This window comes from Diadema setosum, chromosome 16, assembly GCF_964275005.1.
Source record: "Diadema setosum chromosome 16, eeDiaSeto1, whole genome shotgun sequence".
Taxonomy (NCBI): Eukaryota; Metazoa; Echinodermata; class Echinoidea; order Diadematoida; family Diadematidae; genus Diadema; species Diadema setosum.
The window spans coordinates 20122248-20254071 of NC_092700.1; the positions used below are offsets into that span (position 1 = coordinate 20122248).

At 38.9% G+C, this 131824-nt stretch overlaps 3 protein-coding genes across 3 annotated transcripts; 2 read left to right on the plus strand and 1 right to left on the minus strand.

Annotated features, from left to right (window-relative positions):
- Positions 1-25756: 25756 nt before the first annotated feature.
- On the plus strand, positions 25757-54928 carry LOC140239675 (phosphatidate phosphatase LPIN2-like). The gene is made up of 16 exons (XM_072319503.1): positions 25757-25966; positions 27503-27595; positions 32790-33607; positions 34321-34453; positions 38326-38546; positions 39509-39745; positions 40326-40396; positions 40741-40904; positions 41364-41465; positions 42208-42260; positions 42708-42849; positions 51596-51744; positions 52513-52752; positions 53493-53607; positions 53910-54013; positions 54557-54928. The coding sequence occupies exons 1-16, from the start codon at positions 25787-25789 to the stop codon at positions 54720-54722; spliced, it is 2988 nt and encodes a 995-aa protein (XP_072175604.1). The 5' UTR covers positions 25757-25786; the 3' UTR covers positions 54723-54928.
- Positions 54929-66580: 11652 nt separating this feature from the next.
- Positions 66581-90640, minus strand: LOC140240027 (uncharacterized). Its single transcript, XM_072319839.1, has 22 exons — positions 90571-90640; positions 89541-89678; positions 88636-88770; positions 86886-86954; positions 85313-85558; positions 84485-84741; positions 83715-83876; positions 81847-81957; positions 81346-81487; positions 80483-80625; positions 77711-77880; positions 76807-76938; positions 76108-76256; positions 75251-75426; positions 73878-74111; positions 73154-73293; positions 71951-72169; positions 70929-71181; positions 69944-70110; positions 68933-69128; positions 67869-68027; positions 66581-66944 (listed from the first exon to the last, which is right to left on the minus strand). Exons 1-22 carry the CDS (start codon positions 90638-90640, stop codon positions 66603-66605), a joined length of 3810 nt encoding a protein of 1269 aa, XP_072175940.1. The 3' UTR covers positions 66581-66602.
- A 24318-nt stretch (positions 90641-114958) lies between these two features.
- On the plus strand, positions 114959-127563 carry LOC140239676 (sodium-dependent phosphate transporter 1-like). The gene is made up of 10 exons (XM_072319504.1): positions 114959-115262; positions 118065-118205; positions 120748-120833; positions 121306-121402; positions 122607-122720; positions 123641-123721; positions 124228-124356; positions 124968-125178; positions 126202-126387; positions 127075-127563. Exons 1-10 carry the CDS (start codon positions 114959-114961, stop codon positions 127397-127399), a joined length of 1674 nt encoding a protein of 557 aa, XP_072175605.1. The 3' UTR covers positions 127400-127563.
- The last annotated feature ends 4261 nt before the right edge of the window (positions 127564-131824 follow it).

Here is a 131824-nt window from a genome sequence, read left to right on the forward strand (position 1 = left end):
CCCCCTAAAAAAACAAAAAAAAAACAAACAAACAAACAAAAAAAAAAACCCAAGTAGAATCCATGTTATCCCTTGCAGGGTAATCCATCCTTTTTGCCATAACCCAAGAAGGTAATCCCCTACGATACAATAGAGAACAATTATTGATAATACAATGTCGGGTAAGAAACCTGACAATAGTAGAGGCGTAATCCCACCTGCCCCTTTGACTGCAGCTGCTTCATTCATTCCAGTGTCATTCGCTCATGAGAAAAGGAGAAGATTCTAATAAGTGTTCGATAAAAGCGGATTGCCAGGAAGTGAAAATGATGGATTTGCACGGAAAATAACTCATTCTATCTATTGAAGGAAGATGTGGAGAAGACTCTCGTGAAAGGTATCCAAGAAACCAAAGAAACAGAGAGAAAAGCAATGCACGCATTAGCCGTATTATGTACCTTGGAACGAAGTCCCAAGTGCTGCTGCACTGCCCACGATCTGCATTCTGATCTATTTGGCAAGAAAGCAATGTCGCCCCCTATTGTCGATGATGCCTGCTTGCAATATCATGAATATACAACTATTAATTTTTGTAGATGTCGTTCTGTAGAACTCCTCTGGCAGTATATACAGCTAGAAAATATTTCACCATTCTAACAACGTCAGCGCCAGAAAAACATGCACAAAACGAAACAAAATACCTTAGAGGATTTTATTAAATTTCAGTTCCAATGTAATTACATTTTTTCAGCAACTATAAAGTACAGTATTGTATGTGGTTTGCCTGTCCGTTTGTTGTTGTTTTAAAGTTACTGCAGGTGAAATATTGTAATTGTTTCATTTCAGAAATTGTCTAAAAACACTACAGCATTCAAAATTAAAAGATTTTGTGAGAATTATGACCATTTGAAAATTTCTGTTGGACCATCAATATGGAAAATGATATAATAGAGCATTACAAAATCTTTCTTAATTTTTGAATCCCTGCAGACCCATATAAATCATATAAATTCATCATTTTTTTTTTGAACAATTAGAAGCCATCGGGAACTCATAGTTGACCTATATGATAAAAGATAAAATAATGCTTCATGTGAACATACGAACGGCGCATGTGACAATCAAGATAATAATTTACAACGGAGCAAGTGAGTGTAAACGCAAAGAGCACAAAGGCGCTGGATCAACAGCAAAGTAACGAGATATCGATACTGAATGATTTCGAAGAAAAAGATGAAAATATTAAAGATAAAAGATAACAGGGATCAGTGCTTCCCCAAACACCGCGCGGGGATTGAAAACGAAGATATCTAATATTCCTATTATAGGCCCTACAGGAATAACACGATCGTCGCTGTTGTCTACATTCAGCAACTAACGAAGATTTTTTTTTCCAGTTGTCAGGTACAACTATGGAAAGGTGTCTCTTTCCATCCTCATGGTATCTATCCCGGTTTGTTTGTTTGTTTGTTTGTTTGTTTGTTTTGTTTGTTTGTTTGTTTGTTTGTTTGTTTGTTTTGTTTTTTTTTTTTTTTACCAAGCCTTCAGTACAGAGGTGTAATGCCTACATAGCTGTTTCCAGTTGGCCCTTCCATTTCCCCTATCAACTGTATAACTTTCTTTGCAGTACGCATAGTAGAATGACTATAAACAACACTGATAAGTTTGAGACTCCTATATCAGTCTGGTAAACTCTAGTATAGAGGTGGGAGTTCCGAAAAGCGCCATGACTGTGAAAAATGCACAGCGCGTCACATGACTCCCTCGTGGATACGTTGCGCTCCACAGAAACCGTGACGGATCTCCTCCTTCCTGTGCAGCTACGACCTACAAAAAATGTAGGCCTTTCCAGCAGGAGCTCCATGAGGACGACCCTTGATCATCCCAGGTCATGGGCGTCACTTGAGAATCTTCCATGCATCTATCTACCCGCGTGAGCTCTATACCACACGTGTTCGTCGGACAATGGACGGGATCAATTTAATCTCTTGGCGCGCCCCTCCCCCCCCCCTCCCCCCCCCCCCCCGGTGGCAGCGATTTGACACACAATTTGTACATACACATGGTAGCAATCACACAGTCACACGTTAGCACACACACACACACACACACACACACACACACACACTCACATACACACACTTTTTTTTTCAATGATATTTTATTGATTTCATTCAAATTAATCATAAATCAACCCATTCTGGGTGTAACATGAACATAAGAACGGTACAAATGCCATTCAAAAGACAAATCCATTACCAACTTATACTGCCTATCATCTCCCTTCAAACATAACAACTCGATTATAAATCAATCCTATTAACTGACCATTTCTTCACGAGAAAGTATTGACATGTACAAAAAAAAATGTATATATATATATATATATGTATCTTTGACTATGGTATACTTATACTGCCAATCATCTCTCTTCAACATAACAACTCGACTATAAATCGAGTATGTAAGGGTATATATATACAAGGGTATATACATAAAAAAGCAACAAAAATACGTTATACAAACTAGAATGAAATCATTTCATTGAAATCAAATCCCCATCCCCCACCAACCCCGATGCACTCAAACCTATCCCACACCCCCACCACAACCCCAAACACATACATCCACAACCACCACACACATACACCCCAAACACCAACACACATACACACCAACACCAAAAACGCACATACACACATACACCCCACACACAAAACACACCCGAAGCGATACCACCTTCCTTCCTAATAAAAACAACTTCCAAATTCAGAAACATTTTCCCATTTCAGCAAATGTAGTCCCAACTTATTTCTTTTTATAGCAATTTCTTTTTCTTCATCCCGAAAACTTATTATTCTTTTACAAATTTCCTCCAAAGTAGGAATTTTTCCCTCCGACCTAGATCTAAAAATGATATATTTCAAAATAAAAATTATTGTATTATAAAATTTTACTTTTGGATACCTTCCCGTAACACCAAAATGAACGTCTCTCCACTCTATATTTCGAATCTATCACTTCCTGCCACAAATTCTTAACATACACACAATCCCAAAATAAATGTTTATATGTTTCCACCGATTGCTCACAAAAAGAACACCGGTTATTTGCAACGAAACCAAACTCAAAAAGATTTTCCTTTGTATAAACAACTCCATGTAATAATTTATACTGAAATTCCCTAAGTTTTGTTAGAAGTGTTGTCATTCTTGGTCTTAAAAATATATGTGTAATTTCCTTTTTCGAAAACAAATAATCACTTTGGCCATCTTTCATTCGTAAAACATACAATTGCTGTAAACACACACACACACGCACACACACACACACACACACACACACCCTTCAACGCAACCCTCCTTTATGATTGTCGGCGTTATGTTACGTTGTTCCTGGCAATGCATTTGCTGATAATTGCAATCTACAATGTTATGGAAACCACAATCTCAATAAATGCACAATAATCAGGAATGGGAAATGATGATAACGGAGAAAGCAGGACAAAGTAATGATAGGAACGAAAGTCGACTATTTTTTTTTAGGTGACTTTGATAAAGAAACTTAGGTCTAGCAGACTACCAGTGAATAGATGAAAGACATTGAAACCATACCCAAAGAGACAAATGTCACAATAAAGATGATTTACAGTGAATGTCACCACCAAACAGTGATTGCATCATAATGCTATAGACAAGGAAACATGAACCATTCTATCACTGGAATCCCCTGTTTCATTCTTTGTCGTCCGACAGTTAAAGGCATAATCTACCATTTGCAGATGAAACCAAAACCCAGCATTAGTGCTTCAAAATAGTTCTGAAATGTGAGTTAGGGATAAAAACAACCAATGTAAAATTTTGAACCAGGCTAATCGATGTAAAGTATTGCTAGATATACAAAATGTGAACAATAGATATGATAAAAATTTTTCCAGACTAAACCGTCTACAGTTATGGTTTAATGAGAATAATAGTGATATCTCTTTATATTCTAGGCTTTATTGCAAAAGATTTATATGCTTGGCTGTTTTGTGATACAACTGACCTACACATAATATGCATCAAAAGTGATATCTTGAACATTTTCAAAATCACTGCTCCCAAAGGTAAACAGGAACTTTAAATTCAATGCGTTTTTATTTAATTTTCGCTTCGAAACAATGTACATGGATAAGACAAGCGTCAAAATAATGATACCCCTTTTTTTTTATAACATCACACGATCAGTAAAAATGTATGATTGTTTTATTAAAGATTTGATAGAAATGAAAATTGATTACTGAAGACGACTTCCATTATTGAAGACGTCTCGAATTGGAAATAATTTTTTTTTGGAGGTCATTAGAAATCACTTGTATGGTAGGCCTATATTAAAGAGCATAATCATTATTATAAGAATTTTTTTTTTCTGATGAAAACCGGTTCTGAAATAGGCGCTTTGTTTTCGACATACAAACTCAGCCATTTCAAAGCTAGTATTTTCATCAAATAAAATTTGAATTCCTCATCAAAAATTAATCATCCTCTTTCATATTCCAAAAGAAGTTTCTCATCATCTAAAAAAGAAAAGAAAAAAAAAGAAATAGAATAAAAACATAATGAAATTAAATTAAATTAGATTTTAAAAAAAGTGTTTGAAACCGGAAGTTCCATGGCAACCAAAATTATACCACCTCTGAAATAAGTCTGTTTGATACAGTGTAATAGATAACTATAGCCAGGGTGTTTTTTCTGCAACTGTAACATGGATACAAGGGACGCCATTTTCCTTTGGGAAGATTTTTATGACGCCCGTCACTCAGTCTCTGATGACTTTTTATATGAAAAATACATCTTTGTATACTGCGGCAACTGCATGTTCGACCATTTTCTATCTCAAAAAAAAAATAAAAATAAGGGAGAGGGGGAGAGATCTGAGGAGTGTGTAGAAAAGGATTGCTTGAGGTCAATGCATAGGACTTTAAAGGGATGATGTGAAGTTTTGGCTGAGATGGGGCTTCAGGTTTCCAACTTTTTATGAGATAATGAGAAACCTCCAATGAAATATGAAAGAGCATGCGATTTATCTTAAGAGGAATTTAAAATCGGTTTTGAAATGGCTGAGACATCGAGAGACAATTTTAAGTCCTATCATAAAAAGTGGCAGACATCTGATATTAATACCCCAGTGTTTCACTTTGATTTTTGGATATCAGCCGATTCAAAATCGATTTTCATCGAAAAAAAATTTGAAATCCTCTTAGAATATTGTATGCTCTTTAATATTTCACTTGTGCATGGTTTCCAATTATCTCGCCAAAAGTTAAAATCTGAATAACCACCTCAACCAAATTAAAATTATAGGCCTACCATCCCTTTAACTGTTCATGAGGACCATCTCTTCTCTTTAACAACAATAAGATCAACAATAACAATAACAATGAGTTAATCAAAACCATCTTTGGTCAAAACGTTTTAACTCCAGGATTATGAAGATCATGCTTTCTCCTTTCTTTTTATCTCATTTTCTTAAAGGGGGAATCCATGGCCAGTGAAAAGTCAGTGTGAAAAAAAGACTAAAATATAGCAATCCTTGCACAGCAGTGATTTTTTTTTTCAAAATTGGATGAAAACTAAGGAAGTTAGAAAATTGTGGAGTTTCCCTAATTCTTTGCATAACGGTTTAAACAGTAGGCCTAAGCTAATGAGTGAGGTACTGATGTCATCCCCTCACAATTTTCCATAGGCCTACAGTTTGTAGGCCTACACACACACACACACACATACACACACACATAAATAGGCCCCTATGTATAGGCCCTATAATATATATTTTTTCCTTTTTTTTAGTTTCAGATTTAGTTTTTTAGTTTTTAATACAATGACTGTACGGCAATGCGAGGGGATGACATCATCAGCTATAATAGGCCTGTAGCTTACTCGTTCATATTCATGTTCTGGTTTCGCAAAAATTAGTGAAACTTCAAAATTTCATAACTTTCCTAATGTTTAATTGACCTGTTATTTTGTTTGTTTGTTTGTTTATCCTCACAGATTTAAGATTACTAACAATCTTGATTATGTCATTATTATTTTGATGGAGTATGAGCCAGGAGAGATGCAATGAGGTATTACCATAAACGCGTTCTTTCTATGTGTGCTTGATGTCAAACCATCATAGACCTGTAACAACCGCGTTACGGGTTGTATAGGCCTACTACGAGTATTAGGCCCGTAATAGTTCAGACATTCAAGCGTGACAAAATTGTGGCTGAATATCTATCCAGCGAATTACAATAGGAAAATTGCTGCAAACGTAACATAAAATGTTTCTGGCTTACACTATTCACTTAGAATGAAGAAAAAAAAAAAAAACCTAAACAGCTAGACACACCGGCAACACACACACTATACGCTGCATAGGCCTACTAACAGTACTACATGTACTCTGTGCGAACTATTCTAAATATCAAAGATCGTGCATGGGTAGTTTCAAGTTTCAAGTTTATTTATTCATTTGTCTTTCTTCCAACAATAAGCAATATAACAATAACATAACAATAACATTCACACTTTCTTTCAGGAGTATATAGGAACAACAACAGCTAACACTAAAATTTTGCAAATACATAAATATATAATTACATGTGTATGTGAAATGATAAGAAAGGGTAACAATATTTTGAGAAAGGCAAACGAGGAGAACTTAATTAAGTTCAAGTTCAAGTTCAATCATAGTTTATTTCCAATCAAAGAAAATCAAAACGTAATGCAAAGTATACATATCATAAAATGATATTGTCTACACTTTTACAAAAGGTTCATGTAATATACGAAATAAATTATATACATCAACATATGTACAATAATCAGAAGGAACGATGCGTATACATGTATACTTCGCGAGCTTTCAGAAAATAACTTCAATTTTGGAAAATAGCGATCCACAAAAAAGCAAAGCTTGTAGGACGTGGATCCCTAGATAATTGATGAGTAAGCAATATATTGTTCAAGTTTGTTTTATTATTTTCTTACAGCATTTATGTTAAATATAGATTACTTAAGTCGTTTGTAAAAATATAGCTATACGCTGGCTTCGACAATAATAGGAAATAAGTATCAATGCTAATGCCCAGACGGTGTTCATTGAACTGGTGTACCGGGAAAATATAAGAAGGACGACACACTCGTACAGACATTCAGTTACCCACACACATATACGACGCGAGACAGTACCGAGAAGAGAGAAGACGGTGACAATACAAGTCTACGAGGAACAAAGACAGGAAGGAAGAGGAAAGAAGAATAAAGAGAGAAGAGAGGTCTGCATACAGAACACGCCAAGTGCTGCGACATCAGGACAGGTGAAACCTCAAGCATAAATTAAAACAATTAATTCAGATTATCTAGAATTATAAGTAGATAACAAATGTTTTCTGAATTTGTATTTAAATGTGAGGAATGAGGGTGAGTCTTTTAAGCTATTATCTAGATTATTCCAAAGTCTGGGTCCGGTATACAGAAATGTATTTTGGGCATGTTATACGGTTCTCATGAATGGAAGATGGAATTCGTTGGATCGTCGCGTAGGATAGTTATGTACATGACTGTTTCGATGAAAAGAGTCGTGAAATATTTTGGGTAAAAAGTTGCTGTTATAATTAAACATGAACTGACCAAGTTGAAACACATACAAATCTTTTATTTTTAGTATTTTATGGTAAAAAAACAAAGGATCTGTATGTTCTCGTGTAGTTAGGTTAAAAACAGTTCTGAGTGCTTTCTTTTGCAATAAAAAAAGTTTATCAAGTAATATCTGATATGTATTACCCCAAGCAAGAATCCCGTAGTTTAGATACGGTAGTATCAAACTAGAGTAAAGAGTTAATAATGCACATGAAGGAAGATAATATTTTAATCTGTTCATTACGCCAATGTTTCGTGAAATAGTTTTACATATGCTATCAATATGATTCCTCCATGAAAGCTTGTTATCAACGCAAACACCAAGAAATTTAAAAGTAGAAACTTCTTCTAGGGGAGTAGTATCAAATGATATATTGCCCGGGAGGCTATCTAAAGAGTTACTAAAAAGCATAAATTTTGTTTTTTGAATATTAAGTGACAATTTATTTGCGTATATCCATTGTATAACCTTTTTCAGTTCTTCGTTTACTGTTCTTGCTAAGATATTTGGGTCGGGATGGGAAAAGAAAAGGTTAGAGTCATCCGCGAATAATATGAATGATAGTTTCTCCGAGGATCTATGAAAATCATTGATATAAATAATGAATAACAACGGGCCTAGTAAGCTCCCTTGTGGGACACCACATGTTATCGTTTTATTTTGAGAATCAAAACCATTGACATGTACAAATTGGGATCTATTTGATAGGTAACTCGTGAACCACTCCAAGGCCTTTCCACGTATGCCATAATGGGATAATTTTGCGAGAAGTATTCCATGGTTAATCGTGTCAAAGGCCTTGGAGAAGTCCAAGAAGATACCTATCGTGTGTGAAAATGTGTCAAGTGCGTGTGTGACTTTGTCGATGAGGGCGAGTAATGGGTGTGTTGTGCTGTGGTTTTCCCTGAATCCAAATTGAACATTTGAAAATATGTCACAGGTTTTAAGAAAACGTACTGTCCGGATGTAAACTATTTTTTCAAGAATCTTGGAGATAGAAGATAATAAAGATATAGGTCTATAATTGTTGACATCATCCTTCTCCCCTTTCTTGAAAATAGGAATTACTTTCGCAATTTTCATGCTATTTGGCACATGGCCAGTTGTAAGCGATGAATTGATAATATGTACTAAGGGATCCACTATTTGAGAAATTATGTTTTTTATCAGGTGGTTATCAATTCCGTCGTGGCCAGGACTTTTTCCTTCTTTCAAATTGGCAACAATCCTTACTATTTCTTCTTTATATGTAGGGTCAAAAAATATAGTTTTGGAGTTAGGTGTATCTAAAAAATCAGTAAAAGTTTTACTAGAAAGAGGAATATTTTGAGAAAGATTTTGTCCAATTGAAGAGAAGAAGTCATTAAAAATTTCAGCCATGCCAGCGGGAGTGTTGCTGGAGGCATCGCCCCATCGAACTTCAGTAATATTGGATGAATTGTTAGGTGTATTCATAGCATCTTTTAATATTTTCCATGTGTTTTTAATATCATTTTTATATTTATTTATCTGATTTACATAAAAGTTTTTCTTCCGCGTACGTAATAATGTGGTGAGTGTGTTTTTATATGAAACATATTTTTTCTTATTTTTTTCAGTAGGATTGCATCTGTATTTATAAAATAAATTATTTTTTCTATTTAATTAAGCATAGCTTGTAAGACAAGGTCCCTCAGGAATAAAAGAGAGAAAAAATACATGTATATAATAATGTATACATAGTGGAAGAAAAAAAATAACAAAAGATACACAATCTCAAACGAAAACAGGGTATAGACAAGGGAGGCTATGTGCAAAGGGGTGAAGGGAGATTATTTACATAAAACAAGGGTAGGAATGAAGGGAGGGGGTGGAAAGGAAAGATAAAGAGAGGGTTATGTGAGACGATAAAATACACAAACACACACACCCAACAAAAACAAAACAAAACAAAAATCAAAACAAAAAAACAAAAAAACATAACAAAACAAAACAACATGACAAGAGGACAACTGGGTTTCAATAATATTATTATACATATCGATACTTTCTTTCTTTTTTCAAAGGGAAATCTGACATAAAAGTATAGGCATCTGTAATGTAACATACAGGACTTCAGTTATTGACATTAACATTGTTTTAACGACATCACGAATCAACACAATAAGTATTTAAAAGATGAGACTTAAGCCTACGCTTAAAGGCTGATTTACTTGAAGTATGTTTAATGCTTGCATCAAGTGAATTCCAAAACCTGGGTCCAGTATGTACTAGCGTTTTAAATTGTGTCCTTGCACGGGGTAAGTGCAATCCTGTATGAAGTCTGCCTTGTGTTATATCTATGAATATCACTATTTTTCTTAAAACGCTGTGCTAGTGCCAGTGGGAGTTCACCTGCATTAAGATCATACATTAGAGACCCTAACTGCATAAAATAGATATCTTCCACTTTCAGAATTTTATGTTGATGAAAGAGAGCATTAGTGTGAGTACGAAAATGTACATTACAAAATAATTATTCTTATAACTCTCTTCTGGATCAAAAATAGCTTTTCATTTTGCGATTTTGAAGAATTACCCCACGCTAATATACCGTAATTAAGATATGGAAGAATTAAAGTAGAATACAGGATAAACAATATTTCTTTGGGAATAACTCTTTTTAGTTTGCATATAACACCAGTATTTCGTGATAAGAGCTTGCAAATGTTATTCACATGTATTTTCCAATTCAGTTTGTCATCAATCGTATAAAGACCAAGAAATTTTGTTGAGTTTACTCTATCCATCGCAACTCCTCCAAACAAAACATTTCCTGGTAATATTTTAACAGAATTACTAAAAAGCATATAATTGGTCTTCTGAAAATTAAATGACAGTTTGTTTGCATGAATCCAAGTTATAATATTACTAGCTCAATATTAACTGTTTGTAAAAGGACCTGAGGATTCTTGTGTGATAAAAATAATGTTTGAGTCGTCTGCAAATGAAATAAATGAGAATACATCAGAGCAATATTGAAAATCATTAATATATATATAAGAAATAATAGTGGTCCAAGTAGTGATCCTTGTGGAACTCCACATGTGACATTTTGTAACCCCGATTTTGCATAACCCATTCAGTGAGACAAACTGCCTCCTGTTAAATAAGTAGCTTGTGAACCACTCCAAGGCTTTCCCTCTTACTCCGTAATGAGATAACTTCTGTAATAAAAAAGTATGATCAACAGTGTCGAAAGCCTTGGAGTAATCCAGAAAAATACCAACTGTGTGCATGCGATTATCCAATGCGGTAGAATTTTATCAATAAAATGTAATATAGCATGACTTGTTGTGTGCTTCTCACGAAAACCAAATTGAAAATTAGAGAAGGTTTGGTTCACATTAAAAAATTTCACCGTCCTGACAGATATAAGTTTTTCAAGAATTTTGGAAAATGTGGATAAAAGAGAAATTGGACGATAATTACTCAATAACTGAGGATCACCCTTCTTAAAAATAGGTACCACCTTCGCTATTTTCATATTCAGCTAACCCCACAGGGTTGGTACAGGTACATGTATTATGTAACCGTGTACTGAGCTAGCTTTCTTGTTCGCGCGCTCAGACCGGTCGACAACCAAAGAGGTTCTATATTACGTAACCTCTTTGTCGACAACATTAGAGAGCTCTGTATTATGGTCGACAACTACAGTGCAGAGGCAAAAAGCCCGCGGCGCCCTCTCTCGATCCACGAGCAGACAGACTCATGCACGAACATGAACGCTATTAACTGGTGAGGTTGCCGGTGAATCTTGGCTAGGCCGGCTTCACATGCTCGTACGTACACATGATATAGCGCGCGGAACCTGCATAAAATTCTATGCGAATCACGAATTAATGCGGCGAGACACGATTATAAACAAAACTGGTAGGCAGGCCGCCCAAGCAGTAGTTGACAGTAGACGTCACTTTACATCGGCGTTGGTAAGTCGGCGGAAGATTTCTAGAATACTAAAACAAGGTTAGGACTCGTTATCCTACAGTCTCGTCGTATTGATTTCTTGTAAATACCAAACAACATTGTTGAGGGTGGTGTCCGAATTCCGGCTCCATCACAAGATTATTAGGAGAAGCCATCGAGCCGGCCGGCTAGCGGCTTCACGTGAACAACCTGCCTGCCCGCGCTTCGCTGCCAAGTTGGAAGAACTCCTTCAATCGCCAGAGTCCTGTCTGTATCGCGCTAACCTGGCCGACAAGACTTGGTGACGACAACGTAAGCAGGTAAGTGAATTTGCTAGTTCCATTGTTTTCACCCTTTCACCTTCACAAAGGGGACATGACCAGAAACTTTAAGTAGACCTACCATTTGACCGAAAGATCGGTTTGTGTCTGGTCGTCGGGGAAATGTTCCGCGGAGACTAGATCTAGTTAGCGTCTGGCGCTGGCGGCTGGCTTCACCATGTTCACGGATCCACTCCTACTAAACACTAGATACAACGGAGGAGAGCGATAACGTAAAAAAAAAAAAAAAAAAACCTATTAAAAGACTCCTCCGGACAGACGGATCTTTCTGTCTAACCTACCATTTGCTCAAACACAAGTAGGCCCTAGACCTCTATCTATTTTCTTTTCTGCTCCAAAGAAGTTTCTTCCCAGATGCAACCAGGCTTTGGAACTCACTAACGTTACAACCCAAGTCCACGAAGCCATCCACTGCACTATCTACCGTACTGTAGATCAGAAGATCTAACGTTATAGTAACATTTCTGTCAACTTTTACCAGAGAGGTACTCGATAAATCAAGATCCAGCTCCGTTAAGATACAAATGCCTGTTTTTTAGCCACACATCATGACATAGCTCCATGTTTACCGAAAGATCGGTCTGTATCTTGCTGTGAATACATGTTCCACTGTCACTGAGACTGCGTCTGGCTTCACGGAATCCCCTGAGCTGAGGAGAGATTCTATAAACGTACCAAGGAATTCAAAGTTTAATCGATGAAAATGGGTTTTGAAATGGGTCAGCCTGAGATATCCAAAACAATACGAAGGTGGAACCCACCTTTTATTAGGATTGCTTTGTTTTAGTTTTACCTTGTTTGTGGATCATGTCTCAGCAATTTCAAAACTGATTTCAATTTCATCAAATAAACTTTGAATTCCTCTTAAGATTGTGCAATCTGTAGCAAGTGGTTTCTAAGTATCTTGCAAAAAGTTAAAAGCTGAATCCTCATCTCAACCATGGCAATATATCATCCCTGCTACAGACAACAGTACTACACAGGTACACAATGTAAATTTACCAAGTTACACTAGACCTACAAACTACTGTCTGCAACAACCTGATCTGTTGAGTGTTTTCTAAATTTACATAGGAAACTAGACACCAATGTTAAATTCTGTGATAACTAGAAATGGTGACAGACTGTTTACGTTTTATACAATTTCACAGTGTGAAATAAGTTCCTGGTCGATTGCAGCTCCGATTCTTTTTCAATTGATAGTGACCACAATCAACTTGTGATTATTTTGTTTTTACTCTTGTCTTCTCAATTGTTTTGTCTCATTTGCATTGCACCAACCGCCACTCCAACTGCTACTGGCACTGCTGGGCTATAGAAGTGCAGTCCCTCATGCATACAGTTGCAGAACTTTCAAATCTAATCTCAGACAAACAAGATTTAAAAGTAACAGTACAATGTAGTAGTTTAGTTGTAGATTTTATGTGAACTGCTGGCAGTGTGCTCATAAAATTGGGATTGTTCTTGGGTAAAGTGAATGGTGATTTACAATCCTTTTGGTCTGAATGATGTGATTCAAGGGTTGGTTTAGTCTGGTTGCTGGTCCACTTTTGGCATTCCGTTTTACAATGTAGATGATTTTTATTTGACAGGATTAAAGAATAAGTTTCTTTGTAGATTAGATTCAGAGAGGTCTACATAAGTTGTATGTTTTGTTCAGAAAGTTCTAGTAGTTGCAGAATCATTCATATATGGTTAATCCAATAGCATAAAACTGACAAAGTGAGGAATTAAAAAAAAAGTAATTGACTTGGAATTTATGGTAATATAGTATCTACTTGGTCTCAATATTTCAGTTCAGTACTTTGGAAATTTTTGCCATGTTGAAAATGAAATTTTTGTACATTTCATGCAGAAACTAGTGTGAAAATAAAAGCAAGTGATACATGTACATACATGCTCACCATATGTTTCTGTAGTTAATGTCTTGAATTCCGCGGAATTAAAAACACGCGGAACTCATCATACCCAGCCAAGTGTGAAAAATTACTCAGTCACTCAGTTTCTTGGCACATGTACAATACAAGGATTGATTTAAACCCGTATCACACGACTGCTTGCTACAGTCAAAATTGCAACTCTGAAGGACTGTAAACAATAAGAAAGAAACCTATACCTACTGTACATGTGCCATTTAGGACCATCCAATAATTTTGTTAATACACACAGTGTCACTACTGGAAGCTTAAATTTTGGGTGGCAAGTTTGCTCATGTGTACATTATAATGTGAAAGTAAAACATACAGCACTAACGTAACCATTAAAAAAATGCACCTAAAGTGCACTTATTGCATTGTGGAATCACACTTTGAACTGTATCGATAGTTGTTTGTGCAGGGGGGCATTTCATGAAGCATCTTGTTCGACAACTTTGTCAGACTAAATGCTTCATGAAATGCCCCACAGATCTTGTCAACTGTTACAAATGATTGCCGATAGTTTTATACAGTGGACCCATGTTATCTACGTAATAGTTATGGAGCATAGCAGTATTTACACTAAATTCTGCATAGTAAGAATGGAAAACCTTTGCTTTTATTGGTGTGGCTCAGTGCCAGTAGAATTTATGCAATTGTACCAAAGGCACATACGTTCCGCTCACGTGCAGCCTGCATAAAATGGTGTATACAGTGTAGTAGCGCCATACCCAAAGTCCAGTGATTACTAATGGAATTCTGTGTGAGAGGTCACACATAGTGGGCAGTGGCTGTTTCCCGCCATCTGATTGGCTGTGCATTGGTGGGCCCACCACTACTCCAGAGAAGAGCACCATGAACACACCCATCACAACAAACAGGATTACAATGATAATAGCTCTGTACGTCAAGGGGGGGGGGGGGAAGTTGTTCTGTTGAATCTGCTATCAGTTGAATACCTTCATTGTCATGGAATTTAGAATGGCTTCACACACAATTTACTGTCAGACATTGTATTGCTATTATAAAGGAGTAATCTGAGGAGCAAGTTGATTGTGCTGTGTGTGGTTATATAAATGCTGGTCAGTAAGTGTATACTGTAATGTCAAGTATACTATAAGGCATTACATGTACAACTGTACATAGTACATCTTGTAAACATTTGTGTAGGCCTTTCCTTCTGCTGTACATATTATACATGCATTTTACTACATTAGGATCTAACAACAAGGCATAATTTTCAAGCAATTTTCAAGCAATTATGAAGCAGAACACAATATGAAATCTGTTATCAACACCATTAGACTTTGTTAATTCTGATAAGTGATGCACATTATATTTATTGCTATAGTTTCAGTGTGGGAAACTACCGGTAGGTAATATTTCGATGCTGAGACACTGTATAAAATTATTGTAAATGCCTTGCCCTGTACATCCTATGCTATTAAAGCACATGATGCCCTCATAGGAAACACTGAGGAAATGTGTGTTTAGCATCAGGTTGTGTGACAACACAAGAAAGGGATTTAAATGGGGAAAAAAAGATATTTGAATTAAATTATGAGTAATGATGCAAATACAGCTTTTGTAAGCAAGTGTCATGTACAGAAATTTATGAGCTACATGTACTATACAACTAACAAACTATGTAGGCCTATTTACTCACACTTTTGAGTTTCTTTTGATTTTTAATAGTTTCATATAAACAAGGGCAATCAATATTACTTTGAAATTTCGTACAAATTTAATAGTATGGTTCGAAAGGTAAACCATTTAGTATTTCCTGGCAAATAAGAGTATGAACTATCTGATGTGCATTAGGACTGCGCCAGGGTACCTACATGATACATCACGCTCACGTTTACTAACTTGTGTGGCATATGTCCCATTTGATAATATGTACAGTACAGGGTGCATATAATCTGTATTGTCTGTTTGTTTCCCCAGAAAGAGATCCGCTTACTGGACTGAGACCATTCTTTATTGTGATTATTGATCAGAATATGTGGGTACCTAGATGGGTCATCAAGGGGTTACAGTGAGCAGGCTGTTACATAACTTGGATAACCTGTGAATTTCCCACTTGATGGTTATCGCAGGAAATATGGGAAAGCATTTGATAGCATGCTGCCTATGTAATAAAGTACATTATGTACAACCAGCAGGTTGACCTATGAAAAATAGACAAAAGTATCGTACACTTGAGGAACATACAAACCTTGTAAAATATACAATTGTAGAATGTATGCATTGATTAGTGTTTTGTTTGATAGACTCCTTAGGAATATTTCAACAATGTGCATCTACGAAGTTTGTAGGCCTATAAATTCTACACACAGCTCCAGATGACTGGGGACACACACGCTTTGAAGACAGAGAATACAGAAATCATTCATTTACATTGTAGAGCATTATATATTTTTGACAGTCAAATAAACAAAACAAGAGCATTGAATTGAACATCATTTTTTCCTGTCTATTTAAAGAGGGAAGCCCTTTTTGAATTCTTCGAAACAAAAGAGAAAATTTCCTTTTCTGTTTTCCTTTGCTGTTTGAAAGCTCTTCAGAACTGTCCTACACTAATTAGAAGATACAATTTTACTGATTGTCCTATTTCTTGGAAGTGTCCATAAATGGTTGCAAAAGTAAAAGTTTGTTTTCTTAATTAATACTGAATGTTTTGTTTTAAATTTCATGTACGTATAGGCTCATCTGGCTTTTTTTCCCCTTATTCCTACTTGTTTCCTCCTGCGCAATAACATGTTGCATTGTGATATCATTTGAAACTTCTTGTAATTGTGGGTCTTTTACAATTCAAAAGCCAGGTTTGTTTTAAACTGTGAATTGGTATAAACCTTTAGGTTTCAAATGGCTATCAATGTTACAGCTGTAGATCTCATCAAACAAATTCACATGTTGATGAAACAGAAAGCTAAATACATGTAGAATGTGGTTATTCCATGATGCACTTCATACTACTTCAAAATGCTTGTACAATGTATCTTATTTCTTCAGTGGGCTCCCAAAAGCAAATCAATTCGATTAACCTTTTCAAATCCTCTTCCCATGTTTTTAAACAGTTTTCCCTCATTTCACAATTTACATAAACCGAGTATCATTCAATATGGCATCTCCTTGATATCATCACTTTTTGTCCAGTTGTTTACTTTTGAGTTTCTCGATCCATGGTTCGTTCCATTGACAAATCAAAAGCTTTTCCATAGCCATTATATTGTGCTGTTCGTGTAGTCAACTGTACATACAAACAATGTACACTCTGCTACAATGTAGTAGAAGAAACCTTGAGTTTTGATGCAGACATAACAGTACGCATGCCAGTGGATAAAAGTTGGATGCACAATTACCACATACCGTAGTATGCTACCATTGTATGACCTGTGGTAGCTGTGTGGACCTCCGCCAACATTCTATTGATTTTTCATTCTCAGTGAGCAAGTCATGTGACAGTGGTCTCATTGCTGTGAATGGAGATTGGAGGTCGGAATGCAGCGTAGGCAGTTGTTCCAATAACGGTAAAACTACACTAGTACCTGCAGTCCCTGTCATGACATACGTTGTAACTGGACTCCTTGCGTAAGCAGTGGTCTCCATGATCGGTTAAAATTTGAATCAAGTGTTTCTTACTCACTGCACATGGTGTTTTAACCTTACTATGTTATGATATGTGGAACTGGAGTACAATGTACACTATCCAATATAGGAAAGACATGAAGAAGTTCAGTTTATACACAGCACATACTTGTAACATGGGCTTCATTCTAAAAGCATCCCGAGTGTGAGCTTTGGACCTGTTCTGTGAGTGTGAACAAGGAAAAAGTTGCAAGTGTGTGTCGATGTAAAGCTAATGTTTACTTTTAAAATCTTGAGAGGTCAGAAGAAGACCTTTTCTGAAGTCTACATTTTAAGGCCCGGTCCCACTGGCCGACGGACACAAAGCGTATGCAGAAAGGACACAGCGGACGAGCAAAATTTCGGGGATGGCTTCATCCGCTTTCATCCGCTCCAGAAATTGACAAAATTGGCGAAAATTGGCGGTAACAGAACGGAAATAGAACGGACGTGGGTAGTATGTAGCGGGGATGTTAAACGGATGTTCATCGGAAGCCTAGCGGATGAAAGCGGATGGAAGGGGATGACAGCTCCGAAGGGGTTACCGGAGATAATTGCGAAACGGACGCATAGCAGAAAAAGCGGATGCAGAGTGGATGCAGAGCGGATGCAGAGCGGATGTAGAGGGGATGCTTTCGAAATGCTTTATATACGAGATGCATACGCTTACATCCTTTCTATTAACGTGCTATCAACGATGTAAAGACGTTCCACGTACCATACCTTTCCTCCCTCTTTCCGTTTTTAGCTGCAGCGGATGTGAGTTGCGAGGATGCCCAGAGGATGCAGAGAGGATGCAGCGGACGTTTAAGCGATGCCGCACGGACATACAACATTTGTTGCTCGTATGTCGCGGATTTACATCGTACACAGCGGAAAGTTCATCCGTTCTAAAAGTTTTAAGCAGCTTAAAACTTTTTGCGCGGATGAAATCACAGTGGACGGATGCTCGATGGATAGAGCGGATGAAACACGTATACGATGGGTACACAGCGGATTCGTAGCGTTTTCCAACGGATGGCAAGATTTTTTGTACGCTTTACATCCTCTTTGCATCCGTAAGTGCAGTGGGACCGGGCCTTTACACCCTTGCAAATATTTTTTTCTCTATGAAATAAATATGCCAACTCAGTGCTTCAGAGAAAGTACTTCTGAGAAAAGTAAGATTTCCACAGATATTAATCAGTGGCTTTACCACACCTGATTTGAACATATTCCAAGTTTTATAACATTGGCTATTCACAAACACTGTGAGAGCACACATTGATATTCATAGTCTTGTTGTTGTTGTTGATGCTTTCCAATATGTACATGTAAGCATCAGTTTCAAACAATTGTCCATCCCGGTTCATTTATAGTGAAAGTGTTTGCATGGAAAATTGATCTGTGGTGACCTGCTCTATAAGGATGTGAAATTTCATGCCAAGTTACTAATCCCATGGATTTGTTTGTATACTGGTATCAAGATTTGATTTCTTTTTAAGAGGGTAGTGAAACTACAATTTGTATTTAGCTTCTCAAGTAATGTCCTGTTTTTTTAGAGATAGCCCTCCTCCATAAAAACCAGGAACTTTGCAATTCTATGGATATCCCCATACAATACAGGATAGCTCTTGCTTGAACTTGTTGAAGACTAGTCCCAAGTATACTTGAGCAGGTGTCTATGGGAAATGTGTGTTGTTGCCAAATCAGCCCGTCCTCAATGGGTTAAATCACAAACACGTAGACTCGAGAACAAGAACAGAAGTTCTTTCTGGGATGTAGTGAAAATTTTTCAAGTTATTTTGGGAAGAACGTCTTGGCCAACTGCCAACACTGACATCCTTGTATTACTCATTGATGTCTGGTGAATAATTGTAAGGTATTTCAAAAACAAAAACAAATCCAAAAGGCTACAGGGAACTATCACTGTATAAACAAAGGCCATGGTTGAATTCTCAGCATTTAATGTAAAGGCATAATGATAGACATTTTAGGGTTGCTTTTTTTTCCCCCCACAAATCCACGTTGCAGTATACACGACAGTCGTCCTTCAAATTCATGGAGAGAAGGAACTCAAGTGTTATTTGTGTAGTAGTAATGTTACAATTGTGCAAGTACACTTGTATCTGTCTATGAATTCAAGCCTATCACAAAATTGTAAAGCTCTTGGGGATGGGGATCCATGAATGAAATGTATTTAATCACAAATGACATAACAGGATTCATTTTCACTGGCATACGTACATGTAATATCAAATACTTTTGTTTATTTCTGCTCCTACATGTAGTCTACAGTTTTACAAACATTTGAAATTGAGTAGGCCTAAAGAGGGACTCATTTGATTTCTTTGTTTGTACTTCTTTTTACTGGTGATAGACTAATTTTGAGGACTGGTACAGCTACTGATAAAAATCTGTGACAACATTTGAAACAGGAACCCTACAACGTGCCAGCATTACATTTATCATCCAGTCAAATGCTACTCATGCATGCAATATGCCCATCGGTTTCATGACACATTTGTATAAATTGATCATTCGAATGTAAGAATCACTACTGAACAATTGGGGGGGGGGTACGGGAGGAATACAAATTCATTAAAGTGGGCAAGCAGCCAATGATATGTTTGTTTGGGTATGATTTTGAACTTTGCTGCTGATTTTCAGTGAACGAATCATGATCGCATGATCTTGTGCTGATAGCAACTCACAAGCTCTAACCGCTATTCAAACACTTACCCGTTTAAACCGTCGTTGGCTGAATGAGGGTTTCGTTATCACAGGTATGAAGTGCCACTTGCTGCAACATGATTTTGTCTTGTAAAAGCATCAATTTTCAACTCACAGTAAAAATTTCCCCACTTTAGAGACAAATCACAAATTTGCATAATTGTGAAACTGGAGCCAATATTTTGATGTAATTGCAGCACATGTATTACAAACATCAGTGACTTGCAAAATCCGTCAAAACATACCCGCGGTAAACGACTGTGAAATGTTTGACATGCAGTGTGGATACAGATAGTTTGCATCTATAGCCTAGATGCTGAATTTACATGAATGATTGGAATTTATTGGGAAGTAAACTGAAATAAAGTGCTGAATGCTTCACCTGTTCGATGGTGTCAGTGCAACAGGTGCATATTGTAGGAATTAAATTCTTGACCTTACAAAAGAAAAAAGAATTAACTTTGTACTTTTTTTGGGAGGGGGGGGGGTGTCAGTAACAGGTGTAAAGATATCAGTTTAATTTTTCATATTTGAGTTGTCTTCAAATTTCTAGAAAATGCCATATAGGCCTACATTGTAACTCATTTTAAGTCTTTGTCTACGACATACTGACTGATAATAATAAAGGAGTACATTTATTCTGGATATCCAATTCCAAACATATGTACCAGAACTCAAATTGATTCAGATTACGTATGGCAACAAAACTCTTTAGAATGGCATTTACTGTATGTTGTAGGATATTTCAGAATTTTGCTGCAGCCCACTAATTCACATTTTCTTGCATTTCAGTTGTATGTTTGCACACTACCAAACAATTACCAAGACTGCTGCCACCCCTGCATGCCAAGTGAATCAATCCGTTCTGTCACATGATGTTAGCATGGCTAACAAGTGAACTGCTTTGAGGCAGTCACAATAGTAGTCTAACTTCCCAGACTCTTATGTAAATCCACCTGTTTCTACAAGTACATGCAAAATTATTCTGAGGAATCTGGGAATTTTATGCAGCTGTGCTCAGTAATATTGTTTTCCTGATATGGTTTAAAGAGCATTGAACGAAATTGATTACAATTCTAAATGTATATTCCTCAGCTTACGGGTCAGGAAAAAGGATTATGACTATTAAGATGTCTACTCATAGTCTGCCAATAAGACTACCATTGGACTGCATAAATGATGATCAGCTGATGAAGCCAGAGTCGCACCACCATACAGAGTGGCCTTAGTCATGCATATGTAGCAGCAGAGCTGAGCGTAGTGTTTTGGTGAACTTTAATACAGCTCGGTTGATGGTGCATGTCACATGTAAATAGTAGGTATAGGTCGTGCGTTAGGCAGAGACGCGCTTGAGACACTGAAAAGGATATTGGTACTGATCTAACGTTTGGACACATACATGTTATCAGTACATTGTATGTATGCTGATCTGATATTTTAACTATCACATGACTACTACAAGGTAGTGATTGAAACTGTGTCACCTACATATGCGACTCGCAGTAGCCAGAGATTTCAAAGATTGCCTTCATACATGGGTACAAGTTGGTGGAGTGGCAACCTGACTGCGACTATCTGTGTGACTTTATTCTGACTCTGCCCCGACTGTATTCTGTGTAAGTATCACTTGTCTCCCTTATGATTAGTCGGTAGCAAGGGTCATAACCATTTCATCTTCAAAACTTGTCACCAAGGATTGCAAGGCCATGGATTTTTGGCAGAGTTCAAAGGGGGCACATGCAGTTGAACTGACTTTATTGCCAGCAGATGTGGCAATTCTTACAATCATCCACTCGAAAAGATTCAAACGAGACCCTTTTTGAAATTGAGAATCCGTACCAAACTGCAGGATGCTTCATTTTTGCGAAAGCCTTGCCTATATTGTAGCATTTGTTTAAATGAAAATGACAATAGAACAGCGCTGCCAACATTGGAAACTAGTTGAGAATGAGACTCCCATAGGCCAATGCTATAATTTAGTAGTCAGAATGAGTGAGATCAATAGAAATGCATGCTGCATTACAGTTGTGAGATGAATTATGTTCCCCTCTCCCCGCCCCCCAAAAAAGGATGTTGTTTGTAGTGATTTTGATAGGACCCAAGAAACACATTATTTCACTAAGATTATAATTTCATATTGCCCTTTTATTATCAAGTTAGAGAAACAACAGTCAAATCCAGTCAAGATTCCTTTTACTTTCAAACCAAATTGTTTGCTCAAATCTTTGCCAATTTGTCTTGCTTTTTTTTTTTTCACTGCAACATCCGTGTCAGTTAATCTGTGGAATTACATGTATGTTAACTCCTGTGTTGTGTATCTTGCATTTAATGTTGTAAGTAAGTAGTATTAAAAGGTAAAATGTAGAGAGTGGCAGTATTTGCATGATATCTCTTAGTGTTGAAATTACACTTTTTTTTGCCCTTTTCAAAACAGCATTTGTAATGCCTTTGTTCGACAGAATATGTCTTAATGAAAATAATTATGCATGTGTGTATCCTATGCAGGTGTTGGGGACAGTGATACATTTTCATAGTGATTTTAAACAAAATAACTGTCTTGGATACTTCAAAATGATCTGGGCCCTGTTGCAAGAAAGTTGCAATCAATTGCAAATAATTGCTAATTTTGAAACAACCATTCTGATTGGCTCAGGGTCTGCCCTATTAAGAAGACATGCATGCAACAATGATTTTGATTGGCCAGTGACAATCAGTTGCAAGTTGCGTTTAAACGCAAAGTTTCTAGCAACGGGGCCCAGGTGTACTTGTACATAGTGGTCTCCAAAATTAAAGGTGATAAAATCGCACACAGTTATACATTGTATTTATAGCCCCACCAGACGCTGTGCGAAGTGACACTTGTGTACAGCAACAGGGCTATAGTAATAGTATTGCCATTGCAGTTGATCTACTACCTTTAAAGGTTAGGATGTGTGTATTACTTTGTACATCTCAATTTGAAGTCTACCGATATCTGATGCAATCCTTCTTGTATGCTGTAGGCTCTCCATGTGTCATATGGAAAGTTGCTACATGTACACATAATGCATGTTGTACGTGTACCAGGTATCACAAAAATCAAACTGTACCAAAGTAGAGTGTACATGTACAACAGTTTGCCAACAAGTTCCAGTTAATAAGTTTTTGTGTGCATCATTGTAGGCCTGCAGGTATACCCTCTAAATTAAGAAAAAAGATGCAAAAAAGAGATGTTTTATGCTTATAGTTAATGCACAAAATAACCCCATTACTGTTGGGATGAAATAAAAGAAAAAAGTGATTGATAGAGATTGTAATTTGTATTCTCCTTTTCTGACATTGTCAATACATTATGTGTGTTTGTGTCATCATTTTTCCTATCAAAGTCCTGACATACAAACCTCTTTATCATTTCTTTGTTTTTAATAGCAACACAGTCACAGAACCAGTGGGAAAAAAAAAATGCAGCTGAACTGTTCAGAACAAGCTTTTAACAGTTTTTCGAGAAGTATGGAATATGGGAGTACATACTTGTATTACCAGTAACAAAAAGCAAACAGACAAACAAATATGTAGCCCTATGTTATAAATTTGAGTTTACTGCACATGCGCATACATTGTACACCATAGAAATACATTTTTGCATTGTAAAGAGAGTTATACACACCATGACTGCAACAGGAATGTTTACATGTTGGCCTACATTGTAGTTTCGAGAATTTCGCAAGGTTCCTGATACACTTGCGTACTGTGCAAAATTAAAAGCATTCTGGTTATTTCCTACCATTAAACACAAGATATGTGAACACTTACAAATCAAATTTATTAAAACTTCAACTCACTCTAAAAAATGGCCCTACTCTGACATTCATGTTGTGTCTATAGAGGCCTTTGTGTACCCCGAGTATCTGTGACAGTTGTCTCGGCTTACCGTGTCCTTTACAAGCCGGGTTCAAAGGGGGGGCTCTCTGTTTAGCCTCACGACATGACATTCCCAAACAGGCAACATGTCACCTGCAATGTTGCAAGTGATTAAGAAAGATCTGAGCTGTGACGTTCAAGCTGATACCATTGGCATTCAGCAGTGTGGGAGTGCTGCAAACTGTTCTAGGGTGGGGAAAGTGTACAAAAATGACATCTACATTACTACATGCATCATAGGCTGCAGAACAAGTTTCCCATGTTTGAAATGCGTTTCAATGCCCACCATCAAAACATGTTTGCAAATGCCTTTTTGATCGCGTCTCTGGAGTTGTTGCGTTTATCTCTATCTTGAGATGAGAGGGAGGTCTTGCTACTGCACAGTTCCAGTGCGCAGTTTGACTCGCGGTGCTGAGAGGTGTAGTTGCCACTGGTTGCGTGGGCAGGTCCGAGCGATTTCAAAATGACTGTGCATACATTATCAACTCTACAGAAGTTTATGTTTCTGGTTCAAATGCGAAGAAACTTGGGATTGCACTTTTTGGGGGTATTTCAGAAATGCCTTTCTTACCCCATACCCGTAATGAAAACAGTTTTGCCGTTCGTCAACTGCCCAAAACTCCCCTAGAGTTGTTTGGAAACCTTAATTCTTCCCTAAAAGTGAGCTGATTCGATGCACCCTATTATTCACTGTCTATAGCAGTGACCCAGATAAGGCAGTGGGAGTGGAGTGGGTAGGCTATTAGCGTGACCATAGAGCTCCGAGTGGGTAGGGCTATTAAATAGTGCGAGCATGGAGCCCCAACAGAGCTCCATGGTGTGGCTATTCCAATGGTATGCACTACGCATTCGCCACTGGCTTCATGCCAATGTTTATTGACAGCGGCAAGAGAGGGGGACGAGAGAGAGAGAGAGAGAGAGAGAGAGAGAGAGAGAAATCTGGTGTAGGGTTCATTCACAGTTGACTTGTCAGCTGTCTTTACCCATCTCTGCTGTCACTTCAGACTGCAAAGTGAAACATTGAGCTCTCCTTTTATAGTCACAGCTTCTTACATTTGTATGTCAATGTCTGTAATTATTGCCAAGAACTTGGACACTAGCAGCACAGAAGAAACATAATAATCTATGATCATTGAACTACAAATAGTGCTCCATGTTTTTTGTTGTTTGTTTGCGTGGGATGTTTGAATGTCAGTGATTGGTACAAATGAGACATTGACACGTATTGTGAAGTGTTTATTGAAAGAGTGACTGGTCACGTACATGTACAACAATTCATCAGTAGCTGTATTATTGAATGTGTCATTTTGCCATTGCCGTGGAAACAGACTTGGTTAGCTTTATCACAGTTTAATGGAAAGGTCATGATCAAGATATGGGTGATAGGCCAAAGCATGAAAATGGCTTCATTACAAATTTTGATAGAATTGTGAACAACAGGCATTTGAAATACTTGTTGTATCATACCATCAATTTTAGAACATTACTGTTGAGCATTACTTAGATATATTTTAGGTGAATTACAGAACATGGGAAAACCAACTTCACTGAAAAAAAATTCACCATTGATGTTTAACATTTGTTCCTTTGAATTGAAAGTGGTGTCAAATAATTGTTTTAATGTCCTCTTTCTCTCTCTGCTTTTCCATTTTAGGTTGTCTGGCTCAAAGAGGATGAGTTGCTAGATTTAAAGGGTGAGATCTCACCACCACCACCATGAATTACGTGGGTCGCTTCTTCTCCAGCGTCAAGACCTTCTACAGCGAGATCAACCCGGCGACGCTGACGGGTGCCATCGACGTCATCGTGGTGAAGCAGCCGGATGGCTCGCTCGTGTGTTCGCCGTTCCACGTCCGCTTCGGCAAGATGGGAGTTCTGCGGAGCAGGGAGAAAGTGGTGAGGAGAAGGGTCAAGGGTCTTTTAGGGGTTAACAGATTCCTTTGCTCTTTCAAGGACTGCTGTCTTGGAGGCAGGTTAAAAGGGTGGTATGATATGCCCAAGTTTTGAGAGAGGATTAAATATTATGTCATGATGTAGTGTATAGATAGTATGTACAAATTGTATGTATGCAACATAGGTTTTTTAACCTGTTCCTCCTGCAATTCTTCGAGCGCCTTCAATGCCCCCAAACAAGATTCTTTTAGCTCGTCGACAGTGAATGGACAGGTTGGTAATCCACCTGTGCGAAAGCAGTCAAGCGGTACATGGTGCCCCCTTTCCACTGTCAACTTCATTTGCCATCAAACAATGGAAATATCGATCGGGTGCAAGGTATGAATAGAGCGTGCGCTGATGGCCTCACAAACTCTTTTGTTATGCACAAAAGATGCTCCTGAATGGGGTCAACAAGATCAAATATCTACAAAGCTCAACCGTGATTGCTCTGTACCTTATATGAGTTTTACAGCAAAACAAACGCACACTACGTTGGAGAAAAGGCAAATAATACTGCGATACACACAGTTTTCATACAGAAGAAAAGCATTTATTGATAGAAGAAACTCTAATCTTTTTGTAATCTAGGCATTTTCTTTGCAGCGTAACAAATATTAACATGAATTTAGGCCACGAATGCAGGTGCTCCTGTGGGAACCTGGTATACCTGGTTTCTATATTAAGTTGACGCCATGGCAACCTGGTACAATTTAATGCCAGGTTCCCGTAAGGAATACGTTAATACATAATAATCATTGCCATTTCAGACTGTAGGTATTATAATCATTCATATATAAGTATATCTGTGACTTCACTTTTGACTAATTATGATACATGATATTTTCTGTAATGTAAATCAGTAGATATCACTCTCAGTGCTGTGACTTGCTGCCTTGTTTTGCCAAACTGTACTAGGTCATGTTCATTGCCATGATTATGATGTCACACAGTCAACTCTGTTGCTGTATTATAAGGTCTTATCCCTACATTGTTTGTGGTTGCTTCCTGTCACCATATTCTACTTTCAAATATCGGTTGTTTTGCGTCACTTCCTTTCTTTTTGAGGTGTGCTGGCTATTTTTATTTCTTTTCTCAAAGATACCTTTCAAGTGAGACCTGTAACAGCAGACAATGGTGTTTCCCCACAAACTCTTGCAAAACTTGATGCAACTCTCCATGATTCATGACTGTTAGGAATTATAGATTGAGTGATGGTGATGAATATGAATGATGACAACAACAACAACAATGATAGCTGTGAAGTACATTTGTAGTATTGAGTGTAGTGATTATGTTGATGACGCAGCAAATCGCAATGATAACGGTGATGCTGATAATAGTACAAGCTCTTGTAATAATGATAACAAAGAAAGACAACGTTAGAGCCCACTACCTAGTGAAGATTACAAATTGTAGAGCATTATCTTTTAAATGTTGATGGATCGTGATATTATGTGAAGATGATTAACTACAATCGCAATGATTTCTTCCCTCCAGGTCGACATCCAGATCAACGGGGAGCCGGTCGACTTGTTCATGAAGCTAGGGGAGAGCGGAGAAGCCTTCTTTGTGGAGGAACTAGAGGAAGAGGTAATTACTGACCGCCACTGCCCAATGTCCACTCTGGACGGGCAACCAGAGTCCTATTATACATCTCCCCCCACTCTCTGTGCTATGTTGAATTACCAAAGTATAAATAGCTTTTCTTTTTCTTTTGTTTGATGTTAATGGGTCTGTACTAGTCGTTAGCAGAGAAATGACCTTTAAGAGGAAACGGAAAACAACATAATGAGCTGTCTTGTGGGGTTACCCGTTATAAAATACTGTGACTTGTAATCTGATGACACTGTGGGGAGGGTAATGTCAAAGAGAAAGAAAAAAAGGGAAAGACATGCGAAGAGCTGGAAAGGATACGTTGACCATCATTAACAATATAATCTGAGTGCGATAATGACAATAATGGGTTATCATGAAAGCTGTGGCATGAAATTAATGAGGACGTTCTATTTATGTGCATTCACCCGCTGTCTATGTCCTCACTTTGCATCGTATGTTGAGTTTCTGTAACACGCAAACAAAAATGATATACTGTATATGGATAGATATATCACCAGATAAACATGCAAGACATTGTCACATGCCCCACAGAAGGGCCCTAGCATGAAAGTTTTCCCCTAAATCAAGTTTTTGTTTGTGACAGAATTTGACAGAGTTTTGAAAGCTCTTTCATGTGATACGACCGAATCATTGTTTGAATTTTTCAAGCCTGCGAGCCTGAAGGTTGTTGTGCTGGGCATTCAGCAAATTATCTTTGGTGTGAGAGACAGAGAAGGAGAGAGAGAGATAGAGGGAGAGGAAAGGAGATTGTTAATAGGTGAGATCAGTGAAAAATGTTTCACAGAAGAAAGGAGGTCAGTTTAAACAAAAAGAACAAACAGGTCAGTATTGAATACACAGGGTATGTCATTACTGTGATAACAGTATCCTCATCACCTATAAGTGCAGATATGAAGTTTCACTGTGAGTATGGACAGCAAGTACAGAATTTAAAGGGGGGGGGGGATATCAAGGGTGTGTGTAATATTATGCCTGACAGGAGGTGATAATTCCATTTGCATACTGTCAATTGAAGCAAAAAATCCTTCTTCTATTCATATGTAGCCACCGTGACGGTACGATAGGAAGTCACGCTTGGTGGTTGGCTGTGTGCCAAGAGCTGGAATGATTAGCTAGGGAATAGATGCCCTTCTTTCATGCGTATATATCCTGGTGTAGTATAACTGAAAAGAGGCAGAAAACAACAACAAAACGAAGATACCAAAACAAACTCTACTGTATCTATTTCATTTCAGCTTCCGTTGAACTTGAAAGTAGTGTATGTATTGGTATTTGCCAGTGGTGTGTTGGGAGTAGGGTTGGATGAGCGTCAAACAAAATCAAAGCTTACTGATTTGAACATGAGAGTATCTTGAATACAGAGAACTGGCTGTTTTAAAGAGCTGGATATTCAAGGAAATCTGGGGCGGGGCTTTTCTAAAGGGAAGTTCCCGTGACACAGCAGTTCTCCATAAATGGTAGTCAGTTCCGTAAAAGGAATCCTTCATAATAGAAAATAGTTTCTAGCGTGAATTAATGGTTGGAAAGTTAAATCAAGGTCACCATTTAATGTCTATAAACTTCCTCGGTGTTGTTCACTTCCTGTTACGAAAATGTCTCTGGACATTGCATGGCAAAAGTGGTGGGAGATTATTTTACAATTTGCCTAAAATTTTCTTCAAAGTTTTCTCCCGTTCCTATTAGACTAGAGTACACCAGGGGAGAGAGAGAGGGAGAGAGGGAGGGAGAGAGTGAGAGAAAACATAAAGGTGCTCATAAAATGTATACTATGCTTCATATATGAGATGTCCTACATGTACATGTATTTTGGTATTCTGATGAAGAAGAGTCGACTTTTGCTCAGCTCCGTTTTGCTCCTTTGACTTGTAATTTGATTTTTTTTTTTGTTATATTGTCCTTGTGTATGTAGTCATGGACAAAGCTTACACCAGGGGCCCATTTCATAAAACTTATAATCAGTGACAAGTTGTCATAGATGTCACAAGTTACTGAAATCCTTGCATCTGATTGGCTGAGAGCAAATTTGTCATAGAAAAGTGGCAGTTGTCACTGATGACAAGTTTTATGAAACGGGCCCCAGAATTATGTTTGTCATTTGGTGAACAAAATGTATGGTACCAATGTGTGACTTTATACATGTATAACTATGCATTGATGATGATTTATTGATAATCAGGCAGTGAGTAATTCAGAGTAACTCCATTAATTAACATGCGACACAGGAGAACTGGCATCTTTAAGCCAAGCCATAAAAAACAACAACAACAACAAAAACAAAACACAAATGCACACACAATCCACAGAGACTGTAGTGTGTTTAATATAGAGCTCTCTTTCACAAAACTTGTAAGGCCCAGCTCATATTGAAATTATAGGTTGTTCCTCACTCAAACACCAATGCATGGCTAGTAGTGGACCGAAAGATTTGTCAAATTGTAGGGTAGCCTTGAAGGGGGGGGGGGGGGGGGACATTGCTTGCTATGAACTTGCACCACTGTGGTCGCATCGAGAACAGGAAAAACCAGGCAGGATGTGTCGTTGGTTGTGTATGAGACCGCAGCGAAGGGTGAGAGAATGTCGAAACTCGTGACGAAGAGACTGGATCATTTCCTCTGCTGGTGCAATTACCAGCGAAGATCCCCCGATGTGGAACTTTCACAATCTCAGAAAACTCAATCACAGTGCATGTGACGCAGTATTCAGGGTCATGATACATAATGTTGTGGCTGTCCTGGTATACCAGGGAACATAATTGCATGGTTCTCAAACACACAGATATTCCGTCCCATGAGGGGTCACAGTGTCAAGAGAAAGTTCTCAAAACTTCTGCTGCAAAAACAAACATACATACAAACAAAATTAAACAAAAACAGCCAAACCAACAAAGAACAAATAAATTAATGTCTTTGATATAAATGTATATGGGCATATTCCATTTAAAGGTGACCATGGAATGCCAGACTAGTGTTGTGTGACTTTCTCATATCCAAAACGCCCAGCAGATAAAATTTTGACCACTCTAGCTCAGTTATGTACACATGATGTTGCTGAACATCACGCTCTGTATACATCTAGTCTTCATGCAGATTTGCTCCTCAACACATGTGGCCCTAAACTGTTTGAACCAACCACCTTTTGTACACACTTCACAAGGATTGTTTTGTCAATTTCTAAAACAACAAAACACTTTTCAAGAACAACAACAAAAACACACATGAAGTATAGTTTAATATACACCGTACACAATGACCACAAGACCATTAATGCAGTACAATGTAGGCAGTGTGTTATCAGGTCATTAATCACATAATTAGTAACTAAATGCACACATCCTCCGTAGACATGCTACGAAAAAGCAAAGGGCTTGTCAACTCTGCAAACAAGGCTCCTATCTAAGCCATGACTTGTGAAATGACAGTTCAGGGTGGATCCAAAGCCCCTGTAGGCCGTCTGTAATCCATGGCCTTCGTCTTTCTGGTCCAGGAATTACTGTAAACCTCACTCTAGTTTGTCAGTTGCCCAGATGCTGTATCAGCCCAGCCACTAGCAATTTTACCCCGTTGAGGATGGGCTGATTTTGCTGTAACACACATTTCCCATAGACACCTGCCCGAGTGTACCCGGGACTAGCCTTCGTCTAGTTAATGTGCCTCTCACCCACTTTTCCCACTGCTGAAAATGCAGAGAGAAAGTGAGAAATATGTTGCGTTTGCCTTAAGTGGGAAGAGAGGGATATATGTGACCCGCTACAACAAAATGATCCTAAAGTCGGGCGAGGTCGATTATTTGAAAATTGCATGATATAATCCCCTAATCTTTCTGCTTTAAATTGATATATAACACAGTTTATAAAAATAATCGGCTGCGGAGATATCGATGTTTAAAAGAGAGCATGTCGAGACGTCTGGAAAATCACTGTTTCGAGAAAAGCGCCCTAAAAGTCTTCCTTTCGACGCAATCGCGATCAAGGGACACGCAAGTCAGTGTTCACCTCTGGACAATAGAAGGTAAGCCCTAGCAACTCCCGAAGAGTTCATTCAAGCACATCAGCGTCAGCAGTCTCCTCACCAACCAATCAGTGACCAGGATGTGAGAAGCGGCTGAGCATAGCGCATCCCGCCCGCACGCACCAGTCGACTGGGCAGTGTGCGAGCTTCACGCTTCGGTTAGCAGCAAGCAGCAAACTGACCAATGAGATCACTCTGGTCGTTGTTAGGGGCGGAACCTGTCTGTGGCGCTCAATCCAAATTTTCGAACCAGTCTCTGCTTCGTTGAAATGCCAAAAAAAAAACATGGCTCAGAAAAACGCTGTTTTTTGGTCTTTCCTTTGATCGTTTTGCTTCAAAATTTCGACAGATGATAGAAGATATGTTAGACTCCAATAATATATCAAAATCAGAAAATCGTAAGTTTTGACCAATTTTGATGCTCTGACTTCAAACTCGATTTTCACGGCTTCGACCGTGCGCGACTTTAGGACCTTTTTGTTGTAGCGGGTCACATATTTATATTAAAAAAGGAGAAATCGGGCGATCAATTTTTAGAGGATGTTATGGGTTACACTTACGAATGCAAATACAATGTATGTACAGATTGTAAGTTCAGTATGCAAGTGATGACACAAGCGCATGTGGGGTGGCATGGCGATTTTCACAAGGAAGGTGAAGAATGAGAGTGAAATTGACATGGAATCTTTGCTGAATAAGCTATGAAAGTATTCAACATGACAAGCTCTTGTGACATTGTGAGTTTATAGTCAATAGTAAAGAGATGTTAATACTGTAATGACAGTAGAATAGTGATAGTACTTGCAAGCTACGTATCGGAGAGTTCACTGGGTATCGGGAAAATCTTTTAATGAAATGTTTTTCAGGAGACCCATCTGTATAACTTTCTTTGCCAGCAAGTATGCTTCACTGCAAGGCTGAACTGATGATAGGGTATTATTCAGCTCATTGTCTGCAGGTCCAGTTGTAGAAAGCGTAATTTGGGATTAGTAAAGTTTGATAAAGTTTTTTTTACTTTTATTAAACTACAGGTATAGGTTAGCCACAGAGTTACATTTAACACATGTAATTAAGGGTGAGATCGACAGGGGTATACCATGATTTTACTATTTTAACAGTGTTTATTTTCCTCCATTTATTTCTTTTCTTCTGCCAATCAGGATGTCGTTCCAGAGCATCTCGCCACGTCTCCGATCCCATCTGTCAACCACCTCTTTGAGGAAGGGATGAACGAGCTGCATGGGAAGCAGTCGCGGCACTCGCGCTCAGAGACGGAGAGCAGCCGGGAGTCGGAGAGCTGTGATAAGACCATCAGCTCGGCCAACCTGCGGAAGGGCGTCGCCCCACCGCGCCCGCAGGATGCGACGGTGGACATGCAGTCGGTTGAGGAAAAGCTGGCCGACATTAGTCTGGAGAACCAGGGAGGGAAGGCTAAGGAGAAGAAACTCACCAAGACCAAGAACTCGCTGAAGACTCTCCAGGACGTTGAGGCAGGCTCCAGCCAGGAGGAGGACTCCTCGCACATCCCCGAGCACCGGGCCAGCCCCGGTCCCAGCACCTCGCAGGGCACCAGCGCCATCTCCATCGACGAGACGGTGAGGGGGAGCAGCTCGCGGAGCCGGCTGCGCTCCAAGAGGAGGCGGCGGAAGAGCGGCAAGGCCGGCGCGAGCAAGTCGGAGAAGTCACTGCCGCAGAACATGAGCGTGCGGCGCGTCGCATCCATGTCGGAATCGAGCACGTCGTCATCCCAGCACTCCGATGAAGAGCTGGAGGGCATCTTCCCCATCGACGACGTGAACGAGATCGATGCGGACGAGGGACGCACGGAGGAGGAGGAGGAGGGGAGTAGTCACATGAACCGACCGGTCAGCTTGTTAGGGACGGAGGACGACAGCCGAGAACAGTGGTCAGAACTTGGGAAACCAACCCACAGACCTTTCCATGTTTTCTCCGACGGGGATTATACCCCACTGGTGAGGTGAGGAAAGAACTTCATCATTTAATTACAATTTGATTCAAACCTATGTCTTGCTTGGTGGCCATGGGAACCTACATTTTGGGGCATATGATGTCTTTGTAAACTTGCTTTGAACATCAAGATTTCAAGCTCACAGGGAGAATATTCAATTGAAGATGTTGACACTAAATGCACTTCTGTCTTCTTGTTAATGTCTGTAATAGATTAATTATTCATTGTACTTCATATCAGATGCAGATACTGTAAAGTTAAAATTTTAGATCCTAAAAATTTCCGATGAGACAGGCAAGAAAGGGACTGGGATATCCAAAAGGCCAAAAAGGGAGGATAATTTCTTTCTTTTTTTTTTTAAACCACCATTTTATTGCTTTGTTTCAGATAAAGGAAGTAAAAGAGGGCATTGAAAGCCAATTCAGGATTTTGAATTTTTGCTTTATTTGGACTGAAAGAGCAAAATTAACTTAAAACAGTTTTGTGAATTCAATATTCATCATGTAAGTTTCATGCAAGTCATACTTTGTAGTAGCTATTGAATATGAAGCCATATCTTATGACAATTTCATGCAAAATATGAACAATAAAGGCAGCTATCATTAAGGAAAAGATGGTTTTCCATAGAAAAATTAAGTAATAGATTTTTTTTGGTTTTTTTGTTAAAAGACTTGTCTACCTTACCTTTACCCCATTCCCACCCCCACGTGATAATACTACAGCCCCCAGGCCACTCGCCCGTCCACACCCAAGAGTGACACGGAGGCGGACCACCAGAGGCAGACCAGCCTGAGGAGAGCCAACAAGGCTGCAGGGGCCGACAAGATCGAGTGGAACTGGGGCGAACTGCCCGAGGTTAGTCTCAGTCCCAGTCTGGAGTATTTTTTTTTTGCAGTGGGAGCCCTCCCTCCCAGTTTGAATCCAAGGGATGTTTGTGAGGACTGTCACACATACTTTTAGCAGCTCTTGATTGCATAAAAGTGAAACTGGTGATGGTTTCTTATACATAAAAAAAAGAGGACGATCATCCTTATTGACGAGTTTATGCTTAGAGGTCACAAAATTCCATTCGTGATTCAAAAAGATGGACTAAGCATCAAATTGTAATTTTGTTGTTGTTGCTGTTCGACCAAGATAGTTGTTTACTGTTACTTCTTTTCATTCAAGGATATAAAAAAAAATAGTGTGTTATTCCTCACTATTCTCGACCTGAAAGTTTCTTTGATTGGGATTTTAAGCGAGTCAGTCTTATGGCAACTGCTGTTTCATCAAAATTGTGCATAAAATGCAGAGCCCACTTAACAAAAGCTGCTACAATTTTAAGCTGTTATGCAGAAATCCGTATTCTCTTGAGGGATGATGCTGCATTGATCACTTAAGATCATAAACCATATGTTTTTTTAAAGATATATTGTAGAATCCAGTAGATAGATATCATTGTTTTTTTTTTTTTTTCTTGTTTTAATTTTTTTTTTCATCTTTTTAAATTGAAAGGGCCACAGAATTGTTTTGAATTGTTTGCACTTTTGTGTGTGGGAATGTTTGGTATTTGTATGTTCAGGTTCATAGTGTTTGTATTTGTGTGTGTGTGTGTGTGTGTGTGTTGGAGGGGTTTGGTATGATGTGTGCTTTTGGTATGTAATGGGAATATTTTTTGCACAAGTAAATCTTTATGCAAGAGTGCGCCTTAAGTCTGCCCTTGATCATACCATTGCAGAAAGCACAGTACAAGTATATATAATGGGCCTGCATGACACAGTTTGCTATTAATCCATTCAATTTTTTACTAACATACATTTTAGGCTATCTATCACACATTTATCCTCTGCAATCATTTAAAGGCATAATTTACCATTTGCAGATGAAAGCATTAGTGCTTTAAAATAGTTCTAAAATGTGAGTTAGGGATAGAAACAACCACTGTCAAAATTTGAATCCGTATAATCGATGTTAAGTGTTGTTAAATACACAAAATGTGAACAATAGTTATAATAAAAATGTTTCCAGACTAAACCGTATACAGTTACGGTTTACTGAGAAAAACCCTGATATCTCCTTACATTTTAGGTTTTATTGAAAATATTTCATATGGTAGGATGTTTTATGATACAACAGACCTACACATTACATCAAATGTGATATCTTGAACATTTTTGAAATCACTGCTCCCAAAGGTAAACTGGACCTTTAAAGAAAATGCCCACACATAGTGAAGTGATGAGTTGGGTTGTACCAGCAGATTGCTGAAACCAAAATTCCAATTCTACCTGCATGAATCTCACTGAAAGGTAAATGCCCCCATCAGTTTCATCGAACATATATTCAAAATTTCAAAGAAAGTTTGAAAAATTGAGTGCTGAAAACTGTATTATGTGTAGTAAACATGTGTAGTAAACATGAATATCAATGTATACAAGCTTTTGAATGAAATTGAACATTATCATTTGTATGGCACATGCAAGCGTGACCACTTGTAGCATTCTTGAGAGAAATCATATGTTCATGCCAAAACTCTCTTGAGCTGAGCAAATACTAACAAAACTAATTTGCTATTACTGCATATTTCATACATGCTTGAATGACATGACATTGTATTAATAGATGATGTATGATAAAGAGATGCCAACTCTTACCCACCTCCTTTTTTTCTGCAGTATTTTGTACCCTTTTGTGACAAAAATACTGCAGGCTTTGTGGAAAATACTAATTTCTCCCAAATTGTATTAATTACTAAGTGCAGAAGTATGCATTTTTTCCCATAAAAAATGTACCTTTTCATTCGTCAGAAAACAGAAATGCTATTTACAGGGTTGGCATCCCTGATGATGAGGTACATAGCATAGGGCAGGCTGATTTGAGCTGGCTATGACAGAGACAGCAAGAGAGAGAGAGAGGATGTGTGTGTGTGTGTGTGTGTGTGTGTGTGTGTGTGTGTGTGTGTGTGTGTGTGTGTGTATGTGTGTGCTTGTGAGAGAGGGATTGAGTGTGTGTAAGAGAGGGAGAGAGACTGAGTGTATGTGTGTGTGTATCATGTGTGTGTGAGAGAGAGAGAGACTAACTCAGATGTCTGCTACAGACATTTGAATAATGTGACACTGCGTAACGTGTGTTGATGATTATCCCATTCCTTCATCGTAGCGAAGAATCTCACAGCCCACCATTAGCATACAGATCTCATCTGCCGAAAGCACATCTAAGGTACCTTTGTTTTTTGCCGCAGAACCCCTCTCTGTGTGCGTTCCTCCTTGTATCGCAATAAAGTCGTTGCCTGTACCTCAGTTTGATATTTCCACCCATATGGAAATGAGCTTGCCCCGTCCCAGTTGCTTGATGATTTTGAGGTTGCCCTGTTGTCGGCTTGAATTTCTCAGTTTGCGTATGTTCATATTTGTTTGAGCTTTTGTTTGAATGGAAGCTTTTGTTTGAATGGAAGCAGTGTACATAGCATTTCATGCAGAGAATCTGTTATTGATGCCTCTTGCTCTTCCTGCATATTTTCTCTTTTGATTTTATGATTTTTATGATTTTCTTTTTCATATTTGAAATGTTGCAGTGAATGAATATGTTTGTTTTTGTTTTGAATGCTTGTTTTTGTTTGTTTGTTTTATGGAAAAATGCAGATGCTTGCTTGCCTTATGATTTTATGATTATTATATTGCCTGACTTTATTTTGTTTTCACTTTTTTTTCCTGCCAAATACTGCATTGCAATTGCTTGCAAGGATTTGTTGCTTAATTGAATTAAGTTTTCATTGATATGTGTTGTTTCTTTTTAATCTGCGCTGCTCACATAAAAGACAATATTTGTTTCTTATTGGTCTGCTTTATTTTGACTTTCTGTATTGTAACTTGCTGTATTATCATCCATGGCATGCATTTTTCTTGGTAAATTATTCAGTAAATTTACAAGTTGTGCTTTCTATGCGCACTGTCATCATTCTCAAAAGGGTTGTACATGTACATTTTCCGTATTTGCATGATTGTAAAATGTTGGCACAAAAGCAGTGATTATTAGATGTGATCTACTCAATGTGTTTATATGCATTGTATGTGTTGCACCAAAAAGAAGAAGAAGAAAAAAATGCACACACAAAACAATGCCATAATCAATATCTTGAGTTTATGTGCAATCAAATCCCATCTGGCAGCAATGTCTTTCAGAAGAAATGTGTTGTTCATGTGCTAGATAATTTATCAACCAAAAACATGACTTTTGCAAAATATTTTCATATGAATCATTGGGAAAGTTGGGAGGTGATAACATCACAGTTTCATCTGATTTGTGCATGTCATTGTGACCAAAGTTACCTTACAGGAAATATGATGAAACATTGCAGTTCCAGAACTTTCTCAGTCTCAGTGTTTTTTGTTTTGAAACTGTCATTCCATTTTCTCGTTGGAATCTAGTGCAATTTGAATCGGTGCCAAATTCCACAAGCTTGTGTGCACCACATGGTGAGTTTCGTTATTCGGTCAAGAGCTCCAAAGATATCACAAGCATGATACATTTAAGATATGATCTATTGCAATCCGTGCATGATTGATACATGCTACATAAACAGGGATAGATAAAGAGAAAGATACAGCTGTGATACAGATCATCTAAAACCATGCGTGATTATGCTCCATAAACTGGAGGCGACAGAGAGAAAGCTATTGCTGCGATACACATCATCTCAAAACCATCGCTGACTGATTTGTATTTGCTTGCCTCTTTGTCTACAAAAGCAGCAACCTGCCGAGAGCAAACGCGACCTGGACCCCCTCGCCTCCACCTCCTCCTCCCCGTCCCCCTCCCAGGGCATCAAGGGGGAGGAGAGGAAGTCCATCTGGAGTAAGATCTGGAGCAAGAAGGAACAGGACCCCAAAGATGGCGGCGGGATGTACCTGCAGGACCTGGCCTCGGAGGAGATAGACCCCGAGGTTTATGCCTTGTACTTCCCAGACAGGTACGGTACAAAAACTGCCCCTTCTGTTTTAATAAGAGGGTGTCTCACTGAGTGGTGAATGTTTGTGAACGTAGCAACTTTTAGCAAATGTTGGATCTCGTCAGGGTTTGTAAACAGTTGCAATCAAATTTGTTAGCAAATAGCTATTTTGATTGAACACTAACACTGTATACGCCAAATATTCCTTGAGGTTTTTATTTTCGTGAATTTCGTGAGTCAGGTGCTATTTGTGAAATTAAAGACATACAAAAATAATGACTCTGATCCCGATACGAATGTGACACACACGTATACATTCTCCATTCAGTACAGTACTCCACTATTGCAAATTTAACTACTCGCCAAATACGGCATAATTAGAAAGTCACGATTCATGAAAATTTAGACTGTGAATATATAGCGCATACAGTATTTACCATTTTGATTCCTCAGTATATATATTGATTCCTCAATGTAGTGATGAAGCTGCTGTAAACTTGCTAAAAGTCAAGTGAAATTTATCTTTCCCTGCAAAGTGTTAAAAGTTGCTCTCACAAACATTCCCACTTTTACAGTATTACTTTCTTCTATGAACACTTGTCTCTTTTACAGGTACTGTATACGCCATATATTTAGGGATTCTAAATTTTTCGCGAATTGGGACTTCCCGACGATTTCGCAAGTAATTAAATTCGCGATTGTGGAGTACAGTACGGAATGGAGAAATGTATGTGTCATGTCACATTCAGAGTCAAATATTTTCGTGTGTCTTTAAATTCACGAATAGCGCTTGACTTGCAATATCCGGCGTATACAGTGTCTTGACTCCATACAATGCATTCAAACATAAGTAGCCCAGCCTGTAAATGCATAGGGATAAATAACATACTATTTGTAGCTGAAGTTTACATGCCTCACTCTGTAATTTAATTGTCACTATCATGAGAGTGAGATTCATCCATACATTTCCTATTCCCACACAGTGCCACCCAAGTGCCGCCGAATCGCATCTGTGCGATTCAGGAGGCCAAGGACGAGGACAAGTCATCCGACCTTGGCAACTCGCTGCCCCAGTCGCCCAACACCGTCGTCACGCCGGTGGTCAGCGACTCCGAGTCGCACCACAGCACCGCTGACTCCCACTACAGTGCCTCGGACCTCCACCAGTCCAGCGGCAGCAGCAGCTTGGTCTGCATCCGGCAGGGATCGGAGGATGCCAGGTAAGAGGGGGAGGGTGGAGGAGGAAGAGGAGGTTGGAGGAGAAGGAGGAGGAGGAGGAGGAGGAGGAGGAGGAGGAGGAGGAGGAGGAGGAGGAGGAGGAGGAGGAGGAGGAGGAGGAGGAGTTGGAAGAGGAGGAGAAGGAGGAGGAGTTGGAGGAGGAGTTGGAAGAGGAGGAGGAGGAAGAGGAGAAAGAGGAAGAGGAGAAAGAGTTGGCGGAGAATTAAAGAGGAGGAGGAGGAGGAGGAGGAGGAGGAGGAGGAAGAGGAGGAGTTGGAGGAGGAGGAGGAGAAGGAGGATTAGGATTAGGAAGTTGGAGGAGGAAAAACAGACGGGCAATATGCAGTAAACTGAGAGACAGAGAGATTGACAGGTTGCTTGCTTGATGTATGGAAAGATGGATGGATGGACGAATGAAGAAATTGAACATTATCAAATCAATCTTTTAAGCAAGATTTCTTGGCCCTCAGAATATTATTACTGTATATCAGTATGTCTATGGAATTAGGTAGCCGTGAGAGAAATAGAAAAAGATGCGTATATTTGAAAACCGATTATCATGTTTCTATCTTTTTCTTTCAGTGATAACCTACGAGGCATGCAGCTCTCCCTCTGTGGTGGCCTTAAGGAAGATGAAGAGACAATACCCATGGGTGAGTGTCAAAGGTCAAAGCTCAAATATCAACATTGCACATGTTATGATTAGACATCCCTGGATAGTCCCATGCAGTGTTTTTCATGTCAGCATAATGTCTATGCTTATGAAGGATCATGGTTAAGTACAGGTATGGTTGCACTTAAGGCATAATGAACATTGCCAATATGATGTGAATATGCAGTAGATTTAACTGAGTCAAGATTGATGTTTGATTCATTAGCATAAACACGATGGGCAAGGAATGAAAAAAAAAAAATAGAAAAACCCATCACTCTCACCCATTAGATCCAGTTAAAAGGACAGACTTTCAGTATCATTATTTTCCTTGATGAATTTCAGATGAATTTCAAAAGCACCTGATAACGTACGAGGAGTTCTGCAAGGACCCCACCATTCTGTCCAACCCCAAGCTGGTGCTGCGCATGAACAACAAGTTCTTCAACTGGCAGATGGCGGGACCAGTCATCGTATCTCTGCTGGCCTTCCAAAAACCTCTTCCAGAAGTGAGTTTGTGAAACATTCTAATAATGCAAAATAGGAAAGAGAGATAGAAAGGGAGAAAAAAAAAAAAGTGTGTGTTACAGCGATTCGCATGGACTAGTTGATACAGTGCACTCCCGTTATAACGAACAGGGTTATAACAAAATACTGGTTGCAATGAAATTAAAATTCAGGCCACAATGTTTTGAATTGTTTATTTAACTGTGAAATTTAGCCCTAACCCACTCGGCTTCACCTCATGGGCTAACCATTCCATAGTTACCGTATGCACACAATTCCGACAGATGCACTCAGACCTGTGCATCATTTGTATAATGAAAGATAGACAATCTTCCCGAGTTCGTGTCCAGTAAAGATATTACAGAGCACTTTCCTCAATATTCCATTATCCCTTCAATTCCTTTCTAATATTTTAATTGATGTATTTCTGTCTGCGCTGCCTCTCCATGTCCACCTTTCAGGAGGTAGCCACAAACATCATGAAGGAGCAGATGCCAAAGGGGAAGAGGAGCCTGGCCTCTTGGCTGTGGGGCAGCACCCCCAAACTTACCACACCAAAGAAGGTGAGCACCGGGAGGGTGTCAGCTGTCGCCCCTCTTCAGAACAAACCATGACAAAGTCAAATACTAGAGACAATGCAACCTGTGTTTTTACCCAACATAGAGCACAAGACGCCAGGACATAAAACAGAAGCAATATAGAATAATACAATATTAGAATAAAATTTGAAGATATATGAAACAAGCTAGTAAAACAATGCAAAACACAAGATAATGCAGTTTCATCAGTAGTTTACTTAGTGAAGAAAGTAGTTTACTTTAAATGAAGAAAACTTAATGAAGAAATAAAACAGAACAAAAGAGTCCATGTGGTGGGGTGGTATGTCATCCCACTTGCTTTTGTTTTGCAATTATAATCTGTATAAAAATGATATAGTTACCATTTTTCACAAGATAATTAGAACCTTGTAATAAGAAATTCTGGCAACAATATGGCTTATTTCAGTCCTTTGGTCCTTTCTGGAAAACAAAGTAAATATATAATCCATCTTCCAAAGAAAAAAAAAAAGAAAAAAGAGAAGAGATTTCTTTATGAATAGATGAGTAATAGGTAAGTAAATGAATAGATTAATAGGTACAGTATATGACTGTTGACGTGACAAATAAGACTTTCCCTTTTAATCGTGGATTCAAATGTAGCATAGTTGAGCAGGCATATTTCAAATGTTAGCACCAGCAGTTCATCATAAATGGAAACATACTTTTTATGAAACATACATTCATTATTCCTTTTATATTGATCCAGGAGCAGTCATCAGGAGCTATGGATGATGTAATTCAGACAGAAGAAGATGATAGGTACGTTTATGCAGTCAGTATTTAATTTTGTCATCTATCTCTTTTTTTTTTTCAGCATCATAACCTCTTGAAATCTTTCCAAACGTGTATATCTGCACGTGACACAGATCAAAACCCATAGAATTACATGTAGGTAACAGTTGCGCTTATTGTAAACTTGAGAGAGATTTTCGAATTGAGGCTGACCTGGTTACTAGCCAAGAGAATTAAAAGAAAAAAATGTGCATTATTTGTTCAATATCACCTTCTCTTCACGTGGTTCAGCTTTGCGTCATCTGTATCAGCATGTTCTTGTACCCAGACCTTTGAGACAGACTTGCATATACATTGTAGCTCAAAAGTGTAACCATGATTGAAACAGTGTTAACTTTTGGCAAAGTCTTACAGGATGTTGGCAGCTTTCATTTTATCCCTTCTAAATTATTTCACTTTCACATTCCCGGCCAGGTTGCAGAAGTATTCAGTGGAGTCGGGTAACAACTCGGCAGACGAGATGGAAGCCCCGCCCAGTCCAGACAAGCCGTCGTCAAGGCGACGGACGGGGACAGAGAGGTACCGCAAGATCATCAGGCTGTCTTCTGAACAACTGGTGAGTGAGGAAGAGGAAGTTTGTTCTCTTCAAAAGCTCCAGGGAGTGGTAAAGGGTGTGGGTAGTGTGGATGAGTTGATGTGTGTGTGTGTGTGTGGGGGGGGGGGGGGGTGGAGGGAGGGGGGGGGAGGTGTTACCATTATCTTTATTTTAATCCCATAGGTACTCTACCGGCAATGCACATCCATACTGCTTTATTGTGACTATTGCTATTGTGATGCGCCTTGAACAAGGCTAATACCAATAAAGAGGTCCGCAGCAAGTTATCGCTCTCAGATCAAGACATGGCTTCCCAATCGTGGTCTTTTTGCAACGTTGTTGTGATGGTTTGGGTGCGATCTGCCAGGAATGGAGCGGAACATTTGATTGTCATGATGTGGTGATTGGGTTGAGTCGTGACAAATTGGGACCTTGTCCGGGAAAATGAACAGACAAGCCGTTTTCTTTCGCATGTTCCATGCGGATTGTGGTGAGGACTCTCACGTCTGGTTGTACACGTGTGCTGTAAGTACGTAGTGTATAGCGTCGATGGTGTATAGGCTCATGTCGTATCGGGCCTATGTACCTGCTTGCATGTAGGTTCTGTTAGGCCTCATGCGTTTTGGTGAGGACTCTCACGTTTGGCTGTACACGTTTGTTTTTAGTATGTAGACAAGTGTATAGCGTTGATGACAGGCTTATGTATTGGGCCTGCATTGTTTGCATGTTGGTTTTGACAGGCCACATGCGTTTTGGTGAAGATTTTCACGTTTGGTTGTGCACGTTGTGTATAACATTTATGCTGCGTAGGCTTTGGCAGTCATTGACTGTGTTTGTAGTTTTCAGACTACATTTTGTGTGAAGGCCTAGTGCAGATTTTGGTGAAGACTCTCACGTTTGGTTGTGCACGTTGTGTATAACATTTATGCTGCGTAGGCTTTGGCAGTCATTGACTGTGTTTGTAGTTTTCAGACTACATTTTGTGTGAAGGCCTAGTGCAGATTTTGGTGAGGATTCTCACGTTTTGGACGTTTGTCGTTTTTGCATGAAGGTCTTCTGTAGACCGATTTGGGTGAGGATTCTCACGTTCAGTTGTGTGCGTATATAGTGCATAGCGTGGGTATTGCGCATTGGGCTCGCACGTGTTTTGTAGTCGCAGACGGTCGGTCTAGCGCGTCGTGTGTAGGGCTAGTGCAGTTTGTGAGTGTGCGTATGCTGGATGTGTATGTGTGGGGGCTTGCGTACACATTGGCTACGGGTCACGCCGAATTTTCTGGAAGATTAGCCTCGGTTAAAGGCTTTGATATATTTTCCTTAGTTTGCACAATCGTGCTATGTGGTCGTTTGTAGTGAGTGTGTATACTCATTCTATGTCCTTAGATCACATGCTAATGTGATGCCGTGGTGTTCTGATTGTATGCCTGATTCGAAGGCTTAGGGATTTTGATGTTTTCTGCTTATCGTAGAAAATTTTTGCCTGTTCTGCGCGTGTGACTGGGTTCATGCATACATGTGTACTCATATGCAGTGCATTTCTTTTGTTAAGGCTTTGTAGTTTTGTGAGGATTTGTGACTTCTTGCAAGTTTTGATTTTGATATTCCCACAATGGCTGATGTCGTGCAGAGCTTTGTTGATGAACCCACTCAGGAAGGTTTTAATAACCTGAGGAAGGCAGAACTGGTGGAAGTTGCTCGAATTTTAGAAATCCCGATCAAAACATCGGATCGAAAAGCAGAGATCAAGGACACAATTTCGGAGTTTTTTACCAATACTGGTATCTGGCCTGCCTCTTTGTCAGAGGATGAAGCAGGGACAGATGATGGTGAAATTATCACACCTTTGGTAACCCCTGCCGAAAGTGAATTGAAGAAAATAGAGATCCAGCTTCGGATGAAGCAGCTGGAAGTCGAGGCAAAGAAAATAGAACTCGAAATCAAGTCAATCGATGCAAAATCGAATGAACCTTCTTCCGGCAGTTCAGCAAAGTCATCAAAATTTGATGCATTAAGGCAATCTCAATTGGTGCCGAAATTTCGTGAAGACCGGGTAGAAGAGTTTTTCCAGCACTTTGAAAAAGTGGCTGTGAGTTTAGAATGGCCCAAGGAAGTGTGGCCGACATTGATACAGAGCTCGCTGGTAGGGAAGGCCCAAGAGGTCTATGCGTCTCTCACTATCCAAGAGTGTTCTGACTATGAGAATTTGAAGAGTTCCGTGTTAAGGGCGTACGAGTTGGTGCCGGAAGCCCACAGGCAACTGTTTCGGAATTATAGGAGAAGGGATGATCAGACATTCGTTGATTTTGTGCAACACAAGCAGACCCATTTTGAACACTGGTTAAGGTCGTCTGGTGTTGATGATTTCCACAAACTGAAAGAGTTGGTGTTGTTAGAGGAGGTGAAGAGGTGTGTTCAGCCAGATCAGCGGCAGTACCTGGAGGAAAGGGAAGTGAATGGTGCCAGGAGAGCTGCTGTCCTCCTTGATGAGTATGTGCTTACCCACAAGGGTACTTTCAAACTTTCTTCAAGCAAGAAAGGAGGCCAGGGTTTGCCAAGAAGAGGAGCTGTTGCTCCAAGCATTCCCAAGCCCGATCTTGATCAAAAGCCGAACAAGGCTTGCTTCTATTGCAAGAAGGACGGACATGTGATGTCAGCTTGCTGGAAGTTGAAGAAGAAGCGAGAAAAAGAGGGGATTAGCAACCCCAAAGCATTGCCAGATGCTTTTGCTATCACTCGCACAGAGCATCTGCCATCGTTTGAACGGGTGGCAGAGAATTACAAACCTTTCATATCTTCAGGGTATGTTAGTTTGACGCCTGATAGTGAGCAGGTTCAGGTTCACATTTTGAGGGATACAGGAGCATCACAGAGTCTCCTGTGTGCAAATACATTGCCATTTTCGGTTGAATCTTCTGTGGATTCAGAAGTGTTTGTGAGGGGAGTTGAAGGTGGGAGTGTCCGAGTGCCTCTTCATAATATCGAATTGAAGAGCGATCTTGTCAGTGGCTCAGTTGTAGTAGGTATTTTGCCTACATTGCCAGTCGAAGGTGTCACCTTATTGCTCGGCAATGATATCGCTGGAGAGAAGGTTTTGCCTCACTTTCTCCCAAGTAAGACACCCGTGGTTGACGAAGCCACAGAGAAATTGGTTCAGGATATGCCTGATGTGTTTCCCTCATGTGCTGTTACCAGGTCAATGGCTCGTGAACTGGAGAAAGAGGAGCAAGAGGATATCTTGGCTGATACTTTCTTCTCTAGACTTGAAGAGTCTAACAGCAGTGATGATGCACATATGGACCATGGTCAAATGTCAGAGATTTCTCGTCAGAGTCTGGTTGAATTGCAGGGCAAAGACCCTGAAATAGTGCGTCTTGCACAGTCACTTGTACCTGAGGATGAGGAAGTGAATGAAATTGTGAAGTTTTACAAGAGGGATGGTATCTTGATGAGGAGGTGGCGCCCTCCTGATGCCACAAGTGATGAGGATTTTCGAGATATTCATCAAGTAGTGGTACCAAAGATGTACCGGAAGGAGATCATATCTCTTGCCCATGAAGCACCATTGGCAGGTCATTTGGGGATCAACAAAACCCAAGAGAAGGTGCTTCGATATTTCTTCTGGCCAGGTTTGCGACATGACGTCGCAGAGTTTTGTCGGTCTTGCCATGTGTGTCAGGTAGTTGGCAAGCCAAACCAGAAGATTCCCCCTGCCCCTTTAAGGCCAATTCCGGCCTTCGAAGAACCGTTTAGTCGGGTCATTGTGGATTGTGTCGGTCCTCTTCCAAGGACAAAGTCGGGTAATCAGTATTTGCTGACGATGATGTGTGCATCTACCCGCTTCCCCGAGGCAATTCCATTACGGACAATTACTGCCAAGAATGTCAGTAAAGCTCTTGTGAAGTTCTTCACAATGGTAGGACTTCCAAAGTGTGTTCAGTCAGACCAAGGGTCTAATTTCACATCCAAAATCTTCCAACAGGTGATGAGTGAGTTAGGTGTAGAATGTAGGAACTCAAGTGCTTACCATCCACAGAGCCAGGGAGCTCTTGAACGCTTTCACCAAACCTTGAAGAATATGATGCGTGTGTACTGCAGTGAGCATGAGAAAGAGTGGGATGAGGGTATTCCTCTCCTCTTGTTTGCAGTTCGAGAATCGGTCCAGGAATCTCTTGGATTCAGTCCTTTCGAGCTGGTCTTTGGGCACTCAGTTCGTGGTCCCTTGAAGATCTTGCAAGAAAAGATCTTGGTTGAGCCAGAGTCCAACCTATTGGACTATGTGTGTCAGTTCAAGGATAGACTTTCTTGTACTCGTGAATTAGCTGCAGGTCATCTGAAGGCAGCTCAGTCTAACATGAAGAGACTGTTTGATCGGAAGGTGAAAGAAAGGCATTTTGAGCCTGGTTCTAAGGTTCTTGTGTTGCTCCCTCTTCAAGGAGATGCCTTGAAGGCTAGATATGCAGGGCCGTATGTGGTTGAGAAAAGAGTGAGTGATGTCAATTACATCATCCTGACACCTGATAGGAGGAAGAGGAGAAGACTCTGTCATGTCAACATGCTAAAGGAGTATGTTGAAAATGTAGAAGAGGCTAATGAAAAGCCTGTTGCTACGGTTGGAATCGGTTGTGAAGTGGATGGTGAAGACAGTGAGAGTGATGATGTGGAAATTCCGCAGTTGATGTTGAAGAATTCTGAGGTGTTAGCAAATCTATCTGACACATTATCTCATCTTCCAGGAGTAGAGAGAGCTCAGGTGATGGATGTAGTCCATGAGTATGAACACCTTTTCAGTGATGTACCAGGTCGTACTAGTGTGGTGGTGCATGATGTTGATGTGGGGGACTCCTCCCCTGTCAAGCAACACCCATATCGTGTGAATCCATTGAAAATGGATGTTCTGAGGAAGGAAGTTCAATACATGCTTGAACATGACCTTATTGAGCCCAGTAAGAGTGGATGGAGTTCTCCCTGTGTGTTGGTTCCAAAGCAGGATGGTTCTTTGCGTTTCTGTACGGATTACAGGTTGCTCAATTCGAAAACAAAGTCAGACTCGTACCCTTTGCCCCGCATCGATGATTGTATTGATCGCGTAGGGAATGCCAAATACGTCAGTAAGTTTGACCTTTTGAAGGGGTACTGGCAGGTTCCCCTCAGTGAAAGAGCGAAAGAACTGTCTGCATTCGTGACTCCTGACGGATTCTTCCAATACAAAGTGATGCCGTTCGGGATGAAGAACGCGCCCGCTACATTCCAGAGACTCATCAACACCGTCACGTCTGGCTTGGTGGGATGCGAGGCGTATCTCGACGACATCATAGTGTACAGCCATACATGGGAGGACCACCTTCTGAGAGTCAGAGCACTGTTTGACCGCTTGACCAGTGCCAACCTTACGGTGAACTTGAGGAAATGTGAGTTCGCCCGAGCAAAAGTCGTGTTCCTGGGTCACATTGTGGGACATGGTTCCGTCAAGCCTGTTGAAGCAAAGGTGGAGACGATCCTGAACTTTCCCCGCCCACAGAGTAAGCGAGAGCTGAGACGATTTCTGGGCATGACTGGCTATTATCGGAAGTTCTGCCATAATTTCGCTGATGCTGCAACACCGCTCACCAACATGTTGCGGAAAGATTCGCAGTTCGAGTGGTCAGATGACTGTCAAGTTGCTTTCAACCGGCTGAAGGCAATGCTAGCGAGTTCTCCGGTTCTTGCAGCGCCGAACTTCGACAAGCAGTTCATTCTTATGGTGGACGCGAGTGACACAGGAGGAGGAGGAGCCCTGATGCAGAAGGACGACAACGGAGTTGACCATCCCGTCGCGTACATGTCCAGAAAATTCAACAAACATCAGCGACGGTACTCCACTGTCGAGAAGGAGACGTTAGCGCTCGTCATGGCTCTTCGTCATTTTGACGTGTACCTGAACACTACAAAGTATCCAGTGCTGGTGTACACAGACCACAATCCGCTTGTGTTCCTGTCGCGAATGAGGAACAAAAATGGACGCCTAACCAGATGGGCGCTAGTGCTACAGGAGTACAACCTCGTGATACAGCACGTACGTGGAAAAGACAATGTCATTGCAGACGCTTTGTCCCGTGGATAAGATAGAAGTACGCATATTTCCACGGATAGGACAAAAGGACACAGATGTGCTTATTATCCATAGATAATAAGACTGGTAATGACTTGGAAACATGAACAATACGAGACAAAAGAAATGTGTTTCCATGCATTTGTAAGAAAATTATATTTCTCATGTTGAAGAAAGAGTGTTATTGATTGCTTTGAAATGATGACACAAACATTGTGTACACTGCTTTAATTTATTCTTTTTGTTCTTGTCTGCAGGGAAAAAGACAGCATGTTTTCCAAATTGTCATGATTTTTGCACCAAAACAGGGCAAAATCATTTCAAGTGATATAGCATGAGTTTTGCTATGTTTTATGCTTTATATGGTGAAGAAAGGGGTTTTCAGTAATACAGCATATTTTGATACAGGGTATAATGTAGACATTGTATTAATTGGAACTGCAAATTAAGTTGCATTGCTGTTTGAAAAAAAGCACACACAAGCACACAAAAGCTGTTGTTGCATTTTTTTCAAATGCTTAATCTGCAAGAGTTGGAATTTGTGGCATCACAGAATTGACCAATTATACACATTTTCCATAGCATAGATATCGACTGAGTGAAATTATGACACTATGATATTCATAATGTTGTGAATGTGTAAGGTTCATGAGACCATACAGGTGTACAGACATAACCAGGTTATATTCATGTGATATCTTGTTTCAGAAACAGAGAGAGTATAACAGGTGTTCATAATTGCATTGTTTTGCTATACGCTAGTCACTGTACATGCATTTATTGTCTTGAGGAACAAAGCTTTACAGTATTTGAACAGAAGTGTCAAGAAATTAGAAATGTAGAGATGTTTGTCAGACCAAACAGTTGAGCTGAACGCGTTGTTATGTCAGTTTTCATCAAAGGTCAGATTGCTACAAGCTCACCATGTAAAAATGGTTACTAAGTATAGTGAATGGAAGATTACTTCTGTTATTGGTGACATAATACAACAACAAAACCGTATAAAGTTCAGTATTCAACCTGCATGATTGTCAGTGTATGCAGGTTAATCAGTGATATGTGTAGCGGTTTTTCTCAAGCATATGCACATCAAGCTAAGAGAGAAGTTTGATATGTCCATACTTATGGTATATTGTTTCATGATACAATTACAGTGTATTTTGTTCTGAACCAGCAGCATTTCTTAGATTTCGACTAGGTGTTGAAATGTTTGGCCATTTGATACTCATAAGCATTTCAGGAAAGCTAAAGAGAATACATGTTTCATGATTTATGACCAAGCAGAAAAAAAAAAGAAGAAAAGAAAACAAGGAATGTTGTGGTTGTAAAGTTTTGCGCGTATACGCACATGCTTGTTCCGAGCAGGTAGTGGATCTATATTTAGACTTAGCCTACGCTCAAGAAAGGTTTTGATAAGGCTCATTAAGTCTGAGCTTGTTTATGTGAAGAATCCACTTTAGTGTATGAACACACAACTGTGCATTTTTATGTATCGTGTTTCGGAACATGTTTGTAACGACTGTTTGCAGTTTGACTGGAAAGTTCTTCCATAACTTCCCGTCTTAAGGGGGGAGATGTGATGCGCCTTGAACAAGGCTAATACCAATAAAGAGGTCCGCAGCAAGTTATCGCTCTCAGATCAAGACATGGCTTCCCAATCGTGGTCTTTTTGCAACGTTGTTGTGATGGTTTGGGTGCGATCTGCCAGGAATGGAGCGGAACATTTGATTGTCATGATGTGGTGATTGGGTTGAGTCGTGACACTATGCAAACAAATGACTTCTCTTTAGTATGTATATATCATTCAGATCATAGAGCTACTTTTCTCTTTATCATCTACAAGGCATACATTTTCCAGGATTTCAATTACCTATGAGATCTCAGATGGGACGTCCAGGAATGCATAGTAACTAAACTTTAAACTCCACCTTACAAATTGAAATACGATGCCTCTTCTGTTAAGTGTAATTTGTGAGCAGTGCCAAGTTTCATTGAGTCTGTGACTGTTTGTATATCAAGATATGCTCCATGGCTTGCATTGACTGCCCTGTTCGTTCTCACCCTGGCATTACCTGCCCATATAATTCTCATCGTAGATTTAAAACAAATAATCTATCCCAAGAGAATATCATCAAAATGGAATAATGTACTATATCTTTATTCTAGCTGTATAATTGTGCTTCAGTCTTGTTTGACACCATGGTATCGATAGTTTGAACTATTCAAAGTGTAGCTGGTTTTGTTAATTTTCTGTGTAAATAGCCATGCATTGTCCCTATTCTCAGAGGCAAGTTTATAAATTGCCTAGTGATACTGCCCACTACAGAACATGTTCATTCCCCTCTCTGTAATTTCCCTCACTGTATATGCCATATATTTATCATGTCTTAACTTTTTGCGAATTGGGACTTCCCAACAATTCCGCGAGTGGTTAAATTTGCAATTGTGAAGTACAGTTCTGGCTGGAGAAATGTATGCATGCAGTCACAGTTATGTCGGGACCAGAGTTAATATTTTTGCGTGTTTATGAATCCGCAAATAGCACCAGACTCGCAAAATTCGCAAAAATAAAAACCTGGTGAAATATTTGGCGTATACAACATCAAGTTTTGAATTAATCTTCTTTAAGCTGTCAACATCATGGTTCTCATCCTTCCTTTTTTTCTTTTTTTTTCCCCCCAGGAGAGTCTCAACCTCCAGCCAGGACCCAACGAGATCCGTTACTCCGTCACCACTCGCTATCAGGGCACGTCAGTCTGCGAGTCCACCATCTACCTCTGGAGTCACTCCGACAAGATCATCATTTCAGACATTGACGGCACCATCACAAAGTAAGTCTGAATTCAGGTGCATTGCACCATTTCTAGAGACATCAACAGCTGAACAGTCATTTGTGTACCCAAAGGTATGTTCAGTGACGTGTGTATTTGCACTGTGAAATCATACACACAGCCAGCTGTACATGGAGAAGACATTGTAGAAGTCGGCATCTGATTGAATGGTTTGATGTTGATCAACCAGAATGCATGTTGAATATTGCGCAATCAAAATTCAAACGTAGAAGACCCATCTCCGCTTCCTATCCGCCCAAGGAAAGATTTTGCTGTATGTGGTACTGGAGCCATTCAGTTCTTTGCACAAGTGCCCCTTGTTGAATGCAATGGTCTCTGATCTAATGTTCATATTATCCTGTCTGCCATACACCACCGATATTACTGGTTGACTGTTTGAATTTCTCTTGTGGCACCCTTTCCAAAGCAGGTATCTTTTCATAGTCATCTACTTGTAGTGTGGAAAGAATGAACTCACAAACCAAAACAAACTTTAAAAGTAATTTGTTTTAAGTAGTCCGAAGTGTGTTCTCCATGATGTCACACACCATGACTCTCCTTACTTGACTCGATTATTTACCATTATGTTTGGATCATATGTCTTTAGTCAAACATTTGACTTTACAGAGACTGAACTAATGATGAGAAACAAAGAAAAAAATTATCTGAATTCGTAGTCCTTTAATTATCACTTACTTTTTTACTGAGTATTTTGTAAAACATACACATTGCAGCCACAATGAAATACATATTTGTTTCTCATCCCAGGTCGGACGTCTTTGGCCAGATCCTGCCCGTTCTCGGGAAGGACTGGACCCACATCGGTGTGGCGCAGCTCTACTCCAATATCAAGCACAACAGCTACAACTTCCTCTACCTGTCCTCGCGGGCTATCGGTCAAGCCCGCTTGACCAAGGGCTACCTCAACAGCATCCAGCAGGACAAGGCTTCCCTGCCGGACGGGCCGCTGCTCCTCAACCCCAGCTCACTCTTCCAGGCTTTCCATAGGTATGGGGAAGACATTCAGTGTCTTGTGTTCATTCTTTGTAGTATTTCCCACCTTTTGTGCTGCATGCCATTTATTTTATGTATCCTACCCACATTCGTTGATTTTTCTTTTTTTGTAATTTCGTCTATTGCATGATTATAATATTAGATACATAATCATATTTTACTGCTGTTTTACTTCTTTACCTGCCCTTTGAGGTATAGATGCAAAGTAGTATTTGATATCTTTAGCATTTATTTTATGTATTTATGAAGTCATTATTTCAAGTAAATGCACTGTAGGATCAGTAATTGTTCTGTGCCAAACCACAGGTGTATTTTTCTTCTTGTACTTGTAGCATTCTTTTGTTTGATGGTACCTTTAAATACTTCAGATTAAGCTTCATCCAGCCTTTGCATACCTTGTTATTTTTGTACTTGATTTGATAAAAACATGTAATGGACTGATACATATATCTTTATACAGTATTCATAATACCTTTGTGGACGTATTGCATGGTGTTCAATAGACGGATTGAAGCTTGGTTTAATGTTTTTATTTCTTATTCTGAATTGTTCATAGATGTTCCATTGTCATTTCGCAAGTACTCAGAGCCATATGTGAAGAACGTATTAGATGTCAGTGGTATTGTATTGTATTGTATTGTATTGTATTGTATTGTATTGTATTGTATTGTACTGTATTGTATGATCACGAGATCTCATAGTTTGTTTTTCTGTCTCTCCTGGTGTCTTTACAGTGAGGTCATCATACGCAAACCGGAGGAGTTCAAGATCAAGTGTCTGAAGGACATCGAGTCCCTCTTCCCAGAAAGCACAAAGCCGTTTTACGCTGGCTTCGGAAACAGGATCAATGTAAGCACCCTTGACATACATCTTCTGACTACATCAGTTAGCATTTTGTAGTTCTGTATGACCCGAAAATATTTTTCTTGCATTGCCATCATTCTGAAAGAAATGAAATATTTGTCTTGAAACCTATTTGTTGTGGTGTTGGATACATAATTCTAAAGTTTGTCCTTTTCATAAACTTGTTTGTGTACAGAAATTAAGGTTTTTCTGTTCATCCCAGAATATATCTTGTCTTATGTGGCATGTTTTAGCTTAGGGTAGTTGAAGAGAAAATGTCAATTGTCTTTTTGCCTTTCCAATCGTAGGATACATGGGCGTATCGGGCTGTTGGCATTCCTGTGTCACGGATCTTCACCATCAATCCGCAGGGTAAAGTCACCCACGAGATGACACGAACATTCCAGTCATCGTAAGTATCTATCACCCGACCACTCTAGACCTAACCTTATATCTTTATCAATATTTGTGTTGCTGGAAATGACAAGGATTTTCTCCACTGGCAGGTCTCTTTAAAAGCTGAAGATTTTTAGGATATCTGCAGGTTGTAGATTCCCTCGCTTGGAACAGTCGTCAGATTTACAGAAATAAATAAATATCCTATTCAATGGTTGTCCAGTCCATGCAGTGTTAGTTACTCCTGGATCAGCACTTTCAGATCTTGAATCATGAATTTCAATTTGATTCACAAGATTGTTTTGATATAACAGTATTTGCAAATGGAGCAATGGCCCAATGTGCTGAGAGAGCAGCTGTGTTGAAGAGGTTAGAATGATTATCAAGCCAAAATGTCTTTAGGCAATAAGTAACATTTCATAGTGTACCAGATTGTAAGAATATTGAAATTTCTTGGGATTAGTTTATGGTTCAACCATCACAGGAGGTGCCAGCATTTACAGGGGAAAGACTTTAGTTGGAGAAGAAAGTCTCTGTCATACGTTTTCTTGTTTTGCAGCTACCCGAAGATGAAGGACCTGGTAGATCATGTGTTCCCGCCCCTCAGCCGGCGCACCAGCATGGCCCTCGAGGCACCGGCCGAGTTCAGCGCCTTCACCTACTGGCGTAACCCCCTCCCAAACCTCGCCCCAGACGACGACCTCCTCAAGGAGACCTCACCCTGAAGGTAGACCAGGGGGTAAGGGAGGAGGAACCGAAGGAGCTCAATAGCAGCTGTTGATTGGCCTGTCTTCGTTAATCCTTATCAGTCGCGATCCAATTTGTGCTGCCCATTGGAAAGGATATTCCCTGAAGTGATTCACAATCCAAGAGCCTGATTGTTCAATGGGTTAAGAGAAGAACCGATCATGGCTGCCGTGCACAAATCAGTCGGCAGGTCTGGCCGTCCAATTTCAATTCTGATCTGAAATGAAAGGAGGTGGAACGCGCCTGGGAAGGAGTCCGCTGCCCTCCGCGCCAAACTGCGATGGCAAAATGAGATGCGGAGATTGCTGGTGACCCCCATCACTCTGGGGGCAACTTACAGCCATAGGGTCTGGAGAGGAAGGAGCCTTGAAACTACAACAACTCTGTCTGTGAGACCTGCAATGAGGGAATTGTTGCAGTCCGGTTGCAGCTGCTACGTGCACCAGCGGGACAATGGACCACAGAGAATTCTTGGAAGGCGTCTGTGTATTCAAGTGTGCAGACTCGCGTGATGGCGATTATGCATCGTGCCTTCGTCTGTGGATGCGAGCGGCACGCTGTTGACGTTGCAAAATGGTGGAAAGTGGAGAATTCGTGTGAGGGAGCTTAGTTGTTTCACATCATGCAGAGAGCAGCTTTGCATCGCTGCTCGCTGACCCCGCCTCGCCTTTCTCTATCGTCCTTTGCGTTGAGAACGGCAATCCAGAGATGAACGTTCTAACACATTGTGTCACCACCACTGCAAAAATAATGCTGTTTGTCGATGGAGATTGATTTCATCTTTTGCTGCTGACCAGAGTGCCTGCCATGCTCTGTCAACGATCCACGTTATGCTCGAAACTTACTTGTTGAAGCAAGCTTATAGACTATGTGCATTTTAATGCTCATCAGTAAGTGCAGAGCAAACATATTTTTTTTTGCATTGCTTTCTGTATACGATACAAGTGTTGTATTATGATATATCCATTTGAAGTTGTCGCAAGCTGATAATCACATGCTGCAGTCAAGAGTGGAAACAAAGTGTAATCCCTCCCGTCAGAGTTGCCGTTAACTTATCGCATTGCTCGTTTGCAATCACTGACCGCTGCAATCATAAGAAGCAGAAGGCAATAAGTGTTCTACTTGTGAATGTGGTGTTAATGTTTGTAAGTCAGTGATGCTGTGGTCTCGAAGGTTGTGTTCGCCTTAAGAGCATTGTCAGTATGTTGTATGCTTGTATTATTGGGCCAACGCGTTAATTTGCCTGTACGTGTGTATGGCTGAGAAATTATGGAGCTATTTCATTTGAAGCTGACAGCTGTGCAGAGAGTGAACTGTTACGGGGATGAACATACTCATAGCTTTGCAGGATTTCAGCAATATGTGCTGCAGTCACTTGGCAGTAATGACACAAAAGCAAAATAATCCAGATAGAAATGAAGAAATGTTTTGATAAACTTTGAATGCGCTCGCAGCTCTGAAGGAGGATTGACTCCAAAGAGAAAGTTGTTATGACCAAGTGCTGTCGTATGAAAGCAGCAAACCCGGACTGTCTCTGATCTGTGTCAGTGCTGTTAGTCTTATGAATGTTTGTTTGTTTTTTCTCTTGGGTAAATATAAACTGTATGTGCATTTACCGATATTTTCTAGAGAAAATGTACAAACTTCGCATGAGCCTCTCGAGACATGCACTGTACGTACTTCCTTTGTTAAAAGGTCACGTGTCTTGCCGAAGAAATGGAAAAGTGCTGCTACCATACACTGTCAATTACATTCTGTGAATGTTAGCCATCGTAGGATGATGTCTGTGCTTTGCCTGATGTACCGAGAAAATGAGTTTGACAGATCAGTGCCAGGGCCAGTAAACCTGCTACCTTTACCTTCTTCGAAAGGCATCAGTTGACAATTTTCCACTGCCCAATGTGTCTGCAGGGATTTTTGAGTTGTCAGTTAAGACACCTCTAAAGACTTTTGCCAGTGTCTATCTCAAACAGCTTTATTTTGGAGTAATTTTTGTGTCTGAAAGTCTCTGTAGATGTGTGGAGATTTATGGAACATCGCTGATTGGGAAGTTAAAGTAGAAAGAAAAGAAATGCTGCACATATGAGTGAAACACACTATTCCCTCACCCCGAGGGGTTTATACAAAAGTCACTATCTATGCATAGACTGCGCTGTGTAGCATAGCTGCTTCTGCCTGTAATCTTCCCTTTTTTAATTAGTGCAGGGTGATATGTGTGCAGTCTTCCACAGTCATTGGTTTCTGAGTAGCACAGCATTCATCAATGTCAGTAACTTTTTCCAAAGTTTAAAGAGAAGAAAACAAACAATTCTTGTTTGCTTTAGGTCCTATGTTTTGAGATTAGGTTATCATAATGGGTATATGTGTTACCTCAGCTACAGGCATAAATTTTGTAAATGCTTTTTTTTTTTTTTCCATTGTCACATATTGCACACTTTTTAGCCACATATCTCATTAGGACTTGCAGGAGAGATATGTCTGAAATCACTGGCTGTAGAGGCAGGAAGTTAGCAGACATTTTTGAGGAAAATATACAAGATACAAATTGTGACAATTTATATTGCATCGGGAAAGGAAAGCAGGCTTTGGTACACTTTATAATGATTGTGTGGATTACATCCATGCAGTCTATAGAGAGCCATTCGAATTGTAGGAGTTGGCTGAATGATCTGCGTGATTTGAGGTTGAAATTCTTAACACGAGGGATATGAGGACAGAGCTATAATGGCGCTAATGTGGTTGAGTGCAAAAGTTCATGGGCTTTGTGCTCTTTCTGCCCTTTGAGTGGAGACTCCTGTGGCCGTTGTGCAACTTCTGTCAAGTGAGTGGCAATAACTCGAAAAAGAGCGAAGTTTAAGATGATAGGGGCTGGAGGAGGGGTGGTGTTCTGTTTTTGCGTTGACGCTGTCGACGTGATTTTGCCAGTGTGGCATTCTCCACGTGGAGTTTTAAAGTGCAACTATTAATAGAATCAGAGCTTAGTATTTGCAATCGGTTTTGAAAACAGTACGATGCATCACTGCTATAAACAACTCCAGACACTAGAAGATTGCAAATATCTCAGACATTGCAATAGTTGAGAGCGGTGAGGCAGAGAGACGGTCTTCGAGTGGGAGCGAATGTTTACGTTCTCGTAAAACGGGAACCTTTAAAATCGTACGAGTGATTAGAGTTTGTGTCAACGAGTGAGTCGGATGAGTTTTATCTGATTAGACTTTTACCCTCTGAATATTATATGATTGCGTGCAGTCAAACTGTGCAAATCTGTAAGAACTGTTGGTTGGGAGTGAATAAGTTGACGTGGTGATCCTTGACCTTTGCTGATTGCGTGAATGTTTAGTTGTATTGCACTGAGTGGTTTCCTCTCGCTTTGCTGTGTACAATTTGTAAGTTTGAGAATGTGCATGTGCGCGACATAAAAGGTGTTCAGGAAATTGATGTGAGAGAACATAGGCAACTCATCGTAGTCTTTCACCTTGAGAAGTATCCCTTCTGTCTATTAAAGATCTGTCATGAAGGATGATTTTCGATCTGAATGGAATATATGGGGAATGAGCTACAACAATGGACATTATCTATTAATAGGACATGGACTCTGTTCTCAGTATTGTGTACTTGTTTTGAGATTATATGGAAATATTTATAGATATAGTTTCATTGTATGATGCATAGATGCTGAACTGACAGTCTCTATTTTTGTTTCTTTTTTTTGGTGTGGTATTGCACTTAGAGCTTGTCTGTGTAAGTCACAGATATGTTGGGTTTTTTGTTTTTGTTTTTTGTTTATTAATCTTTAGAATTCAAAGCTCTATGAGTGACTAAAGAAATACCAAAGGATGGAAAGTTATTCTTTGATCTCACATATATTGGACTGTTTGTGTTGCAGGCAGGCAAATAATTTCTGGTAGTGACAGTCAAAGAATGGGAACACCCATTCCACCCTTCTGTCTGAAGGGGATATGACAGATAAGATATCTATTCATATGTCAATAGAGCATAGCTTAAAAGCTTTTTATGCAATAGTGTGTGAAGATTGCAATGACTGCAGGCTGCCGTAATTCAGAATGAAACAGCAAAGACGTGTTGCAAAAAAAAATTATATCCATGCAGCATGTGGATAAGTCATGTACACATTGACTAATATACTGTATGTCAGAACTAGTGCTTCTTTTCATGTCAGCTAGTATGTAAAATTATACTTGTCTGTTCTTCATTCATTTTACACTGTTGTAGGATGGAAGATGTCACAAGAAAAGTCTTGTAGAGAGACTAACTGAGATAGAATCTTCTTGACAGCTTGACCAATCTTTTAATCACATTTCTTATAAGAGTCCTCAAATCACAGCACCATTAGCCCGCTGTAATTTTTGTTTAAATCAAAGTTGCTTCAGACAATACCAAGTATGAAAAGTCTTGAAATGTAGCCACAGTTTCCAAACTTAGAATAATAATAATGATATTCAAAGACGATTAAATATGGGTATGAAATCCTGAATAAACAGGGAGAAATTCTCCCTCCCCAGTAGAAAAAACCCCCAAAACAATCCACAAACAAATCAGAAGAAATCCTCTTTGTGGTTTTAGATACTGTTTAAAACAAACAAACAAATTGTAATGCACAAGTTTATGGCATACCAAGGATTTTGTTGTACCAAGGTTGCTTAGTGTCATCTTGCTTGTGTAAGAAACCAAAGTGTTTGTTTTTTTTGCCTTTAAAATTTCCCTTTATTGATGGTACTATTATGAGAAAGAAATCACACAAAAGAGTCAAGTTTTTGAACGCAATGTAGCCATCATCATAGTCATGCTATCTGTATTGGTGTGTTTGATAGAGCATTTCATTTAATATTAGATATCTTAACCTTGTGCTATGACCCGTAGTGTTGCATTGAGAAATTACACACCATCGGTTTGACAAGATTATTTCATGCAATATTCAACTTGAATTCTGTGTTTACATGGAGAGTTACAGATTTATAAACAATACAAGGCATTATACTTATATCTCGTTCATTTGGACGCATTATATTCTGTGATAGGAATGTAATAGTTGTATCTGCTATCAGTGGTATGTTTTGCAAAAGAGTTGCTTTATTTAAGTGTTGTGAAGGGGCACCCCCCTCAAAATATCTGTGCATATATTGCATGTGCTTCCAATTTGTTTTTTCATTGTGTTGATGTCGAATACCACACCTAGTGTCTTATCAAAGTACATATTTTGATTTATTAGTGCCATTTTGTTTGTGATGAAAATCGCAATCATTGTTCATATAACACTAATAATAGGATAGTGTGAGGAATGGTTTGTGTTCAGAATTCACCAAAGTTTATGTACTCTGTGTTTGCATATACTGTTTTACCAGTAGTGTGTGTATTGTAGAAATGTAGTTTAGCTTGTTGGAATTAGTAGTCTTCTGGTCACTTTGGGATTTCTTACGCTGCAACCCCTAGAGGCGATTTCCTGCTAAACTTACTGTAGTGTGTATGTGTGTCGTGGTGAAAGCAATTGCTGCAAACAACAAGCCGCCTTATGATGTACGTTCACAATGCCACATACCCCGATTGTACTACAAAGATTGAAAGAGCAGTACGATGCGAAGCAAACTGCAACCATGCTGTGAAGATGTCGGTTGTTTTTTTTTTCTTTTTTTTCTTGGCGATTGTTAATCATTTTCACACCATTGTTGACAACATACGGTAATACTGTAATACCGTCATGTATTCTAATATTCCAACTCAATTACATACCCAAAGCTCTGTGTGTATGTATTGTGGAGTAAGATTTGTTCATGCACTTTTGTTGTTTTTTTCCTCAGGACTTGCTAGTCGTGGATTGGTTGTAGGCTAAATTGCAAGAAGCATTATAGTATTTTGTTAAAAGGAGGGATAGTAGATTGCATTTGAGGGTTGCTTGCAGACTAGATATTGTCTTGTGTAAACTTTTCACATACAGAGAGAAAAAAGATAAAGTAGATCTGTCATATTTCCACCCATTTACTCTTTACAGTAGCTGTTCAATGCTATAAAACACAATGCACATGGTTTCAAGAAGCAATGTATTCCACGTACATGTTGGATATTGCCAACATGTTAGCATTCAAGGTGAGTGAGGGGGTAGTTTTTAGTACAACCCTCAGTTGAAACTTGCATTCATATCTCTATTGATAGATAATCTGTCTCAACAGCAGGTTTCAAATGTCAAAATTAGGCAACAATTGGATACAATTGCGGACCATAAAGTAAACAAACACAATCAAAGAGTCTCTTGGTTTCCATCTGAGCAAGGTTGATGTTCATGACGTAAATTGGACCGTTTTGAAAAGGATAGACGACCCTTGCAGATATGATCAAATACCTCCTGTCTGGTACATATTATGATGCTTTTTTTTTTTTGTCTCAGCGAATCTTCTGTATACAGCATGCTCTATTTCATCAAAGATTTGAAGTTCATCGTAACGATGTAGATGAAAAGGAGAAACTTAATCTGTGAAAGAATTGCTTGTGGAAATCCACGTCTAGACTCTCAGAACAGACACTTTCTTTATCTTTGCATGTGTCAGGAAGCCCACAAAAATGACAATGCTGCAAGTTTGGACTTAGTGAATCATGCACCTGATAGGATTGTACCGTCTCTCGTTGCCGTTGGCGACGCAGATCGCATCACATCGGTGTTGCCAGTAGTATGGCATGTTTGTATATATGCTGTACCTGTGGTATTTTGTTTGTTAATAATGGAGTTTAGTCATTTGACCTGTAAAGGCCAGTTGTTTTTGTCTGTTAACTTCTTATACATATATATATATTGAGATAATTATGTTGTGGATGGATGATGGAGTGTTTGTACATTGTGGATGAACATTATATTATGTGTAAATTCAGAGTTTGTAAATCAAGTATGTTTTTAATAAATATTAAAAAATATATACATATTTTTCTGTTGTATGTGTTTCTGATTTATACCGTCACCCATTCATTTATTACCCTTGCCTAGTTATGTTGAGACCTACGGAAAAGTGAGAGGCATCTAACTTTGGACTGGAGCTCAAGACTATTGTTGCCATCAATTACAGTATCAGATTTTAATGGTCTCAATTTGCCTTGTGTTTGATGTAGTGTGTGATTGTCTTTGTTCACTTTTAAAAAGGGACACCATATTTTCTCATACTTTTCTAAAATGACCCCCTATTCAAAACTAGTGCAGGCTATCACATATCTTTTTCTGCATAACCATATCCCCCCCCCCCCCCAACACACACACACATATCAGTGTTATGGGGCCAATTTTCAGCTATGTGCACATCAAATACTGTAGTCACACTAACACAGGACATTACAGAGGATATTTCTCCCACTTGCTATAAGAGCAAGCACCCATCATTTTCTCTTTTGAGAGAGAAATTCCACTTCATTTTGTACTTGCCCAACAGTGAGTTCTTAGAAGCCCAGGGGCCTGTTGCATAGAAGTTACTATTGTGGTAACTTTTATGCAACAGGCCCCTGGCCAAGAGAATTTGTGACACCATGGGATTTTGTATTTCCCTTTGCTTTGTGAGATGGTTAGAAAGCTGCTGATCAGGATCAATTGTTGAATCTCATGTCACTCTAGAAGTAATTTTTCCTTTTTTAGGAACCTTTTGTGAGATATAGTTTGGCATCAAAACTGACAAGAATTTTAGAACTGTTCGACATATTTTTTTGTGAATTCTTCACTTTTAAAGGACAGTTTTCTTCAGATACTGCACAATCTACAGCATCAATATTACACCTTATACTGTACCCGTTGAGGATTTAACCCGTTGAGGACGGACTGATTTTACCACAACACGCATTTCCCATAGACACCTACCCGAATATACACGGGTCTCATCATCAACAGGTTTAAGGCAAGTATTTTTGGTATTCAGTACATGGAATTTAAGCGCAGACCTACTGAACTATCCATAAATTGTGGGGAAACATAATATTACAAGTACAGTACTGTACTACATCATTCCAAATTGGCAGTGACATCTGGCATTATTTTGTGTTCTACCCACCAGGTGATTTTATTATTCTCATGAAACAAAGGAGTACCAGGAGTAGAGACATAATAGCCCGCATTCATACTGGTCCTGCACTGCAGGACTTTCCCCAGCCTCTAAAACCATAGTGTGGAACTTGTCATTGACCCCCTCCCTGCACCACCCCCCGATTGTCCCCCCAGCTTGGGGACAGACAAGACAGCAGCGTGGACGGTCACTTGTGAAAAAGATAAGATCTCTGGTGACTGTCCAGTGTGAATGCTGGGATACTGTGGAAGGTTTTATCACATTGGCTATGGCTCAGTGGTTAAAACCACGGACCATCAATCACAAACTCCCTGGTTCAAGTCCCCAAGCTGCAATGGGGTGTGCCGTCAGGCAAGACACTTTACCCTCATTGCCCAGTCCTTTCAAGGGGACTTACTGCCACCTCCCTGTGGTTGCTTCTTTGCAGGCGTTCAGTACTACCTTGTCAATAGCAGTCATGTAAATCAGATTGATTTAAAATCGAATACTATACCAATACCTTCTCATCCATCGTGGTCAGACTATGCAGAACATCACAGCCACAATCTAGTTTATTGTTCATAGAAATAGCTTTTTATTCTAGAGAGATTCTTTTTTTTCATCATCTTTTGTAAAAATAGACATGACTTCTACATTTTGAGACAGCACACACACACACAAACAGAAATACATTACAGTTCTTGGGAATGTACACAGAAGATTGAATATCAAAAACCTACTTGACTAGGTTGTATATTGTATATATGGTACTCCCCTTTACTGCCCATTCACTCTACAATTGAGATAACTCTCATTGGACCTGTGAATTAAAATTTGTCAACAGCTGAAGCTGTATAGCTGCCCCTCAATGCTGATTTGGTACTCCCCTTTACTGCCCATTCACTCTGTATCACATTGCAGTACAAATTGAGATAACTCTCATTGGACCTATGAATTAAAATTTGTCAACAGCTGAAGCTGTATAGCTGCCACTCAATGCTGATTTGCATGCCATTCCTATTTATTTCCTATTTGTTTTTCTTCTTGTGACAATGGTGAGTTTTTTTTTTTTTGTCTTTCTGTTAATAAATAAAATGAGTTCAGACACCATTCACAGAAAATAGTACACTGTACCTGTATTTACCCTTTCTTTGGGAATTAATTCATGAAGAAATGTGAGTTAAATTTTATGCAATCATTATGACACACTATTGGAAAAGGACAGATTACGCATACATATTAGGGCAGAATTGAACGTGGGGGTCACCTGGAACAGTGAAATTCCACCGAAAGGTCACTTCACTGTGATCATATCATTGGTGCGTCTATTACCCTTTACAGTGCGCATATTTGTATAACATCTTTGTTGTTCATTGTCAAAAGCATACACTACTATTACACTCTACGATCACAACAACCATGAAACACATACAGTATATTTTCTCTGACAAAAAAAATGAAAGACAATATCCTCTGAGAACGGTAAATCTACAAGAAATATACTGAAGGCACACTCTTTTTTTTTTCTTTTTGCCAATATCTCATGCTTTGATAAAATGTTCAACTTTAGATAGGGAATACATTCATGAATACAGAAGTACTTTTTTTCTAGTATAAATATTTCATCAATTGATCATTATATACAATAATTATCTTACAGATGCAGTATTTATTCAAAGATGTAATGCTACTCGACAGCAGAAAATAACAGCAAACGAGTAGATGGACGGACGCACTCATTTTAAGGAACGTGAATCAAGGTGAATGAAAATGTCTATACAAAACAAAAATGACACATCAACATGATCGTATGTCATGTCATTTACAGGATCCTAAAATATTACAATCACAAATACATTGTCCATCATCGATGGGTCGATTTGACAGAACATGGTTGGGCACTGAAGTCACTATTAAGATTCTTGACTGAAAATTTGAATGCAAAGTCATTATATTTGTTGTAGAGACTAGCCAAAATTTGAACAAAACCCGACACATAAAATTGGTACAAAGAATGTAATGGCCACTAGAATGCTGGAGAGTAGAAACGTCTTGCAACAGGGATAATGATACTGCATATAAAATATTCCAGCCAGCAATAAGACATCTCTCACATCAACAATCTTATTTGATTGACTGAAGCAAAAATTTAGAATATTTCGCATTTCAAGACAGGTTTATTTTCATTGTTTTAACAATGCATGATTTTCTTCAAGAGAACATGAGCAGAATGCTGATTGTTTCTACAATTTTAAGACAAGACTGTATAAAATCTTGTGTGTATAGCGTGTGTGTGTGTGTATTCAAGAGGAAATCTTGTTTACAAGGTGCATCATGGTCATTTGGCATGCTATTGACTTTGAGAAAGGATTCAAAGTTTAATAGTGGGTTTATGTCACCATCTTTTCATTATCATCCAGTTTTACCCCACTCAAGTGTTCCTTCACCAATGGCTCAAAATTCACATTTTTCATTTGAAAAAAAAAAAAAAAATCTCTGATTAGAATTAAATGTTTAAAGCACTTCAGTTGTAAGAACATATTGTCGCTGGGGTGACAAGACCTTGTATCTGCAATTTTGGTGAAAATGACTTTTTTGGATTAATGGTCAAATAATGGATTAAGTGATGTCCTGTCCAAATCCCAACTGTCTCACTCCAAAAATGAAGCCACCACGGCATGTCAAAGGAAAGGCTATCCCATTCGCCACAGTGCTTTGGCCGGCATGTTTTTTGGCTCTCCTGAACATTCGACATTTTGTAGATACGAGGTCTTGTCGCCCCAGCGATGATATGTATCCTAACTACAGAAGTTGCGACAGCAATTATGTTTCGTATGAACACACAAAAATGTACAGGTGGGACTACATCTGTAAAATTTTCTCCTCACCAATAAGGCCCTCACACTGGATATTCATTTACATATTCAGCTGTGACAAGATGCCGTATGCTGTCTAGACTGAAGTCAGTTATTTGTGCAGAGGATGACTTCACCATCCCAAGTTTTCATTGAGAAATTACTGAAATGGAAGCCCTCGATAAAAAAAAATGGAGATGTCTGACAAAATGATACACTGGGGTCGGTTTGTAAGTTTACAAACAGCATATCTTACTGTGAATTAGACACACACTACTCATCATCAAACGCATCACACTTTCAAAAATATTTACACATTCAAATTACTACTCTGAGATTGCTGAAGGAAACAGAAAATCAATGAAAGACAATTAGCGTAGGTAATTCATCAAAACTTGCCACTCAATCATAGAGTTGCAGTAAGAAAAAAACGTAGAATACATTTGATTGAAAGACTTAAAATTGGGATAGTACTGTACAGTGTGATCGTAGTCTGCACACACAGGACAGTGTTTGGTTGCTTTTTACTGCAGTCTGCCCACTGTACTTCAACCTTCATACAGTCCGAGTTGAATTTTGGGCTTATTTCTGAAGAAATGATAATTCAAAAATGCAGCAATCAATTCCTCTTCTTGAGTCAAGACATTTTTTTTTTTTTTTTTCGTAAAGCTGAAGCTGAAGTTGAAGTAGGCATGAGCATTCACATTCAAATATTGGATATTTTTTAATGAGATCATTTCCCCACCCCCCTTTTTTTTTTGAGAAGAGGAGGATATAGAAATTAAGCATGTGAGTTGAGGTACTTGATATAAATCTGAACTTGTTTTAGCTGTCTTCTTCCAGTTATTATCTAGGATATATACTTCTTATTCAACTTTAACTAACGGTATAGGAGTTGCTCAAACATCTCAATGGTTTGGAAAACATCATGTATCCTTGATGCCGATTCCTGCCCAATGTCGGCCGCCTGCGGGACTCACATCTGGTATTCATCACTACTGGCGGTAGACGCCGCGGCCAGATTGTGGGGCACCCCGAGAGATGCCTGCGAGGAAACCTGGAGCCGTGCGTTGCTACCGAGAGCAGCATCCCCCTTCCGGGCCATGCCCGGCGACGGAGTGCCCGGGATGTTGAGCAGATCCTGGGAGCCGATGCCGCCGACCGTCTTGGGGCGCATCCGCTCCAGCCCCGCCCGATTCAGGCCAAGGGCATTGATGCTCTCCACGGACCCCGCCCACTTCTCGAGACCGGTGGTCTGGTTCTGGAGGGCAGCCCTCAGGTCCTTGTCCAGACCGACCACACCCATCTCACCAAACACCTAGAGCAGGAAGAAAAGCAGGGAGAAATAGCATCATGCAGTGTATCCTCAAAATTTTTATAAAGCAACATACAGTACTATCAAATAGTGTCAAATTCTAACACATCATCATCATTTAGCAAAGACAGTAAGATCCATGAATGACCCTAGATAGCAAATATCAGTCTGTAATCTTCTAATTCTACACCTTGGGATGTGAAGCCTTGGACTCCAGTGAACAATATCATTGATAACATGATCACTATGGAGTGCAGATTTTGATATTACACTGATTCAGACCAGATATAACTATATATACATGGACATTGCATGAGAGCAGAAATGATATGACTTTCTTGCAAAAGAAAAAATTAGCATCATCCATTCCAAGATTACACAACTATGACAAAGTCTGCATATTTGTAAGCAAGAAATCAGGCCATCAAGTTTCAAAAAAACAAAACAAAACAAAACAAAACAGAAACTGTAATATGCACCAGGACATTCTGTGATCAACATCACACCTCTCCCCCACCCCCCCCCCCCCCCACTTTCCAACTACCCATTATCAGCTTACAATGCAGGATTCTTCTTGTGACTGTTATCCACTATAAGAATAATCACAAACTTTCATCGGTGGACAGACACAAGACAGTTGCATAGTCACAAATGAATATGAACAAACAAAGACACAAACAAACTAAAAGCTCACAAGGATACAGACTGCTTACAATCAAAATGCAAGCCAGAGTGGTATCGAAATTTGAAATACATAAATGTATTCCTTACTGGTATAACATCCTTCATGATGTATTCCATACACACTTTTTCACAGCAAGTCCGAACAGTCGGCATATTTTTGTTAGAACAAATTTGTCTAAACCAAGGTGGAGTCAAGCTCTTTCCTCCCTCGTCCACCTTCAATCAAGTCATGTGACTACTGACCTCAACGATGGATCCATCGGGTAGACGCAGGAAGTGTCTGAAGAGCTCCCGCAGACCGTCCAGGTGGATGGTGTGGAGGGAGACGTGGGTGGTGATCTCAAGGATGTTCTTCTCCTTCTCGCCGTCACCAGCGTTGTCCTCATCGTAGACGTCCTCTCCCTGATGAAAAAAAAAAAAAAAAAAAAAAGTCTCCACTTACTGCGAGAATATGGCAATGTCTTTCAAGAGTATTATATAAGACAGGGACGCCAACCTTGAAAACAGCATTGCAGTATTTTGATGGTGAAGCGAAGTATTGTTGGTGAAAAAACAGAAAATTTACTTTCCCTGTAAAACACACATGTGTGGGTAATTGGGGGAAAAGTGTTTTCCATGAAAGCTGCCATAATTTTTTATTTAAAAAAAAGCAGTACGAAATACTGCAAAAAAGTTAACAGTTGGCATCTTATCTATTAAAGAATATAATACGATACAATATAATACAATAGATATAACACAATTGCTGTTTAGTACACTCTTCCCAAACGGCTGTCTAAGAGCTCTTACTAACAAACAGAAATGAAACAAAAATGATATATACTAATAAAATACATTGTACCATTCTATCTCAGATTGTTTTATGCATACAAATATTTTTGCCTGATCATGGATTTAATGAACATACATGTAGCAACTCCTCTCTTTTGGCAGAAGAGCAATCTAGAAATACACTCTTCAGCCAAATTAACTAATTGGCAATGAACAAATGATTGTCAAAATAATGAATCTTGACAATAAAAGCTCAATGAATAATGTAAACTGGCTATATGCAAGCGTAGGCCTTAATAACTTAATAACAATTGGAGAAAAAATAATTTTGTTTGTCAATCTTCAGCCCTTGCATTTTAATATTCCTGACTTGAAAACCTACTACACGTCAAAAAAAAAAAAAAAAATGTTTTTTTCCCCAATCCTTAGGCCCTTTCATCAAAACAAGGCCACCCACAGTCCACGTTAAAGTGGACATCAAACAGACCAACAGAGAGAGAGACACCACTGCATGAAGGGGCCAGTGAGACACCCACCTCGTCCTCCTCCCAGATGTAGTCGTAGACTGCCACCTTGCGCCGCTCTCCTTCCTCACCCCGCCACTGCTCCGCCCGGTTGCAGATGTAGGCCAGCTCCTGGTTGCTGATCTCAAGGTCAAAGGGGATGAAGAAGTCAGCTTCGGCCGCGTGCAGCCGGTGGTAGATGTCCAGCATGCGACCATTGTTGTGCAGCCTTGCGAGAGAACGAGGCGGGGGAAGAAAAAATATCTTTAACTCGTTGAGGATGGGCTGACTTTGATACAAAAATATTTCCCATAGACACTTGCCCGAGTATACTTGGGACTCGTCCTCAACGGGTTCATACAGGAAAACCCCTAATACCAAAATAACTTGCAATATGGCACCACTTTTTAATGCGAAGTGGACCTGGCTAGCTCTCACAGGTAAGATAGAGGGTCAAAGATCACATGCATAGCAATGCTTACATAATAAGAAAGGCTGCAGAAAGCAACTGGTATTGCTTCTTGTGAGCTCATCAGGCGTTGCAAGAACAGAGAGGAAGACATGATTGCTGCCACCATCAGGGCACCAGTCCTGTTTTTATGAAAGTTGTCAGCCCCGACAAGCTGTCTGTCTCTGACAATTTCAGTAAATTCCTTGGTTTATGATTGGCTAGAAGCTTTTTCTGGTCACCGACTGTTACTATGGTGACTAGCAGAGACTGACAACTTGCCAGGGCTGACACCTTTCATGAAACAGAGCCCACGTTCTGATGAGGCACCCAGAGTGACTGACTGAATTTTGCTGGCCTGATTTTCCATGACTGTATCTTATCGCATACATGCATTCATACACACTACATTATAAATACACACATACATGTGTGTACATACATACATCTTGTACATGTACACGTCCGTCCAAACATACTATATGCATTAGAATCATAATTACATCCATGCACAGGAAAGGCAAACCTCAAGACAAAACACAGACATGAGATTCTCCCGAGTGGGGATAATGGCTGGCAGATTTTAGTCCACCCACCTGAGGAAGTACATGTAGAAGATGACACAGGTGAAGAAGGAGAGGAAGAGGATGATGGGAACCGTCAGGAGGATGCCCATCAACCCGTTGTCATGGATACGGTAGAAGTGGTAGTAGAGTTTGGCCGCGTCCGCTATTGGGACCTCGCTGTCCGCGTTGGAGTAGCGCTGCTCAGGACAAAGGTAAGCATCATATATAAACTTAAACCAACGTGAATAGCTTAAAGTTTTTGGTAATCTCAACCACCTTCTTACACTTTGTCGATGGTCATCTCGATTATTTGCGGTCTTCATTTCAGTGTGAAAAGTAAGATATTTCTGATAATCTTCTTCACATTTATGTACCAACACTAACTCATGACAGAAATCATTTCAAAAGCAGAGTAGCTCTAAATAATGGGAGCATTCTTTATGTTCACATCTTGCATCAGAAGTATAGTTTTCATTCAAATTTTACATTCAGGGAGAGCCCTGCAGCATGGACAGACAAAATGTTTGATTGATAATGCTACTAATTCATTAATTTCTCTGATTGTTGGTGAACACAATCTTCCTCTAACAGGTAAGGTTAGACAGGCAAATTAGCAAATTGGCAAGCATACAATTTCACACCATCTGATATCATCCCGGATGACCAGGATTGCATACATGGTTGCAAAGCTTTGCAAAAAGAATGTTATTTGTGAATTCAATGCATCTTCTAGAAGTACATTTACAAAACATTGTAAAGGCATTATGCCAAAGGGTTAGCTATAGTCATCTACCCATATTATGCAGAGGGAGTTTATGACATCAAAGATAACATCACTCAACAAAGATGATTTTCTACTCAATTTTGAACTTCATTTGGTATTCTGCAGGCAGATCAACAAGTAAAAAAGGAAAAAGGAGACTCCCACGTCCAAGTTTTAATACAACATCAGAAGCATACAGGTATCTGTTCGTTTGTGTATTGTTGCTTTTTAATCTGGAGAGAAATGACTTACACCCAGGGGTGCATCGATGATGGCAATCAGGTAGGGGTCGAGCAGGGTCATGATGGCATAGACGATGACAAACTTGCAGAAGAGGTCGGGGAAGTTGCCCACCAGACGCTGGAAGAGCCAGCAGATGAAGACGAGGAGGCTGAGCACCACCACGTTGGTCAGCGGGCCAAGGATCACCACGGCGACCTCCTCGTTGGTCTGCAGCAGCGACGCCTGGTAGTTCAGCGAGACAGTGTAGGATAGGAACTGGAACCTGGGATGGACAGAGTGCACATGTACTGTAATTGTAATAATCCATCTTGTGGTCACTTTGACCTTGCTCTTAATTGGTTCGACGAAACTGCGTTGACAAAATGGGTTTTAAAGCAATGTGAGTAAATGAACCCCACTGACCTTTTTTTTTCAAGTATTTCACAAAAAAGATATTTTGATCAGTACTGAGCATTGCATCAATGATGCCTGTTCAATGAAAAGATGTAACTGATATTACAGAGTTTCAAGAGTACATTTTGGCACTTCTACTGTAAATAATAAAACGATTCTTTTGCCCCATGTTTATGAATAGGTACCACACCATAATAATCATCATCATCATCATCATCATGTCATTGTCGTCATTGCCATTGACATCTACGCTAGTGTCAATGTTAGCATCAGCATTACTATTACTGCTCCAACCACAATAATGTCTACCAATCTCAATATACATATTATCATCATCATCATCATCATCATCCTCATCACCACCACCATCATCATCATCATCATCATCATCATCATCATCACCATCATCATCATTACCAATACTCCTAACATCATATCTATTATTCTCATATCAATATCATCACTGTCACTCTTTTTATAGTTGTTACGTTTTGCCTCATGAGATCACTATCAGTCTGACTTGAACAGTTATTATAATGTACATCAAGTGTACAATCTTCAAACACAGGCAATGTGGAACAGTCCCAGTATGATCACACTAAACAGTATTAATCCTCTAACCAAAAATAGGCACTCACTGGCTGATGGGGACTGAGATGATATTGAGGAAGGCCCATTGGCCCAGGTAGTGGAGGTACATCCTCATGAAGAACACCACGCAGAGGAGGAGGATGAGGGTCCAGAACTCTCGGGAGCGCCACTGGGAGAGACCCAGCTCGGCGAAGAGCTGCCGGCTGATGTACTGGACCTTCTCATGGCCCTTCCTCTGGGTGTGGCCCTTGGTGGAAAATGGCTCCCTGGGGTGCAAAACAAAATGGAAATAAGTTTCAGCAGTTCCGAATGACGGGATACAGGCAGCTCCCGTTATGACAAATTCCTCGGGACCAGCAGTTTTCTTTCATTACAGCCGAACAAGTTAAGTATGTAAAGATATGTAGATGAAATTTTGGCACATAAATTTTTGCTCTGCTGTAACAAAGTTTCATTATTACTGTGTTCATTATAAGAGGAGTGCACTTTATCACATTATTTTTGTTGCTGATGTTGTTATTGATGCTTTTGTCTTCACGAGGTTGCTTTTACTATTGTGCGGCTGTTGCTGTTCCTTAACGAAATAAAGAAAGCAAGGACAACTTTAATATTCAGAATTTCATAATGATGCATGGACAGAATCAGGAAGAGAGAGAGAGAGAGAGAATGCAATGAAACAGAGGAACAGAAAAACTGACAATCACATGAAAAGTTGAGGGAATAAAGGCAGATATACAAGTAATGAAGGTGATATGATCAGATTCTATGCTTATCAGGAGACATATTGGGACAGCCTGACGTATTTACCACAGAGAGGGAGAAAGAGAAAGAGAAAGAGAAAGAAAAGCAACATAGAGCAAGACATACAAAATCAGAAATCGCATACATGTACCAGGGTTCGATGATAGCTTTTGTCTCTTGTGGTCTGTTTTGGATTTTGGTGACCCAAGATAAAAGGGAGCATAACAATCCATTTTCAAACATAGTTGCCTGATTGGGCCATCAAAAGATAACCTTTTTGGAAATTTGGTGGCCCGCCATCAATTTTTAGTGGCCCTGGACCACCAGGCCACCACTAAATTTGAGTGCAGCATGTACAGTAGTCTCCATGTAATTGGGTATCTTCTGACAGAGCATTTCTAACATGATAAAGTGGTACCCCATTATGTGGAAGCTACTGTACATGCAAACAAATAAAGGATATAATGAGAGATATGAGGAGACGGAGAGAGGAGGTTCTAATAACTCACTGGACTGCAAATCCATGAGTAGCCAACTCCTCCAGGTGCGTGAGCTTCTTGCGCTTCTTGCGCTGGTTCAGCAGCGTCGTCTTGGGGATCATGGTGTACAGGCGGCGTAGGTAGTCCGTCTGGGGTGGGTTCAGGTGTTGCTGCAAAACAAATAAGAGAAACCTTGTTTTGTGTGATCATTGCTACAACAGACTGGGGCAATGTTTCAGCAATTAGCTGCTCTTCTAACATAAGTAAATACACAAATTTCTATGAAACTGCATCAGTTCTGCCTCCTACAATTTCATTACTCATGGTGCAAATCACAACTTTTTCCATCATGAAGTACTAATATGAAATATTCCACATATACTTAATAACATGTGGTGATGATATACAACATGTGAACTCTCCAGAAGTAAGATAAAACTTTTCCATTGCTAACAATAAGAATGAGATGCAATTCACTTTTACAATATTTTACTGCCATCTTTCAACTACAATACCAAAAAAAAAAGAAAAAAGAAAAAAAAAAGAAAATGGAATGTCTCACATAAAAGTTTTGCAAAAAGCTATACTGAAGTAAATACATTTTGGATTTATAATGTACTTTGTAGCTAAATCAAATCAAAGCAGGTGGAAGAAAAAGTTAAGGATAAGATTTCTATCTGTAGTCCCACTCATCTACATACATGTATGTTACTGGCCTCCATTAGAGTACAAACTTGCTGACCCCACAACTCACCTTGTAGAAAAGACCCGGTTCTCCCTTCACAGCTCGGAACCCATCCTCCTTCTTCTTGATGTAGTCTTCGTCGTTGTCGTCAGACTCGGATTCGCTGTCCAGGTACGCCTTCTCGTACTTGCCCAGGAGTTTGCGGGATCCGACGGTGGTCGGAGGCGGCTCTCGCCCCTTGCTGCCACGGAAACGGACACCATCAACCTCCTCTGGTGTCTTTGTGGAGGCTTCACTTGCTGTCTGCAGAGCATACAGAGTAACACAGTCATGGAGATATTAGGAACATCCAATCAAGTAGGGGGGGGGGAGGGGGTCTATCATTTTGAAAAGTATGGCTACTGAACAGCCACACTCCAACCGGAAAATATACTTCACCAATTTGGTACAATGATGGAGAAAAGTTTAACACTATTAAAGGTATTAGCCCACATTTGTAAACCTGCAGCAATTGGTCTCATAGTTAGCATGGAGTTTGGGTATGATTGCAGTAACACCTGTGCAAAATTTTGTTCCAATTAGTCCATTACTTTCATAAAAATAAATGAAAATGCACCGTAATCCGTATGCATGCATATAACGCTCGCTAGCTCCGGTCCACGTACGTGTTACATGTACAATGTACGTAGCTATAGCCCGCGCTCGTAATTCGATTTTGGGTCGGGTTGACCCGGTTTGAAAATTGATTTTAAAACGATGATTTTCTCTCTTTTATCAAATGGTATAGACAAAAAGCGACAGGTGAGGTATGTTACTGTTATAACTTGTACTTGAAGTCATATTGGACCTGTTTTATGCAGTTTTGATTTTCGTGGGTTTGCAAATGTGGGCTAGTACCTTTAACGCTCCTTGTCATGAAGAGATGTTAAAAAAAAGAAAGAGCCTCTCTACTCACAATGCTTTAATGTAATACTGATGCTAAGCTTCTTATGAGGACAGAACATTGTATTAAAAGGATCTCACCCTTCTTAAAAAGAGGATGCATTTTCAGCTGTCAGGAGTGTTTGCAAGAAACAGGGAAAATCAAGAGAAAATAATCTTCATTTCACTGTAGACAAATGAATAGAGAAAAAGACAGGGAGACAAAACAGAAATTACTAGACGCAGCAATGACGCAGAAAGATAAGAACATGAATAGACGACAGATAGATAGACAGGTAGAAAGAGACAAAGATAAAGAGATATGTACAAATGCGAATAGTTAGGCAGACAAACAGACCGGGACAGAAAGTTAGACAAACAGTCAAATGGACACACATGGACAAAAACAGAGAGAAAACTAGATTTTCACAGAGACAAAGATGTGTTTATCATGAGACAAAGAGAGGAAAGAGAAAGATAGAGACCTGATTACAGGTGGAGAGATTTAAACCAGATCCTACCTGCTTGAGGCTGTCCACATCATCGTCGTCATTCTTGACGCTGGCCTGACTGCTGCTCGTCCCTGCCTTGATGCTACCCGTACTGCTGGTCCCGCCCAGAACGGTCCCCTCCCCGGAATCGCTGCCCAGTCCAAAGCTGACCTTTGACCCCTTGATATCGGCAGACTGGTTGTCTCCTGTTGAGAGCAAAGTGAATTTGGTTATGTACAAAGTTATTTCCAATGAAGGCACTGAGAACATCATTTATTTCTAGTCAAATGAATACATTTCATAGGGTATCTGCTAGCACGGCAGGAAAGAATGTAAAAGGCTGGAACTGACTATCAAGAAGATATGCAGTAAAAACCACAGACGGGACACGGTGATACAATATGCACAGTAGTTTAGAAATAAACACCATTTCATATCCCATTAATCACAATGCCCAAACATCAAAATTATTGACGAGTTTTTGCAGGAAAAAAGTGTAAACTACAGTATTATGCCCTCGGGAAAAAGATGGTGGAAATTGACAGGATTATCACACACGTCATCATCACTGACACCAAACAAAAGGTGTATCCTACACCAGACTTTGAGAAGCAGCAACTGATAACTTCACTTCTTGCTCTCGAGTGCCATGTTTCCCTTGAAACTCCTGACGCTTTCACCATGTGGCCTCCCTCAACGAAGCATGCCTACATTAATTTGCATGAATTTTATACACATTCACAACAACAGTAATGTCATCAATCAGCTAGAGCTTGAACAAGAATCATTAGAAACTTCCTAGAGACCACCGAACACGAAGAACGCAAAACGGTCCACACTTTGCCCTTTCCCTCGATCCCTCTTCAGATTCAAGCAGCCACTTTTACCGTTTGCCGAGGCCATGTCTGCCTGGGATCCTTGGATCGGTTCCTCCCCGTCGATGGCCTCCTCCGCCCCCTTGGTGCGGTCCGGGAAGCCCATCAGGTTGGAGGAGAACTGCAGCTCCACCTCGTACTCCTTCTGGCCAGCCATGTACCTGGATACGAGAGAAAAAGAGGAGATCACTACGTTACCATGTATGAGGGAACACATGATTTCTCATGGACTGGCTCACTGGACTGTACATTTGTACCATCTTTTTGACGAACTCACAGAAGCAGAATGCAAAAAGAGGGAGAGGACAGTGCTCTGAAATTCAATGAGAGGAAAGCAGTACACTATTTTTATAAAGGAAGGATGGCTGGAATTTCTTTTGGGCCAATTGGAGAGATACTGATCTCACAATGACAATGAGTTGTTTCCAAAGCTCTCTGTAATATCTCAATTACTTATGGATGTTTTACATGTATGTATGTACACAGCACATACATGCAGGATGGTCTTGATAAAAATGTAACTCCAAGGATTTCAAAAGAAAGAAAGGAAGGTTTCGCAGTAATTCATAATTTTATGAGACTATGAAAATTTTGCTATTCAGATTGAGATGAAATGCATTGAGGAAGTATTTTTCAAGAGGTTGATAAACTTTCCCGTTTTTATTTGTCTAGTCAATGTCATCATAACCACAGTAACGGCATGCATCTCACCTTGGAAGCCTCACGATCTCAAAATAGACGTTGCAGAGCCAGTGATCAAGGTCGGACGCCATCAGCTTTTCGATCGACTCGTGGAGTTCGATCCGAGTGTCCATCTCTCCCCTCAGCATGGGAGCCTTGTACCTAGACACAAGATACAAGCAGGAAAACAGGACTCTGTTACCTCTTGAAAGTAGGAGGTGAGCTGGCTTGGTCCGCACCGAGTGTACACTTTATGATCAAGAGGGTTTTGACCCCAACAAATATACTTAAGCCCAGTGAGACAAGCTGAGCCTATGATGCACCCGATCTTGCCACCCACTGTGAAAGGAGGCAAAAACACACAGTTTCTTGGATAGGGCATAAAATGGATGTCCGATTAGTGTGAGTGTCATCACAACTCATGCACACAGACAATCCTATGGTACTTTACTTTTCGCACAGAGCACGGTGCTAAAAAAGCAAACAGATTGGTTCTATTGACACCATGAAAAACAAGCAAATAACACAAGCCCCCTGCTTTCAAAGAGCATATGTATCAACCTTCACAGATTTTTAAGGCGACAACATATCAAAATACATGATTACACACAGCAAACTGCTAAAATTACCGTATACGCTAAATATTTCGCAAGATTTTTATTTTTGTGAATTTTGCTAGTCAGGTGCTATTCCCGAAATTAAAGATACACAAAAATATTGACTCTGAGCCCGATGTTAATGTGATGTACACGCGTACACTTCTCCGTTCCGTACAGGACTCCACAATCGTGAATTTAACCACTCGCGAAATCATCGGGAATTCCCGATTTGCGAAAATCAATTAGACTCGCGAAATATATGGAATATACAGTAAATGCATACAATGTAAAGTTCAGAAGAGTGCAATGATCTCTCTGATTTACGTTCCACTTACTTTCCTTGGAGCACCTCGAACTGACCGTCGCAGATGGGGAAGACACCCCAGGCCACCACCTTGTCCACTGGCAGGAGGGTGCCCCTCAGCAGGAACAGCTCAAAGACCAGCACCATGCCTGGACGGATGTCCGGCTTGGATGGACACACTGTGAAGAGGCTCTGGTCAATCTACACAGAACGGTCAAAGCACATAAAAAGCAACATTATAAAAATGATTTATAAGGGTTTTAGTTGAGATTTAGAGCAACCCGACCTTCATACTATTACAGGTTTGTACATCATATTTTTTTTGCCTACACACAATATCAATTAACCCATTGCGGATGAGCTGATTTTTCTGTCGCACACAATTCCCATAGACACCTGCCCAAGTATACCCAGGCTAGTCTTCAACAGTTGAACGTTGACATTGATAGTATGTGTGCCTCTTCCCCCCCCCCCAAAAAAAAAACAAACAAACAAACAAACCCACCAACAACAACAAACAAAAATGATTAGCCAACTGATTGAAGACGGAACAATTCAACAACTGATATGGGCAGTTCTTTCCTAGCTTAAGGGCCCTCTTGTTATATATATAGGACAAACCTTTTGTTGTTTGTCTACACATCAGTCGCTGAAAGGTTGGATTCCTGGAATTACTTCTTTTTACCAGTATGCACTGGTGAGATTGATAAATATCATTCACTGACACTGTATTAGATGAAAATTTCATCCCAGGGTTCCCTGTGTGAGAAAGTCAAAAGTACAGCATTCTACACAGCAGTCATCGCTGTACTAAGCCTAATTGTGTCAAGAGATTTAGAAATCTTCATCATGAAAAAAAAAGCAACAACAATCAACAGCTAGGACCAATGTATATCCTAAATATACAAAATCATATTAGAAATGAATATTTTTTTTTTTTTTTTTCAAAGTAGAATTCTCTTGGTAAACAGTTAATATGAAACATGAGATGCTAATAACAATAATTCACACTTCTCATCTGGCAATTATCACAAAAAGATTCTGTATGCACTTGAATATATCTGGAGAATGAAAGAGAGGAAAGCAGATTTAAAACAGACTTGAAACTAGATATATCGCTACGGCGACTGATATGCCTCCGCCATAATGCATGGTTCTCCTAATAGGTCTATAGTACAATGTCTTGACAATGTGTGATGACAGTTTCACACAATTGGCAAAATATTAAAATGACAGGTTTGCCACAAATGTGCTGAATGTTCACTTTCCTAGAACTAGGTTCAATTGGATGAATGATTTAAATGTCAGAGTGCAGGTATTTGGGGAACTGATGATTTTTACTTGACCTTTGACCCTTTTATAAGTTTATGCATTGAGTAATTTTCAAGGTATTGAGAAAAAGTATAATTTCAGTATTAAATGGGAAAATAGCATTATCTAAACCTGGCCTTTGACCTTTGACCTCACAGTTCCAAAGAGAATCACTGTTAGGTTGAACATGCATAAATATGTAAGTTTCATGATGATATCTTGAGTTACTTTTGAGATATGGAGGAAAAAGTGCAATTCAGCACTTTCACTTGACCTTTGACCATTTGACCTTTGACCTTTTGGCAAAGAAACTTCCCACAGAATATATATTGGGTAATACATGCATACATCAGGTTAAAAAACAAAAACAAAAACCTTCAGGCATTGCATAAATATAAGGAAAGTAGTGATATTTTGAGGAGTTGACCTTGACCTTTGACCCCCTGACCTTTGAACCATGACCCCCAACTTCCCTAGATAATCACTGCCCATTGGAACAAGCATATATACTAAGTTCCATGAAGATACCTTGAACCATTTGCGAGATATGGAGAAAAACATGAATTTTCAACCTTTTTTTTTTCACAAAATAACCTGTGACCTTTGACTTTTGACCCCGTGACCCTAAAATCCAAACAAAGTATTATCCCCCCAGGATATACCCTCAGATCAAGTTTGATGTAAAACCACCACACGGTTCTTGAGATATCGACAAAAACAAAACGGGAGGGACGGACGACCCGAAAACATAATGCCTCCGGCCACTTCGTTGGCGGAGGCATAAAAACATGAAATTTCAATTTTTTTTTTTCACAAAATAACCTGTGACCTTTGACCTTTGACCCTGTGACCCTAAAATCCACACAAAGTATTATCCCCCAAGGATATACCCTCATACCAAGTTTGATGTAAAACCACCACACGATTCTTGAGATATCGACAAAAACAAAACGGGACGGACGGACGTACGTACGTACGGATGGACGGACGGACGACCCGAAAACATAATTTTTTCAATTTTTTCAATTTCAATTTTCAATTTATTTTCGTATTTCTCGATGGAAAATACATGGTATATAACAAAATATAATACAGAATGTCCAGCTTGGATATATACATGACGAAATAGGAATACAAAAGTAATACATAACGGTCGATGTGTCATTTTCAATCAAAGTAAAGGATGCAAAGAGAAATACGATGGAACCTACTAAAAAGCAAAGCTTGTTGAGTGTAGGTCCCAACAAAAGCCTAGTAAGGGGAACAGGATGAGGAGCACGGGTACAATTAAGACCAAAAGTAAGGATAAATAAAAGAGAATGACTATTACTCGAGGCTCAGAAGATTCTTCTCACATGTATTTATGTGTGTGATAAAATGAGAACAAGTAACCACATGCTGCACACTATAGCAGTTGCTCTAAAAGCAATTTTATAATGCCTCCTGCCACTTCGTTGCGGAGGCATAACAAGAATAAAAAACCTCAACTTACCGTCATCTCAACATTGTAGAAGTGACCATCATGGTTGAGGGGAAGCGTAGCTCCACCCCACTCTTGACCACGCAGGTTTGACCAGCGGAGGACGTGTCCACCAAGTCTGTCATAGAGGGCAGTCATCAGCACAAAGCGGCCAGCTGTATTGGTTTGAGATCAGAAAATGTATGTATATGTCTGTCTGTACAGCGTATGTATCATTTTGCTCATTCACACCATGAAATCTGCTTGTGAATGTACTGGCGTATGGCATGGACTTTGAACTGTTCAATGAACAGTCAAGCCCACACATAAAAACAATATTCTTGTTTACCAATATGTATTTGTCAAAGTGAGAATGTAGTTTTTAATGAACTTGAACCTTCATTGCGAGCTATTATGTTGAAGCTGAGAATGCACAAGAACATTGATTTGATGTGAATATCATTACAATGTATGATTACGATGATGATGACGACAATGATGATGGTGATGATGATGATACTGATGATGATACTGGTGATGGTGGTGATGAAGATTATGATGTTCATCATGATGAAGATGATGATGATGATGATGACGATGATGACAATGATGACGATGATACTGATGATAATACTGGTGATGGTGGTGATGGTGGTGATGAAGATTATGTTTGTCATGATGAAGATGATGATGATGGTCGTGATGATAATACTGATGATGATACTGGTGATGGTAGTGATTAAGATTATGATGTTTGTCATGATGAACATGATGAAGATGACGATGATGATGATGATGATAGAGATGATAAAGATGGTGATGGTGATGATGATGATGGTGATGACGATGATGATGATGATGATGATATTGATTTAAAATAGATCCAATGTACTGACCTGGTAGCTTGTCCTTGACTCCCCGGAGACACTTGAGCTTGATCTGGATCGGCTGAGGGGCCCTGTTCCAGTCAACCTTCCAGCGGCGACCTTTTGATCCGCCATACTGGCCGTCGGCCATCATGAGGTCACCAAACATGGTCTGAAACAATCAATGTCAAGCACACAAAACGGTCACAGCAAAGAAACTCAAACAAACAAACTTGTAAACAAACATGACAAGAGATTGATCAGAGCAAGAAGCATTTCAGGAAGACATGCAACATATTATCGTGAGCATCCTCTGTAATTTAAGGGGCGATGTAACAAATATTCCCCAAAGCCTACATCTATTCATGGTGAATAGGCTGTGAAACAATTCTATTCAAATGCTTTATCACTAGAACAATTACTGGTTAAATACCTGATTTCTTTGTATCCCTCACTTGGATAGAGTGAATAAATCTGATGGTCAGAATGAAGAAGACAGTTGATGGTCAATTGAAGCCTCACTGGTCTTACCTTGACCTCTCCCTTGCGGATCTCCAGGGATCTCTTCAGGAGGTTCTCCGCCTTCTTGAAACTCTTGTGGAGTTGATCCTGCAGAAGACGTTCTCTTTGGAGGCTCAGCTCCTAAAGTAAAGCAACAAAGAAGTTAGAAGTGTGAGGTTTATGTCAGCTATATGATATGCAGATATTTTGCTTTGCTGCTACGTCATACCCTGGTAACATTCTATAAAATAAAATCTAAAACATAGGGCAATGAGTGATATGATGCAAGTATAGGCAAACATAACTCTAACTTCTTAACCCTAAAAAGACTGGGCTATTTTGGTAGCTCGAAAGACTAGGGGGGCCTCCCCCCTTAAGATCTCTGCCGTGGATTGCGCGATTGCCGCGGAAATTTGCACAACGGTAGTGTGCGATGTAATCTACAAGATTGTATATTTAAATTTTCCAAAATAGTCTTCTTTTACAGTTCGACCTCGATTATCCAGCCATGTCGGGACTGGCGCTCATCCGGATAAGAGAATTGGCCGGATATGGGAGACACAATGTTAATGTATATAGCTGCCGTCCAAGCTGCCGTCCCAGTGCACTGGCAGCTAGGCAGGTAGCGTATACCCCGCATCAGTGGTGTAATCTATGCTAGCCTGCGCAAAATTGTAGTCCCTTACTTTTACGATGATAATGTTGTGTGAATTTATGTTGGTTCTGTCGGGAATGTTGTAGGTAAATCGTGTGAGTTTTGTAGAAATTTTAATTGAGTTTAAAGTCACTGTTTTTTCTCAAATTTTGGATGAAAAATAAAAGTCCTTCACTGCGTGAACGCGTCCGGATAATAGAGATTTCTGGATAAAAGGAGGCCGGATAATCGAGGTCGAACTGTATTTCATTTTGATTAATTATGCTCATTTATGCGAGAAATCAGACTCTTTGATCTAAATCAGTAAATAAAGCTCCAAAAGTGCTCATTTTTGGTCTAATTATTCTTTGAGGCATTCTTCGCAAATGTACTTGAAAAAAAATTTGGTATCAAAATCAATTTCTTATTCATTTTATTGTTTTATGAACTTCTTATGTATACATTTCTCTGTTTTTTCGACCTTTTGTTTTTGCTTTTTATAAAAAATAAAATTTGTGGCAGACACTTTTTGAAGCATACATAATACTACTAAAACAAATTAATTTCAACCATTGAGAGTAAAAATAAGCATATTTATATGAACCATGTGAAAAAACTCAATTTGCATTGACTTTGTACACAAAATCACATTTTTGAGCCATTTTTGGTCTCACGTGCATGTACAAAAAGTTATGTAACTTCAGAACCGTACCCCCGGGCGTCACAAATTTGGCGTCAAAATGTGCGGGAAACTCGAAAGAAAAAAGTCATAGAGCATCGAGGCGAGAGCATTGCGTGTTGCAGAGTAATCGCGCGAAATGTCGAGGGGGGGGCCTTTTAGGCCCCCCCAGTCTTTTTAGGGTTAATGCAGCAGTTTCATATTTTGTTCTCTTTTAAATTACTTGTTCCATCAATACACTATTTGTCATAATATTGTCTGGGCACAGAAAAACAGCTGCTATTAAAACACATTTATAAAATGCTTGAATGGTGTAGTACAGAGCAGTTTTGGAACATAATGATTATCCTACTGATGTAAACCAAACTGTGTCAAACTTGCATAAAATATGATCTTTATTCGTACATCAAATCATTTACGGTATGTAAATTCAAGTATCATTGCATTATGGAAAGCATTGGTCTAGCTCTGGTTTTCACCCATTGTGAAAGTTTGAAGCGGTTTATTTTCTCTAAATCTGGTATTCATGCTTAGGTAAGGAAACTGCATTAGTGCCAGTAGGAGAAGTATTTCAGCTGGTCTTACCTCTCTCTTGGCCAGCTCCTTGCGCTTCTCCTTCATGACGTCGGTCACGTGACGCTTTGCCTTCTCCTCCTTGAAGAGGATGTCCTCCTGACGTTTCCGTGCCAACTGGGCCTCCTGCTGCTGGTAGGCGATGTGCTCGTCTCGCAGTCTGCGCTCCTCTTCCTGAAGGAAACAACAGATGAAGTGTGTCAAGATTCATCTAACCAGCACACAACTTCAATATTGTAAAAAGCAAGATATTTTCGCTGCATAAAGTTTTTGCAAATTGGAGGCGCCAGAGTTTTTTGCGGTATGAAATATTTGTGAATTGCCACTGGCATTCAAGCCATAAAGTGTAGACAAGAACTTTTGCACGCATTTTAATTTTACAAATATTAGCCCTTGCAAAACTCCCAAAATTAGAATGTGCCCGAACATTTCTGGATTTACAGTTGTACTCATTTTGCAAACACTGGACAAAAAACAAACAAACTGAGAATTATCTGACGACATTCACATTTATCTACATCTACGGCTGCACAGACATGGAATCTTAAAATCATGGCTCCAAGAAAGTGTGAAAACACTTGTTTACAGTGCATTAGCAGGCAATACCTTTTAACTCACAGCTGCCGGTTAAGAGAGTTTTCTTAACCTATCATTTCTAAGATCAAGTTCTTTGTCACCTTCTTTGTTATATGAAAAGCAAAATGAATGGGGATTTGCATATTTCCCCTTTGAAAACACTAACAATAAGTAAATCCTTGGCATTGATATTAACCCCTGCTCACCTGAACTTCTTCCAGCGAGATGTTGCCGATCATGAGCACGTCATCGCGGATGTTGTCCTCGAAGCGGTCTATGTACGGGTCAATGGGCTCCTCCTCCATCTCCTGGCGGAGGTGGGAGATCTGGCGGTAGCTGGGCTCGTGCTCCGGCCGGTTGAAGAGGGTGGGCGGCTCCCGCTCCGTGTGGAGCTCCGAGTCACCTTCCTCCAGAGTGCCCATCAGGTTCTCCAGGTTGGGCAGGTCCTCGTTGCTGGGGGGCACTGTAATTGTTTGTGTGGGGGATAAGGCAGGGGGTTAGGAGAGGATTTGACGGATACTGAAAGTGTGAAAGACCTGCATTCATATTATTGTATTGTTCTGCACATCATGACACGAATGCACAATGATTCAACATTGGAAATTTTCATGCAAGAAATTTTTAATCCCGATGGAATCCCATTTTCTTTGCTCATTTTTCCACAAGCAATTTTTTGCTAAAATAAATTGCACATGCTTTTGATTTTGCAAGATCAAAGAGATAAAACATTATACATAATACAAGAAAGATACATACATGTATTACTATAATCATATTGACCGTATTGTTTGTATTCCTCTAATTTTCTCTCCACTCTTAAATCTATAGCTCAGCTCTAAATAGAAAATACTTCTTTTATTGGAATGAGTCCTCCTAAAGAAAAATTCACTCACAAAGTATAATGCAGGTCAGTCTCGACTGATAACCAAGAATACAAATATCATGCTCCTGCAGCCACAATCAATCTTAAACAAAAAATGTCTACCACGGATAAGAATGCTATGGGAGCTTGATGAAAATCTGACAATACTCACAGTAGTTGTACTCATCGTCGGACTCGACCTCGATGCCAAAGTCCTTGGGATCCGCGTTGTCATACTCATCCCCCATGATGGTAGTGGTGGTGGTGGTGGTGACACGAACGTTTTCCCCCTCATCCAGCTTCACTACCATCTCCTCGGCAGCGTCATCGTCGTCCACATCTTTCCCTTCTTCAGCATCCTTGTTTGAAGCGGTCCCCCCATCACCACCTTTGTCGCCATCTTCAGTAATATCAAGGCCTAAAAAGAAATCCACACATTAAAGATACAGAACAAAGAATGATTAAACATCATATTCTAAGAAAATCCTGACATCTAATTGGCTGATTTTGGAGAACATATGTGACCCGCTACAACAAAAGGATCCGAAAGTCGGGGGAGGACAATTTTCTGAAAATGGCATGACATAATTCCCGTACTCTTGTACTTTAATTTCATATATGTAACAACTCATGAAAGTACTCAGTTGCGGAGATATCGATGATTTTATTTGCGCATGTCAAGTGGTTGAGGAAATCAGAGTTTCGAGAAAAAAGCCTTCAAAGTTTTCCTTCCGATGCTATCATGATCAAGGGGAGGCGAGACAGTTTTCACCGCTTGACAATAGAAGGTATGCTCTTAGCAACCTCCATGATGTTCATTCAAGCTTAGCGCCAGCGGTCTACGCACAACCAATCAGTAATCAGAATGCCACGCACTGACCAATGAGATCACTCCCTCGTTGCTAGGGGCGGAGTCTAGCTGCGGCGCTAAACCGAAATCTTCGGACACGTTTCTGTTACGTTGAAAGTCAGAAAATCAAGGCCCAGAAAAACTCTGACTTCTTGCCTTTCCTTTGATCGTTTAACTTCGAAATTTTGGCAGATGATAGACAAAACATTAGACTACAAAATTATGCCAAAAACAGAAATCCCATAGTTTTGACCAATTTTGATGTGACTTCAAACTTGTTTTTCTCCGCTCAGCCGTCAGCGACTTTAGGATCCTTTTGTTGTAGTGGGTCACATATGAAACACATTTTGCTCACTGGGCATACTTCTATATAAGACAGATGATCTTCATTTTCAGTCAACACACTCAATTTCTGAGACAATCCAAAAACATTACATTTATGTAGAATTTTTACATTTTCACACATTATCAGTGTAGCCTATTTGTACAAGGGGGAAAAAAAACAAACAATGGCAAAAAAGGTACGGAAGTCTGATAAAATTACTGATTTGTAAATGAAAGAAAAGGTGTTCCAGTGATGGCTGATTCTACAGGTTTATGAGGATCACACAAACAATCCTCAGACAGCAGTTAAAATTATATTGATACAATATCATTCTGAATTCATAGTGCCAGCCATCTGACTAAGTATGGCTATACAATCAACAGTCCTATAGTCGGGAGGCTAATTACTATAGTAGACGACTACATGTAAATTACATCTACCATTTTTCCACTGAGCTGAATAGCTAAGTATCTTTTCAGTATAAAACATGTAGGCATTGGAAATCAGTGACATTGCATATATAAAGAACTACGTTGTGCTCTTGCACTGATTCCGGTCTGAAGTGATTACCTTTCTCCATGGCTTCCACATATGCCTCGGGCTCAAACTGGGATGGGACCTCTTCAATCCTTTCGGGGTCTGCAATAGAGATAGTCAATCACTCAGGTGAACGCATGAGTTTACCTTAAAAGGCCATCGAACATTAAAGCAACTTTGTCATGATTCCGTATCAGGGCAATTACCCCCCGAGGGCAATTACCCTCTGACTAAATACTGGTTAGTGGAAAGGTTAGAGTAAAGATTAGGGTTAGGGTTAGGAGTTTGGGTTAGGATTAGGTTCAGGATTAGGATTAGGAATAGGGCCAGGGGAAGGGTTTGGGGTAATTGCTAAGGGGTAATTGCCCTAGACCTCATGGTTCACCATTGGTAAGACTTTAGTCCTGAAGCATGATGCTACCAGCCTTGCCATTTTCCAGTAGTACACTTGGATTGCAATGCCAGTCATAGAGGTTTGACATGTCAAATTTGCATGACCAATCACAGACTTGCGGCCAATCATGTTCCAGAGTAAATACTGACGCGAGTCTAGTCATAAGCCTAGCTGTGTAGTCTGATTGCATCATGTGCATTGTCGAGTGGTAAGACTGGTCGTTACCTCCAAGGTCAGATCATGTCGTGTGCCTTGAGCTTAGAGTCATTTTTTGAACCTTTCAAAATCTATGTACATCCATGTAAATTTGACTGCAAACTATGGCAGAATTGTCGCAAAAAAAAAAGGTTAAAAAGTTGTCAATAATGATGATTTAATGCATTTTACCATTGCAAAGTTAATCGAATCGGTACAAACAAATAGCACAGAGCTGGTACCGTACATTAGCCCGACCAGACGCTGTTACGCTATGCGAAAACAGCGTCTGACGTGCGCGGCATGCAGCCTCGAAGTGAGGAACCTCAACACAACTACAAAACTTAGGAAAATGTATACTTTTCTCCTTTAAACAGAATACTTTACTCACGTTAAATGCATGTTTCTATTACAGAAGAATAGTCCGCCACACTGGGTCCATGGAGACCACTTGCGATAAGTCCGTGGAACAAATAAAATTACACTTTCTGGCGCAATTCCTGACCGTCGGGCTTCGTCGTTGCAGGATTCAAAATGGCGCCTTGACTTATGCACATGCGTGACTGGATGTGCTCCAGGGCGAGCGCGTGTGCGTTGAAAGTGTCGAACAAACATTGGCGTCTGCTACACAATGGAGCTCAATGCTCGTCGTCCGACCAGACGCCAGCCGCCGCCAAGCCCAGTACAGTTTATAGCTGTATACTAGTAACCGTGCGTACGCTGCTTGAGTGTAACAGCACGGTCGACAGCGCGACCTTTTGAAAGGGCATTCACATCACGTGACCACCCGATATCTAAACTTGGCCTGGCGTGAAAGATTGTGTATGGTGTGGACATGCTGGATATGATGATCAACTTCGGTAAGTTTCATTTTGTACATTTGAATACTGATAGCATCAGATGTAGAGTAAATATTGAAGAGTATACTCGATGGGTTTGAGGTGACAAAAATGAACGTAAGTATCAAAAGTCAAAGCTATCGTGATACGATTACGTCGCTCTCCTAGTGGTTGGTGGTCGCGCGCGTACAGCCCTGTCGCGACGTACCATGTACAGCGACTGGGCTGTGTATAGTTAACCGTACATGAGACATAGCAACCCCTTAGGTTTCATGGCATATGAAAGAAATCAGTCTATATGTTGCATGTTACTATACTGGCTTCAACTGCGGAAACATGCTTAGCTCGATCTCACCTTCAGGTCTGGGTTCCTCTGCACCAGGCCCCTCCTGGGGGTCACCTGGGTTGGTCTTGGCACCCCCTTCCCCTGCCAGGGCCCGCCTCTTGGGTTGCTCTTGGGTCACTGCCTCAGCTTGCTCCTTGCCCTCTGCTGTAAGAAATTCATTCATTCACAATATTATAAGCAAATGCTCTTTCGTTCAAGGGTTTAACGATCACACATGAGCAAATGATGATGACGCACGAGACAAATAAAACTGTAGAATACATGCTCTTCCCACTCTGGATTTGAAGTCAAATATATAGGAACTGGAGAAAAGGTAGCAATGCAAGATTCACCTTACATGATAACCTTTGAGGAGCATTATCTAAATATTCTATGGAGTAATCATCCCTTTTTGCGACAGGGTGCCTATTAGTATTTGCGGCAGGGGTCGTTTCATTCGTTGATGAACGCAAGGCCCAATCAGGTGCAAGAGTACTCTCACTTCCCTTAACACTAAGTAGTGACTTTTGCTTTTGTTCTAAACTGGGACTATGCACACCTGGTGCTCTTTAGCTGTTCCAACCATGAATGAAACTGCTCCTGCCACAAATAGGCAACCAGTCACAAACAGGGATAATCACGCTAGTATCGATGGTAATGATCAACTTATCAAAAAATGCATACTGTAATGCCAGAATGTATTAATAATGTGCAGATACTAAGTACTAAATGCATACTATCACTATCAGTGGTTACATGGTGGCGGTCAACTACATGATGGAAAATAAACACATAAGGTTTCCATCTCTTTACACTGAGCATGAAAAATATGGACCCACCCCCCCTCCACAAACAAACAAGATTTCTCATCTACAAATGCACAATCAAAAGGGTAAGGGTATTTTGTGGACGACAGAAGTAAAGGATGACGATACCTGTCTCAGCGACATCCTTGGGGTCGTCTTGAAAACCACCATTATCAGCACCCTTCAGGTCTGCCTCTGACCTGGTCGCAGAGGAGGCTCGCAGCTCCGAAGTAGACCCGACAGGATTGTCTTCCACCACAGGGATCTCTGTGACATTTAATGAAAATCAGTGATTAATATTGATGGCAAATTGGTAAGCAGTACGAATCAAGGTGATCTTTCTATAAAACTGGAAACTTCTTGTAGTCAAACAAAACTCATAATCTCCAAATGCATGTAAGTGATACAGACTCTAGAGATGCCACATCCAGTACTCAACAGGTGGATATAAAATTATCAATGTTGAAGATGATAATAACTATATTTATTATACCAAATTATGTCAATGATATCAACATTCAAGGTGAGTATCCAGCAATGCACACATGATAAGCAATATATACTGCATATTTCAAAAGCCTACATCAAAACAAAACAAAACAATTTAATAAAACATGACAATGTAAAAGCAGGCATGGATATTGGATCAATGTAGGCCTATAGATCAATCAGGAAAGATGTACAGTACGGCTTGTGTGTGGTATAAAACTTAAAGTGAGACTTAATGACACTCTCATACGTACACCTGTTGCTGTAATGTGCAATAATGTGTGTGGTTTTAAAATCAGTAATTTTTGCTACGGCTGTATCAAGTTTCAAAGAAAGGAAAACTGCAGTCTCTAACCGAGACTGCTACTTCTGTTCCCAAATTGGCAATCCAGTATATATTTTTGCCATGAGAAATTGCTCCCTGTCGATCTTCAATGATTTATGTTTGTATGTTGATTGGCATCATACACATAATCACTGAACATGTACACTTTGTAGAGGCACTTTAAATCAATTGTTCTGTTGGAAAATGTTATGGTTTCTGAACATAGTTTATAAAAAGCTTGTTGGAGAGGGATTGTACACGTATGAGGGAGAGACAGAGAAAGAGAGCCCCCGAGAGAAAGAAAAAGTGGGAGAAAGATCTCTGAGCACATGCTTCTGAACTTACCATCTTCTGGACCCACTTGTGGAAGTTGTCTCGCTTTCTTCTTTCCCTTTCCCTTCTTCTTTGGAGGCATCCTTGCAATTATTGCATCAAGTTCAGATCAGCTGTGGCAAATTCATTTTAAAAAAAATGCATTTTTAAACAGGGCAGGAATGAGGATCATACCACATGCAAAGACTATTGAACGACATCAAAGCCATTTGAACAAAGGTCTAGACGTGATAGATCTTTAATGCCACCACATGTAGTAAAATGCAGCAATAGGCCTAACGTTAACTAGTATTACTAGTAACAGTTACAGTAGGCACCTATGTGCAGTGGTCGCCAAGTTCTCTTCAAATCAATGTCAAATGTAGAAGTAAATTCTAGTCTTCTTCTTCAAGCTATTCAACACTGTTAGTTTTAACATTAGCTTCTGCTGGTTGGTTTAGCCCATGATGATAGCAACTACACCCTTCTTCACTTCTGTCTGAAGATGTCTTCTTGTTAATCTTAATAAATTATAACAGTTTAATAACGGTTAACGTTAGATCTAACGTTACACTAGTTACAACGCGTTTACACAGCTGCACACAGACACAGTCTCAACACAACGTTCAATCAATACGCATAGCAAAATTGGCAGTCAGACTTTGTGTTCCGATTAAATGTTGCTTATGACTAGTTTTCTACCTAAATTTTCTGATCTGATATGAGACTGTGAGTGGATAAGTAGAAAGAGTCGGTACTTACGACATATATCTGCTTGACTTAGGACCGGTAGTCGCACAGTTACGTACCCGGATCTCGATATCGTCGATCAGCAGTCACGTAAAAGGTCGCACCACCACGGCGGCCATATTGTATACCATTGCCGCAGTAACAATTGACGTCATTCAATCAACTAATTGGCTAGTCTTATTTGTCAGACGCATTGTTAGTTACAAAATCAAGATAAGAACTAACTGTTACAATGGACTTTCATCACAACCATACAGATAATGGCGTCCAAATGTTTTCAAGAGAATGTAGTACATGACATCGATGGCACAGCAAAGGCCTAAAGTTCATTTACTTTTGTTTAGTTTATTTTATGATGTGTACTGCTACCTGCATGACGATAGTAGCACGATTCGTTTTGTAGACTACTGAGTATTTTTACAAGGGAACGGATACTGAACAAAAAACTTCTTACAGTTAAGGCCTACAGTAACTACAGGGAGTCGGCGATACGACTCCGAACACACACACACTTTTTTTTTTAATAATATTCTTTTATTTGAGTTTCATTCAATGTGAAATCCATATTAACAATAAAATTAATACATCCACCAACAAAAAAGAAAGCAGCTGTATTCTTCTTTCTTGTGCTGCTAAATCATTTTTCAAACATACAGTACAATATATTTGATTCTTTTTACCAAATCATACCCTGTTTTTATAAGGGAAATGACATAAAAATCTACATAATTCTCAGAAAAAGCTGTTTTGATCAGCCTAATCAAGCCAATCCGAATGTGTCTTATCACTCACACACCGACTAAGAAATGTGTGCTACTCAATCACTTTTTCACTTAACTTCCTTTTTTTTTCTTTTTTTTTTGGCAGAGCACACACTATATACATAAATATATCAGATAAAGTATAACTCTTAAAGGGGAAAAAAATCTTGATCAACTTGATCAGATTGCTCAATATCCACTTCATTATATAAATTCTCTTACACTCTTTTGAGAATACAGCAGCTCCTAAAACATATAAAAAAAGCATTCTTTACTTAACCGAACAAAACTCATCATTTTTTTCCATCTAACCTATCAACCTCCCCTCCCCCCCCCCCGTACAAGCACAAAATAACCATATGTGTATATCATCAAAACCATATTCCTGCCTGACCCCTTAACCATTATTCTACCATTGCCTAACTACATCTACCTAACCATCCCCACCTATTTCCCCGCTAACCATTACTCTACTCTAACCTAACTACATCTACCTATAACCCTAACCATCCCCACCTATTTCCCCACTAACATACACCCCCCCCCCCCGTAGCCTTCCCTCAACACACACACACACACCCATATATGCACTAGACATCAACCAAAACAACAACAACATACCCACCAGTGCGCACTCACAAACACCAACATTTGCACGCCAAATCACACTACATACTTGTGGTATCTTGGTTACCTGTTTCTTTGACAGTTAAACACACACCAAATTAAAACCGAAGCTAACTAAACATTTTACATGGGGAAAAAAAAAAGTGACCAGCATAATGCTGATACATATACCAATTCCTAAACATTAATACGGCTAAAATCTATGACTCTATGAAAGTTTCAACTGCTCCCATTTTTGCAAATGAAAACCGAGCTTACCTACTTTAACCGCAACGTTCTTTTCCTCCTCTATAAAATCCAAAACAAATTTCTTTATCTTTTCCCTCTTGGGTAACTTATTTTTTTCTCTTGACCGAAATATTACAATTTTCATCAAAATTATCAAGGCATTCACGCATTTGATTCGATTTGAACTACCTCGTAAACCTAAAAAAAATATCTCTCCATTCTAATTCTTCTAACTCAACTAAATCATAAAACTCAATAAGAAACTGCCATATCGGCTTTACTTTCTCACAATCAAAAAATATATGTGAATAAGTTTCCCTTTCCAATTGACAAAAAGAACAAAGATTATCATTCACAAAACCAAACTTAAACAAATGTTCCCTTGTATATATCACACCGTGTAACAACTTAAACTGAAATTCCCTATGTTTACTAAGTAAAGTCGTGCTTCTAGGTCTGAGAAATAAATTTCTAATTTCCTTATTACTGCAATCATACTTCACTTCACCATATCTTATTTCCAGAGTATACAATTCTTGTAAAGCTGTAACAAAATACTCATACACTATTTTTGACTTAATATTTTGAAATTCTAATATCTTACCAAAAATCTTCACCTGTATATCATAATTTAATACATCAATTTGCTGAAACCTTACACTCCCTGTGGACTCTTTCCACTTTTCTGGAAAAACATTATAAATATCATTTATCTTAAATATACCATTTCCCATAATACCTAAATTTCGAAAATACCCAACGGGTTTAATAAAACCTCCTTGTAAAATATGATGTACATTATAAACACCTTTTTCATATAAATCACAATCAAAAATACTCTTCCCTTTTATACATACTTTTCTATTATTAAATATAACTGGATTCATCACTTCATCTTCAAAATTCCTACATTTATCCATTTCCTGCCATACCTTAACCATTTCTAAATAAAAAAGGTGGAACTGGATTTGTCAATGTCAATCTAGACCATTCATAGTCACATAAAAATAAGAACCTTCCTCCTACTGATCGAAAACTAAAATCAAAATACATTTTCCACCCAGATTTCTTCTCACCATACAATAAACGTTTCAGCCACATAATACGTTGCGTTTTGACAAACAACTTAAAATTTATCATTCGCAGTCCCCCATTAACATAATCTTGATACATAATATTCCTTTTTACCCGGTCTTTACCATTCCACAAAAATTCAAAAATCATCTTATCCAATTCAGGAAATATCCATTGAGGAACAACTATGAGTGATGAAACATAATTTAACCTTGATAATGCATAAGTTTTCAACAAATGAATTTTTCCCATGAGTGTTAAATCACGCTGTTTCCACCATCCTAACAACTTTTTTATTCTACTTAATATTTCTTTAAAATTGATCTCATTCATCCCCCTCACATCTCTTGCAAAATTCACCCCCAAAATTTAAACTGCATCAACATATTTTCCAGATACAGATAATACAGGTTTCTCTGTATCCTTACCCATCCACAAAAAATTAAATTTGTCTTTATTTACAATTAAACCACTTATTTTCCCGAATTCATCAAAAATATACTGTAACCTATTTAAAGATTTTATGTCCTTTATAAACAACGAAATATCATCCGCATATAAAATTTGCTTTATTTCATTTCCCCCAAAACACACACACACACACACACACACACACACACACGCACACACACACACACACACACACACAAATACACAATTTAATTTTTTGCCTGCAAAATATGGCTAAATCAACAAGCACCATGAAATGAAAGTAATGATACCGTATCAAATCGTTGAATTATGCATCCTCTAAAAAGAGGAACAGAACTTTGCAAACTAGGACCAACTATTCATCTCTCACCTCCCCCCCCCATCTCCCCCCGCCCTCGTGATGGAGCACCTTATTGGCCCCTATTTTATTCACTTCAGTTTAATCAATATCATTGTCATTACCGTTTTCACAATTGTTATCCATGCTATCGGTGTGATCCTGATAAGGATCATCTTTGTCAAGGGCCCCGGTGGATTAGGGGGGGGGGGGGGCGATTACCGGAGTTATCAACATCGTCATCCAGACCTGTGAGTTGCCTTATGATGTCAGTATCATCCTAAAATGAAGTCAGCACGTTTGACTGACTTCACAACAATACATTAATTGCTGGGCGGGGAAAATCCAGCATTGGTTCAAGTGAACTGGCCTAACTCGTCATGCTCTGTTTTGAATTTACCATAATGAATCATTTTGTGTGTGTGTGTGTGTCGAAGTATAATCATCAGTAGGGCCTACACTTAAAACATTGTTGTTGTTGTTGTTGTTGTTTTTTTTTTGGGGGGGGGGGTTTCTTCTTCTTCTTTTCTCTTGTCGTGGCAAAACCGATTACTTAATCTAAGATAAGAGAGGGCGCTACAACATATTGCATGCATTGGATACACAGGTGCTGCACTCTTTCCAACATTCGAATTGCTGTCTGATAAGCAATATTGTCAAGCTTTGACCATAAATCCACTTGTCAACACGTGGGGAAAAGGATATGTCTCTTGATTTCATACGGAGGTTCCGAGTTCAAGGGTTATTCCTGCCGAGTACTCATTTAATCCTTCCTTGTACGGGATATTTTCAGGCGCAAGTCACGAGTTACACCACCCACAAATCATACTAGCAGCCCATGAGTTCGACACTATAGGTAAACAAGGCCCACCAGTCCGACACTAGGCGCACACAAGGCCCACGAGTAACAAAAGATCCATGAGACCGACACATAACCCCCATCACGATGTTATGTCGGTCTCGTGGGCCTTATTTGCCTAGTGTCAGATTCATGGCCCTTGTTTGCCGAGTGTCGGGGTTGTTGGTCTTGTTTGCCTTCTGTAGGATGCATGGACCCCATTTGCTTAGTAGCGAGCTCATGGGCTGTATGACTCGTGGGCTCTATGTTTCCAGGACTTTTTTTCTTCAATGTCGAATTCGTGACTCTTGGGTGTCGGTCTCTCGGGATGACCCCATATTTTCACCCATGATATCGATCCCTCCAGACAAAATGGGTACTTTCCAATGAGGTTTTGTAAACACTAAAGAGGCTTCGTGTGGTAAATAAGACCATAATAAAGAGATTTAATTGCAAAAACTGACTTATCCAAAAAAAAAAAAAAAAGAAAATAATCCAAATTGAATTGAATTGAATTGAATTGAATTGAATTGAATTGAATAACTGAAACTGCACTGGTCTTACACTCGAGACACAGTGAACAGTTCCAGCACGTTTATTTTCATATTTCACCTGACATCGAGATACATAAAAAAGAAAGAATACAAACCCAGCAAGATACAAGATATGATATAAATCGGGTCATGACTAGAAAGTTTGTCAGCATACATAATGTACATAAAACAATTCTCTATAACTTGTGAAATATGATGGAACCGCAAAAGCAAAGCTTGCAAACGCAGGTTCCATGAAAAAAAAAAACACACCAATAATTTGCTATGCAATCAATGGAGATAGGACACAAAGTAATAATGACGAAACTATATCAGTATATCATGAAAGCTAAAATATCAAAGTACAAAGGGAAGAAGAAATAGAAGAGAAGAAAAAGAAAAAGGAAAACCAAGAACACAAAGAATAAGAACTGAGTGAAGAAATATCATATAGATACACAAGTATACGAGCACATAATATCTAGAATCAAGTTCATATCAAGTTCAAAATGATGTAAATACAGGTACTGATGTAGTGATTATATAATGGGAGCAAAAACCAGAGGTAAATCGATCATACAATGCAGGTTAATCCGATTAAATGATTAAAATATGTAAATGATTTTAATACCCATAAAATATGTTTTGTTATGTAAATAGTGCCGTATCATTGGAAAAAAACCCTCTTTGATGATGACATTACTTTGAAAAGAAAAGACAATAATGTTTATCCGTTGAAGTATTACACAATGTTCACATTTGATTATTGTCTCTTTAATGACAATTTAATTTTTGTATGACTTCACTGGTGTGCTTACCTTTTTTTTTTAGCCTTCTTCCAATTATGACGTCTTTGTTTATTATAAGTTATTGACTTCTGACCCTCTCAGAATATCAAATAAAACATTCTTTACGCTATCGACATCAAATTATTCCAAAGTTTGAATAATAGATCTATTACGGGCATTACAGAGATTTTATTCATGGTTAAACCGTGGAGCTAGTGTAGTTTAAGCTCCACGGTTGTACTGATTTACTGATCAGCTACAACCAACCAGAGTTCGAATGACCGTGATGACGAGCAAGAAAAGATTCACTTTAGTCACTATTTTAGCATAACATTGTATATTTATAATAGTGTTTGATTTGTTTGTAATTCATTTTGGTTTGATTAGATGTCAGTATTGTCTGGGGCGAATTATCCTTGAATAGGGTGCAATTTCTATTTTCTGTAAACACAACAACAACTTAATTAAGGAGTATGGTGATCGAAGGAAAGGGATAAAAATTTGAAGCAGCGGCATGTAACGAGGGACTTCACCACACGCTTGAGATCGTGATAGTATTACCTCGAGTTCGTGGTCCTCAAAATCGCAAAATCGCAATAGAGCTATATCCTGACAATATCAAGGAAGCACTAATCCTTACTAGCATATTAACCTGAGCTCTTATTGAACCTTATTTTCTTGCCTCGCCAGAAGACTATAGGTACGATGGGATATGACTGTGTTTATGAAAACCGATGTCAGGACCTTTAGGCATGATAGTACATGCTTGACCTTCGAATCATTTTGATTATCATCTCTATTCCAGATAATTTCGCGGTTATAAAACCGATAAATCATGTTGACCCTTTATGTATGATAATCATTGGAAGAGGTGTGTGTGTGGAGGGGAGAGGGGGTCGTACTCCGTTTAGGAAGATAAACACTGCAGAGTCAAGACATATTGGAATTATTGCTTTTTGAAGAAGTCATTTCCGCTTTTGGTGGCAGAGAAAAGGATGTTTTTCGATATCATATCAGCGTTTTCTAGAGAATTGTTTTCCACTTAATTGAGAACATTATCAGAAAAATCTACAAGGATTTCAATCTGAACGGATTTGCGGACACATATCTCCTGATTTCCAGAATTCTGTTTCTTCAGTCTGTCTATGAAATTCGGAGCGTTCCAAATAGACTGCCATTTAACAATTAATCGTTTAATGAATACTTCAAGGCTTTAAAACTTGGACAAATATCTGAAGAAAATCACATGCCCCACCCCAATTAAAAGATGACTTTAGAAATCTTTTCTCATTGATTATTTGCCAGAATTTTTAATATTCTCAATAGGATCATTATACAGTCACATCAAGTCACATAAAACAGTCATTACACAGTCACACAAAGTCACATCTTCTCATGATAATGAAACATATGTTTTTGATCATGATGTATGTCAACAGTACCAAGTTTTTAGGACTCCATATTGATAGCGATCTATCCTGGAAAACTCACATCAACTTCTTCAGTAAAATTCTGTCCAGGAACACAGGAATCCTGGACAAGCTGAAAGACTATTCTCCACCCACATAATACAAATTATGTATTCAACTATATAATTTCCCATACTTCAACTATGGAATTTGATTATTATAGCATGGATCATAGCTCATCAAAAATTTGTCTTGATTCCATTTTCGTTCTTCATGAACGTGCTATAAGAATAATTAACAATGCAGGGTAGGCCTACTTATTCCACTCAAACGATTTTTTTCCACGAAGACAAAGTTAGATAGATTTGTTTAATTACAATTTGGGCATTTTTACCTACAAATTTTCCTCCAATAATGTTACTAATGTTTACCTACACATGTTCAAAAGAAACTATGCTGTCTATGATTATACTATACCCGCAAACGTAAGGTACTTAAACTTATTTTATTTGCGAAAAGAAAACCCAATTGTTTATATAGGGCCGAAATACTGGAACGGTCTCCCTGTAGAATTTGTAGGTTGTCTGTCATCATCATCCTTTAATGTAAGTTAAAACAATATCTATTTAAATGAATACACCATGCAAGCTAATTGAAATTATGTTCTATCTTGTTGATGAATGTTATGCTGTCCTATTTGCTTGTTGTCATACGAACCAACCTTGAACCTATAGCTGTTCGCGTTCTCAAATTCCACTCCGCCATATTCTTCTTCCATGCAACTCCAAAGACTTCGGGGCGCGGCAACAGCTGGCACTGTAGTCTTACGTCATTGCAACTGGCTGGTTGATCACTTTATTTCTTTGATTTATTGGCAGTCTATTTTTTTTTCTTTCCCCAATACTTTTACTATTTTGACTGATGACCCAAAAAATGTATACTTTTCTGAATGTCCTAATTTAACTAAATACACTATCCTGTCATCAGTGCTATAATAACAACAGTTAATCCGACAGAAGCGTGTGGTTTAGTTATTCTCCTTTGTATTTGAGAAGAATTTGCTATATTTCCTCGAGTATCACTGCGTTTTCTTCTCTTTTCTTTTGCTACCTAAGCTGGATTCTCACAAAATGGAAATAGACAACAATGTTGTTAGAGACTAGTAAAAACATACAAGAAACAATGCATGTACAGGATTTTGCAATATTATTACTATTAAACAATTACATTCGCAAAGGCTGTAAAATCTCGTGAGTATAAATGTCTCATATACTGCAGCATGGTATGTAAATTAAGCACCCAGTCACAGAAAACAACGAAATTTCTTGTTTTAAACATGTGTATTATTTTGTACACAGATCATAATTATGCAAACACGGAAATTTAGTATACACAAGCTAGCAAAGAGATATGAATTGAAGTGATAGATTTGCGCCAGCCCTATCATATCATTTTTGTGAAATATGGCAAGCGATTTTACCGAGAGTAATTACACGATGGTGTCAAGTAATCGCCCCAGCTAGTACCCCTATCAAGATCGAGGACCTTCTTCTGGGACTGGTCCCGCCAAGCCGCCGCCAGTCACCGCTCACTGATCTAAAGGACGTCGATCAGACTGTTGTAAAGCGAAGGGTTTCAAAGTGCTGTTTAAATCATGCTTAACTTGGCATTAAGTAAAAAAAAAAAAGATAAAAGTCAACTCAAACGACAAGAATAAATGAACCAATGTTTACATATTCTTACACATTTCCATGGATAGATATAACAAACAAACAATTATTCAAAGCCTTTACAATATAAGAATACGAAAATAAAATGACACCGACATTATATCATGGGGATACGAAAATAACGTGATATAGGATTATAGTACTTCAATAGAGATACTGTATAGTAGGTGTGATTTGTCAATTTCAATTAACGAAAGAAACATTTTGTTGCTTGTTCTTTTAAAGTATTAACAATTATTTCTCTAACGTAATAAAAATATTGTGTATACTACCTTCATAAACGATCCACAAGTTATTGAAGTCTGGAATGTCTGAATGTAACCCTTGTACCGACAACATACTACACTTTGTACGTTGTTTATTATCCAAGCTGAAAACAATGTTTGGTAAATACAGAATGTGAGCGTTCATGCGCGATGAACATGATTGATGGTTTTTAATGGTTACATTATCAGCTCTTTCACACGTTAAAAGGTTTGACTGCTCAGGAAGCAACGTTGCTTATCTTAGACATTGAACACGGGGCGACAGTTCATGTGACTCGCATGTGATGATGGAATTTAAGAGCGGTGCTGCACTGTGGAGTAGTACCGTGCACCACGATATATCAACAATGGGCGTAAATGAGGACGATTTAGGGGACTCTACCTTTAGTTGAGCGATAGCGTTTCCTTGGCAACCCTGATAAGAAAATGTCAGCGGTGATGATAAATATATGATTGACGTTTGCTTCACAAACAACATTAATCACACACCTGTGCCTGTAATATTGGATCCCTCTTGGGGGGATAAGAGGAATATCTTGAAAATAAGGGATGTAAGATGAAGAGTTCACTTTTTATTTTTATTTGTTTTTTGTTCTCAACAGTTCATCGATAACCCGTAGCACAGTGGATAAGACTCTCGACTCCCAAACGGAGAACCGAGTTCGATTCCCGCCAAGTGCTTACGTCCTTGGACAAGATATTTTTACCCACAATGTTCCTCTCGACCCAGGTGTATAAATGGGTACCTGGCAACGCTAGAGCGATATGATAATGGCAGGGACCTCTGGTAGAAGAGTGACAACACTGAAGAGGCTACTCTGGAAAAAGAAGACATTATCTTTATATCCCAAATGCTGTTCATTTCCTGCATGTCAAATGCATAAAAAAAAAAACTCCAAAATGATGTTTATCTCCTTGTCAAAATTATGACACATCCATTTATCAGCAGTGGGTTAAGAGAAAAGGGGCGGGGCCGGGGTATATCGTCAAAATATAGTAATCGGAGTAACAATTTATTCTATTTTAACTTATAACCTGGTTTAAGCTCTTTTTTCGATTTTATACTATTTCCGCATTTTCTTCGACTTTTATGGGAAAAATGATAATCATAGCATTTGATATCTGAATAAAAATGGTTTAGACAGCAGTTGAAGTGCGATTTTGCGGCCGTAAGGAGAAAAGGAATTTCACTTTGCTGAGACCGTCGTATATTGGGTGTTGTGATAATCCAAGTGTCATGCAAGCTTAATGAAAATGCAGCATTGGCTTAGTGTACGTGTTTTTTTTTTTTTTTCTAAAATATTCTGTTCCTGTGACTTGGAGTAGCGATGGAGATGAAAAGACATGGAAGGTTGATATGCTCTAGATCCTGACATAGATATTGTCCATCACATCATTAGGGATGAATAAAAAAAGAGCATTATACCAGCTACCTCAAAACAACCAAAATCATTTTAATTCTATGGTATTATTGCAGTGATAATAACTATGTAGACCCTAGTTCAGATAAATCACGATATGTTTATAACTTCGATGCATTTCAAGATTTTGAGATTCCTTGCAGCTTCGTATCCAATGACTCATGAACAAACTATTTTAAAAGAATCATATCTATGTGATTATTTGTATGTCTGCACACAAGAAACAAGTCCTTTATATTGTTGGTTTCGTTGGTTTGTTTGATTTAAGGATCGGCTTTCTGCATTTTCTAGATGTAATACTATCATGTTGGAACAATGCATACACAAACTTAACAGGGGAGAAAAAAAATAGATCATACAACATTGTATATTCACTTCGGACCAGATATACATTATATGCACTCGATTCTGAAAGAAAATGAAGTCAGAATGATTAGTCCTGGGCTTGAAAGATTGCCCGGGATATGCCATAACGGGTGCACGTCACGAGACCGGCACCCACGAATCATACAGCCTACGAGTTTACAGCCCACGATTCATATATACAGCCCATGAGTTCGACACTAAGCAAACAAGGCCCACAAGACTGACACAGTAAGCCCCGTGTTCTATCTGTCGAACTTGTGGGCTGTTTTTTATTTAGTGTCGAACTCATGGGCTGTATGACTCGTGGGCTGTACGACTCATGGACTTTTTTTTAATGCCGAACTCGTGGGATGTATGACTCGTGGGTGTCTGTTTCGTGGGATATCCCCGTTATAACTTGGCTTTGGGTCTTTAGGATTATGTTTCCAATGTGTAATACAGGTATTCTAATAAAGCCGTTTGGATTTAGATTATGATAATACAGTGTATAAACCCGGAATTCAAACTTAAAATGTGTACGTACTGAAGTATGGGAGTGATAATATCATAAAGCGGAATATGGGAGGTAATTCTAGACAGGCGTTCGGCGTGGTAAAACAAGACATAAAACTTACATGTCATTGCCTTTTCATAATATTGTCATTGTTACTGTCATGATAGCTATCATTGATGTTGTTAGTTACCATCACTTTTGCTGTATTATCTCTTTACCGTAGTATATATCCAATGTTATTTGACTTATACATGCTACCAAGCCTTGACATGGTCTAAGGTGATGAGTTGAACAGCGCATTATTTTGTTGGGTCCCGTGTCAAGGTTTCACCAGAGAAACCCGATGCATTTTCAAAACGTTCCCTTTAGATTTTTGTTTTATTTTATGTGGTTTGTAGGGTTCATTTCTTTTTGTTCTTTTTTTACTCTACGCACAGACGCAACTTATGGGATTAAGTGTCAGCCACTGCAGAAGATCTCTCCGGGACAGGTCGGCGTATCATTCTTACCCAGAGCGATGTGATCCGAGCCGCTGCACGTCAATTAAGCCACATGAAGTCTGGAATATGACACTGTATAAAGCTCCGAGTTGATTCGTTACTTTTTTGTAACTATGTTATAAAATGATCGCGTTAGTTAAAGCCTTTTGCTGCAGTTTAGATTGTTCAGTAAGCATTCTCTTTCCGATCTACATAATATTGTTTTCAACTGTATTTCCCGAAGAGAAGTAAGCACTATGAGGTTATACCTATTGCCGCACCTCTCGGAAAAAACAACAACAACCCACTAACAACAACTGTGACCAATGCCTGAAATAATCCTATCGCTTCAGTCATTAAAAAATGCCTAAATATACAGAGGTAGCTCTCCTTAAGCTATGTAATTTATGAAAGACGGGTATATCGACGGGAACAATTACAACCACTAATAGCGTGTTATAACTCGGCAATTATTTGAACGAAGGTCACTGAAATGGGGGCAGAGAACTAGGTTCTTTCAATGGTCAAATATAGAGACTTGATTCGAGACGAACTTATATCAGATGTAGTCTAGGTATGGATATCTTACACACATGTCTGTATATTTCATGCATTCAGGGCGTATAACATAACTACATTTGTGTCTAAAATTCATATGCTGCGTAGTGAGCCTACGTGTGTAATGTACGGTGTGACTCTTCATGTAAAATTATTCGGTTGTGTTTTCATCCTTTGGCCTCCTGCTGTCTATAGAGTATGCTCAAGTAAATGCTAAGCGAAATATTGGTAATGATAAACTGAAGGTTTAGTGATTTTTACTTCAATTCAAAGTAAATTCTATATATTTTGTGATACTTGTTTAGGGTTCATTATTTCAAAAATTAAAATATCTTTTCATGTTAAACAGTATTTTCTGATGACTCGGGTACGATGCAAGCCTAGCGAAGTGTGTGCTGGGTTTGAAGGCAAAGCTTATGTCTATATCATATTCAAATTTTCATGGTACAAAAACAATTAAAAGAGACATGTGCCAAACAGGAGAGGCCAGGTGTGTGATAATTACTGCTATTATAGGAAAGTAGCTACGTTCAAGATACTAATAACTAACGTTTCTACCAACCACATTTTACTCACAGCTCCTTGACGTGTAGGCCTACGATATGATATGTCGAAATTACTAATATTAAAGGTCATCCTCAAAAGAGGTTTTCTACACTCTCTTAATCAATGCAGAATGTAGAATGGATTTAACGTGAATATCATATGGAGAAAATGCCAGGCAGCAGAATGCACCATGACCATGCCACGTGGTGAACATCTGGTCTGTTCCCTCCGCCAGTGAATAAAGGTAAGTGAACTGACTGTGGACTTTGCGCCCATTGTGCGACCAAACGCGTTTTACCGATAAATATAAAGCATAAAGTCCCAAAAATTTCTATACATAGACAGAGCTCTGCGTTCACACCCACTTTTTTGTTGAAGAATACAGGTGTCACTGAGTACTACGGTATTATAAGAGTTATTTACCCATTAGCAACTGAACCGCCCGAAACCGCAAAGTCCACTTTTTTTTTTAAATAGTTTTATGCTTTGCTATCTTCATTTTCATAAAGAATATATAATTACGTAATTTGAAAAAGGTCAGACGCACAATTCTCTTGGTAAAGTCTTAATAGGCTTTCAAATAAGCATAACTTATAAAAAGACAAAAATAAACATGCAGTGATCTATTTTGCATAATTGAAAAGTTGTCGAAATGACAGTAATATTGCTGTGCCTTCCGGGAACAATAGGCCATTATGTACGGAGTCTTCAACTGCTAAAGGGTTAAAGAGTCGAGAGCTTCTACAAATCCGTGGTAGTAAGGCACACATATACCACCTATTTTTTTTCTTGTCTTTGTTCTGTATTTACTTGTTGTACATAAAATCTGGTTTAAAAAATATATCACAGTATATGTAATGGTGTGTATACATTTCTGCTATTAAAATCTTGCCTACTATAACAATTAGGCAGACTCAACTAGCGATATTTTGCTACGTACTGATTCCCTTCGATTGCAGTATAACATTTACCATTTATTTGTAAATTCATTGATATTCAATCATTGTTCATAATCATTCCTATATACATATACTGTATATATACATATATAGTTTTGTTTGAGACCTATGTTCCAGTTTCTAACATTTTTTTTTGTTGTTGTTGATAAGATGATGAGAAACCTCTTATGAAATAGGAAGAGCATGTAATTCCGAGAAGAATATTCAACGTTTGTTTGATGAAATTTGGTTTTGAAATGGTTGGGATACCCAAAACAGAGCAATCCTAATAAAATGTGGGACTCATCTTATAGAATGGTATGCTCTGCACTATTTTGCAAGTGGTTTCATGATGTCTCGCAAAAGTTCAAAGCCCAATCCTCATCTCCACCAATATTATACCATCCTTTTAAGAAACTACTTGGAAATCAATACTAACAAAAAGTAAAATCAATAGAAACAAATAAAAACATTTTTGGCAACTTTTATTACAGTTTGGTTGCTTTTTGACACAGCTAGATCAATAATTTCAATTTAAAAAAATCTACGAAGGTCATGATGTAAAAAGAACACGATGTTATGTAAAGAACAAAAGGAGTTACTTCAGCTGATAACTCAATTCTGACAGATAAGAAAATACACGAGCTTTGGGTTCTGTCAAATGCAAAGGCAAGACATCTAATCACATGTCAACTAGATTTGTTCACATGTACCCAACCCCGACTGATCTTACACAATTCTGTTGTTTGTGTTTTTGCCTCGTTCTTTCTTATTCAGCCCAAGTGTATACACCATCATCAGACTGCTGACATATCGGTATATACGCAACTGTGTGTCTTTCTTATCGTCTGTGTATACAGCAAAAAATAAGTCCCGAACTGACCACGTGAACATATAACTCGCGCTTCTTTCTGTCGTTCTAGTTCTCTCACGCTTTTCCCGTCAAGCACTGACAAGGTTATCAATCAACCTAAGTCTAATGGTGTATGCGCAGTCAGGACTGTTCCATTGATAAGAAGGGGAAAGGTTTTGAGAAAAGTTAAAAGAGCATTGGCAATTTCGCTCTATTGTTATATCTGGTGGAAAGAAAATGAGAAAGCAGATTTTCATGTATTCTTAATAATAGCTGAAAATGATAACTGCAGAGAGAGACAGCCTTTATCTGTGTTTAGTTTATAGTGAATTATATTGATGCTGAAGCCTCAACTCTAAATGAGTATAACATGTATAAGGGAGATCTTTTCGTGTGTAGTTAAACATGCACAATGCGTTGTATAATAACATATTCACTCTATTATTTTCGAAACTTTGCACATCTAAAGATTGTTCATTCAGAGAAGCTTCCTGTAAAGAACACTCTGGAACAATTGTGTTTTAGCAGATTAATGCTCGCCATGTACATTAGTTATGCATTAATCTAAAAAAGTCCTCATTCATGATTCTTTGTAACAACATCCTCAATATTGTTCGCTTCGAAATTATGCTTTCTTGGGCGTGTAATGTACACTTTTTTAGTCATGATTTTAATATCATCTTTACATAGCCATATATCCAGAGCGCTACGCTAATTTTTCCTTTTCTATGTTGACACTTTCGATCTCTTGAAATTTCTGAATCAAAAAGACACGTAGTGACCGAAAAAAAAAGAAGTCATAAAAATTAATTTTGTCTCTTTGTTCTGTATGTCGTCCTGTATTGCAAGTTTATTATACATTTTTTTTTTCTCTCCACATTATACTTCGAATCACAATTATAAGTGTCGGCCTAATAAAGTTAAATTTATCATTGTTAGTTTGATTATATATCTTGTTAAAAGTTCACTGTCATAGTTTTCCTGATTACTACTGTGTAATCGATTAATAATTGATAGTAATTTCATAATAAATGAGGTTGATTTGATATATATGTATATATATAATTCATACTTACTGAGGATAATTATAAGCAACATGACGCTATGTGAACTCTACTTTATATGTTATATATAAGCACACAATAATCCTGCAACAATGACTAGAATTTCAAGAATGCACAAAATACCCTTTAGGATATGTTAACAACAACAACAACAACAAAATCTTAGAGGTTCAATTAAAGATCTGCATTAAGAGTTTAAATTCATGTTATGTCCACCTCTAAAGATGTTTAAGATTATCAAATTATATTATCACAAATATGTTGAGGTAGTGCAGTGAATGCATGGTAATATTCTCTTAAGTTTAAAAAAAACCCTGATTTTTAAACTTCTTCAAAATCCGCGTTGTCGGAGGTAAGCCGGACGGTGAACGTGACACCATACCCGATAATTTTCATGCGCCTAACCCAGCGGCTCTTCTGCCTGCTCCGCAGACGTTTGCCTTCAGCTGCTGTTTGTTTTTGCCGATTTGTCACGTTCACAATGATGGGTCGGGATAAGGAACACTTTGATACAATATTTCTAACATCGCCCCGTTAAAATGTGTGAAATATTATCTATGATTTGGCAAAATACTGCAGCATATTAATACAGAGTTTCAAATCAAATCAAATCTCTTGCAGTCTCTCAACAGATATGAGAAAAATGTTTACTTTTTTTTTTCTGCAGCGTTCATGGAGTATATAGAGCTATAATTTTTAATCTTTTGAATTTTGGATAGTTTCGAGACCAGACCAGAAAACTTTTGGTAACTTTATAAAAGACAAATTGCTGATATTTTGATAAAATTTAAGGACCACAAAGTGATCGCTATCTACCGTTTTTTTTTTCAATGGAATTTCAGTTCTCCGATATAAGGCCACCAAAATTTATCTTTTGTTGGAAGTGATAGGTGACACGAAATCAAATTTTAAATGGTCCCGTGCCACCAAGCCACCGATAATGTCGAGCCCTACAACTGATGGCATTACCTTTCTATCATCTTAAAAAGAATAAGTCCGCAATGGTTCGGTTTTCTTGAATAGAATACTTTTTATAACTATAATTTTGGTCAGAAAATGTTTATTCATCACACAAATGCGTCGGGCAAAATATGAGGTATCCATCCAAAGTTTTTTATTGATTCACGGTTTGCAATAGAAAGTTGTGAGAAAGACTGTCGAAATCTTTCTCAATGTCTGACTGTCATACCATATGATTGGTTGTTTTATCATATTTTTTTTATTTCTATCATTATTTATTGTTTCATTTACTATCATTATCATGTTATTTATTTGGCATTTGGCAGAGTAAAACAAAGCGATCCTAATAAAAGATGGGTCTCACTTTTATAAGCATTATTTGTTTTAGATATCTAAACCATTTCAAAACCAATTGTATCAAATAAACTTTGTATTCCTTAGAATTACATGCTCTTCTATATTTCATAAGATGTTTCTCATTATAGAAAAAAAATCATCAAAAATATTGGAAACCTGAAGCCCTATCTCAACCGATTTAATCTTACTCATGGCGTTCAAAAAAAAAAATCAAAAATCAATTACCTCACATTGGCTTATCATGACTAAATAATGTTTGACACTTTGTGTTTGAAGAATAGAATGAAGTAAAATTTTGAACAAGTGAAATCGATACTGAGGTATCTAAGTGCAAAATAATTCGAGTCTGAATAAACCCTTGAAAGATTTCTGATGACGTGAATATTGTAGGTTTGTGGTGAAATGTCTCCAAACATTTCACTATTTTAGCAAATAAAATTTTGAAGTCTAGATCCTAGAAAAACTATTATTTGGTAATAGACCTTGGCATGACGGGGACCGGAAAACAGATTACAACATGGCCATGACGAACCTAGAAGCCTTATCATGTATCGCTCCTCTATAAGCTGAACGTTGAGTTCACCATCTCTGCTGAGAGACTTGAACAGAATTTTTATCAGAGTTTAACAATAAATTTTGCAAAATGTTCAAAAACATCGCACAAATTCAAAGAAAGGGATGTTAGAAATGTTGTATTTAACACCCTCTCATCCAGAATTCTGACCATGAAAAGTCACGGGTGCAGGATAAACTGTCTGCTTCTAACATTGAGGTTACACAGGTTCATGTTACTTGTATTCCTCATACTCATTATTAAAAATCGATATCACATAATCATCAATGAATATCTTAGTCATCCTGGTGATTATGCTGGTAGAGTGGTATACAATATGTTGATGATCCACTGACTTCTTGAAGCGTATATGAGGCCGGTACCTATATCCGTGATTAAAAATGAAATACAAAGAGACGAATCAGATTAAGAATATAGATGCAGGAGGATACAACATACATGTCTACTTGTAATATAGGCCTATACACACAAACTAGAGAAAGAAGATCCGTATTCTGTTTCTTTTTGTATTTTCAGGCAACCAATATTTCAAATAATAAGATGTTGGCGGCCAAAACAGGCCACAAGGAAAAAAAAAGCTAGTGCAGAGTTACGATACGTACTAAAATCTTAAAACTTGAAAATTTGGTAGACCAAGGGGAAATAAACAAATATTGCCCATAAATCATGTAAACAGAAAGATCTTTTATAAACAATTTATTTTGAATATTAGTTGTCCAATCGGTCCCCCAAAAGATAATCTAAAAAAAAAATGATACCAGGCCACCGGGCAACCGAGCCATCGCTAGTGTCTACCCTGCAATGTGTATTCAGAACTTATTTTAATTGAAAGGAGACCTGGCCTTTCTCCAGAAATGCAGCTTTCGTTTTTACATATATCATACTTCTCGTCTTTGGGTTCATATGTCTTTTGACATCACGCTGCCCCCTTTGCTGCTCTCCGCCTCTCTTCTTTCCTAAGTCTGGAACAATGTTGTATGACGGCTGCAGGAATCTACTGAATGTCCATACTTCTCAACTTGCAGCGAACATCGCTTTCAAACTGAATTTGCTGAAATGTGTTAACTATTAAATGAAAGACCTGAAATATTTAAGGAAATCTGCACCACATTAACCGCAAGTTCTCGCTAGAGTCAGAAATCATGAGGCGACTTCTAGTATTGTATTGGTATTCAGGCATAACATGCAGTTGAAGTCCCTTTCTGTGCCAAGCACTGGGTGTACAATGCTAAATATAGGGTTTACTTAGTCAATCGGCACTCCAAACACACAAAGGGGTAATAATTGGGTGTGGCAATATCTGATGCACTTTTCGGCCACACCCAGTGCATGGAATCCAGCGTCTCTCATTAAAGTAAAGAGTATTCAAATCTAAGATTAGGACAATTTTGTTTGAAAGTTACATTGTTCAAAATATTCCATTTCATGCAGGCTTGTTTCTGCCATTTTCTATTTTTGCATGGGGGGGGGGGGGGGGGCTTGAAAAAGAGTATGATGAATGGTGTACATGAGTTGTCTTTGTCTTTAGCATTGAACATTACATCAAATCTGTATTTAAAAGCTGGAAATAGCTGGAAATAGATAAACTTCAGTCTCCTTACATCAAACTATTCAATAAACATACTTAAGCTTTGTTATCTTGAAAAGACACCTATATAGTACCGCTCATTCGCTTGCACCAGCACTCACCTCACTCATGTCATTCTCTGTACACATAGTGTCTATACAATTTTTGTTGTCGCAGTGTGATGCCACAACGACTCTGTTTTTTTCTTTTCTTTTGTTTTCGATAAGTATAGATAATGTATGATTTGCCCATTTTCTGTTTTCCCTCTCTTTTAAGGCTCTCGTATCTTCAAGCTATATGCTTATTTGACGACAGTCTTCTACATTCACACTCCCAAATATACATGCGCCATAATTTAGTCAGATCATTTGATTCACTATATCCCGAGTGGTTCCCAGTTGACGTGTTCTCTTATTCTTTTGTTCAATCTGTACACGCGCATATCTGAATTATGTTCGGATGTACAAGCTGTATGTTTTATTGTCTTGAAAATAAAAAGAAATTACTGTATTTCATTTGTAATATATATTCAATGCAGAAAATTCCCAATGAATTAATTTGAATAGAGTTGAATGTCAATCAGCCAGATACAGACGCAATTTCATGAATTTTTACAATTGTCATGTGCATTATGTGTCGTGTTTATTTGGCAGATTTTATGTATATTTTGGAGCTTTATCTGAAAATAAGTATTAAAACCATTTCAATATGTTTTCTGTACGTCAGATATCATTAACAATGTCGGCATCACTCGACATCATGCATTAAAGTTTACAGAGTCCTACTGACTTAAATTCCAGTGTGAAGCTGGCTCACCCCATTATGACAATGGAACGTTCCAAATTGGCTCCCTTATGTGCATTCTCTAGTCCATGCAGGACGGTATCTTAAGTTTGTCTAACAAGATAAGACGTATTTAAAGAACAAGACATCACGATTTGCCCACATTAGATTCTCATATTCTCCCCACACCGGAACATCCACCGCGAGCGGCGCCAAAAGCGCGAACCCTACGCGAACAATTCAAACGCGTGAAACCCTCCTGAGTTATCCTTTTCAGCTTGGAATACACTCCCAACGGTGAGTTTCACACGTTCTTTCCTGCTCTTGTACTATTTTGTTCATGTATTGTGTTTTAGCGAATGCGATTATACCAATGTACTGCCACTATAAACTCATACAGATCTCCAAACAGGAAAAAAAAAATGTAATCCCATCTGCAAGGTACATGGAGGCTGCAATCCCATTGAAAGTTATTCTTCTCGTTTTTGCTGCTGGTGGAGGTTGAATCTGGAAGACCCTGAAAGCAGCTCTCCAGGAACACATCAAGTCAAGATCAATTTATGTGTGATCATTCTCAAGATATTAGTCAGTCTCTATCCTAGTTACGAGAAAAAGTCATCTTGAAGCTAGGCTCATAATAATGATAATAATAATAATAATAATAATAATAATAATAATAATAATAATAATAATAAGGCCTTATCTACCCAGGGTAGCCTCTTCAGTGTTGCCACTTCTCTACCAGAGGACCCTGTTATTATTATTACCCTAGCATTGCCAGGTACCTATTTATACACCTGGGTCGAGAGGGACACAGTGTATGGGTAAAATCATCTTGTCCATGGACGTAAGCACTGGGCGGGATTCGAACTCGGGTCCTCCGATCGGGAGTCGGGAGTCTTATCCACTATGCCACAGCGCCCCCACTATTAGCGATCTATATTTGATATAAACTACACGTAACTGCTGTCAAGTATTTCGTCAGGATATCATTCTTTCATCGCATCGAGTAGAATACCTTCCAATGTGATAATGCCACCTTGTTTGTCTGTGTATGTGTGACAGAGCAACAGGCAGGCATGTTTTCGTCCATTGCATTGTCGTCTTCAAGAGTAGTAAATTCGAGTGACGTTCACAATGGTCATTGCAGGTGACTACTTTGTGATTAAAATAACTACATAACTTTTAGTCTGCGCTTTAACCAGATGGAATCTATCATAATGATTGTGCAACCTCAATATTCTAATGAAAAGCTGCACTGTGTTTGCGGAAACATTCGAGTAAGACGAACATCAACTAATTTAAAGTAGACCAATGTTGTTCGTCAGTCATGCTGTTTTGTTGACTCACTTTTGAATCATTTTTTTTTTCTGTCGTCATATGGTCCTGTATCACACTGGGTGCATTCTTTGTAGGTTATACAGACACCGTCATGGTCTTTGTTCATTAAGTCTGAAAAGTATAATTGATTCGATTTGATTTGATTTATTTCTGCATTTTTCACAAAGTATATAAAACATTACAAACAATTTTCAAATACTATAACATATTATATCCAACACAGGATGAATAGAAATACAGTCATAATGTACCAATAATGAAATATTGTATAGGTGAATTATAATCATACAAAAAAAAAAAAGGAAAATCGAGTTAATACATACAAAATGCAGGAGACCGACATCTTAAGCTAAAGCTTGAGTTTGATGGCGGCCTCAGGAAAAGCATATGGCTTACATTTCTTTACAAATCATTCAATACATATCAAATTGTGTAACCAAAAATAGGCCGGGTAGCTACAAAATGTATCAATGCAATGGTGAGTTCGGGTGCAAGTGCATTATGTGCAGATTTGTTGTTTTGTCATTGTTAATGCTATTTGATAGAAAAAAAGAATCAGTGTAGATAACTTTTCATATAAAAAATGATATACTTTGATCTTTATGTGTGCGTATTGCGAATCATTGTGGTGGAAAGAATAAAGTATATCGTAACAATTATAACTGTGTCCGCACAATGTGTTCTATTAGATATAAGACCCTTCAGAAGGTTGCGGATAACAATCCAGGACTAATTTATGAATAAATTTCAAATCAATGTGATATAACGCGTCAAAAAAACAAAACAAAACAAAAAACAAACAAAAAAATCCAATAGAGAAAAATAGGAGACTGTCAAACTTGGTTAATCGTCATGGAGTAACAAAAAGAATCAACGATCACCTGCATTACACAACGATAATAAATGTCGTTTCATATTTGCCTCGACTGAGAATTGACTAGAAGATATTCGAATACAATTAGGAAGACTATTCCACAAATCAGGCCCATGATGTCGTATTTATGTGCTACTAACAATTTTGGATCCGTAAGATTTCTGGCATTACGAGTTGGATATGAATGAATACTGTTATTAAAAGCAAGAAAAAATATCAAAAGATGAAGGAAGTTGTTTATTAATATACTTAAACATAAAAACTGCGACTTGAAGAGCATTAATATCAGCCACTTTTAGTGTTTTCAACTTGTAACACAATGGGTCCGTATCGGCAAAATAAGATGATCCTGTACAAATGCTCTTTTTTGCTCTTTTTTGTAGTAATAAAATAGGATTAATTTTAGCTTTACTACAATCAGCCTAAAAAAATATTACAAAAGAAAATATATGGTAACACCATGGTATTATATATAAAAAATCACAATGCTTAAAGGTAAAATAAATTTCAGTTTAGAGATAATTCCGACACTTCTAGATATGAACTTAAAATATAACGTATATGAGCATTACAGCTTAAATTTTCGTCAATAACTACACCAAGAAATTTGGAATGTTGTTTCCGTTGAATAAATAAATAAATCATCAGTCTTAATGTTTAAAGGAATAGTAACCGACCCAGCATTACAACGTTTAAAGTGTACAAAGTGAGTTTTATCTACATTCACAGATAATTTATTACACCTGAACCATTCAGAAACTTTCAGTAATTCCAAACTAACTGTATTAACTAATGTTTCCAACTTATTGTGTGAATAAAATATATTCGTATCATCAGCAAATGAAATGAATGATAATAAAGGTGACGCATAAGATCCTTTGAGCCCTGTGGAACTCTGCTACTAATTGGGAGAAAGCACGATTCTTTGTCATTAAATGATACATATTGTGTCCTATTTGAAAGATAATTTGAAACTATGACAGCGCATTACCATGTATACCTTACCATCACGGAATTTAGAAATTAAAATCGCATGGTTTAGCGTATCAAACGCCTTGCTCAGATCCAAAAAGATACCAATCATATGTTCCTTATTCGACATAACATTTTATCATAAATTTGCAATAAAGCTAAATCAGCTCATCAACTCAATTTAGCAATTTCTATCATTTGAATCCCACGCCATTTTGAGTTTTTTCCCCCTGCATGTTTTCATTAACAAACTTATGTAATGAAACAGCATCCATGGTTGTGTGGTTCATACAGTTACCTTTAAATGATAATGAAAACGAAATGTTAATTAATCTCAATGTACTGTTATCCTCATTTTATGAGTGGTTAGATGAACATGAATAAGTAGATGTTATCAAGCTTTAAGGGCGTCTCAAACATAATTTTCATGTATTGATGTATGCATAATACTCACTCTCCTAAATATATCCTTCTTTGAATTATGTCGATATACAGACCAACCATGTCAAACTACTACGCAGGCGACTCCACGGTCATGTGGATCGTGGTACTCGCTTTCATTATCTCCTTTATCTTGGCCATGGGCCTGGGAGCCAACGATGTCGCCAACTCGTTCGGTACGTCCGTTGGCGCCAAGGTGCTCACCTTGTACAAAGCCTGCATCGTTGCCGCCATTTTCGAGACCGGCGGCGCCATACTGCTTGGCTACCGGGTATCGGACACTATACGGAAAGGTCTGTTTAATCCCGATCTTTACTACGGACGAGAGGAACTGCTAATGGTGGGAAATCTCTGTGCCCTGGCAGGTAAAGAGTTCTTCCCCTAAACACACTCTTGATGTATTAATTGTGTATACCTTCCAAGTTGGCGCACACAAGCTTTGGAATAGAGTATCCGATGTTATGAACGAGGCAATGGCCAACGTAAAAAATCCTCTAAAAACCCATTTTCCACACTTAGAATGCGTAGTAAGGTATTTACACATGAAAATATTGGCATGTCGTGATTTGTTTAGACCTGCTTCCTTGCTGATATCCCGCTTTCTCGTCTTTCTTTATTACTCTTCAACTCTCACTGCTCTAATGAATGTGCATATCTTCGCACAGACTTTATTTGGGGTGCACGTCACGAGTCATACAGCCTAAGATCTCGACACTATTAAAGTGAACGAGGCCCAGGAGCTCGATACCAAATAAAATAGGCTATACGGTCCACCAGCTCGACATGAGGCCAATGAGTCCGACACTAATCAAACAAGGCCCACGAGTCCGACACTGGAAAAGTAGCCCCAGAGACAGACATTACATCGCGGGGTTTGATGTACATATTGTACACAGTGTCGGTCTTGTGGGCCTATTTTGTCTCGTGTTGGATGCGTGGGTTGTGTTTGCCTATCAAATGTCGGAGCGTGAGCCTTATTTGCCTATCAAATGTCGGAGCGTGAGCCTTATTTGCGTACTGTCAAACTCATGGACCTTATTTGCCTAGTATTGAACTGGTGGACCTTTTTTTTTTGCGTAGTCTCGAGCTCACGTTGGTAGACTCCGTTATTTGCTTTGTGAGAGATGTTATCAGTGATATTAAAAAAAATCGTCAATATTATTTGAATATTGACTGTAACTGTATTTTTCAAAAATTGAATTAATAGTAGCAATAATTATGGGTCATTGTTCAAAATTAATATATAATACCAATCCAGCAGCTCGAAGGCTGACACGGTTGTTTTTACCATCGCACTCACAGAGTTCACAACTAAAATCAATGTACTTAAAACTTTCAATATTATAATAAGTATGAAAATGAAAAACAGCCCAAATCTTAAAAGATACAAGCCGGACCTAAGCTTTCATCATGGAATAGGTAAGTATTGCACAACAGGAAATGAAATTTAGGATTGTATAATGTACAGTGCAAAGAATGTGGAGAAAATGGAATGGTAGAATAGGAGTAAAAGTGGGGGAAATAGGTACAATGAACAAAAGCATGAAAACTGAAAGCAAGACCTTTCTCCTACTATCCTATCTCTACGCAAGTCATCTCTCCCTCCTATTTTCTTTCCGAAGTGTATCATGTACGGGGGCTGCACGCAATACTATTCAAGCTACGCTTATGCTGTAGCCCACTGTATTATTCATTGCTGTATTGCTGATACGTTTTGCTGTACATTGTGTAAAGGCAATGAAGAGAATATTTTTGTTAACAACTCATGTTTATGTAAAGGTATGGCACGAACAATGTATGTATGTACATATACAATGATAATACAGGAACCGATGAATAAAGTCAAATTGATATAGTATCGATCAAACATTATAGGCAGGAATATAGATGATAAGCACAGTGTCTCTTCTGTCCATTTCTCTTCCTCATTTTTCTTGCTCTCCTTACAAAGCGTGTAAATAGGAACCGATGTCTGTTGAGATGTGTGGTATAGAAATATAGTTTACTTTTTAATGCTGTTATCATTATCATCTGTATCATTACTACTTATACTAATTCGCATTATTATCATTTCAATAAATATTCACATATCGCTTCTCTATATCCATCTCATATAACTGTTGAACATTTTTGTCACCTATCTCGGATCTCTTCTCATGGGACTTTTCTTTCTAAAAGATTCTTTGTTGCCATTTGCTGTGATTGTTATAGTTTGACCGTAGGTTTGTAAAAGTTCTTCTCTTTTCCAAATTGATGACGACTGTTAAAGAACGAGTTTGGAAGAAATTGTTTGTTGGTCCCGACAGTCGAGTCACTGCACGCACCATCAGCGAATCTAAATAGAGCAACTTTCATTAACCCTTGTACCACGTTTATTTCCTGTCCATGCACTCCCACACCTCTATATCATTTCTTTGTAGGGGGCCTATACCTCAGTAACGTCACGGCGAGATACCTGCTGGGAGCTGACTACTGATTTCCTAAAGTCAGTGCCGTAGTGAGCACTACCGAAAGTGAGCGCGCAGCCCGCAAGGAAGCGCGTACACACGAGCAGTGTGCGCAGAGGCAGCGCTGAGCCGCAGCGTTGGCATGAACACAAGCAGAGCAGCATATCCGCTGTTAACTTTCTTTGGTGAGCTAGCTAAACCTAGCCTGGGCCGGCGCCGGCGGTGCTCGTACACGGCCAAGTACGCATCGTGTATTGTCATATCTCTCTCCCCCTTCTTGTCTTCATTTTTTTTTTTTTTTTTTTTTTGCCAGAGGCGTGAGAGAAAGTGAGGCGTGAGAAAACGAATGCTGGGATGGTGAGCGTGAGTTGGCTAGGGTTAGGGTTAGGGTTAGAGAAAGACTTGATATGTGTGCTGCCGCAAGAAAACCATACTAGTTGAATTAAAAAAAAGTTATTGTTTGTCAAAGTATAGGTATAAGTTGTACACCACAAATCTTTTCGTGTGTAAATCATGTTACGAAATCATCAGTAGGCCATCTTCGCTGCAGTTATTTTTGAACTGTCTGTAACAATTGTCTTTAAGAAGTATCTTTGCGAATGTCACTCGCCCACCTTTCTTGTTGTTGTTGTTTCTCAAAGAGGGCAAAAAGGCTGATTGAAAGTAGGCCTATCACATTCCGATACATTCTTTGTTTCTGTTTCACGTTGGGCTGGCCAGGATCCTGCATTTGGCTTTTTACCGCCACGGCCCTCTCCGTACCCGTGTCTGCTACACATAGCATTGTAGGCGCATCTCTTGGATTTCACATGGTCATTTTTGGCGGCGAAGGAGTGGCATGGGAGGTTGTCGTTACAATTGGTAAGTACTTTTTCTTTTCTTTATCATTCTTTTACTTATGTGATTGTGTGTGATTGTGTGTGTGTGTGTGTGTGTGTGAGTGCGCGTGTATGATGTAATGCCCTGCATTGCATATTCGGTAATATCAAAGATGCATACTATTATTTGGTATTAATGGTGTGCACATTTGTGTGCGTATGTGTGTGTGTGTGTGTGTGTGTGTGTGTGTGTGTTTGTTTGTGTGTGCACGTGAGGTGGGGGAGGGTAGGAGAGATAGGACGATATGTATTCGCGTATATTTCTGTAAGAGTGGAAATTAAATATTATGTTCGTGCACGAGAATAGTTAAAAGGTGTTAAAGATGTTCCTGATCCATCACCACATAATATCGCAAACGCGCGTTTTATGGTACGTTAGCGGATGAATGTGATGTGTGGTAAGTTAAATGCGGCGAGATTTAGTTGGAAGGACTGAGTCCGACATTTACAATAGACCAAAGTCTGGTAATCCATAGTTTCAAAGATTAAAGATTCAAAATCGACCAGACCAAAATGCATTAAAGTTTTATAAGTATTTCAGTTGTCCATTGTGCTTTTTCTTTCTTTTTGATAATAATTATGTGTTTTGATATGTCATCGGTTCCATTTTCCATAAAAAGAATACTTTTTCACAGTTTTATGAATTGCTGACAGTGTGAGGTTCACGTTTTCCATAAAAAGAATACTTTTTCACAGTTTTATGAATTGCTGACAGTGTGAGGTTCACATGAGATTAGAGACTACTTGAAACTTTAAAGGGACTGTACAGTACTGGTTGAGGTGGGGATTCATGTTTTGAACAATCCTAAGAGAGATAATGAAAAGCCTCTTATGAAATAAGAAATATGAAAGAGCATCTAATTTTAAGAAGGATTCAACGTTTATTTGATGAAAATTGGTTTTCAAATGGCTGAGATATCCAAAAAAAGTGCTAATAATAAAAGGCGGCATGCCACAACTTTATTAGGATCTCTTTGTTTCACCTTGCTTTTGGATATCTCAGCCATTTCAAAACCGATTTTCATCGATATAACTTTTGATACCCCTTAGAACTGCATGCTCTTTGATATCTCATAGAGTGGTTTCTGAATATCTCGCAAAACGTTAAAAGCTAAATCCTCACCTCGACCAGAACTGTACATACCCTTTAATACGGAAAAAAAAAAATCATACGAATGACGGAGAGACGGTGACTTTGTTTCCAGGCAGATTGAGAGTGACTATAAGTATCCGTCAACGATTGAACTTGGCTAGTGTCCGAGAGCAATCTTTGAGCGATATAGATGAACTGAATACGACCCACTATACACTTATTTGTTCTAGATCTATCATTGTACATGGTGTAGTGGCTCTTCATCTCAAACGGCGTGTCTGTATACGAAGTCATTATCTCTATGATTGCGTTAGGCAAGAGCAAATACGCCTCGGACGATAGCTCTACAAGTCGTAGACACTTGACCTACAGGGAACTTTGGAGAACGGGCATTTCTAACTCGGTGATAGCTGATAAGAACACCCTCATGTCTGTCACATGCTGAACAAGGTTTGCCTCATGATGGTTGCTGCGAGCGTTGGGGCCAGTATCAGAGAACATAGTTGTCTTCTTCTTCCTTTTTTTTTTGTCATGAGATAATGAGCATTCTTATCTGCTTCAGGTGATGAAATTCCCATATTTCCCTATGAACAACAACACACTGAATTCTGGATCTGAGACAAATTACGATTTACTGCTTGTGACTGTTCTAAATAAGTTTTGCAATGGGCTAATGAGACCTATGTGTGTTCATGTGTATGTGCGTGTGCGTGTGTGTGTGCGCGCGCGTGTGTGTGTATGTGTGTGTGTGTGTGTGTGTGTTTGCATCAGAATGAAAACTACAAAGAAAAAAGTGTCAGGATCTCAACTTATCGTTTAAAACAGTTTAATGTCTTACTCTCAAAGTGTCATGTTGTAGTTTCCTATCTTTGGTGGTGTCTTAAAATTTCGGAAAGAGCGCGGAAATCACAGAAATCGGGCAAAGTTATCATTAATTTTTTCCGAAGCCCGCTGGCATGGATGTTTATATATGACATATGTAATACATAATTATATAATATATATATAAATAATTATATGATATAATATCATGGACCAAGTAGAATCTTCAACGTGTGCATCATACATTAAACCGAAGCAAGTGATTTCAGATGAATGTATAATTTACTTGATAATAATTCCAGATAAAACATGTAATATAACTAAATAAAAGATACATTAATTACTCGTACATCACATTAACATGAGAATGCAAACTTGTGTCGGTTGTTTTGATATTGATACGATAATTTAAGCATATTTCATCAGGGATTTGAATGCGTTAACCCCCCTCCCCCCCCCCAAAAAAAAAAGAAAAAGAAAGCGTCTTCAACACACATACAAAAGTTGTAATTGCAAAATTTTTCCCAGACATGAATTATTTCGTTAATTCGTCAAATTTTTCGTCATTTTTATGGATGGATGTCTTTTTCTCCTTACGTTTTCCTTCCAGTGATTTCCTGGTTTGGGTCCCCAATTTTATCTGGCTTAATCTCTTCGTGTATCTATGGTGTTTTGAACTACACTGTTTTGAAGCCGGTAAGTTTCTGTCGTCAAAATAAATAAACTAAACTAAAGCTAAATGGCAGCAGTTTGGTGACTAATGTAAAAATGCTCATTGCTCGAAATAACATTCACCTGATGAAAAAAACAAACGCACATAAAGTAACTTACAAAGGGAGACTAACATTTAAATATAGCCCTGGCGTTGATAGACTTTGTGTATTATCACCTTACATGTCCTGCGCCTCTTTTGTCACATCGGAAGAAAAACATGATGGTTTCATTGACGAGGCGTAATGTCGAAATGGTCCCAGCTCATGGTGCCGCCAAAATGTCTTCATGTATAGTTTGAGCTTATTGTAACAAACTACGCATGTTCTTTTGTAAGCGTTACACAATTTCAAGTTTTCAAATGATGTATGGTGACAAAATTGGTCAGCTTGACATTCAGTAAAACCACCTGATATAAATTGATAAGGCAGTTTATGTGTTGTCACTGCCAAAACAGGAAGACCCGATGAAGATTGGAGTGTACACAACACCGTTTTGGTATTTCGCTGTCATCTTCGTCAACTTCTTCTCAATCTTCTTCGGATCATCGCTACGTAAGTTTCTGCCTGTCTATCAAATATTCATTTCTTCTCAAATTATTACCTGAAATTCAACTCACAATGGTGCCACAGCATCTACCGAGACATCTTTAACCACAATGACGGCGGTGCAACATCTCATTGCCTTCAAAATCATATTTCACACACAAACACACGCATACATGCACACACGCGCGGACGGATTTTGCAGTGCAGCCTAATATAGATTGTCTCCATGACAACCAGCAGGCAGCACCTTGTGTAGGAATTGCACTGTTCTAAGGCTCACAAATACTGCAGCTACTAAAGCTTAGCGACGCACATGACGTGATGTTCTTATTATTTTGTCTCCCTAATTCCTCATTCTTTCTAGCCACTGATATAATTATCATAAATCTCTTTAATGAATCCATGATCTGCGAAGACCAAAGGGATAAATGCTTGTACAAGACATGCTTTTGATTAATCTCCCTGTTTCCATGTTAAATCATGATCTATGATGATGATCTTTATGATTATTCATCGGTATTTTCGTTATCTTTTTTGTGTTGCTGCTTTTATTCAAAATTTTCTTTCGTCACGCTAATAAGCTAGTGGTAATAACTCAGTAATCAAATGGGACGGAATGCACTCACAAAGAGGCACATTTACAATCCGTTCCATATTAGACAACTTTGTTCTCACCACTACCGTACAATACCAACTTTCTTTTTAACCACAATATATTATCCAATATGAACTTACGCCATAACGTGCCTCGTAGAATGTAGAGTCTTTGCATCTGTAAATGATCTAAACGTGGAAAGAGCACTCCGGTACTAATTGTGCTGTGGTCATAAGGCGCAACCGGCGCCATGTTTTCAAAAGTGTTGGGGCAGTTTATATTTCTAGTGCCACTTCCGGGTTTCATCAGCTAACAACTAAAAAAAAAAAAAAAAAGGTCTCCAGCGAAACTTCTGGTACCACTTCCGGGTTTCATCAGGTAACCCCCCCCCCAAAAAAAAAAAAAAAAAAAAAACAACAACAACAACAACAACCAAACCAAACCAAAACAAAACAAAAACAAAAAAGGCCTTACCGCGCCCCCACGTAAAAAAAAAGAAAAAAAAAGATTCGCTTTGCTATTACAACTTACAAATTGAAATCGGCTTTAATAACCACATGCTATTTCGCCGTCCCTGTAATGTAATGGGGCTCTTCTTTTCTTCACTCTTCTCAGTCTTTGGCTTCGACGAGCTGTGGATCGTCTTTGTGATCGCCATTGGTGGCGGGCTCGTCATGGCTGGCTTCGGGTACTTCTTCGTGGTCCCATACACACAGAGGAAAGTCTACGGTTAGTACGCCTGGTTAACCTTTAACTGTAAAAGAGGTCACTACTATGCAATTTTGGCACTCATCCAAATTAGCTGACTTGCTGATTAGGCCAGACCGTGCATTATAATCCCACTGTGAGTCTTTAACTTCAACACGCATTTCCCATAGACACCTGCCCGAGTATACTCGGGACTCGTCCTCAACGGGTTAAAGGGCTTCCGTCACAATGTTATTTTGCTTTGAATAAAAACAGAAACTCAGAAAAGTCAATCGTTTGTTTGTTTGTTTGTTTGTTTGTTTTTTTTTTGGGGGGGGGGGCGGAGGGGGTAGCAGACAAACAAAACAGTTATGAACTGATGCAGTTCAGAGACAAAGGCAAATTGGCAACTCTGCGTGACGTAGATGCTGAGCAGCGCTCCATTATTTTTGTCTTGAACACAAAATTTCATTTGTTTGTTTGTTTGTTTGTTTGTTTGTTTACGAGAGAAATTGTTTTCAGATCTCTTCTTGGGAGTAAAATGCGTTTTCGCATGTCATCCTCAGCGGATAAGTTCTTTCTGTGCCAAAATATTTAAGAAAAAGGAAAACTGGTGAAATTTGGTATACAAAACCAATGGAGAACTGCTGAACATCTACGTCACACACGGTTTACAATGATATATAATAATAATAATAATACATTTTACATTACATTTGTAATGTGCTTAATACAGTGTTTCTAAGCGGAAAGGGAAAAGTAGAAAGTAATTTGTCTTACTTTATCAGTTCATTTCATCAGTTCTATTACCCCCCCCCAAAAAAAAAAAATGATTGATCTACTTTTTTCTGATAGCAGACGAAACACACAAACGCACACGCACGCGCACAAACAAATTAACACACACAGTGTCACACGCACAAATAATGCAAGCCTCTCTCATCTGTTTCTTTCATTTTCAGAAATTCGCAGGGATTTGAGGCTTAAGGCCGCAGAAGAAGGAAGAGGGGAAAAGCAACAAGAGGAAACAGAAATTGAGGAAAGTAAGTACACCCAGCTGTGGAAAGACATTCGCAAGTGATGACCATGACTAACTTTGCCACACTATTTTTGCCCGCACGTGCAACAAGACTATATGGCGGGAAAATGTTTGAGAATCATTAAGAGTCAGAAACAACGGATCGTATAATAGGCGAAGATAAACTTGCATGCCAGAGAAATAAAAGAATGAGAGAAAGAGAAATAGAGAGAGAGAGAGAGAGAGAGAGGCAGAGATAGAAAGAGAGAGAGAGAGAGAGAGAGTAGTGTCAGATAAGGGATAGCGAATACATCGGTGTCGTTGGTTTTGAAAAGTAGGCCTGATATTCCTCTCGGATTTTTTTTTTTTTTTTTTTTCGCAGAGGTTTTTTTTTTTTTTTTTTTTTTTTAGTGACATGAATGCCAAATTAGCCTTTAGATGACTGCATATAACAAAGAAAGGCACTATCAAATTAATCCCAGAAGCAGTTGTCCTTGTAGAATATATATCTCTTTATCTTTATCTTCTCAGCGTCCCTCGACAAACCTAATGGTAACGCCAACGGAATAACAGAGGGCGCCGCTAACGGTCATGTCAAGACAGAAAAAGTCGATCCCGACCATCCGGACGCCATCTTGGTTCCCGACACTCAAGTCAACGGTAAATGAGAGGACATAAGCAGCTTTTTTAAAGATACCAGGGCGCCGTTTTATCAAAAGATAAAATCGATTTTAAATTTCCTTACCACACAGGCTGCCATACAATAGACTTACAGTTGAAATAACCTATAATAATCAATTTTAACTCTTCATATAAACAGGGCCCAGCACTTGGGTTGGTGAAATGAAGGGTGAAACACTTGAAGCCTGAAAAAAAAACAAAACCCAAACTTGTAAGCCTTATGATCACAAACATAAATATGCCACGTTTCTGTCCTTTCGAAGTTGAAGATTTTGAACATGTATTATTTCCGTCTGCTGTTTACATGTCTGTGACGTCACACCATCAGAAAACCGGTGGACTCAAGGAGACAGTGACGCTTTGTAGGTCATGTGAGTTCAGAAGCAAGTGTAAGTGACGAAAAGATCATTTTTTTTAAAGGTGATAACGAACAAAGTTCAACAGGTCAGTGTTAAATGGTTTGTAGGCATGATTTGCGGATTCATCTTGTATAGGCCTTATATAACAATCTGTTACGTTGTTTTCATTGCAACAAACTGTAAGCCAGTATTACCTTCGATTCTTTTTTTTTTAAATTTGGTAATGGACAGGCAATCCTCCCGATTACGACAACATCGACCTGAACGAAACCGAAGGCGGCGATGACGACGGCTCTGGTAAGGCTTCCAAGTGGATGGTCAAAAAGGGGTCTAAGGAGTGGGAATCGGTCGAGGATACCCCCGAGGTTCGCGCCATCTGCGCTCCGTTACAGGTGGTCTCGGCCTGCTTCGCTGCTTTCTCTCACGGCGGCAACGACGTCAGGTGAGGTGGAGTGCTTTAACGTGTAACCTGTTACAAACCCATTCCACTACTTCCCCACTCAAGCTTCTGACTACGACCCTGTATTGAAGTTCGTCGAAATATAAAATGGACTCATCTTGGCTGAGTAAAGTGGAGAAGCAATTTTATATACGAAAGATATCATTGCAACATAGTACTATGTTCAGTATTCCTCAGAAAAGCTTTAAACGGAACCAATACCTTCATTTGAAGCTATTTCTGTTCCAATGCTATGATGTTCGAAGTAATCCCTGTAAGTTTGAGTCAAATGAGGCAAGGGGTAAGGAAATTCTTCTCTGAAATCCAAATATGGCACGTTGTAAAGCATTTTTGCAAGCGCATATTTCTTTTTAAAAAAAAATTGAACCATGTTTATATAAATCATGTGTACAGAGAAAACTTTAAGATACTGAAATTTTGTGTAGGAAATGAATGGAGAGTTTTCCACAAGTTCCGCCCTGAGTGAGCTTATCACCCTCTACGGTTAATTTATTCAAGTTGTAGCTGTAGTTGTAGCTTCCTTATTCCTTGTGCGATTAGGCTCAAATTTGCAATAGATAATATGCCAAGCATTTGAATAAGAGAAACTTCTGAAAATATTGGTTCCCTTTAACACATTCATCAAGAGGACAAGCTGAACTTTATGCAACGAATATGTCGGGAAAAATAACTGTAGTGTAACGACAATTTTTATCTCATCAAGAAACACATGACGCACTTATCTCGCTTTCATATATAGACCGCAGATGGAATTTATCAACTCCACGTTATCCAATAAGAAACCGAATTTCTACATTCTGAAGTAGAGATAGAACTAAATCAACGCCTTGGTCATGCTGGTTTGAACTTCAGTTTTAGTTGTAATTCATTGTGCGTTGATGTTTTACGTTGATGTCTATTTTTTTTCTTTAACTGTCTCTCTGTTTCTCTGTTCGGCTATCTGTCTGTCTGTTTGTCTGCTTTTCTGTCTGTCTGTCTGTCTTTTCCTCATTTACTCGCATGCAGTAATGCCATCGGACCGCTGATTAGCTTGTGGATCATATTCACCACGGGATCGGTATCTCAAGATGCCGTTACGCCAGTATGGATTCTCTTCTACGGTGGGGCAGGAATCTCGGTCGGACTCTTTCTCCTGGGCAGTCGCGTCATCAAAACCGTTGGCGAAGACCTCACACCGATGACACCCTCTAAGTAAGTATACACCAGTCACGAGTGAAAGCAGGGCATCCAAGACATTCAATTGACATGATGTCATTTGCTTTCGAGCCCGATGCAGAAGACACTTGTCCCGCTTTGGTAAAATACCTTGAAAACCATATCTATGTACTTTAAAAAGTTCACTCGCAATAATAATTATGAAGCACTTCATTGTTAGACATGATTTTAGCCCAGACCCAATCAAAGGGATTGTATGTGTTACTCTAATTGTCGTTGCCCTTGAGAAAGGACTGGTGGTAATAGGCCTCCGTGTGTCCCATAATAATTGTCTTGTGAGTGGAAACACAAAGTCAACGTTTGCTAGATCAGCATGACATAATTCTGGAATATCATGTGTCCTATCGGCTTCTTTCTGTCTCACGTAATCGCCTGATAATCAAAAGCATTATATTGCAGTATAATTATCGTTAGAATAAGAGTAACACAAAATCCTTGCATATTATGTGCAATGGCTTTTGTAATAAGAAAACAAATTTTCATCTGACACTTTAGGGAACTTTGACTTCGAGTTCGAAGCGCTGTAGATTCAATAATATCGTTGTTTCTTTGCAGGACTGCTTGAAACTCCAAAGAAAATCAATGAATATTTTATTGTTTTTTTTTTTCATTCAAGAATAATAGAGAATTTCATGAGTTCGTCTTGCTTCTGTTCCTTTACAGTGGCTTCTGCATCGAGTTGGGTTCAGCCATCACCGTACTCCTAGCCTCGAACCTCGGCATCCCCATCTCAACCACTCACTGCCAAGTGGGCTCCGTCTGCAGCATTGGCTGGCTGCGGACTCGCAAGGCCGTGGACTGGCCGCTCTTCTCCGGTATCTTCCTGGCGTGGGTTGTCACCCTGCCGGCGACAATCATGCTCAGTGCTGCCCTCATGGGTCTACTCCAACACACCGTACCCGGCGGCTGCGACATTCAGCCCCTCGTCCCCAACATTACCACCACTACTGTGTCGGCGGCCGCAGCTGCAATGGGCGTAGAACTTTAACTGCGGTAACATAGCCGTCACAAATCATTGTCCTTTAATACAAACGCACGACCACACGTTGCCGGTGCTACAAATGAAAGGCAACTGTAGATCATCCTAAGGGAAAGGTAAAAAAAAATGGTTATAGGTAATCAGGTAACTTGTGGACTTGTTGGTCCTTTCCTAGTACATCTTCGTCAGATGTCGCAATGCGTTTCAAACACGTGCAATGATGCTCATGAAACCTAAGCATTACGTTTTGTCACACTTGTCAGACACCGTGATATACCAAGTGCTTTGGATGATCAAACTCTTTAGACGTAGAGAACAAACAAACGAAAGGGGCTCTACAAGTCAAAGCAAAGAAGTACCTTCTTGTTTAAAGTAAGACGTCCACTATAAATTCGCCGCAATGAAACTATGTAAAGCTGTAAACAAAAGAGAAAACAGGGTATCAGTTTTAGTCGCATCAACAAAGTTATACAAAGGAGAATCATAGCAAAAGTTGATGAAGAAAGAGAGAGAGAGAAATGACGAGGGTGAGGGAGAGAGACAGAAGGAGAGAGGGACAGAGAAAAGATGGGATATATTTTTGCGTGACGTGAATAATTCGTTTCTCTTACATGTCTTATACTGCATTGTTTATTGACCATTAGGCGATATTTTGTACGTGTCTTACGCTGCCTCTGTTTTTTTCAGTGCGTATCAAGCACCATCCCACCATTATTTCATAGTCATGTAATTTTTCAGTGTGTGATACCGGACTTTCAGACTTTGTAATGACTGGTACACATTTCCGAAAGATCCATTTAATCATATGCAATGACATAGTAATAGCAGGTAAAAACTTTTGCAGAGACCAAACGTTGAACAAAGGTGAGCAATTTGTGTAGATAAATATATATATTTGTACAGATAAGATATTTTATATATTTACGTAAGCTGATTTTACTGCGAACGGCACAGAAGATATAAATTTTGACCTGCCTCTGAAAGAGAGTATGAATAATTTTCATGATGTCCACCGCAGTTGATAATGTACATGTGTATTATTTTGAATGACAATAAAGAGTCAAAAGAAGTAAGGAATGTTTCATGCGTCTATTTCTTTATTGCTTTTTGTACGGAAAATTTTTCTTCCACCTTGTTCACTGCGGATGTATCTCTTCAAGTGGACAACTTTTGATAGCGTTCCAAACTCCACGTGAATTATTTAATGAATTGGCATTTTAAGGATATCGGTTTGACTGTGATTTGGGCTGGTTTTATTTCTGATTCATTCCCTTCTGTTTTGTCCTTGTACAATAAGGAATTGAATGCGAAATAGGCATCAGATACAAAGGATATACATAAATCCATACAAACCTGGTTAATTTCCTAACTTTTTTTTTTGGAGGGGGGGGGGGGGGGGGCGGAGCTCGTCATCCTGACCAACATCCTCAAAAATAAGAGATAAAAATGATAATGTTCGTTTTTATATAAGTACTTTGTATGTACATATGTATAAATGTGAGTGCGTGCGAACGTATGTATGTATGTATATGTGTGTATGTATTTACAGTATGTATGTGAAACAATTTCTCTGACCTGGTGGAAAATCTTATTGTGCAATATACAAATGCAAAGTTCTGATTAACTGATTAACCTTAAGGAATTGAAGAATTTTCTAACACTATACACAACTCAATTCATTCTTCAGGATTTTCCCCTATGATACATCAAGGAGCCAACGAGTAATCGATTCGACTTAGAATAGTACAACAACCTACAAATATCAAAGTGTTGAATAATCTCAACAATAGAGTATATAAATATATAAAGTTTTATTGAATTCTATACCCCATTCTGTGAATCATCTAGCATGAGCAAGTTTGACGCCCTGTTGAAATTTCCGGCATAATGATATATACAATATACAATCGGATCATTTATATAGCGCCCTTACACAGTCAATGACAGATTCAATCACAGATTAGCATAAAAAAAGGACAGTCTTAAGATTCTTCTTGAAGACATCAAGGGATGGGGACGAACCGAGGTAGATCGTTCCGCAATCGCGGTGCAGCCGTCACAAAAACATTGTCCCCCGCTCTACTGTTGGTTCTGGGTACATTGAGTAAAGTATTATCAGCACTTGAACGTAGTCCATGTCGAGCAGAACAGTATGGAATGATTAGAGATTTAAGATAAGTAGGAGCTTCCCTTGAGGACACTTGTAAACAATATACCATACACATCTGAAACATCGATCATTGTTATGTCATGTGTTCTTCATGTGACTGCCTAATTTATTGTTGCTTCTTCTCAAAACAGACCATGGCCACATGATAAGGGTCGGGGTTACAAAGAGGGCATGAAGCTTTGTTGAAGATCCTGATAAATGCAAGGCTGTTATAGAAATGTAAAGCAAGACGCGGATGTCTCATGTAACGTGGGAATGTACCAGGGATGGCACATCACTGTCATTATGACAACCAATGTCATTGTGTGTAGCGTGTGTGTGTGTGTGTGTGTGTGTGTGTGTGCGCTTGTGTTTGTGCGTGTGTCATTTCACATTGAATTTACGTCCTTTTGTACCTCAGGGTTCTGCAAGTAGATTCCGTTTGATTAAATAAACAGGAACTCATTAGATCAAACTTTGACCACACTGCATAGACAAAGGTCTTTAAGACATACAAAGCTAGGTCGAAAACGTTTTCGAACGTTGTTCGGACGATTTGATGATTTTAGTCTATAGTCCCCGCCATCGCGTATTATACATTCAATCTGTGATGTATGGAGGAACGATGACCAAAACGCTCCATAACTCTGTTGGCATGCTCGCTGCCCGAATATTGTCATTGTACCGCGTACTATACTGCGCACGTCGAGGCCATTGTCCAAGTCAAGCGATTCGCTTATTGATAACATACAGTCCCCTCTACCTGTATTTAAAGATTTAAAGATTTGCTATGAAATATATTTCACATGATTACATATTTAAAAAATGTGAACCCTTGTTTATATTTCATGACTTGTGAATAATGTGTTTGATATTGTCATACTTATTATTTTTTTTTATGCAAGTGGAGAAATGAAACTTACTGAAACTGAAACTAAAACTCACTGTCATCTTCGGTAGAGGTTGACTCCACATGCGTCAGCCAGTGAACCACTTCTTGAGATGATTAGTCCTTCTGTCATAATGTAACAGGTCCCTTCTTTGTGATATCTTTGAAAAGTGAAACAATTCAGACCATTTTACAATGAATTGCAACGCATTGCATACTTTTGCAGTACATACACATATTCTGAGCAATGATGCACACTTCTATAGATAAGTCTATTCTGCATAAAACGAACATTAAAACAATTACTATTTTGTTTTCTATTAACCATGCGTGTCTTATAAATGAAACCACATCTGTTATCTATCTGGTCACAAATAATATCAAAGAAGCAAAAAGAGAAATTAAGAAGATGATTGTATTAGGATAGTTGCATAGTCAAAATCATGACAAGTTCATTCTTTTCCTTTATACTTAATAAGTAGGCCTATCTACCGCACCAGATCAAAATCAACGTGACCCAATGAACTTCAACTATCGTGTTTATCCAGTAAACCAACAGAGGACGTAATCGGCTCGTGTGCGGAATAAAATGACAGTCTATTGTTCCAGCCAACCTGTGTAAAAAAAAAAGAGAAGAAAACAAAAGTGAGATTGTGATGTCACAAAGGAAAGTGTCATCTCTCTACACACACGGGGCATGTTTGGCTTTCGGCTCTATTAAAGTTCCACATTCCATAACGATGAATGGAATCTTCTCGCTAAGTGTGACTAAAATGTATTGTCAATTGTGGACGCTTTGACGCACTCCGAGAGCAAAACCTTACTTTTCTCCGACATTGATATTAACATTATGCCCTTTAAATGTGTTGATGTTCATTTAGCATGATACAGTTTTTATTTCTTTATGATAATTAACAAGGATCCGTTTTGTTGGGCTGTGAGGCACATCTCTGACCAGTGAGGGAAAAAAGTTTGCTGGCCCACAAACATGAACGCTGATTCCTTCCGTGTTTCATTTTCCGGGAGTCGCGCTGTACCACAGGAGAGCAAGATAGACTGAGAGAGGAAAGACTAAATTCAACGCCATACATCAAGACATCAGAAGGTTCTCAAATCTTGTGAATCCAAGAATAGATATGGCGAGAACATGCTTTTTGGTTTCAGCGCTGTTTCTGCTAGTCGTGTCTGGTCATCTCGTCGCAAGTGCGCCACAGCTACCTTCTACGACATCATGTAGGTATTTCTACCAGCAGTAGATACGTAAATATGTACATTACTGTTTGTGTGGACGTATGCATGTATGTACGGTATGCATGCATGTATGTTGGTATGTGTGTACGTATAATTATGCATACATACATTTATACACTTTAAATGTTCTTACATCTATCGGTAC

Excerpts from the sequence above, each read along its gene's own strand:
- LOC140239675 (XM_072319503.1), top strand. The coding sequence starts at position 25,787 with ATGAATTACGTGGGTCGCTTCTTCTCCAGCGTCAAGACCTTCTACAGC. Across the intron at positions 25,967-27,502 it reads TGCGGAGCAGGGAGAAAGTG|GTCGACATCCAGATCAACGG; the intron begins GTGAGGAGAAGG and ends TCTTCCCTCCAG. Across the intron at positions 38,547-39,508 it reads GCCTTGTACTTCCCAGACAG|TGCCACCCAAGTGCCGCCGA; the intron begins GTACGGTACAAA and ends ATTCCCACACAG.
- LOC140240027 (XM_072319839.1), bottom strand. The coding sequence starts at position 90,640 with ATGCCTCCAAAGAAGAAGGGAAAGGGAAAGAAGAAAGCGAGACAACTT. Across the intron at positions 88,771-89,540 it reads CAAGGATGTCGCTGAGACAG|CAGAGGGCAAGGAGCAAGCT; the intron begins GTATCGTCATCC and ends AATTTCTTACAG. Across the intron at positions 74,112-75,250 it reads ATGTGGACAGCCTCAAGCAG|ACAGCAAGTGAAGCCTCCAC; the intron begins GTAGGATCTGGT and ends TATGCTCTGCAG.
- LOC140239676 (XM_072319504.1), top strand. The coding sequence starts at position 114,959 with ATGTCAAACTACTACGCAGGCGACTCCACGGTCATGTGGATCGTGGTA. Across the intron at positions 115,263-118,064 it reads AAATCTCTGTGCCCTGGCAG|GATCCTGCATTTGGCTTTTT; the intron begins GTAAAGAGTTCT and ends TGGGCTGGCCAG. Across the intron at positions 123,722-124,227 it reads GGAAACAGAAATTGAGGAAA|CGTCCCTCGACAAACCTAAT; the intron begins GTAAGTACACCC and ends TTATCTTCTCAG.